The sequence below is a fragment of the Diceros bicornis genome, chromosome 7, assembly GCF_020826845.1.
Source record: "Diceros bicornis minor isolate mBicDic1 chromosome 7, mDicBic1.mat.cur, whole genome shotgun sequence".
Lineage (NCBI taxonomy): Eukaryota > Metazoa > Chordata > Mammalia > Perissodactyla > Rhinocerotidae > Diceros > Diceros bicornis.
Genome location: NC_080746.1, coordinates 65,599,236 through 65,743,414, shown reverse-complemented (window position 1 = coordinate 65,743,414; position 144,179 = coordinate 65,599,236). Strand labels below are relative to the sequence as shown.

At 39.0% G+C, this 144,179-nt stretch overlaps 5 protein-coding genes across 10 annotated transcripts; 1 reads left to right on the top strand and 4 right to left on the bottom strand.

The window, feature by feature from the left end:
• Positions 1-3,016: 3,016 nt before the first annotated feature.
• On the bottom strand, positions 3,017-4,607 carry RBMXL2 (RBMX like 2). The gene has a single exon (XM_058544671.1). The coding sequence runs from the start codon at positions 4,551-4,553 to the stop codon at positions 3,369-3,371; it is 1,185 nt and encodes a 394-aa protein (XP_058400654.1). The 5' UTR covers positions 4,554-4,607; the 3' UTR covers positions 3,017-3,368.
• A 20,926-nt stretch (positions 4,608-25,533) lies between these two features.
• NLRP14 (NLR family pyrin domain containing 14) lies at positions 25,534-56,578 on the bottom strand. 2 transcript variants are annotated; one of them, XM_058545874.1, is made up of 11 exons: positions 56,216-56,578; positions 55,338-55,409; positions 52,026-53,616; positions 48,435-48,605; positions 45,783-45,950; positions 37,953-38,123; positions 37,358-37,528; positions 35,474-35,644; positions 32,984-33,154; positions 27,106-27,276; positions 25,534-26,406 (listed from the first exon to the last, which is right to left on the bottom strand). In XM_058545874.1, exons 1-11 carry the CDS (start codon positions 56,505-56,507, stop codon positions 26,271-26,273), a joined length of 3,285 nt encoding a protein of 1,094 aa, XP_058401857.1. In that variant the 5' UTR covers positions 56,508-56,578; the 3' UTR covers positions 25,534-26,270. The 2 variants fall into 2 exon arrangements, with proteins under 2 accessions (XP_058401857.1, XP_058401858.1); XM_058545875.1 differs by lacking the exon at positions 37,953-38,123.
• Positions 56,579-69,675: 13,097 nt separating this feature from the next.
• Positions 69,676-93,860, top strand: ZNF214 (zinc finger protein 214). 4 transcript variants are annotated; one of them, XM_058545871.1, is made up of 5 exons: positions 69,676-69,907; positions 70,279-70,337; positions 71,023-71,111; positions 86,705-86,866; positions 88,514-93,860. In XM_058545871.1, exons 2-5 carry the CDS (start codon positions 70,321-70,323, stop codon positions 90,205-90,207), a joined length of 1,962 nt encoding a protein of 653 aa, XP_058401854.1. In that variant the 5' UTR covers positions 69,676-69,907; positions 70,279-70,320; the 3' UTR covers positions 90,208-93,860. The 4 variants fall into 4 exon arrangements, with proteins under 4 accessions (XP_058401854.1, XP_058401853.1, XP_058401855.1 ...); XM_058545870.1 differs by having other exon boundaries at positions 69,676-69,935; XM_058545872.1 differs by lacking the exons at positions 69,676-69,907; positions 70,279-70,337 and adding exons at positions 72,113-72,152; positions 73,095-73,132 and having other exon boundaries at positions 71,048-71,111.
• Positions 93,861-109,823: 15,963 nt separating this feature from the next.
• On the bottom strand, positions 109,824-137,086 carry ZNF215 (zinc finger protein 215). Of its 2 annotated transcripts, XM_058545851.1 has the most exons (6): positions 136,889-137,086; positions 129,201-129,785; positions 120,409-120,497; positions 118,619-118,751; positions 118,207-118,302; positions 109,824-111,447 (listed from the first exon to the last, which is right to left on the bottom strand). In XM_058545851.1, the coding sequence occupies exons 2-6, from the start codon at positions 129,598-129,600 to the stop codon at positions 110,579-110,581; spliced, it is 1,587 nt and encodes a 528-aa protein (XP_058401834.1). In that variant the 5' UTR covers positions 129,601-129,785; positions 136,889-137,086; the 3' UTR covers positions 109,824-110,578. The 2 variants fall into 2 exon arrangements, with proteins under 2 accessions (XP_058401834.1, XP_058401835.1); XM_058545852.1 differs by lacking the exons at positions 118,207-118,302; positions 118,619-118,751; positions 129,201-129,785; positions 136,889-137,086 and having other exon boundaries at positions 120,409-120,445.
• Positions 137,087-142,755: 5,669 nt separating this feature from the next.
• Positions 142,756-143,715, bottom strand: LOC131408813 (olfactory receptor 2D3). Its single transcript, XM_058545862.1, has one exon. It carries the CDS (start codon positions 143,698-143,700, stop codon positions 142,756-142,758), a length of 945 nt encoding a protein of 314 aa, XP_058401845.1. The 5' UTR covers positions 143,701-143,715.
• Between the last annotated feature and the right edge of the window lie 464 nt (positions 143,716-144,179).

The window sequence follows — 144,179 nt, the reverse complement described above, 5'->3', positions numbered from 1 at the left end:
TGTACAGACCACAGAAATTTCAGATGGTCCTTTTTGCTTAAAATCCATCTTTTTTTTTTTTTTTGTGAGGAAGGTCAGCCCTGAGCTAACATCCATGCTAATCCTCCTCTTTTTGCTGAGGAAGACCAGCTCTGAGCTAATATCTATTGCCTAATCCTCCTCCTTTTTTTTTTTCCCCTCCAAAGGCCCAGCAGATAGTTGCACATCCTTCTAGTTGCTGTGTGTGGGACTCGACCTCAGCATGGCCAGAGAGGTGGTGCGTCGGTGCGCGTCGGGGATCCGAACCCAGGCCGCCAGTATCGGAGCTTGAGCACTTAACTGCTAAGCCATGGGACCAGCCCCTTAAAATCCATCTTTTACACAAATAAAACATTATCGAGTCAGCTAAAGCCCACTCCTCATCCCATCTTCCTTCTCTCCTCACACTAAATATCCTAACTCTTTGTGTATCACTCCAATCATATTTTTGTTCTTTTTTAATTACACCTATATTTATGCAATTTGCCTTTTTCACCAAACAAATGTTTTGATATTTACCTGTGTTGATACACGTGGATCTGGTTGATTCATATCAGCTTCTACATTGAGCTTCATTATAAGAATAAACCTCAGTTGATCGCTCCAGGTAGGCTGTTTCTCCTTTTTAAACATTCAAAGAGTGCTGTAAGGCCCAATCTTATGCATAGCTGTTTGTGTACATGTACAAGTTTCTCTAGGTCCTCTCCTTGAAGTGGAATTCTGGGTCATAAGGTAAGCACCCTCCAACTTTACTAGGCATTGACAAATTTATTTCCAAAGTGATTATGTCAATTTATACATCTATCACAAAGGTATGAGTTCTTTTGCCCATTTTTTTCTTGTTCTTTCTTTCTTATTGATTTCTAAGCATTCTTTTGGAAGTTATTTCAATGCAAATGAATTCTTCCAATGTATGTTTTGATGTTTCACTTTATCAGTGTCTTTTATCATAAAAAATAATAATGTACAAAATTATATCAACATTTTCCTTCTAGGTTTGTGTTTTTGTGTCTTAAAAAGGAATTCTCTACCCCAGTGTGACACATTTCTTTATTTTCTTCTAAGTGTTTAAAAATTTTTCTCTTCACATTTATGTCTTCAATCTAGAATATATTTTTATGTATGCTGTGAGTTAGGGAATCTCATTTTATCTTTTCGCAGAGACAGCTATTAAAAAAAAAAGTCCATCCTTTCACCAGTAACTTTTAAAGCTATCTCTGTCATATATTCTGTTTTCATATACAAGCGTGCCTGTTTCAAGACTCATTATTTTGTCTGTCTATCCTTGTCTGTTGATAACACACAGCTTAACTTACTAGGACTTTGTAATAAGTCGTGATATCTGGTAAGGTGAGTCCTTTCTAATTATTGCTTTTCAGAATTGCTTTGGCTCTTCTTGCTGTTTATTCCAGCATACAAGATTTTAGGATTAGCTAAATCTCCTCTATTAGTGTCTTTTTTTACCTGTTTCTTAATAATTTGTTGGTAGTCAGGAGAAGCTATTGATGTTTTTTCAGTTTTGTGGTTGGTTCGCCAAATCTTTTATTTAGTATTCCATCGTTGATAAATACAAGTAAACGGTGTTATTGGGAAAGGGGAAGGGAGCTATGTGGGAAAAAAATCATGCTGTAACTTCAATTGAAGTCTTATTGCTTTTCCAAATTAATTTGGTGAGGTTGAGAATGGCTATGACACAAAGTCTTCCTAACCATGACATGCTATGAATCTCCATTTATTCAGTCTTCTTTTATGTCTTTTAATAAAGATTAGCAATTTTTCCATAAAGGTCTTACATATTTTTGCTAGATTAATTCCTGGATCTTTTTTTTTTTTGAGCTATTTCTTGCATTTGTTCTTCTGGGCCACTAATGCAGCCTCTCCTGTAATACACCTACACTATTATTTTGTTGAAAAACCATGTTTTAGAGTTGTGTCTATGAGCACATTACATTCACATCTCTTTAAGCACATTTTTGTTGTTCAGGTATTCATCTGTTTCCTCCAGCAATTATTACACTGAACAGGGGTCCTAACATTCAACCTGATCCTTTTGTTTCTGGTTGCTCGAGTCCCTTGACTGTATAATTACCTTCTCTTAAATAAATAGGGGAATTCCATCAGTGCTGAATGGAAAATGTGTTTCTTGCCCTGAGCTTGGGGTGAAAAGAGGAGACTGTTATATGCCTCCTGAGGCATCCTGGAAGGAGCCTCTCTGATCTTTATCAGCTCAAGAACCTTCTCCCCACCTTAAGAGTATGGAACACTCAACCCATCCCCTTGCCTTTTGTGGACAGGAAGACCCAGATCCCTCATATCAGGTTGAGATCCTCAGATGTTGAAATACCAAGCTCTCTCAGGGACTCTCTGAGCTTCTGAGCTGATGCTGCTCACATTTGATTCTCCACCCCTAGGGGAAGAAGCCCAATTCTCTCCACATGAGCCAGCAGCTGGCTCTAGAGCCAAGGGCAAGTAACCTGGAGTTAGGAATGGAAGCCATTATGATTCCCAAATCCACCATCGGTATATTTTCTACTTGTTTCTTCCTTTTTTTCCTACTTGATTCTTAACAATTTGTTGGTGGTGAAAATAAATGCTATTAATTGATGTTTTTTGTATTTTTTTGCAGCTTTGCGGTTGGCCAAATCTTTAATTTAGTATTCCCATTGTTCAACACATGTGAATGGTATTTTGGGGAGCAAGGGGGCAGGAGATTCTCCAGATGCCCCAAGTAAAAGCAAAAACGCAAAATACGGCCAGCATTATCCATTTGCTGTTTTAGATTTACAAAGTGAATAGAACCTTCTTTACAGAAGCATCTCATCTAAGTGGTTTTTGTTGTTGTTGCTGGTCTTTTGTTTTTTAATACTGGGAACAATGAGAGGGATTCAGTTTGAAAGACCCCCTGAAATGTTGAGAGTAGCATACACCAGTCCCTCCCACTCTCTCCCCAAAAATCTAGTTGGTTTGAATGGACATTTCTCCATTTTAGGTGAGCAGATTATTTGTAAAAGATCTTAGAACTGTTTGCCTCATTTATCAGGAAAATTTAGAAGGGAGGAAGCCTTTAGCAGAATTTCTACTTGGAAATATAAGAAGACTAGTACGCAGAGTCAAGTCATACTTTTAACATGAGCTTGTTGCAAGAAACGTTAACAATTCCAAAACGAAATTAAATGAATTTTAACTTTTTTCCTCCCAAAAGCAGAAAAATTATGGAGAGGAAGTTAACAGGTAATTCTTAAAAGGTAAAAACAACTCTTCCTTGTACCAGTCCTTGGGCAATTTCCACAGAACAGGTTCTTCTTTCCGTTAGTTTCTTTGAAAACGGATTTGGGCCCAAGTCTGTTCCTTTAGTATCTGCTCCGGCCTCCTCCCCTCTCGGAGCGGCTTCCCAGGCGGCCTCCGCCTCGGGGGGCCCTGCGGCCCGACCGGCTGTAAGAATCGCGCGGAGGAGGGCACCCCCTTTCCAGGGACGAGGGCAGCCCGCGATCCTCTCTGCCTACCCGGTCGCGGCCCCGCGAGTAGCGCTCGCTGCGGCCGCCGTAACCGTCGCGGCCGCCGCCGTAGGCGTCGGGCGAGCAGCCCCGGTAGTCGTCGTAGCGGCCTCCCCCTCCGCCGTAGGATGGCGGGGGCCCGCGCGCCGGGCCGGCGCTGCGCAGCTCCCCGTAGCTCTCGAAGGGGTCTCGGTAGGAGCCTCCGCTCGGATGATCCGCGTAGTCGCGGTCGCGACTCCCGTAGCCGTCGCGGTCGCCGTAGCCTCTCGACGGACAGTCGTCCCGGGCCCCGGCGTGGCCGTAGTCGCGGTAGGTGTACTCTCGGGGCGACGGGGCGAAGTCGCGCGGGTCGCGGGCGCTCGGGTAGTCGCGGCTGGAGTAGCCGTCCCTCGGCGAGTAGCCCTCCTCCCGGGGGCCCAGGTAGGGGTCGCGGCGCGGGGGCGGCGGCTCCCGGCGCAGCGGGCCCGCGTAGCCGTCTCGCCCCCGCGCGGCCGGGGCCCGCCCGCGCATCCCACCGGCGCCGCTGCGAGGCGGGCCCGACGGCGCGGCCCTCTTGGGGGGCGGCCCGGCCCTGCGCGGCGGCGGCGGCCCGCGCTTGAGGGGCAGCGGGGCCCTGGAGGGCCGCGGGTCGAAGTCGCCCGCGTAGCCGCCGTCGTCGGCCGGCCCGCCCCGCGACGGGGGTCGCCGCGGGCCGCCGCCGCCCCCGCGGGTCCCGCGCAGGCCCCTCAGGCGCCCGCGGCTGCGGGACGGCGGCGGGCCGCGCCGGCCGCTCTCAAAGGCCGGCTTGGTGGCCTGAGCCACCTTGATGGCCTTACCATCCAGGGACTTGCCGTTCATGTCTCTGGCGGCGGCCTTGGCGTCCGCGGGACTTTCGAAGGTGATGAACGCGAAGCCCCTGGACTTGCTGGTTTCTCGATCTTTCATGAGGAGCACCTCGATGATGCGGCCATACTTGCCAAACTCTGCCTCGAGGGCCTTCTCGTCGGTTTCGAGGTTGAGCCCGCCAATGAAGAGCTTCCCGGGGCGGTCGGCTTCCACCATGTCGGCGCTCGAGTGGTCAGCGGCGGTGAGGGGCGAAGGGGCGGCGTCGGTCGCGGCGTGGGCGCCCGCTCGCCGAGGGCGGCTCCTACCGGTCGGGCGGCGCGTCGTCGCCGAGTGCCCGAACCGCACCCACCGCCCGCGCTGCGCAGGCGGAACGCTGGGCTCTGCGCCCCTGCGGGCTGCTGCCCGCCCCCGGCCGGGCTCTTGCCGGCTGTGATTGGTGGGCTGTCCCGGGAGGGCGTCCCGCCGTCGGGGAGGGTGGGCGGTGTTGGGACTTGCTTTCCAGGCTTTAAACTTCGACTTATCAACCTGCCCCTGGTTTAAGTTCTTTCACTCACTCTGGAAAGCTGTGCTGCAAAATGAAAAGCCGTTAGGTTCAAGAAAAAAAAAAAATTCCCCATTGCTCTTAATGAGAAGGATTGTAATGCATTCCAATCGAAGTTACCCCAACCATTTGCAAACAGGAAAAGTTAATTGAAAAATGAAATAAGTAATAAAAGTTTAAAAATGCAGTTTGTACGGAAAATTTATTAAGCATAAGGTTTTTTTGCATTGCCAAAGGGGAAGAGAACACTTGATAAGTGGAGGTTCGTTGGTAGAACAGGAAGAAGGAGGGAGGCATTATTTGGATGCACCATTTCTCCCTTCTGCACCATTTTCTTCAATTTTTCAACCTTCGAAGGGCTCATTGTTATGTAGTATTGCAACTGCCCTTCAAAACAGAGATATTGCACAGCAAGTCATCTTTAGGACAAAATAAAGGCAAAACGTGAGGGCACCTGGACCCTTGTTAAAGTTGCTCCTGAAAAAGCGTCGCACACAGAAGCCTTCGCCTCTTCCTCTGGAAAGGGGAGGCACACCTCAGAAAAACAAAACATTTTAGGTTCATTCTAACAAACGACACAATTCAGATTTGTTCCTCACAATATTCTCTGAATGGAAATAAGTGTGAAGAGTAAACTGGCGAACGTATCTTTGCTTGAGACTGTCATGTCTAAAACCACTTTCTTTTTTTTTTCTTTTTGCTCTAGTGTGTTTGAGGACTGTTTTTCAAAAAGTTTATAAATTTTTCAAAGGCTGCTATGATGAAAAGTTAACTGAATGGTCATGAGAAGTCTCTATGTGTGTTTGTGCATATATATACACACATATGTGTTACATTGGTTTATTGCAATAGCTATGTAATGTTGAAGGAGGTAGTGAAAGCAGGCGTTTTTATGTTTCTGACTTTAATGGGGGTGCTTTTAAGATTTTTTAGCATGCATGAATGGAAGTTAAAGTTAAATGCATCGTGTCATGAATGGCAGTAACAGATTTTTATTACTAAGTCATTATTATATTTCTAAGGTAAACCTACCTGTTTGGGATGTATTCATTTTTACATATATTGATGACTTTACTTTGCTCATACTTAGAAATTTTACATTTCTGAGCATAAAGGGTATTGGCCTACAATTTTCTTTCCCATACTGAGCAGGGGAGATTTTTGCCTAAATTTCTTTTAGTTTTAAGTCTATTCAGATTTTTTAAAATTTCTTTTTGACTTGGTTTTTGTAAGATATAGTTTTCTAAGCGTTACCCATTTTTGTTTAATTTGAAAATTTGTCCACAGCTGTGTCCTGTTCTGCTTTCTCTCTTGACAGAAGTTTTTTTATCTTTTCAAAGAACTATCGTTTTTCTTTGCTGATCCTCTTTTGATTTTTTTTACTGCTATTGTTTTTCTTTTCTTCTTTCCACATTCTTTGATTTACAGTTTGTATTATTTTTCTTCTAAATTTTTAGTTAAGACACTTAGTCCATTAAGAGTTTTAAAAAATGTTTCTTCTAATTGTTCTATCTTACTCTCTATGTACTAGTTAACAGCATGTCCTGAGCTGTTTCATTGTTGTTCAGTTCCCGTTTTCTCATTTTCATTATTTCTTTCTTGACTCATGAATTATAAAAAAGTATAGAGAAGTATGTTTTAAAATTTTCAAACATATGGATATTTTCCGTTATTTTTAACATGCTCTGTATGATATCCATTCTTTGGTTTTTGTTGAGATTTGCTTTGTGACGTAATGTGTGTGTATGTGTGTCTAATGTTCCATATATGCTTGAGAAGAAAGTGTATTCCCTGAATATTGGGGTAGAATTCTTTCCTTATATTATGATGGTCAAATCTTCCTCATCCTAACTTATTTTTTATTTGATAGAATTGTTAATCACTGAGAACCCTTTTAAAATTTCCCGTAATTGTGGATTTGTCAATTTCTCTTTATTTTTATGTCCATTTTTGCTTCATGTAATTTAAGATTATATTGTTAGATATATAAAAATGGAGAATTATTATGTATTTCTCGTAAATGCTTGTATTATGTAATGATCCTTATTATTCATAATAACATTTTTTACTTAATCTGTTTTGTCTGATGCTTATATAGCTCAATATTTTTCAGGTTTCTTTCTGCCAGCTTATTGTGTGCTGTCTGTTAACCATGACTTTCTTGCCTTTTTTATTTCTATCTTTCTTGCCTTCTCTTGTATCAAACGATTTGTCTTTATTCCTTTCTTTTTCCTCTAAAAATATGGAAGAAGTTATGCCTTCTATTTCTATTCTTTGAATGAATAGAACTATACCACAATTTATTTTTTCCATTTCCCTGTTGATGGACCACACCTGAATGTATGCTGATGCGATGACTCTTAGTGAGGCCCCTAGATAGTTTCAGGATGGGGACTGGTAGCTTGAGGAACCAACCCTGTGATTAAAGGGTTAGAACTTTCAGCTCTCCCACCTATACATGCACGTGCACACACACGTACACACGCACATATACACACACACACACAAACCTCCTAGGATGGAAGAGAAGTTGGAGATTGAGCAATTTCTGGGCTTCTCTTTGGCATATCTGAATTGCCTGCATCACTACTCTTCTGCTTTTGGGCCATTGTTAAGTAAAATAAGGGTAACTTGAACACAAGCACTGCTATACCATGACAGTTGATCTGATAACCGAGACAGCTACTAAGTGACTGAAGGGCAGGTAGTGTATATAGCATGGATATGCTAGACAAAGGGATGACTCACGTCCCAAGCAAGTGGGAGCGGGACGGCATGAGATTTCATCATGCTGTTCAGAAGGACTGCAATTTAAAACTTATGAATTGTTTATTTCTGGAATTTTCCATCTAATATTTTCAAACCACAGATGACAGCAAGTAACTGAAAGTGTGGAAAGTGAAATCGCGGATAATGGGAGACTACTCTATTAGGGCCATAGTTACAAAGCATATAGTCTGCAAGGGTTGAAGAGGGAGGGTGCTCAGTCAGCTGAGAAGCTCCCATATCCTTAACTAATGACACTTTACGACCAAAGAGGCCTGGGAATTTATCCCAACCTCAAGAGTATACTCAGCATCTTAACAATAAAAATTTGCCTTCACCATGCTTCTGGAGCCCTGGATCAGGAGTCAGACTCACCACTGGATACCCAAACAAGCACAGACTGGAGACAAAAGGTCTCGATGCTTGCTGGGTCCAGCTGTCACAGGGTCTGATAGCGGTTCTGATCCAGATCTGAATGAGGGCACCATAGAACTGTCAAGAAGAAACAGCACTGGACATTTGCTAAAGGTGGCAAGACAGACATACGTGTAAACTTATACTGTATAAACTGAGCTCAACTCCAGCTAAGACAAAGGTGACAGATTTTTAAAGGCAGAACAGAGAGGGAACAAAAAGGGGTGGTGGGGAAGTAAAAAAGTGAGAACAAATAAAGGGACCAAGGAGCTATGGGGAAATAGAAAAATTACAGAAGGAGGTTAAGTGGGAAATTACTGAAAATGGTTTGGGAACGTGGGTTGGGACAAAATACATTTTGCAGTGGCAGCATTGTGCTTTCTTGCACAAAAACTCAACACAAGGGCTAGGGTCACCTTTAGGGATACGGCCTAGTGCAGGTGGAAACCAGGTTAAAGTTTGGTCAAGTCTCTTAGCACAGTGTTCAGCAAGTCCCTTGTGCCACGTGGGAGTTCACAGTTCGGAGTGACTAGGCTGGTGTCTTTGGTTTTGAGTGCTGCAGAGTGGAAGCGCATGTTTGGGTTGATACCGGACCCACAGCTCACTACTAAACAATCACAGATGGCTAAACATGATCCAGACACACAGCAGGTTATTCTTGAGGAAACAGCCAGCCTGCTGGACTGGATAACACTGTAAAGTCTGTTTACCCTAAGGGGCACAGTCCAACTCCCCCATAAATGTCAAGCGAAACACCCCACATGAAGCAGCTGATCTGCTTCATATGCAAGCCATGTGGGACTGGCTTTGTGATAATCAAGATATTCACCCACTGAGTATGCCTGTTACCCAAGAGCTCATGATAAATGCTGTGGTTAAGGGGGCCCTTTTGCGTGGGCATCCTGTGCTGCAAAATTGAGCAACAGTCTGAAAACCCTTGTAGAATTTGTTGTCTCAGCTTCCCCTCAGGGGTCTTACAAATGCTACTACAAATATTAAATCAATTAACAATAAAATGAGGAACGGCAGAGGGGAGAGTCAAGGTCTTTGTCCCAGGAGGGTGGAAATCTTTAGATAGTTATTAAGAAATGGGATGAATAACATTGATGGAGTTGTAACAAAGGTCTTAATACAGCACCATCTAAGGTTGGGTGGACCAATGTGACCCCCTGCTAGTCCCTCAATATTAAAGAGCTTCAAACAAGTCTACTCTGTTTACCACAGTTTAGAGAAATTCTAATAGACAGAGATTACAATGAGACACCTGACCTGGAATCCCCTGAGGCAACAGTCAGACAGATTAATTAAGATGAAGATTGAGAAAAGGGCCTTGGTCTCTTGGCTGAACACCAGCTGAGGACACAAGGTTTTATGCACAGGAGTGGGTAAAATGGCCAGGGAGTGGAAAAGAGAAGTTTCTGGGACTCCCTGACAAGGGACCCTCATACACTGTAGTATCAAAACCCATTGGTGAAGCCCTAAAGGCAGTGGCAATTAGACTGAGAGAATGTAGAAATGTAAGGGTTGATGAGGTTTGGATGACAATTGGAATGTTTAAACAGGCTGTATGTGAAATGATTATGTCTCTTTGTCTCTTTTACCTGAATGTATTATGTGGGTGGATAATTGTGTCTGACTGGGAAATGTTTCGGCTACCTAATACAGATCTTCCTCAATTTTCGATGGGGTTATGTCCTGATAAACCCATCGTAAATTGAAAATATCATAAGTCAAAAATGCATTTAATACACCTAACCTACCAAACATCATAGCTTAGCCTAGCCTACTTTAATGGTGCTCAGGACACTTACATTAGCCTACAGTTGGGCAAAATCATCTAACGCAAATCCTATTTTATAATAAAGTGTTGAATATCTCATGTAATTTATTGAACACTGTACTGAAAGTGAAAAACAGAATGTTTGGATGGGTACAAAATGGTTCTAAGTGTATTGACTGTTTACCCTCGTGATCGCATGGCTAATTGGGAGCTGTGCTTGCTGCCACTACCCAGCATCACGAGAGAGGATCAAACCACATATTGCTAGCCTAGGAAAAGATCAAAATTCAAAACTTGAATTACGGTTTCTACTGAATGCATATCGCTTTCACACCATCATAAAGTCAAAAAATTGTAAGTCGAACCATTGTAAGTCAGGGACCTGTATTGTGAAACACAAGTCACGTAAATCCACCCTTCGAACAATATTAATTGTACATGCTAAATGGGAACAAATGAGATTGCCTGAGCCCACAAAGTATAGAATAAAACCTAGAGTGCTGGTATAGGTGAATTCTCTGTACCACAGAGCTAGGTGAAGCATAAACTGGGGCTTATGGAAAAGCCTGTGAACACCCCTCAGTGATAGCTACTAGCACTTTGAACTACAGAATTTCCGTTTGAGGAGCAATTACTGGCTTGCTATTGGATATTAATTGAAACTGCCCGTATGACAGAAGGACATAAAGTAACCTTATCACCTCACACCCATCAGGATGGTTTCTACTAAAAAAAAAAAAAAAACAAAATAGCAAACATTGGCAAGGATGTGGAGAAATTGGAACACTGCACTGTTGGTAGAAATGTAAAATGGTTCAGCCATATGCAAAACAGTACAGCGGTTCTTCAAAAAATTACAAATAGAATTACCATATGATCCATGTTAAATTAATTAGACAAGGAGGCCATTAGGCTGGGGTGGCTCTAATGCCTGGGAGGCCTCTGTAAGCAAACCAAAACCTAAACTTGTAAATGCCTCAAGGTTAAGAAATCAAAACCTAAGGGCAACCTTAGGCAGGCAAAATGGGTGAAGGTGGTCAAAAAGTACAGACTTCCAATTATAAGATAAGTCCTGAGCATCAAATGTACGGTATAGTGACTGTAGTTAACAATACTGTATTATAAATTTGAAAGTTGCTAAGCGAGTAAATCTTAAAAGTTCTCATTGCAAGAAAAAAATTGTTTACGTGGAGGTGATGAATGTTAACTAAACCCATTGCGGTGATCATTTTGCAATTATATACATATATCAAATCATTATGTTGTAAACCTAAAACTAATACAATGTTATATGTCAATTATATCTCAACAAAACTGGGGAGAAAAAACCCAAAAACCTGAGGACAATCACAAGCAGCCAAATAGGCTTTCCCAAATAAGGCAAGTGCTTAAGCCAGTCAAATAATTACCTTGCTTCGCTTCTCTATCTTCTCTGTAAAAGTCTCTCCCCTGCCTCCTGTAGGTGGAGCACTCCTAACCACTTCAGGTTTGGTGCTGCCTGATTTGAATTGATTTTTGCTCTAATAAACTCTTAAAATTTTTAATATGCCTCAGTTCTTCTTTTAACATCCAGCAATCCACTTCTGGGTATATATCCAAAAGAACTGAAAGCAGAGTCTCAGATATTTGTACACCCATGTTCTTAGTAGCATTATTCACAATTGCCAAGGGGTAGAAGCAACTCAAGTGTCCATTGACAGATGAATAGATAAACAAAATGTTGTGTATGTGTCCAATGGAACATTATTCAGCCTTAAGAAGGAAGGAGATCCTGACACATGCTACAACATGGATGAACTTTGAAGACATTATGCTAAGTGAAATAAGCCAGTCACAAAAAAGACAGATACTATATGATGATTCCAGTTATATGAGGTATCTAGAATGGTCAAGTTCATAGAATCAGAAAATAGAGTAGTTATTGCCAGGGGCTAGTGGGGGGGAGAAATGAGGAGCTGTTGTTTAATTGGTATAGTTTCAGTTCTGCAAGATGAAAAAGCTCTGGGGACTGGTTGCACGACAATATAAATATATTTAACACTACTGAACTTTACACTTAAAAATGGCTAAGATGATAAACTTCATGTTATGTGTATTTAACCACAATTAAATTTTTTGTGTGTGAGGAAGATTAGCCCCGAGCTAACATCTGTTGCCAGTCCTCCTCTTTTTGCTGAGGAAGATTGCGCCTGGGCTAACATCCGTGCCCATCTTCCTCTCTTTATATGAGACGCCGCCACAGCCTGGCTTGATAAGCAGTGCATCGGTGCGTGCCCAGGATCCAAACCTGCCAACCCCAGGCTGCCGAAGTGGAGCGTGGGAACTTAACTGCTACACCACTGGGCCAGCCTCCATAATTAAATTTTTAAAAAAATACAAAATAAATAATAATCTTAAAACCTGAAATACCAGTGATGTCTTGGATGAAGTCAAGGAAACGCGCTAATGGGGAGGGCAGTGCCCAGAAGAGTTCCATACTAAAATGGAAATGGGTTGCGTAGGAATACGCTATCAGAGGAATGCAGAGAGTTATTCAGTGGATTCACAAGCAGCCAGACTCTCTTCCCCCAGGACTGACTTTGGAACTGCGTGAGGAGCTGCCAGATTCTATTCTACGGACAGTGCCTTATAAACAGTTTCTCAACTGACTAAGAAAAACTCCTTGGTTTATGAATGGCAGTTCCAAGGTGAATGGACAGCATCCTGTCTGGAAGGCTGCTGCTGTGTTTGAAGAAGGTAAAAACAAATTAGCTTGGGGGGCTGAATTACCTGCTGTTTTCCTAGTAGTGATTGAAGAACTGAACAATGATAAAAGCCCCTATGTTTGAGCTTTTACTGACTCATGGGTGGTGTCATATGGTCAGGCAGAAGGGCAATGGAAAACTGGACTATTAAAGGGATGCCCATATGATGCATGGCCCTATTGAAATCACTATGAGAATTTCAGGGTGCACTACAGTGGGACATGTTGATGTTCATCAGAAGAACCAACTTGCAGGTTCACAGGTGATTGGAACTGACTTGAATAAAATGAGTGTACATTGGAGGACCAGCATCACAGAGACGGACTGAATCTGAGGCACAAAATGCCACTAAGCACTGTTCTGTCTGCCAAGAAGAGACAGAGACTGCAGATGGCTATGTGGCAGATTCCTTGGGGGAGAGACCTTGAACATAGCTGGCAAGTGAGACTGATGCAGATAGCCAATTGGTCTTGATAAGAATAGATATTGATTCTGGAGTAAACTTTGCTTACCTAGTGATAGATACAAATGCTCAGAGTACTATAAAAGAACCATAACAGAAGACATTGCACAAATTTGGATCACCAAGTCACATTTCTTCAGACCAAGGAACATCCTTTATGGCACATAATGTCCAATAATGGCCAGAGAGATATCCTCCTCAGAGTAGTAGTTTGATAGAGAATTGCAATGGGCAGTTAAAACATTGGTTGTTGGGGCCGGCCCAGTGGCATAGTGGTTGAGTTCGTGTGCTCTGCTTCGGTGGCAAGGGGTTCACAGGTTTGGATCCCGGGCTCAGACTTACACGCCACTCATCAAGCCACGCTGTGGCAGCATCCCACATGCAAAATAGAGGAAGATTGGCAACAGATGTTAGCTCAGGGCCAATCTTCCTCACCAAAAACAAAAACAAAAAACCCAAAAAACAAAAACATTGGTTATCTAAAACAAGGGGAGGGCCAGCCCCATGGCTTAGCGGTTAAGTGCGCGCACTCCGCTACTGGCGGCCCGGGTTCAAATCCCGGGCTCGCACTGACTCACCGCTTCTCCGGCCATGCTGACGTCTCATCCCACATACAGCAACTAGAAGGATGTGCAACTATGACATACAACTATTTACTGGGGCTTTGGGGGGAAAAAAAGGAGGAGGATTGGCAATAGATGTTAGCTCAGAGCCAGTCTCCCTCAGCAAAAAAAATAAGAGGATTAGCATGGATGTTAGCTCTGGGCTGATCTTCCTTACCAAAAAATAAATAAATAAATAAATAAATAAAACGAGGAGATATATGAAAGGCTGGTTTACACACCTTCATGAGTGTGTGCTCACACTCAACATGAGAGGGGCTAAAGGCGTGTCCTAACTAAATTTATTTCTGGTGGGTCTGGGGAAGAAGGGGTGGAGGAAGATGCTAGTATGACTATGCAGTTCTTGCCACCGGGAAGATGACTGATGACTATAATTTTTTCTTTCTTTCTCACATCACCTCAGCTTTCTTTTTCTTACCTAATGGTCACAGGACCAGGGCTACAACTACAAGTCCTAGAAGCAGGGATGATTCCTAACCAAGAAACTGTATTTTAAACCTTTATGTCAGGATTTTTAAGGACGTGATGGGGTCGGTTGTGCTTTACCCTATTTGGCAAAACTGAGATTAACGGTGGATGCAGCTCTATTGTCTAATGATAAAAAGAGCCCACTAGCTCTGTATCTATGTAACACTACTCTGAATGAATGGGAGCGGGCTGAGGGGGAGCTACTTGCTAGACTAGTATTGCTGTCTGCACTCTAGACCAGCACAGTGGGTGAACCTTAAGTCCCTTCCAAAAGTGGACAAGTTTGTGTAAAAATGGAGAGAAGGAGAGTGAAGGAATGAATAAATGGGTTATATAATGAGGGAAACCCAAAATTACATTAACACTTCAAAAAAGGCTCAGAGCAAGAGATGATATTGTCTCTCAGCTCGATTATACTAAATGCCTGAAAGAGTGAAGCTACATATTGTTGAGACCACTCCTGCTTTTGGAACTTGACAGGGCCAAATAGAAGTCTGCAAACCTAAGTGGCCTCATCCTGGGAGATATTTTCTTACAATGTGATGATGGACTGGATTGAATGAGACTCTAGTAATGTGCCAGAATTTTTGACTTTTATTTTTCAGGTTACGTCTACCATAATGCAATATGGTCTCACACTTACATTGTTGGTAAAATTATAATACTGATATTGCTAGTCAAATATATTGGGAAATTGAGTTAAAAGCCTTCTATCTCTATCCTACATTGACTCCTCTGAATGTGACTTATATGTTGTGCTCAGACAGGTATGATCTTTTGTTGCTATAAGGGATCCATGGTCAAAGACCAGGGGGTAGCCTATGGTACAATAAAAAACATATATTTGGTCTTTCTCTAAAACCCCTAGAATTTCCTGAGTGATAGGAGTGTCTTTCGTTAGCCATAAAGAGAGCCTTTCAGCCGTACCTGAGTTTATGCTAATGAGGTGACTCCTAGTGGGGCCCCTAAATAGCTTCAGGATGGAGGCTGGTCACCAGAGGAAACAACCATGTAGTTAGAGAGTTAGAACCTGACCTCCGGGAAGGGGAGAGGGGCTGAAGATTGAGTTCAATCACCAATGGCCAATGGTTTAATCAATCAAGCCTATGTAATGAAACCCCATATGCAAACCCTAAACAACAGAGTTCAGGGAAATTCCAGGTTGGTGAACACACAGATGTGCTGGGAATGTCGCATGCCTGGAGGGGACATGGAGGCACTGCACACCCCCTGGAACTTACCCTCTTCATCTGGCTGTTCATTTGTGTCCTTTATAATAAACTGTAATCATAAGTATAGCCCTTTCCTGAGTTCTGTGAGTCTTTCTAGTAAATTATAGAACCTGAGGGGTGTTGTGGGAATTCCCACATTTGTAGTTGGCCAGGAAGCTATTGTGGTGATCAAGGAGAGATGGTATGTCATTTTCCAACATTAGTTCTCAATTCTCTGACACCACCTGAGTGTCCTACAATTCAACTCATTTCGGACACTAAGTATGCAGAGTTAGCTCAGACCCCACAGTTTAAGGGCTCAGTCCCAACAAAACTGCCCTCACTTTAGATGCCAGCTGCAAACGGGGTCCCCAGGCTACCCAAATTTCTGCCCGGCCAACTACAAGGAAGAGGGTCTAACATATATGTCATTGTAAGTTCTAACATTCATGGTCTGGGCCACTCATTTTGAAATATTTTTAGGTAATAATTACCATTATAATACCTGAAATTGCAAAAAGACATTAAATAGATGAGTACTTTATGTACTGTCCCCCATGTGCCCATGAAAAAGAATGATTCATACTACTTTTCACTCCTTTTACAACCACTGGTAGCAAACTGTAGTAGATCTGAATGATTAATGAAGATGTGAATACCAGCGAACAAGGAAGGGTACACCAAAGGAAGAAGAACCAGGCAAAGAGGGGGGCGTTCCCTATGGAGCCTCTCACTGGCTACACTGGCACTAGTATCCTCTAAGAGAGTAACTGGGCCAGGGAACCCTAGATGGGAACTTAGGGGGCAGACAAGCTCCAAGATGAAGAAAAATGAATCTACCATCAGGGAATAGAGATGCGATTTCAAGAAAGATAAAGAAGAATCACCCTCCTCCCGCTAAAAAAAAAAAAAAAAAAAAAATCTCTGCAAAGAGCTATGCCCTGACAAGGAAGAGTTGGAGAACACAAGGAACTGTCTTGAAGGTCCTCCTCATCTCCTCAGGGTAGAAATCCCTAAGGCAATTGAATATAATCCCCATCTTTCCTAATAGGAAGGTCAGGGGAATTTCTCTGGAAGTAGCACCAGTGCCTGTGGCCTGGGACCCTGAATCTGTTCCCAGTATCTTCAAGGATTGAGTTCTGGTCTAACCATCCAGACACATGGAGTGATCTCATGGCTCTATGCTATGCCACAAGCTCCTTGACAGGAGGGAGGAGGGAGCTTCCCAGTCAGTCTGCAGCTTGGCCATCCCCTCCTTTTTAAAAAATTTAATCTTTAAAATTGTAGTAAAATACACTTAACGTAAAATTTACCATTTTAACCATTTTTAGATATACAGTTCAGTAGTTGTGATATATTGATTTATAATAAATATATATTTTGGTCCTAGTCCATGGTTCCTGGCTCACAGCTCCTAAAACCCTTGGAATTTCCTAAGCAATAAGAGCAATCTTTTGTTTGAATATTTGGTTCCTTTGTCATGAGTTTCTGAAATAGCTCCAGAGGCTTAAAGGTGAAATGGGTGTCTTGTTATTTATAACAAGCCCCTTTCAACCACACCTGAGTTTATGTTCATAAGGTGACTTTGGAAAGCACCTAAGGATGGAGGCTGCTTGCCAGGGGAACCAACCATGTGATTAGAGGATTGGAACTTCCAGCCCCACCCAACCCCTCAACCCACCCCCACCCCCAGGGGAGATGAGCTGGAGGTTGATCAGGTTCAATCATTGATGGCCAATGATTTAATCAATCATGCATATGTAATGAAGCCTCTATTAAAACCCAAAAGCACTGGGCTTGGAGACTTTCAGTTGGTGAACACGTGGAGGTGCTGGGAAAGAGATGGGCTTGCTCAGGGAGATCATGGAAGCTCCACGCCCCTTTCCCCATACCTTGGCCTAAGCATGTCTTCCATCTGGCTTTTCCTGAGTTATATCCTTTTATAACAAGCTGGTAATCTTGTAAGTAAAATGATTTTCTCAGTTCTGTGAGCCACTCTAGCAAATTAATCGAACCTGAGGAGGGGGTTGTGGGAACCTCTGATTTACAGCTGGTGAGTCAGAAGCATGGGTAACACCCTGGACTTGTGATTGGTGTCTGAAGGGGCCAGGGGGGCAGTCTTGTAGGACTGAGCTCCTCACCTGTGGGATCTGATGCTATCTCCAGGTAGATAGTGTCAGAATTGAGTTAAATTGTAGGACACCCAGCTGGTGTAGAATTGCTTAATGTGTGGAAAACCATTTACACATTTGGTGACCAGAAGTGTCAGAAGTAGTGTTGTAGTGTTCAGAGAGTATTGTGTGCAACGTCAGTGAAAACATTTACATCTCTACAAGTAGTGTTAAGTACATTCACACTGTTGAGAAACCAATCTCCAGAACTCTTCATCTTGCGAAACTGAAACTATACCCGTTAAACAACTCTACATTCCCTCCAGCCCCTTGCAACCACCATTGTACTTTGTCTCTATGAATCTGATTAAGTATACCCTCTCATTTATTCAAACAATATTATGAACCCAAAGACTTCTTTTTTATCTTTTAATGTTCCCCTTATTTACGCATATTTATATTATTTCAGTGAATTGATATTAATTCAGTGAATTTTAGTGAAGTCTACTTTTGAGGAATCCATTGCTGCCCATCTTTAGGAAAGTGGCCTCACAGCTTGGTACTTTGGCTTTATTATGAATGTGAAATTGCCAAGCGGGCGAAGTTCTGGGGGAATGCAAATAGTCTCTGCCTCTAAGCGCTCTCCTGGGTCCTGCTTTCTCTGGTTATGGAGGCGAGAGTTGGGGCTGCGCCTTTCCAGGCACGTCCGCACCCGGATCAGGCGCCCCATGCCGAGTTCTGAGGGCGCCTGGCTCAGGGACACAGAAGGCCGGCACGCGCTGAGTCACAGGACCGGCGGTCCCCCTCCCCACCAGCCCGCCAGGGCTGCCCGCGCTCCGGCTGCCGAAAGCCGGGCCCGCAAGCGGCGCCGCGCACGCGGCACACCTGCAGAGGCTGCGGAGCTCGTTTTCACCCCGCCTACCGCGCCGGAACCGCGGGCCCCCAAACGACTCTCCCGACACCCGCCTCCCTTCCAGGCTTCGTCCGAGGACCTGAGGGTAAATCCGTCGCACTTAAAGTAATAATTCTCACAAGCCAATTAGAAACGCAGGGCTCCCGCCCCAGGAATAGAATCCAGGGGCTGCGACCCGATGCGGAGCTTGCGATTCCAGAAGCCTCCGGAGAACTGGGCGTTCCGGGGGGAGGGCGTTCTCCAGCTGTGGGAGTCAGCGGGTTTTCCCCTGGTAACAAGATCACGTACTTCACGGAGTTGCTAGGAAGTTGGAAAGTAATATAGATATTCCCAGGAGGAGTAGGCTGTTTTTGCTTTCATTCATTTATTCATGAGCAAGACACTGTGCTGTGAGCTGGAAATATAACAGTGAAGGAAAGAGGGTCCCCGCCCTCATTGAGCTTACACTGTGGTGAGGGAGATAGACAATAAGGAAATCTTTGTGATAGTGGTAGGAAAGAAAAACGATGCTTTGTTAGGAAAACGGGGGAGTGGTACTTAGAGTGCTTAACCTCTGGGAGGAGGTGACATTTAAACTGCAGTCTAAAAGATGGTCCAGAGCCAGCTGTGTGAAGACAGCTAAATGGGCAGAGCAGAGTGGGTAGAGAGGATCACCTACGCAAAGGACCTGTGGCAAAAAACCTGGAGCATTCAAGGAATTGAGAAGAAATCATTGTGTTGCTCAGTGAGAGGGGAGAAGGACACGTTGGATAGCTGAACCAAATTACACAGCCTTTTGAATAAGGAGAATTTGGTCCAGCTCTAACACCATTCACTTATTCTTTCATTCATTCAACAAATATTTATTGAGCATCTGCTGGCAGGCACTGTAGTAGGTGTCAGAGATTCTGAGGTCAAGACAGGAAAAGGGGCTGTTTTATAATTAACTGACAAGAGATTCTCACATATTGAGGTCTAGGGGGTAACTATTCGGGTTCAAAACTAATTCAGCTTGAACTAAAAAGCCTGATTTATGGCCTATCAAACATACATTGTACATCTGCTCAACCATTAAAGAATGCACTCTCTTAAGAATGCATACTTCTCCTCCTACACTTTATTGGTAACGCCCTATCGTTAACGCTCAGATTAGTCCCTTTCCTGACATTACTGTCATGTTGACCTGCTAATTTGCAACTGAATACCTTTTAAAATTTTGATGAAAATGTATCCTGGGTGTGTTTAATGCATGTTCTTTGTTCTAAAAAGATATAAGACTGTATTGAAAACCATGCTTCTCCAGAATGCTTTCTAAGCCTTCCCGGGTTATAATCCTCACTCTGGCTCAAGTAAACTCACCTTATTTCTCTTATCTATAGAATGGTTTTTAGTTATTTTGCGTCAACACAACTAATTACAGAGGAAAGAGACAAAAATACTAACAATATGTGAGCTCACAGTCTTTCTCCTTCCCCCTGTTGCTGTAAAGGAACCTGCTAATTTTCACCCTTTTCTCTGCTCTTAAAGAAGGTTACTTATTTGCTGGGAGAGGATTTATGATGATCTACAAAATAAAGAAATGAAGACTAAAGAAGGAAGAGAAAAATATTAGAGGGAACAATATGTTGAAAGGAAAACAGGGACGAAATGTCAAGCTGAACACAGTTATTCTGTTTGAAAGTAAGGTTAACTGTCAATGGTTTGCATGGTGTTTGGGGGTGAAGATATGAGGCTGAATGTAAGCATTACAGGTGGAAGGAGGGGGAAAAGAGACTTGAATATAGTTTTTTGTTTTGTTTTTAAAGAAAACTACTTTGAAAGTGGTGTGAAAGATAGAGTAGAATGCGACGAGAGAAGCCAGGAGACCAGACAGGAAATGATGACCTAAAATGAGCTATAGTAAAGAGACTAGAAAGAAGAAATCTTTCCAATCTAGTTTTCCCTTATAATTTTCTCTCTCACTCTAAAGAAGTATGTTGATGATAGAAGGGGTTTCCTTTTTTTGTGTTTTTTCCCACAAATATGTTTTTTCCCACACCACCAAACAATTAACTCAAACCTCCTTGGACACTGACTGGGTGTCCCACAAACTTACTCAATTCTGACACTGAAATCTACACCTGGAGATAGCATCAGATCCTACAGGTTAAGAGCTCAGTCCCACAAGACTGCCCCCACGTCAGATGCCAATCATAAGTCCAGGTTGTTAACCTGCACTCTGACCCACTGGCTATATATAAATAGGTTCCCATGACCCTCTCCTCAGGTTTGATTAATATGCTAAAGGGCCTCACAGAACTCAGGGAACCGGTTTACTTACTAGATTACCAGTTTATTAAATGATATTAATGGATCCGAATGAACAGCCAGATGAAGAGATACATAGGGTGAGGTCTGGAAGAACGGGAGCTTCTGTTCTCATGGAGTTTGGAGCCTGGCAGGTGAATGCACTCTAGTTCACCATCCTGGAAGCATTCAGAACCTCCTCCTTTTTCATGGAGGCTCTGTTACATAAGCATGATTGATTAAATCTTTGGCCATTGGTGATGATTGAACCTCCAGCCCCCACCCCCCAGGGGAGTATGACTGAAAGTTCCAACCCTCAAATCAAGGTTGGTTCTGGCATCCAGCCCACCCCCCCACCCCCGCCCCAGTCCTTAAGGGATTTTCAAAGGTCACCTCATTAACATAAACTCAGTTGTGGTTGAAAGGGATTTATTATGAATAACAAGACACCCATTTCACCTTTATGGCTCTGAAGCAATTTCAGGAACTGAGGACAAGGGACTAAATATTTAACAGAAGATGCTCCAGTTGCTCTTATTGCTTAGGAAATTCTAAGGGTTTTAGGAGCTGTGAGCCAGAAATCTTGAACGAAGACCAAAATATATATTTACTACAATCACTATATCACAGTAGGGTATAGATGGTTGTCCTGACTTCTCCTTCCTCTTTCACCTTAAAGTTCATTTTCTCCCAGACTAAGAATCAAAGATATTATTAGTGAGACATAATTTTTCAGTCTCCATTTTATAGATAACTTAATTGAAGTATGAAAATACTAAATATTTGCCAATGTCACAGAGCTTGTAACCTGTAGTAACAGGACTAAATCCCAAATCTTTTGATTCCAGGTTCACTTGATGTGTGGAAAACCACTTGATGTCAGTTGCAATCCTCAGTTGTGACAACCAAAAATGATCCCTTGGCCAAATCACCAACCAGAGTTGAGATCCACCGTTCTAAGAGGTGAGCACTGTTAAGAAAAATTATCCAAAACTTAAAATAGGCAAAAGGGATTAGTGGGTGTCATTTTATTGTAGTGCTAGGCATTGTCCAGCAGGCTGGAGATAATCTGATTGTCTAGGGGTGTGTATCTTTATGTTAAATTAATTAAACAAGGAGACCATTAGACTGAGGTGATTCTAATACCTTAGCAGCCTGTGTAAGCAAACCAAAACGTAAGCCTATAAATGCCTCAAGGTTAAGAAACTGAAACCTAAGGTCAAGCAATCAAAAACAGCCACCTAGGCTTTCCCAAATAAGGCAAATGCTTAAGCTATAGCCAATCAAAAAATTTTCTTGCTTTGTTTCCGCATCTTCACTATAGAAGTCTTTCCCCAGCTCTTGTTGGTGGAGCACTGCTAACCACTTCCCATTTGGTGCTGCACGATTGAGTCAGTTTTTGCTCAAATAAATTCTTAAAATTTTTAATATGCCTCAGTTTATCTTTCAACAGTTCTTTGACTCTCAATTTGCTATTGATCGGGAAATTCACATCTGTCTAAGGGTAGAGATTATCTTGTAGAAAACAGATAGCAGTGAAAATAATTCTTGTCAGCTAGCAGTACAAATTATTTCTGTATGATTGAAAAGATAATCAATCCCAAAAGTTATAATTTATTGCCTTGTAGGACATTAACCAGTTTTGTATTTACCTCAAAATGTTATTCTATTCTTTTTAAATGCCTTTTCTGATGGATATATAAACCCTTGTTCCTCAAATGCTTTTTAAACCAGCATCTCACTGGTTCCCTTACTAGTGGATTGATAATCTTTGACAAGTGTTCATTCTGCATTTGTATAAGAGCTATGATTTAAAATCTTTGAAAATTACATTTTACTATATCATTGGATCCACACTGGGCCAACTAGTCTTTGGAAGACATTTTAAAGCAAAGCAGGGGAATAAAAGACATCTTTTCTCCGTGCTTCCTAAGCTGAAAGCAGGCGAGTTCAGGCTGCCCGGGACCTATTTCTACCACATTTACCCAATATCATAGGTTCAAAATATCTAAAGCAAGAATTTAAAGTACAGGAAAAAATAGTAAATTTCTCCATATTACAAGATTTAAAGAAAATGTTCTAAATAAATGATAGATTAAGCAGCAGAAATTGTTACAAGAAGATTTGAACTCCATAATTAAAAAGCTTGATTTAATAGAGAGAGAGGGATATATGTTAGCACTCAGTAATGGAAAAGTACATATTCTTTTCAAGCACACAGAAAACTGGTTATATACTAGGTCATAAAGTTTATTTTAACTAATTTCAAAAAATATTTCCATACAGAGTACATTATCTAATCATAACTCAATTAGGTTAAAAATCAATAACAAAAAGATAATTTCAAAAAAACCTTAAGTTTGGAGATTTACAAACATACTTCTATGTGACATATGGGTCACAGAAAAAAATATTCCAATGTAAATCAGCAAATATTTGAACATGAATGCTAATGAAAATACTCCCTATTCAAGCATGGGAATTCAGCTAAAATGTAAACAAAGGGAAATTTAAAGCCTTAATGCTTAAAATAAAAGAGAGAGAGGGCTGGAAATCAATAAGGATCTAACTGAATAAGTCAGCATGCCTATGGAACAAATTCGAAGATAATAGATATAAGAATTTACAGAATAAATTTATAAAAATGAAAACAGATAAAATGTAAAGAATCAGCAAAGCTCAAGTTTCTTTTGAGCACCCTATTTGAGTCTGAGTATCCTATTTGACTCCTTAACTACACTATTTGAAATTGCAATGCCTTCCCAACCTAAGGCTGGGTTTAGGATGAGGGGAGTGATTTGCCTGATGCCCAAAATTTAAGGAGATGACTAAAACTTCAGTAGTCAAGATAAATAATATTTTAATGGAATATTTTTAAAAATCAAAATTAATGCAAAAATATCCACGTTAACCAAATACCAAAAATTTACATAGACAGTATCCAACCCTGCACTTGCACAACCCCCGAGAGTAAGTGCCTCACTGGCCACACTCTAATTCTGGCCCATGGATTATTTGATAGCAGTGATACCAGACATGTGTTCAAAATTTAAATGGCAATGCTTCTAGTATAATTTTAGTTTAGGATAAATATTCTTTATCATGTTATGGAAGTACCTCACAAAAAAGACTGAACTTTATTAAATGTCTTTTCAACATATATCAAGGTGATTATTTGCTCTTTCTCCATCAACCAACTGATGTCATAAATTATAACATTCCTTCTAATACTTGTCCTCTCTTGCACTTCAGTTATAAATTATAATAGTAATGGTATATTTTAATTGAACGCTGGAATTAATTTTCAAATATTTATATTTGGTCTTTGCCTATGTATTCATAAGTGACATTCAAATTTCTCTATAGTGCTATCTTTGTGAGGTTCTGTTATCCGAGTTTTTCTAGCTTTATAAATGAAATGGTAAAGTTACCTTCCTCTATAATCCTTGAATGGTTTCAAAAACACCAGAATTCTCTTTGGTCTGCAAGTTTGGTAGAAATCACCTTGATAAGAAGCATCTATCAACTCCTTGGTTGGAGTTTTACTCGGGCAGCTTGGAAACCCTGTTTTGTGTGACGGAAAAGATGCTCACTACAGTCCGAGGCTGCCATGTGCAAGGAATGCCACTTCTCTGCTGCATACTTTCTTTTCCGCTAGCTTTCTCTAGCCAGCATGACTGCCATCCTGGGCATCAACCTCAGTAATGACCCCTCTCGAGGTATCATCTATGTCAAGAGTCAGCCCTTATCATTGTTCTGTGTAGATATCAGCTCCAGTAACATTACCTGTAAATTTTCACATGACTGCCCTCTGCCCCCCTCTGCCCCCTTCTAACCGCCATGGTCCACTTTTTTTTTTTTTTTTTTTTTTTGGTGAGGAAGTTTGACCCTGAGCTAACATCTGTGCCAATCTTCCTCTATTTTGTGTATGGGACGCCACCACAGCATGGCTTGTTGAGCAGTGTACAGGTCCGCACCTGGAATCTGAACCCACAAACCCCAGGCCACTGAAGCAGAGCATGTGAACTGAACCACTACACCACTGGGCCGGCCCCTGCCATGGTCCACTCTTATCTCCAGTCCTGCCACCCTGACTCAGGCCTTATTATACCAGCTAAGAGGTTTTTTTGTGTGTGTGTGTGTGAAGAAGATCAGCCCTGAGCTAACATCCATGCCAATCCTCCTCTTTTTGCTGAGGAAGACTGACTCTGGGCTAACATCCATGCCCATCTTCCTCCACTTTATGTGGGATGCAGCCACAGCATGGCTTGACAAGCAGTGTGCGCCCGGGATCCGAACCCAGGCTGCCAGCAGCGGAGCACACGCATTTAACTGCTACGTCACAGGGGCCGGCCCCGCTAAGAGGCTTTCTTATCACCTATAGACAGGGAGAAAAAATTGAGAGAGTTTGTGGTGGACTACGGAAGGCCACAAAGTCTTTCATACTACTCTCATCAAGAGGTGACTGATGTTGAATCTGGACTGGCCTGGACTGTTTTGACCCATGGAGTATGACAGAAATGATTTTATGCCAGTTCTGGGCCAGCTTTTAAGAGAAATGGCAACTCCCACTTGGCCTCTTCAAGTCCCCCATCAAAGAACTCTACCTTCCCTGCTGGATAGAGCATGTGGAGAGGCCCTAAGACTAGAGGGAGGAGGGGCTCAGTCCAACCCACCCTTCCAGCCATCTTGCCAAGGCACCAGGCATGTGAGTCAAGTCATCCTGGAGCCTCCAGAGCAATGTGGCTGCCAGTTGAATACCATCAAGGGACTCCAAGGATGTCATGTGGAGCATAAGAAACACTTAGCTGAGCCTTTTCTGAATTGTAATCTACCAAGTCATACGATATAACAAAGTGGTTATTGTTTTAAGCCACTAAATTTTGGAATGGTTTGTTACATAGCAATAAATAACTAAAACAGTCTCACAGAAAGTGTTATTGTGTCATGCTTGTGTCAAATGGAGGAACTGTTTTTTTAGCTCTAACCCCGATAATCTTATATCTCCGTATTTTTTCACAATAGGCTATAGAAAATGTTCACTGCAGAAGTGGACTCCCATTTCTGTTGAGACTAGTGATTCTCAAATATTAATGTACCTAAGACTTGCCTGGGAAATTATTAAAAATGCCAGTTCCTAGGACCCTCACCCAGATATTCAAATTCAGTAAGTCTGATACAGGGCTCAGGAATCTTCATTTTAAGAAACACCCAATGGTTTTTACACTAGTGGTCCCAAGGGCATACACAGAGAAGCATTCAATAAAACGTGCCCGAGATGGTGAGGCTGTGAACTAAGCCATGCAGTGGGAATGGCAAGAGAGGAAAACAAGGAGCTTTAACATAATCTTCTCTGGCCCCATCCCCTAGTCTCATTTCTAGGCTTCTCTCATCTGAATTCTTAAGCTCTGCATTCAATTAAAAAACATCATGTATATGTTTTTCATTTTATTTTAGCGTCTCAACTCCCATGTGAAATAGAACAGACATTTTACAGAGAAGTGACTAACCTATATCTAACAGACATCAAATGCAGCAAGTCTGAGCATAGAGTATCTAATGCTAAGAACCCCAGGCCTTGTCGCTCTGAGGTCTTTATTTTACTTTTTAAAAGAATATCAGAGGTTCTTCAAATCAGAAGCACCGCCACCAGGACCCATCTTCTTCATTATGATCATCACAATCATGCTTAATGACTAGGTGTGGATTGCCACCTCCCACAGCTTCCAGCAGCTTCTGGGCTTCCTCATCAAATGCCTCTTTGCACAACCTGAGGAAACAAGGAAACATCTCTGCTTGCACTGTTTTCCCACAGCCCTTTACTTTCTGCAGAGAATTTATCTCAGGGGGAAAAAACTGATAAAGTAGAGAGAGAATGTTATTAACGTGGCCAGGGAGTGGGAAAGGAAACTATGAGGGATACACTGAGGGAGATACAGCAGTTGAAGGAAAATGGAATATAGAAGAGAAAGAGAGAAACATTAAAATTTAAGAAGATCCTCCAAGAGCCTTTTTCTATACAAGCAAAATAGTACTACTAATGATGATGAGGAAAAGAGCTAACACATACATTGTTTATGTGCTAGGCACTGTTCTAAATACTGCCTATACTGAGTCAGGTGATGGATCCTCATGATAACCCTATGGGTAGATATTATCATTTCACCCATTTTACAGCTAAGGAAGCCAAAACACAGAGAGATTGGGGACTAGCACAAGTTCAAATATCTAGTAAGTGGCAGGGCCAGAATTCAAACTCTGGTAGTCTAGCTCTAGAGTTCTCGGCTCTTAACCACCATGCTACGTTATGTCTCTCAAAATTCAGTGTTCCATGGGAGAAAAACAAACAAGGGCCTTGAAAATACCCAAGGATACACAATCAGGTTGATCCTGAGGCCTGCAATAAATGAGTGCTCCCCAAATCCCTCATTACAGGGAACTTTCCCCCCTGAAGCCAATGAAGACTTACCCTAGAACTTGTAGTTTACATTCAGGAGACTTCAAGACTTCACATAACTTCCCAATTCCTTCACACCCTAAGGTATTCTGTGTCAAGTTTATTTTTATCAGTCTTTGGTTGCTGCTAAGCATAGAGGAGAGATCCTGACAACAGAGAGAGGTCAGACCACAGTATTTCAACCTGCAGGGAAGAGAGACTAAAGCTAAAATTAACTTTATGCCATGAGAGAGAGCAAGCACACAAGAGATCTGTGAGTATAACTCCAGAAGCTATTAAAACAAAAAAAAAGAGCACAATTAGGGTAAATTTAAGGAACATAAGTACTTATGATATTACTAGACACTTACAGGCTGAATATATCCCTTCCTATATTATGAATCACAAATTCATAATTATAGTTCAGGGAATAAATAAAATATGGAAGCACACTAAGGAAAGCTATGAAGCAGCTGGATCCTTGAACAGCATTAAAAATATAGCAAGAATAAGTACATTTTAGAAATATGGTATTGAGTATTTAAAAAGCAAGGTATATAATGAGGCTTCTAGCACCACACCACTTAATACAGATAAAAAGGTATACACCAAAAAACATTACATCTTTTACAAGGATGCTCACAATTCTATGGCATATTTCAAACACATTAGGTCATTTGCCTATAAGTGGGAAGGAGAATGGTTAATGGAGATAAATTAACCAACTAACCAATCAACCAACAACAGTCACTCAAGGGCCCTTTCATAGACCAATGATAATATAATATCATGAACTGAGGAAGTATGTTACACTCAACCTTCTACACCAGGTGACCCCTCAAACCAACTAATTTTAATTTAATTTTCACCTTATGTTTACCTAGTCATTCAACAATTGAGTGCCTATACAGGTGCTGAGTATACAAAATTTTTTAAAGTTGCTGCCCACATGGAACTCACATTAATGTGGTGGAGCAATAATCCCACTAATATGACACAAGATAAACAAATATCACACAAAATAAACCTTAGGATAAAAAGCATTATAAGATATAAAAAGTTATTAAGAATTCATCAGGCTACATAATCATTCTAAACTAGTAACAGTCTTAAAATACAGAAAAAAATGAACAGAACTACAAAGTGAAAGACACAAATCATTATCATCTCCAATTAAAATGGAGATCTTAATGTATTTTTCACAATAATTAACTGAATTATCTGGAAAAAATCTCTAAAAATATAGATGATTTGAACAACAGAATTAACAATCTTAACTGATATAAAATGCTACTACCAACAACTCTTCATATTCTTTTCAAGTGCACCATGAAACACATATCAAAAGTGACTGTGCTGGGCTATGAAGCAAAGTCAACAAATTTCAAAGAATTAAAATCCTGCACAGTATGTTCTCAGAACATACTAGAGATTAAATATAAAAAGATAAATTCCTCTTACATTTGAAAATTAAGGCATACACTTTAAAATAACCCATGGATTGAAGAAATAATCATAAGGGAAGTAAAATATTTTAGACTGAAAAATAACAAAAACACTGCGTATAATATCAAAACTTGTAGGATGAAGTTAATGTAGTGATTGAAGGAAAATCATAACCTTAAGTATGTGTTGGAAAAGAAGAAAGGAAATATTTATGAGCTAAGCATCCAACTCAAGAATTTAGAAAAAGATCAGTAAACTCAAGGAAAGTAGAAGAAAAGAAATGATAAAGACAATAATTAAACATCATTAGATCTCTAAATCACTAGAGATGACTTAGAAATTAAGCAGATTTTAAAATCTTAGACACTTGCCAATAATTTTTAAAATTTAGATGAATTGGATAAAATCATAGGAGCAATATTACTTACCAAAAATTATTCAATAAGAGAAAACCTACATAAATTCACAATTATTTTGAAAATTGAATCAGAAGTCAAAAAAACTCCACACAAAGGAAACTCCAGATCCTATAGCTTCACTAGAAATTTCTAAAGTTCAAGGAAGAAATAATTCAAGTCTTACATAATCATATGCCAAAAACACACACCTGATTCGCTAAAATTTAAAAAATTAAGTCTGACAAAATTGGCAAGAACAGAGAACAATAGGAACTATTACACACTAGAATAAATTGGTACAATCCTTTTGACAATATCTGGTAAATTTGAAGACATATTCCCCATGATATAACAATTTCACTCCTAATTATTTACCTTAGATAAATGTATACACATATGCCTCAGATTTCATGTATTAAAATATAGCAGCACTACTCATAAAAGAAAAGAAATGAAAAAACTCAAAAGTCCACCTACAATAGAATGGTTATATAGTTTATGGTATTGTCATTTGTTGAAACTTTTACAGCAATAAAAATGAATTAACTACAGCTACATGAAACAACTGGATGACTCTTACAATTGCCACATTGAGCAAAAATATCATAACAGAATATATCAAGTACGATTCTCTGTATATAAAGTTCAAAATCAGGCAAAATTCAACTATATTGTTTAGGATTACATATACTCATGGTTCACCGTACAGGAAAACAAATAAATGACTGCCATAAACATCAGGATAATGGTTAATTCTTGGGGAGGAGGGAAGAAGTTGTGATTTGGAAGGGATGACTGAAGGGAATTTAGTTTATGGGGAAATTCAATTTCCTGACCAGGGTGTGGTAACACACGTTTGATTTTTAAAATATTATTCACTTTTCTGTATGTATTTTACATATAATAATGAAAATATTTTATTTTTTATAATTTTTATTTTATTTATTTTTCCCCCCCAAAGCCCCAGTAGATAGCTGTATGTCATAGTTGCACATCCTTCTAGTTGCTGTATGTGGGACGCGGCCTCAGTATGGCCGGAGAAGCGGTGCGTCGGTGCGCGCCCAGGATCCGAACCCGGGCCGCCAGCAGCGGAGTGTGCGCACTTAATCGCTAAGCCATGGGGCCGGCCCTGAAAATATTTAAAATATGATTTGGCAGAGCTTAAAAATAACAGAAAATAAAAATAAAAATTATAAAATGAAGGTCACATAAGAAGCAAAAAGGAGATCACAGCGGCTGAAAATACACATAGGAATAGGTAGGATGGGTGAGGAAAAAAAATCAAGCAAAAGAAGAATGAGTTTTAAAAGATTAAAGAAAATTTCAGATAAGACAGACCGACAAAAGAGATCTAATATAAGTATAATTAGTGATTCTGAAAAAACCATTCAACAAATACATAAGCAGACATTAAAGATAGGAAACCCTACCAAAAAAGAGCAAAATTACAGATTAAAATGGCATACCATTTCTCCAGAAAAATAATAATAAAATTCAACAGGACAAATTCTTGCACCTAAGGAGCAACTGTATGAACATCCAGGCCAAAAAAAAACCAGAAAGGTATTTTTAACCAATAAGTACACTGAAGGGGAAGAATCAGCTGATTTCAGACTTTTCTACAACTAGATTCAATGCTAGCGGGCAGTGTACTCTCTGTGAAACTCTCAGAAGGATGACCAAAATATTATGAACACAGCCAACCTATCATTCAAGTTCATAGAAAACTAAGATATTTTCAGATATGCAAAAAATCAAGGAGAAGTATAGTATCCATGTCCCCCATTTTGAAGAAACAATGGGCCAACAGTCAAGGTATTCAATGAACATTCCACGGTCCCTACCATCCACAGGCATCTAGTATTGCCAAGCTCTGGTATGGCCCCTCAAAATTAAATCAAAAAGATTTCTGACTACCTCCCTCACCAGCTCTGGTCAACATAGCTTAGCAGGGGAATTTGGTCACTAAATGTGGCTATCCCTTGAAATGGCTATCCCACATCCTGGGTAATGGCGGTGGAAAGTAGCAACACCAATACCTGGGAAAAGAACATCTTAGAACTGGGGAGGTATAGGGAGTGGGGAAAACAATTAAGACTCTCTTTTTTCCCCTAGAGCCAACACTGCCACCTGGCAAAATAATGACGGGGTCTGCTTGAGCCAAGCAGCAGCTGCAGCTGGCAGTCTGACCCACTGCCCAGTTGTCATGATGTCCACATGCTATGAAAACAGAAAATCTCATGTGGACAGGGCAGGCCTTGAACTATTCTGCTGTGCCTGAGGCCATCAATGGCAGCCCCCAAATGTGGACCCCTCTCACATGTGTACAAACAGAACAAGTGGTACAACCTTGTTTCAGTCTGATACAAATTCATTAAGCTTCTCTTGATGCTGGAACAGCCTTGGGTTATGCCATGTATGGCAAACAAGGCAGCTGTAACTATTCAGTTACACTTCTCACCTGATATAACCAAACCACTGTAATGGTGACCTAAATCAAATATAACAACAAATCCCACACTGGAATGACCTGTGCTCCTCTCGGTTATATGTTTGTATGTGGGCAAGTGTGGACCACTGAATGTCTCTTTATTGGGGATGAGGTTGCTTTAGGCCAATTTTTTTGACCTCTATATTTATTACCAGTGACACCAAGATCAGCAGGTCATTCTAAACTCCCTTTCATGAGTTGTAATGGATAACAAGACCTATTGGTCCCTGGGTCTTGTCTTCAGCCCAGGACGCTGGGGCACAGTTGAAATCAGTATTGCACTTTGACCTCATCCTGTGCTTGGAGTCCTGTTGATAGTGGCCTTAATTAAATGATGTATGAGAAAAATTGAAAAGATTTGGTCCCAACCTCTGCTGATCAGATTGATCAGAGTGGCCAATGGAGTGGCATATCCATGTGAATATTCACCAGAAGCCATGACTGTATTGTGTAGGAAAAAGGAGTGGATATTGTCGGGAGACATCCTTCCATGGGTCTTTTGCTCTCCTACATGTTTTGCTGACAAAAATGCAAGACCCTGACAACTCTTTACCTGGGACATTTCCTAGGGTGTGTATACAATGAGCAACCTTGAGGGATGAAGTAATGTCTCTCTCCAGGGCAAAGAGCAGGCCTGTTTACTGCTTGCTATAAAATGGTGGGTCCCCCAAGCTCAATGTTCCTCTCTTGGGATGCAACCCACTGTATGCACAGACATCCATCTAGGCCTTCCACATTGACCCTTTGGAACTTGGGAGATGAGGGAAATTGACACAAACATGCTAATACTTATGCTGATTTGCTATATGAGTAATAAAGTCCTCTGTCCTGATAGGATTCTGCCAGCATCCATGAAACAATATTAGGCTAACTTATTAGGTTATAAGCAGGATAAAATTAAATTTCAGACCCAACAGTTACAACATCATCATTGTTGTGATAAAGATACATAAACAGTCAATGGAAACACAGGAAAAACAGTACTTTCTTCGAAGAGTCGGGGAGACTGTTAAATTTCTAAAGGATGAGACATATAGTGTCAGGGATTCCCACATATAGAGCAAAATTCTTGACCCAGAGGTCAACAATTCATGCTATAATATCAGTTCAAGATTTAAAAAGAAAATAAAGATCTAAACAATATATTATTGAATATAGAAAGTACTCAGAATATAGGACAAGATTTCATTACATTACAAACTCCTTGAAAGCATAAATAACATTTTTCCAGATATAAGATTGTTATTAAAATATTTTATTTAATAAGAAAAATTAATTCAAGGACAGAGGGAATATCTGAAGGATGACAGAATATGGAAGACCTAAATCAAGTACCATTTACTTAATATATACCCTGTCCAAGGCACTAAGGAGGACTAAAGAAATGTGAAATATGGCTTTTATATTAACAACATGTAATACACTGATCCACATATTTGAGATTCAGATTCTTATTTCTGAGAGTAACTTACCTTCTAGTCCCATTTATTTTTCATCCTCTCTCCATATACTAAATTTCTTCTAGGTATAACAGTCATCAAATGGGTATCATTTTCCTAATAGAAACTGAACTCACCCAAGCCTCTGAATATTACAGTTTGGATGTCTCAAAGCCTCCAACAGGATTTTTACTCCATCATCCTGCAAGTCATTGTTCCCAAGGTCCAGGCTCCGCAGGTTTCGGTTGTTCAAAACAGCAGAAGACAGATCCAGACAACACGCACTAGTGAGAACACAGCCCATCAATCTACAAGAAATACAAAAGGGAAGTGAGGTCTTCAGTTGTGAGGCTTAATTAGGCTTAATTCTTCCTAGGAGAGATGTCCAGGCATTTGACCCTTTTTTCTGGCCCCTCCCTATCTACTATCCAGGACACACATGGGAAGGTCTAACATCACCAGTAGAAACAGATGGGATTTCTTCATGAGCAGAAAAAACCAGCAGGTAAAACTGCTTTTTCCCACAAACAGGTTGTTATCCATCAAGCTTCCCATCAAGGGTATAAACACTTATTTCTACCAATAATTAAAAAAAAAAAAAAGGGCGGGGGGAGTCTAAGTTTTCCCAAGGGACCCACAGATCTCTAAGCTTTCAGTTTCTAATATATTTTTAAAATAAAAATGCTTTCCAGGAATCTATCTCAAAGTGTTATCTCCAAAGAAGAAAGAAGCAAGCTACATAGAAAACAAGATTTTTTTTTTTTTTTTTTTTTTTGCTGAGAAAGAGTTGCCCTGAGCTAACATCTGTTGCCAATCTTCCTTTTTTTTTCTTTCTTTCTTTCTTTTTTGGCATGAGGAAGATTAGCCCTGAGCTAACATCTGTGCCAATCTTCCTCTATTTTGTATGTGGGTCCCTGCCACAGCATAGCTGACGAGTGGTGTAGATCCATGCCCAGGACCCAAACCTGTCCCACCAAAGCAGAGTGTGCCAACCTTAACCACTAGGGCATGGGACAAGTCCCGCAAAAGAGATTTCTTTTAGGTCCTTTGTACAGTGTTCAAGAGCATTCATAATCTCTCTTCAAGCGCTCTCTTTCCATACTCTGTCACCCTATCCTCCAACCACACACATCCATTTTTTACCAAATATACCAGATCAGTCTTCATTCCTCTTCTTTTCTCTCTCCTTTCCTTCTGTCTAGGATATCTGCACATAACAAAATCCTCTTTATCTTTCAAGCCTAAAGTAACTCAGTCTCTTCTGTCCCACTCATTGCTCCCTGGAACTTTTGCCATATCCTTATAACAACATATGGAATATATTATAGCTGGCTTTCTATTTATTTCCCTGTCATCTGCATTTTGTGAATTACCTGAGGACAGGAGCATCGCCTTAGCAATAACCTTTATTGTCTAGTGTCTAGCTCTCAGTGTCTAGCTCATATTTGTTGTAAATACTGGTTGAGAGAACTGGCATGGCCTGCATAGAGGCTATGAAGGTAGCTAAGAAAGCACAAATGTGGCTACATGTTTACAGCAATGCTAAGGAGAGAAAGTGGGCTAAATAAATATCTTGTGTGTATAGGTCACTTACAAATTATATCTCTGTAGCTGAAATGAAGGCATTGGATTTAACGATAATGTTTTCCAATTGAATAATAATCAAGGAAACTTCAGATAATCACATGGTAACCCATATTATATACGTTTCCCTAAAGGAAGTACAGGTGACTATTGGAACCAAGAGTTCAATCACCCTAGTGTTTAATCACTATTAAACTCATTTGGAAATTCCGTTATCATGAGTCAGTCCAGACAAGCCAAATACCTCTGGGTATACTAATGATTTTGAGTTTATAGTTCTAAAAAAAACAATGCTGTGTTAGACCCCTAATGATTCACCCAGGCTACTAGTCCCATGGGAGGCTTAGTGGGAAAAAGAGCTGAGATGCTAAGTGATACCTCTACCTTGCTTCACTCTAGCCGCAATATTTATATAATGAAATATTAAATATCATGTAGCCATTATAATAATCAATAAGATGACTGTATATAAGTATTAAATGTGTTTCTGAAATACTATTACAATGAAAAGGAAACCTCAAAGTCATGTCTATACAGTAATCACAATTACATATCCACGTATCATGCCTGTGTACGTATACCCACCCACACAGAGTAAGAGAGAGCATGACAGGAACACAATCGGTTGCTGTTTAAGAATGACGGGATTGTAGGATGTTTTTAAAAATTCCCTTCTCAGTTTCTATAAAAAATTATAAGCCCGAATTTAAAAAAGAACAACTAGTAGAGCACAATTTCAGCTTCATGAATGTAAGGTGGAGGACACACAGTAGCCTCAGTGGGACAAAACCAAGGAAAAATAAAATGGCTACTGTTCAGCCTGATGTCTCTGGTCCTCCTTCCCTGAGGGAAGTTAACTGTAATAATTGTGTAAGGAAAATCGGATGAACAGACTTCTCCAGCTTGTCTGAGGCAGAATGAGAGAGCGGGAATCAGCTGTATATTTTTTTCTGATAGATACTCATCTCTCAGCCTTTCTTCCCACATCTCCCTGCCCTCAGAGTAGTTAAAGCTACACAAAAGTGAGGTCACAGAAAACCTACTCCAGGTCCTGAAGGTTACACCTTGGATGCCGAAAGACATCACACAGAAGCTTTACTCCGTCGTCTTGTACCCGATTTGACCCCAGATCCAGATGCGTCAGGCTCTTGTTGCACAGGAGAGAAGATGAGAGATGTTCACTGCTAAGTGAAGTGAAATGGCAACGCCTCAGCCTATAGGAAGGACAATGTGAGGAAAGATGGAATCATTACTGACCAGAGATTTACACCTTTTAAAGGTTTCATGGTACGATCACATATCTACTTGTCAACTCTCCATCTTAGGTCAAATACCCTCTTCCCTCATTGCCTTTTTGGCTGTCTCACTTGGGATTCTTAGGTTTGCACCAAATTGGGCTACAAACTAGATACATGTTCTTCAGAATCTTTCTTACTGCAGTCATGCTCTGCATGATGATATTTCAGTCATATGATGGACCGCATATATGACAGTAGTCCCATAAGATGAGTACCATAAAGCCTAGGTGTGTCGTAGGCTATACCACCTAGGTTTGTATAAGTATACTCTATGATGTTCTCACAATGACGAAATCACCTAACGACGCATTTCTTAGAATGTATCCCTGTTGTTAGGTGACACATGACTGTATAAATAAAATGTTAACCTCTTTCCATTGTACACAGATATAGTACCCTACTGCAGAAGCAGCTGCATGGAGCAGAGGAGCAGGCAGATGGAGTAGATAGGGCGTGCTCATAATCCAGTCAGTACTTTTTGTACATAATAAAAGTGGCATTTCTGATCAGTAGGGAAAAGCTATGCCATCAATGATTCTGGGACAACAGACCTCACATATGGGGAAAATAAACTTAAGCCTTATAACAAAGTTAATTTGGAATAATTTAACATTTAAATGTTAAAAATTAAACCATAAAGAGTATGAAAAAGATGACATAAGTGGAGTTTTTTTTAAAAGAAACGTATTTCCAATTAGGACAAAACTTCTTGAAGTCAGGAGGGGGAAGATAATTTGACTTCACAAAAATTTTCAACTTCTATATTCTAAAAATGAGCACAAAGAAAGTTAGAAATACAGCAACATGCTAGGTAAATTATTTATAATAAATTAAAAATAATAGTAATAATGTAGATGTGATATTAATAACCATAATATATAACATATTCAATAGAAAACATCTAGAGGAAAACTTAGCCTATGAAGAGGCAATTCCTGGAATATTAAAGGCCAACAACATTTGAAAAGATGCTCAACATCAAATAATTTTTAAAGTTATTTAACTGTCTAATTAATGTTGATCAAGAAGATTATAGATACTCAGTGAGGGTAGGCTAGACACCCCTGACTGCTGAGGGACTACAATCAATTTGGAGGCAAATCATATCTGACAAAAGGAAAATTTTGGCTCATCAATTCCACATCTAGGAAATCATCTAACAGCAATGAACAGAATAATCACACTGTGATCCAGCCATACCATGGAATGCTATATTTCTGTTGAATGGTATTCATATATATTTACCTGTTCTGAGCTCAGAATATGGAATTAGATAGGTGGACTTTAGTCCTGAATCCATCATTTTCTTGTAAGCATTAAGCAAATTGCATAATCTTTCTAAGCCTCACATTCTTCACCTGTACAATGAGGCACTTAGAACTCAGGTGGCCAATTTGACACCAACAGATACCTTTGTGCAAATTAAACAAATTTAGCACAGGACCCAGCACAGAGTAAGGACACAATAAATGGCAGTTATCAATATCATCATCTTCGTCATCATCATTATCAGTAAGGATAACAGTAGGGAAAAGGCAAGGGACAGAATATGTTCATAATACTTTCCCATTTCAAATATATTTCAAAATGTATATTGTATTGGAAGGTTTAAAACTAGCAGACACTTACACAAGGCTCTGTAAAGTGCACTGTGGATGTTTCAAGGCATCACTCATAAGCTTTACTCCACCATCTCCCAAGATGTTGTCTGCCAAGCACAAATGTGTCAGTCTTTTATTGCTGATGAGGGCCAAAGAAAGATCCTCACAACCAGCTACTGTGAGGCCACAGCTTTCTAAACTGAAGGAGAAACACAGGTAGGAAGGGATCAGCCAACTCCCCAAGTTCATGCTTCTCTTCTCCTTCCCAGGAAAATTAGCTGGTACTTACAACCCCCATACCTCTACCATAGAATCAACCTCAGTAAACCTACTTAAATTATGAATTCCAGTGCAGCTATGTACAGGGTATGATGAAACAAAACATAGGAAGGGAGAGGAGAAGCCCGGAAAAGAATGAAAATAAGAAGTCAACCATAAAGAAAAGAAGTATCTAAAAGTCAAGTAGAAGAGGAAGGGCAGTAGAGGAAGAAAAGGAGAAGCTCACCAGGACTGACAAATGAGCCAATTGGTATCAAGACCCAAGCAGTTTCCCCATTCAGATCATAATTAAGCTACACAAGACTGAACACAAAGACTCTATACGAAACAAAACAAAGACTCACGACAGTCTCTCTAGGTAACACTTTGGATGTCTTAAGGCCTCGCACAACAGCTTCACTCCATCATCCAAAAGACTATTGGTCGACAGATTCAGAAATACCAGGCTCTGGCTTTTTATGAGAGCCTCAGAGATATTTAGACAACAAAGTGTAGTTAGGTCACAGGATTCCAAGCTGGAAAACAATACATAAAAATAGGAATGATCACTCCTCCGAGAAGAATTATAACCACCACTAACACAGCCAGAGGGTGTGGTCTCCCATTCATTGGGACCTGTTCTGAAAATCAGCTTCCCTACACAGAATGATAGTTATTTAACCAAAGCACAAGGCTCGATAGCGAGTTAGGAGGAAAAGCTGGGGAGCTTGTCTCATCGACCCTCACCTCTCCAGTTCCCTATGAAAATATGTATGAAAGCATTCAAAAATATTTTTAAATGATGATCTCTTTTTATTCTGGGAAGAATGTCCTCTAACTACAACATGGAAGAAGGTGGATTGAAGGATGGCTGTATCCTTGCTCTCGCTGACTTCTGAAACAGATGGGCAGGAAGTCAGGAGCAACAGCTGTGATTCCCATAACTGTCTTGCCAAGGGCTCATTTATTCATGGGAGTCAACCCATGTTTTCTGAGGAACCTAGTCCTTAAGAACAAAAGCAAGAAGTAAATCAGAAATAAAATCGTTTCTAAAAATAAGTAAAAGAAGAAGGGAAGAAGAAAAGAAGTGCATGTAGAGTCTATATTTTAGAAACTCATATTTATATGAGGCAGCTTGTGCTTTGGACACGGCTGAGCCTGATACCAGCTGTTTGTAAGAAGAGTCAGGCAGGGGCCGGCCCCATGGCTTAGCGGTTAAGTGCACATGCTCCGCCGCTGGCGGCCCGGGTTCGGATCCCGGGCGCGTACCGACACACCACTTCTCCGGCCATGCTGAGGCCGCGTCCCACATACAACAACTAGAGGGATGTGCAGCTGTGACATACAACTATCTACTGGGGCTTTGGGGGGAAAAAAATAAATAAATAAAATCTTTAAAAAAAAAAAGAGTCAGGCAGCAGCAGCGTTCCTGGAACTTGGAGTTGTTCTAGTCATTCCGTGTAATCAAGAACTTATCAACTCAAGTCCCTCAGGAATTGGTTCTCTTCATCAAAACCAGGGTATATAGAGGTAGGACAGGAGAAGCTCCCTCCTCAGTCCAGAATTAGACCTCAATGGATGGCCTAGAACATGGCCTATGGCTGAAAACCTCAACTTGCCCTGAAAAAGTGTTATGGACTGAATTGTAGTCCCCCAAATTCATATGTTGAAGCCCTAACTCCCAATGTGACTGTATTTGGAGATGGGGCCTTTAAGGAGGTATTAAAATTAAATGAGGTCCTAAAAGTGGACCCCTAATCCAATAGGACTGGTGTCCTTGTAAGCAGAGGAAGAGACACCAAGAGTGCATGCACACATAGAAAAGGCCACATGAGGACAGAGTGAGAAGGCGGCCATCTACAAACCAAGGAGAGAAGCCTCACCAGAAACCAACCCAGCCAGCACCCTGATCTTGACCTTCCAGCCTCCAGAACTGTGAGAAATAAACTTCTGTTGTTTAAGCCACCTAACCAGTGATATTTTGTTACGGCAGCCCAAGTAGACTAATACAAAAGGGTATTGTATCAGCAGCCAAGCAGGCAGATAGGGAAGCAAGGAAAATCTTATACATTGTGTTTGGATAGAGCTCTTTTAGACAAAAAAAGATTCCAATATCATAAGACTTGTGGATAAAATATTCAGGTTTACGAGAAAGAGAACATTACACCAAGGGACAGAAAATAAGCACATATATACAAAACAGAAAACTAGGAAACAGAAGAAGATGTTTAGAAAGGCTTGCTTTACATTTTAAAAGTACATATAGGAAAATGCAGACTACGAAACAAGAACAGCACATCATAAGTGGAGAGCGGACTGAGAAAGAGAGCAGGTTTAAGAAAAAAAAGTGCAACGAAATTAAAAACAGTAGAAAACTGAAATCTGCATTTGAAAAAATAAACAGCAAAACCAATGAGAATAAATTTGAGAAACTCCCCAAGAAAGAAGGGGAAAAAAGATTAAAATGACAAAAGATAAGTAAGATTTATATCAGAAAAGAGCTACAGCCAATGACTAGAGGCTGTTGAAAAACAGAGAGATAGTGAGAGAGAGCAAGCGAGAGCGCAAGCCCTGAAACCATTTTAAAAATCTAATTTAAAGAAATCATTTCTGAGCAGAAAAGAAACAAGGCTGCCAGCAGATCAAAAGTAATAAAATGCAAAAGTAATTAAAAAAAAATATCCTGACAATACTAATGAGAAAAAAGAACCCATATACTGGGAAGGTGAGAGGGAGTTGAGGGGCTGAAGAGTCAGGTTGTCCTCACTTCTCTTCAGAACACTACATGTTAGCAAGTCATAGAGCAAAGTCAAAGTGCTGAGAACAAAGTGGGGACCTAAGACCCAGATAAGTTGTCATTCATCTACGAAGGCAATTGAAGGATATAAAGGAAGTTGTAAAATATATCATTCATATACATTTCATGAAAATGTTAGTTTAAAATTGTACCAGCCAATAACGCAATGAATCCAAATTAAGATTTTGTAAGTGGGAAAGGTGAGTTTAAGAAAACAAAAAACTAGCAGTATACATTGATAAATATTAACTATATACAATTAAGTCTAAATAATTGTTGTATTCCTGTGCCTTGCCATGATAAAAAGTCAGAAAAGTTTTGAAAGCGTTCAAAGTGTAAAATATCTAGTCCCTGTAATCCTAGATTAAACTAACATACTGGAAATTGTATGATAGATGTATACACTAAATGTGTTGCCTCAAAAAAGGGTTTTTTTAAATGTTTTAATCCTTTTGAGTTTGATCAAGCATATATGGGGCAAAAAAAAAAAACCCTGAAGGGTAATAACTAATAGTCACCAATTAAAATAAAAACTGGCACTATAACTTGCAAATTTCTGGACACACATGTACACAGAACAAAAATGAAACAAAATGTAGCTCATTTGTGAAGCAAAAAATAGAAATATTACTGAAAATAAAAAATGTTTTTAACTGGAGATATAAATATTACATGCCCCAAAGTCCTTTTGTTCCTAATCTATTTTGCTCTTATCCTTTCCATATTATAAGTTTGAGTTTCTCAGGCTTTCTTCTTTTTTTCTTAGTGCTAATTAATAGAATTTTAGCTATGGACCTCCTAATTCTTGATGAATGAAATTGCAGCCTCATAAAAAGAAAATGTTTCCTCTTTTCCTTGCAGCTGCAAAGAAAAGTAGATGATATTACAAATCAGAAAATATTTTATATGAATATTTTTGCTTTGTTTTATTTTTGTGTTACCAGAACAAGTGACTCTTACAAGATACCAGGACTTTAGATTATCACTATGTCTTATGAAAACAACCCTTAAGTCTGTACTTTTGATTGACTATCTTATTTAATAATGTGTCACTCTTGTAATATTCAAATTGGTATTTCTAAATTGCTAAATGTCACAAATATTGAAAAGATTTTGTCAAATCCGAATAAGGATCGTTGGCACTCTCCTCTGCTCTCACGTGTGTAAGGTAATAAAAAATACAGCTGTTTCTTGTTTTTCTAGAGTTTGAACGTCTTGTCTCATTTATATTAATATATAACATCAATCACCAGTGATCTATCAAAAGGGAAGCTGAGAGCTGAGGTTTGTGGCTTCAAACTGACCCCTAAATATGAGCCAGAAAATGGAGGAGATACATTAACTTACGTCTGGGTCCTGCTGGGGAACTGGCCCAACTCTCTCTTAATAGTGTCACTAAAATGAGGCCCTTGACTGAAAATTTCCAAAGGCCCTTAAAAGTCAGCACATTATACTTTTGTGGTGGTTGTTCTTTTGATTGCTGTCTGTGGCTCTGACCAGCTGTCCTGGGGTACAGGGCCACAAGGCAGTCCTCACTGCAGCTGACTCAGAGGAGGGAATCCACGTTCCTAGAATAAGCATTTCTTGGGTTGCCAGTTGGTCAGGGAAGAACTTGATCTGACGCAAGATGCCAGAGCTTTCTTTATGAGCTGAGGCCCAGTGGAGTAAGCTCTCCTGTGCTGCTAGCAGATTAGGATCAGAGTCACCTGAGAAAGCTGCCACTCCTCAGTCAGGAGGAACTATCCCCAAGGATGAGCTCTCCAGGGGCTCAGAACAGCTGTGTGAATGAATGTATTTTTCTTTTCTGAAAACGTCTGCTGTATAATTTCCAAGTTGCCCAAGGATTTTGTAATTTTGTTGTTGTTGTTGTTATTTAAGTGTGAGATTGTTTTTCTGATATGAATTACAAATTGAGAGGTGGCAGAAGAGAGTTCTTGCTAGAGCAGTAAGGTTGCAGAAGTTGTCTGTTCCCTGCATAGCCTATGAACGCACCACAGGTGACAGAGAAACGGCACTCACAAGAGAAAGAGCCTTTGGATTAACAGGATAGACTTCATGGGCCTATTATAAATCGAGGTAAATTATCAGATAAATTAATCTGTTTTGCAATTTGAGGCTTAAAAGAGGGCTAGGACATTTCTCCCTGATTTTACTACAGTGAGAAATCAAAATGTAAACACAAGGCTTTGTATTTCTTTAACAACAAGTCTAAATTAAAGAATTTCCTAAATCTCTTACAGTTCCCTTGTAGGTCAAATGATTATTATTTATATTAACATTTAAAAGCATATAATACTGGGCATATAATTGAGTTAAATAAATGATCAACATCCTTATAAACTGGAACCTTGTAAATGGTAGAATCAGACAATATTGCAAATATTATGCCATCTGGGTGAAGTTTTGAGCTGTCTTACTGTTTTACTATCTTCTTAGTTATTAACAGCGGTTATATTATCCTTAATGTTAACTTAAATATAGTTTCCGAACTTATTGATTTTGGAAACTTGGAGTGATATTTTAAAAATTAGTTAGTAATTTGTATTTATCTAAAGATTTCTAAAGAAGTCAAACTTCAAAGAGAAAATAAATTACACTCTTCCCACACAATTTATTACCATTTGTTCTTCATACTATTTAAATTAAGATAGGAAAATCAATGTATTGTCTTATATTTCATATTATTTGTGTTTAAAAAGTTAGAGCATAAACCTTTGTGATATTTCACTTAAACCTTGTTTGGTTTAAATGAACTATGGATAGATACGTATCAGTTTATTAAAGTTAATGAATAAAAGAGACATTTTTGTAATAGAGAACAGAGGACCGGTATTTCCGTTTTAACTCAAGTCTCTGTCTACTGGGTAATCTGTGCAGGAGGCAGAACTTCTGATTTCAAGGTGTGTATCCTCGCTTTTCCAAAGTCCATTCATATTGTGATAACTTATTATGCTTTTGAGCCCTTCATGATTGTAAACAATTGTAATAAACCACAAGGGTTCCTCCCTGCCGGAAGAGCAAAAATTTCTACTGGTCCACATGCTATCTACCTGTTACACACTTTTTTATTTTTGTTAATAATACAGTCAAGGCTGTAGGTATCTGTCGTTCCCAGGCACCTTCCTCTTATCTTTATCAACTCATCAGTTTCTTCTGGCAACTATTTTAGATGCTCCCTTCTTGAATCTTAGTCCTCTAATTCCAAATCTTGGAAGCTGTAGGGAGTGTTGTACATTTATACCATTTTGGCACTCTTCAAGTGGCTGTTTGGTGGAACCAACGATTGTTCTCTCACCTTGCTTGTAACCCCCAATGGCAACAGGCAAACTAAGAGAAGATTCTGGGCACAATGAACCATTACTAGTATGCCCAAGGTTTTTGTTTTTTCCCCCTATTTGCTCAACATATTTTAAGAGCTACCTTATTATCAGGCCCACAATGTGGAAAGAGTTATCAAGACACGGAGAGTAGATCCTTCTCCCCTTCTTGAGGGGAACATTTAGTAAATATTATAGTGAAATACTCACATGAAAATTAGTGATTGTGTGTACCTTTCCAGGATGCTCATGTATAAAGGCTGATAGGAGTCTCTCAGCAATTTAAAGTTTTCTATACAAAATACTGTATTTCTAAATTTGCAAAGTTCCCACATTAATTGGGGATCATATTTTGTGAGGCAGACTGGCAAAAGCCTACTAATTTATCAGCACTTTCACTGCCCACATCATCTAGAATCAGTAGGGAGAGGAAGACATCAAAATGCAATTCTACAGTGTTACGCTCAGCATGATCTATGCACAAACCAGACTGACGTGGCCAGTCAACTGTCCATAGCTCTTATAACATGAAGTCTAAAGCAAACATAAAACTGGAACTTTCCACATGAAAGGTTAATAGGAGGTCTACGAGACTACTGATTACTCCCCAGTGGCTACCCACACTGGAGAACATCCAGTCCTACATAATGTAGTGTTGGATTATTATAAAGCTCTGATGACTTCTGCCACCAAAACATTCTATTCACTGCTGCCAGGAGCCCTACTAGTTGACCCAGAGAGATGGTTTCCTATTTGAAAGCCTAGTAATTTGGGGCTACCTCAAAGTTTATCAGTGGAACACATTGTTCAAACCTCAACTCATGAAAGGGATCTTATCAAGTCTTGCTGGTCTGTCAAGTGCCAAGGCATTTTGTCTTGGATCCATGGCTCCCACTGTAAGCATCTTTCCCTCCATTCAACAGCGTTTTGCTACTAATATGTTTTATTATTAGATAGAGGAACCAACGACCCACTTCTCACCTGGTTTCCAGACCAGAGAGAGGCTCCAGGTTACAGAAAATTTCTCAAAATGTCCTACAACTACTTCATAAGCAGGTAAAACCAATACTCCAAACTGGCCTGCTAATAACTGAACTCAACACATGTTCAAGAATTATCAAACACCTTTCAAGACATACTAAAAGTGAATTTTATTCTGTAAAAACTGGTGAGACCAAAAAAAAAAATTCCCAATGATAACAAAATTCATCTTCCTATTGTCAAAAAGAAGGTCTTGTTTCAGATTTTACTTGTTTTTTCTACACATAGATTATAATTTGTTTCCCACAAATACAGACCTACCTTGACCCTTCATGCATCAAGGTTTAGTCTTGCCCACTCCCACCCCACCGCCAAATGAGTCCAGGGATAACAAAAACTTGTAAGGTACAACTTACTGTAATGATTTTTTGTTTTGCTTTTGTTTTTGTTTTATTTTGTCAGAAACTGAATTAAATACCTTTCATTGGAAAATAAGATCTTTCTTGAAACCTGTCACACAATGTGGAGAACAAGTATGATTGCTGATCCATTCACTTTCACGGAGAAAGAAAATCAGGCCCAGCACTAGGGTCAACAGTGTGTGACAGCGGGCGAGCACCTTGACAATTGACAGCTGCTACACTGTTCCTCCTCAACTTTCTGTACTCATCACTGAGTTGCGATTATAAGCAGAGGGGGATTCACTATCAAAAATTAAGTAAAACTGAGCCTGCCTCAGCACTGCCCCCAGTTACCATTAGTGCATTCTTTTCTGTGTGAGTTCAAAGATATAATGAATATACATATTTCTGCATTTAAATATGAAAATTTTTAAGTGTTTATAAATGTGGGTCTGTTCTCATTTTTTGTTTCAGATTGAGGAGATGGAGACACAGAGAACTTACAACGAGGGGTCTTCAGTCGGGGAATGGGAGGAGTTAGAAGTCCTATCAGGAGGAAATAAGCCTGAATCTCCTGATCCCTGCTACACCATACCATAAAAACAGATTTAAGCTAGCCCTATGAATAACAAGTCCAGGCTGTAAGAGTCTACTTAGGCAGACAAAAGTCTCAATTATAATAAAAATCTCATGATTTACCTCAGATTCTGTAGTTTACACTCTGGGTGTTTCAAGGCTTCACATAATGACTTTACTCCGTTGTCCCCTATATCGCTCCCTTTCAGGTTGAGATGCATCAGATTCCGGTTGTGAGTCAAAGAATCAGAGATATCCTGACAACCATCAGGGAAAGAAATAAACCTCAACCTTTGGAAGAAAAATACACAGGAGAGGTCACAAAATCATCTCTGTCTCTGGTTACAGCATCCCTTTCTTTTCAAACTCAGCTCTTAGATATTATCTAAATAATCCTGCCTCTCTCATCTTACTCTGGGTATCTCATATTCCAGGTCAGGTCATAAATCCAAGTTTCAGGATGTGGCTTAGGAAAATAACTGGGTTACACCTTAGATGCCCGTTATATCCTGATAACTGATACTCTCACCTTTTTTGACCTTGAAGGAAAAGAAGTAATAACATCAGGAAAAGCAGAAGACAAGTTTGTGAACTCTTAATCCCAGGAACGACTACCAAAAATTATTGGGGCTATTCCAATTACTGCAATTATACCATTAATTCACAATATTTAATCCTTTAAATAACCCTAAGGTGAGTTCATAGTTAATATCAACTATTTGATGTGCATCATTAGCAAAACCCATTGTTGCAAAATATGCCCTGTCATCTTGTGGACTTTGTTAGGTGTACAGAGACAGCCCAAAGCAAAACATGAAGTTAAATCTGCCAATTTTTCTTCCTATTTTCCATCTTCTAACTCAGTCACTGTTAGCTATATCTGATTCTTCTGTAGTGCCTCTGCTAGTCCCAATTGCCCTATGTTCACACTGCTCAACAACTGTTCAAAACCTCTCTGTGTAATATCACCTCCCCTCCCTTTTGCCCACCACTCACCCTACATCCTCACCCCCTTCCAGCCAAGCACATTCAAGAAAATTAAGCTTTTACCCATTTTGAACGCTAACTATCATCATCTAGTAAAAGTGTCTAATGCACTCATTAAATATAAATTGAAAGCACAATCTCACTTGTTAGGGAAAAGGGACCTGAGTAAGGCCACATTAAGGTGGGAAAGACCGAGAGCCATCTTCATGGTGTCATCCCCCTCAAGGAACCCTTGCATTCTAAAAGAGGAAGCCATTTAACTCAAAAGAAGATATTAACTATTGTTAGGACTTAGATTGGTGACATGCAGTGAAGGGACAATGTGGGGGAGATGTTTGGGGGTGAGTGAAAAGGACTTCCAGGAACCCCTTAATCATAACATATATGCAATTGCCTACCACATCTATATGCGAAAGCCTATCTAGTTACTTGAAATCTAAAGCCAGATCTCACTAAAAACACTGAGATTCTAAGGGAAATATTTAGAGGAAAGCCTGTTGCCCCCCAAAAAGAAGATTAATCTTCAATGCTAATGCAAACAAGCACTTATCATTGTTCAGTATTCAGTATGTATTACTGAGCACCAATTAGGCCTTGGGCACGTTGATGGGCACTGAATACAGAAGAAAATAGGATCAGTCCCAGCTCTTAGTAGGGCCAAGAGACAAGACGGAGAGAGACATGTAAATAAGCAAAAAAAGTGATAGGGTAACTAGAATCAAATTAAGAACTAATAAAATAAAAAAAGACTGAAATAGCAAATGTTGGCAAGGATGAGGAGCAGCTGGAACTTGCATATATTGCTGGTGGGACTATAAAATGGTACAACCACTCTGAAGAACTGGTTGGCAATTTCTTTAAAAGTTAAACATACATCTATGAACTAGCAATTCCATTCTTATGTATTAGCCCAAGAGAGGAAGACATATGTCACAAAAAAGATTTGTACAAGAATATTCATAGCAGCCTTATTCATAATAGCCTCAACTTGGAACCAACCCAGAGGTCTATTAACAAGAGAATGAATAAACAAATTGTAGGATATCATACAGTGGAATGCTAATCAGCAGTAACAAGAAACAAACTATTGAAACATGTGACATGGATAAATTTTTAAAAACATTTTGTTGAGCAAAAGAAGATGGACACAAAAAATACATACTGTATGAATCAATCTAAATGATTTCCAAGAACAGACAAAGCTAATCTATAGAGAGAGAGGTTAGCAAGTGACTGCCTTGGGATTGGACAGGGTGCGAGGACTGAATAGAAAGGAGCACAAGGAAACTTTCTGAGGTGATGGAGTTATTTTCTGTCTTGTTTTCTATGTCTATGTTTCTGTCTGTGTCTTATTTTCTGACTATTCGCAATAGTCAAAACTCAATGAACTAAACACTTAGTATCTGTGCATTTTATTGAATGTAAATTATTCCTCAATAGAAAAAAAAATTCAAAAGAAAAGATAGTATGTTCCAGAACTTGTCTTTGAAAATGCTTTGCTGACCTGCCTAGAATGCCCTAGCTCTGTGCTCTTCTTCATTCGGAAAATTCCTAATCAAGCCTCAAAAACCCATGTCAACAGCTACTACGCTCTGTGTAATCTTTCCCAGAACAAGTTAGTTATGCTCCCACGTCCCCAGGTTTCCACAGTGCATGTTCTTAAAGTTTTTTACACAGCGGATTTTAAGTATTTGTTTACTATTGGTTCCTTCCAATAAATAGGAGTAGGGGGTGGGATAAAGAAAGAAATTGGAATAACGCCATTAAATTTTCTCATGCCAGACTTACAGTAGTTTTTGTAGTTTACAATTTGGGTGCCTTAGTTCTTGATAAAAAGTCTTCATTGCTAATTTATCAAGGTTGCTATGACACAGGTCCAATTCTCTCAAGTGTTCGTTTGTATGAAGCACAGAACAGAGATCTTGCCAGCAATGAGTAATGCGACCACCATCCCTTTGCCTAAATAATTGGAAAAAGAAAAGATCAATAAATGTATTTGAGCCCAGGCAACTCTCAGAACATGGTACCAGGTGAAAGTAAGTATACTTTGGAAATGGCGAGAGCATCCAGTGCAGCTCTGGCTTGGGCACAATCTACCAGGAGGCCCTCGTCTTGGCACTACAGAGGTTTCATTTGCCCAATATCTCCCCCACCCCACACTCCCTCAATACACACAAAATAAAAACTTCCTTACTTTGGAGGAAGAGACTAAGGAAGGACAAGAGAGAAGTCTTCAAATACCCAAAGATCCAATACCAAGAAGAAAAATGATATATGACCACAAAGAGTAAGATTAGGAATAGTGGGTAGACATTAGGCAACTGTGCTATAGATTAAGAACCACAGACTTTGAGCCCCAGTCACGTCTGTTCCACGCACTCCGAAGTTTTCTTCATCTGCAAAAGGGAAATGCCATCTCCCTTCAGAGGGTTGTGAGGATTTAATAGTCAATTTTGGTGAGTATACAAAAGCACTCTGTAAATTTTAAAATGCTGTATAATTTAATTATTAGGCATATTATCAATGGACTCATTATAAACAAATAAACGGTAATAATGAATGAAACAGAGGATAGCCTAGTGATTATAAGCATAGACTCTAGAATGGAACAGTCCTGAGTCCCAACTCTGCCCTTCACTAAACTGGGTGATTCCGGCACAATTACTAACCTATGTGAGCCTCAGCTTTTTCATCTTAAAAAAATGAAGATACGAGTAACTATTTCTTAGGATTACTGTGAAGATTTGGTAAGACAATCTATAGAAAATGCTTAGCAAATGTTTCACATTGTAAATGCTCCTAGAAATTGATAGCTCCTATTATTTATATTAAAATATATAAAAGTATAGCATGTGGCCTGATACATAATAGCTACTATCGGGGAGGAAAAAAATATCTTTTTCCCTCTGCTCTCCTAGGTTCTCTGGCTGGGGCCCTATAAATTAGACTGAAAAAAGGCAGATTAACAAAGAAAAGCATACACATTTTATTAGCATGTGCATCATGGATACAAATGGGAAGAACTCAGTTATGAGTAACTCAAAGGAGTGGTTAGAATTTGGGGTCTATATACCTAAATTAGTAGGGGAAAGGCAAGAGGAGAAAGGACACTTGGGGAAAAAGAAATGACTTTTTGGAAAGATAAATGGGTCCCTGGGGTGAGGGATGGGAGATATGAGAGTTTGTGACAATGTCTCTCTGGGTGTGGTGCCAACTTCTGTCTCCAAGAAGAGAAGATTAGAGTTGCTCCCAGGGAGGAGTTGAATTCTTTTGGGAAGCTCTACTTTTAGGCAGATAAGGGATTTCAGGAACTCAAATGCCTTCAGCTCAAAGTAATTTTTATATAAAAGCTGCATATTTTTGAGTGGCATATCCTGATCCCCTTCACTACTCAATAAATTTTGGTTCCCCCATACCTTACACTTAAATTGGAATGAATGACATTGCAGAGCAGTGGTCTCTACATCATCTGAGGTCTTAACTTTGAGAAAACTAGGCAATAAATCATTCAAGCATTCAAGTGCTTGCTATATACAAATACTATGGCTAAAATGGTGAACCAGACAGGGGGCATAGTTGTTAAGTTCACATGGTCCATCTTGGTGGCCCGGAGTTCGTGGGTTCAGATCCCAGGCGCGGACCTACACACCGCTCATCAAGCCATGCTGTGGTGGCGTCCCATACACAAAAAGTAGAGGAAGACTGGCACAGATGTTGACTCAGGGACCATCTTCCTCAAGCAAAAAGAGGAAGATTGGCAATGGATGTTAGCTCAAGGTCAATCTTCCTCACCAAAAAAAAAAAAAATGATGAACAAGACAGAGATCCTGCACTTGTGAAGTTTATCACAGCGTTGTAGAAGAGATTAAGGTCACCTATATGTTGTAGAAGAGATTAAGGTCACCTATAATATCCCTTTTAAAACACTGGGTTCTCAGACTCTTTTTTTTTATTTTAGCAACAATGTCAACTCTACCATTAGAAAACACTGCAACATAGGTGAGGAGAAGGTAGCGTGAAGACTAGCAATATAGTGCCTAGAATGCCTTCCTAACATTTATCATTAGGCATAAAATACATTCTAATGGCCTAGGTTCAATCATGTCTTCTATAAATAGAACTATGAAGTCAGAATTAAGAAAACTGACTGAAGATTACTCACAACTCCACAAGGACAATAAAGGTCATAGGACCCAGCCTACAATTCCTACTCCCAGAGTTCAGAGAGAAATGAAGTATATGTTCTTAAGAGGAATGTTTCTACAATTTATGTAATGGCAATGACACAGCCTGGGGAAAGGTGAAAAACCAAGGACTTATCAGATGTGTGACCTCAGTCTAGTTATATACTTCCTTGGTACCTCAGTTTTTTAATAAGTAAAATGGAAATAATAGCATCTACCTAGGATTCTTGGGAGACTAAATGAGTTGGGACTTAGAAGACTGTCAGGTATGTGTCAAGCAAATGTTAGCTATTATCTGATGGGTGTTTGAATCAATAATTGTACACTTATTTTCTAGGTGAACTTCTCTGAATATCATTTTGTTAATCTTAAAAATAAATTGAGATATCATTTTGACCAGCATTAAACTGGATAACGCTAAATATCCTGTGCACGCTATAACTGTATACCACATACTAAGCCCTCAATTTTAGTTAAATCTGGAACTAATTTCGTAGTTCATTTCTTCCCCTAGACTTAGATGGGCAGTCAGAAAAAGCAATTTGAGGAAGGGGAGAGGGTAAAATAATATGCATAAAATGCTGAAGGTCCATTTATTCTTTCAAAACATTCATTCAGCACCTACTATTTCTTACTCACATCTGACTCTCTCCAGTTAGGTGTTAGAGGGCTGAGACCTTTCACACAAAGGCTGAACTGTGTCAAGGTAATGGGCAAGGTGAGCTAGGTCAGCAAAGTACAGTGGAACAGAGTCCAGAGAGATGACCTACATACACTAAGTTCAGCAAGAAATTCCTGCTCCCTAATCTTCTGGAGGCCATTTTAAAAGTTAAATACCTGTACTATAGTGGAGTAAGTTTGCGCTATGCCACATCCCTCCTTGAGGACTGAAGCACTCATTCCCTAGTTGTTGTGAGTGTTGACAGCTGACAGCTTTCAGCCAAGTCCCTCTCTTGGGATTGCCCTCAGGCCAAGAGAGCCAGTTCAGGCAAGTTTTTGCCACTCCTCACCAGTAGCCATGACTGGTCAATAAGATGTTTCAGTGCCTAGCCTTCTTGCCTCAAGGTGGGACAACTCTGAAAAGTTATCCTGGCTCTAGGCCCTCAGCTAAACAACTGCTCCCCTCCCTCTGACAAAATCTACTTCCTTCACTCCCTCACAGGGCACTTCCAGGGAACTGACCTAACACCCTTACCAAGTTTCAGCTGAGGGGCTTGAGTTGAACATCTTCTTCTCATATTCCACCGTCACAGACAGTTTAATGGTCTGTAAACATCGGCAATGCTTGAGGCAGAATGAAGACACGAGCAAATGGACTTTCCCACAAATATTAATGACAACCTTTTGGAAATATCTCATTGCCTGGCTTATAAATGCTTCATCTTGAGTCTCATACAGATAGTGAAACAACTCTAGAAATCCCAGCCGTGATGGAAAATAGTCACTGTTTCCTAATATTTCCATCCACTGAAGTATCTTCTGTTTTATCTCCAGTGACATTTTACAGTTAAAAGTTCCCTCCAGTTGTTTTACTAGACCTTCATTCAAAAGGCCAAACAAAAAGCATTTTATCTGCGTCAAATGGGGGTCTGTATAACTGCTGCTTTCAAGTAACAGCTTCAGGTCTTCAAAAGACTGAAAAAAATGGTTCCCGGTTTCCCCACTGTCTTTCAACATATAGAACATAGCTGCAAAAAACTCCTGAATATGTAAGTGCGTGAACACATAGCAGTTTTCATATTCTGTGTCCTTTTGAAGAATATTCAAGTCCAGGAAAATCGAGACATCAGATTTAGTTAACCCATGCTTTCTAAGATTTTCCCTGTAAAACACATATGTCATAGTCCATACTGCTTTGGCAGCCAAGTGGCACAGGCTCCTCAGTTGGGTTTGATTGGGCAGACTAGGACAGCTTCCATCTACCGGTGTGAACAAGCTAGAGATATAGCAGGTAAACAGAGCCGTGGTGGTTTTGCAAGTCAATGTGACACCCTTCTCCATTTGCTGCTCCAGACCAGTACAAATGACTCGGCACACTAGTGGGACTCTGCACATACTAAAAACCATCTCACTGTTTCTTAGTGAACCGAATGCTTGTAAAGCCCGCTTCTTGTCTTCAAAGCACTGGTAAATATACTCCTCTCTTGCATCCTCAGACATACCTAGTAGCTCTACAGAACGCTGACTCTTCAACAAAGGCTTTAGTTTCTTAGATGCTGTGAGTCTCGTTGTCACCAGTAAGGACGACTCAGGGAGCATCACTTTCCTCAGCAAACTACTCATGAGGAAGGACACTGGGTGCACCTGGGTCCAGTCTTCGCACAGCGCAAACTCAGGTTCCTCAAAAGCAAAGTTCAGTTCATCAAAACTATCAACAATAAAAAGGAGGCTACTGGGCTGGGACATAATCCTTTCAATGGGGCCTTCTGTGCTCGGCCAGTCCTTTGATATCATTTGAACAAAGCTTCTCTCTCTTAACTGGTTAATTTCTCTCGCATTGAGATAAAAAACATAGGTAAATCTCTGCTGATAGAGGTTGCCCTGTGCCCACTCGAACATTGCCTTTCTCACCAAGGTTGTTTTCCCAACCCCAGGAGCCCCCTGAAGCACCACCGTCTGTGGCTGCTCCCCGGTTTTGACATCCACATCAAACAAATGTTCCAACAGTTCTCGACCTTTCTGAGCAATTTCATGACAGAAATCTTGAGGTTCTCCAAGCAAACACTTCTTATCCCACATGATGCAAAATTTTTCCTTTATTCGAATTCTATATTCTGTTCCATCACCTAAGTCAGTTAGAATGGAGCAGGAAAAAAAGAGGCACATGATCAAAACAAATTCTATGATTTCAATGTTAAGAATAGTGGACTTGTAGTTAGGAACAAGAAGTGATATAGGCTGAAATCAAAGTGCAGCTGCCTTAGGTAAGAAAAGAATGTAAATAAAACAAAAATATTCCCGTAAATTTAAAACCTATATTAGAAATTGTGGAAAAACAGAACCGACAATGCAGAAAAATGAATTTATGATGGAAAATAAAAATTTGGTTCGTTCTCAAAATATTTTCTTTGTACATTTCCTCTACAGAGAAAAAAAGATGATGTATGTGATCAACAGTCATCATCTAGATAAGAAAAGAACACAGGTAACAATTAACAATAATAGCCAGAGAAGATCTGAAGGCAGATCTGAATCTACAGATCAAAACAACCCACTTTATACGGGTAAAACAGTAATAGAAATGAACACTGAGGCATAGCCTGAAGACTATTTTAAAGAAAAAAATTCTCAAGTGTCCAAGTAGAATGCAAGTATAGTTTCATCTTTACCTAGTTCAGTCTGATTCCTTCTTATGTCTCAATTTAAATGTCACTATCTCAGAGAAACCTTCTCTGAACCCCAACGCTAGAATAGTTCTCCCTCATATTCTCAAAACACAGTATATTTTTCATTCACATCACATATCCCAAGTTGTAATTACTTTATTTAATTTTTAAAGCAAATAACTGTTTTCTTTGTTCTACTAGGGCATTCTATACAAACATCTAATACAGTTCATATCACACTAAATTATGCTTAGTTCTCCCCCAGGGGAAGGTATGGTATTAAAGGCAGGAACTCTTTCTCTTTATGGTATAATATCTAGTACAGTCCAGCACTTAAAAGAAAATTGAGATTATAAGGATTATTTTTACTTTCTTCATTAAACTTTTGCCTATCTTACAAATTTTCTAACAGTAAATTTCTATGGAGGTGGAATGCTGGTTTCCTAAATTTATGGCCCGTTATACCACAAGAATAAACTTCCTTATATTGAATCAGAAATTAAGGTCAGAGTGGGAAGTTATCTTCAAGATCATTTAATACAATAAGCTAAATTTATTTATTAGTGCCTGGAATGAAGTACATTCTCAATTATTTCGTGAATGAAATAATGTGGCCCATTAGAAAGCAGCATAGTTAAGAATAAGGTTTCTCACCTGGTCTAGTTTTCTTTCTACTGTAATTCCATTTATATAAACTGGAATTCAGCTACATAGAATTTAAAACAAAGTAGGGGAAATAGAAATGGTATTGAATTAAGACTTAAAGCCCTGGTTCTAGAAATTACATTTTATATGGACTAGTTGGTCACCACCCCTGGAACTCAATTACAGCATCATTTCTAAAGGAAGGGAATGGATGCGAGAAACCAAATAGTCCTTGCCAACTCAGGGACTCTTTAGTCCATAAAACACAGACATGAATATACCTTTGTTCATTAGACTGTCAACTTTTGATTGGGCATTTCCAAATACTGCTCTCTCGAGGCGCTGAATTAACATGGCCCTGATCTGACTTTGGCCAGAGAGCCAGTGTTGTTGACTCTTTTTGAATGAAAGATAGAGGACAGGTACGATATTAGAAGTTATGAAGAGCTGAACAAAGGTCCCCAGGGAGATAAAACCCCGTCATGCTTCAAAAGGTCAAACTCTTCCCAAATCTGACAAAAAGCCCATCTACTCACCCAGCACTGCCTCCTGATCACCTTGCGCCTCTCCGGCCCTGGTGGCCTCTGGTCCCATGGTCTGGGTTGTCCCTGCAACGGGTTCCAACAGGATCATGAGATTTACCAAAAACAAGGAGAGCTTTGGTGATGGCCAGAACTCTCCTCAGTGGTCCAATTCTATGACCATCTGGGTTTAATAAAACTAGAGCCAACAGAGGCTCAGACTCCACCAGCTTAGCTGTGGAAGAAGTGATGTGGTATGAACAACACTGAAGTAAGAGACCTCTGGCCATGTGCCCCGCCCTCTAACTCTAGGCAAGTGGTCTAGTCTAAGCCTAAGTTACCTTATCTGTACTGACCCCACAGGGATATGGTGAGGCTGAAAGGAAATAATGGATATACACTTAGTAGCTGTAAAGCCTTGAATATGAGTAAGGAATTTTAGATATCTACAATATTTTACCTGGGAATGACTCAAAATACTGGCTTGGCTTATGTCCTTTAATAATTTTTTGTCCATTCCTCATATTTCAGCAAATATTTTAAATCATATTTGAGAGTACTTTAAATTTAGCCTGACCTATGACTTTGTTGTTTAGGCAAAGGAACACTAGATGGGACAATTCGTATCACTCAATTCTTTTAATTATTCTAATTGGAACAAGATGGATGAATTACCCCCAATTAAGGAGCTAGGCTGAATAAAGTATTCAGAACGCTCCTACCTCTTCACTGTTCCTCAAATGATCCAACAAGCTTCCAATGTACTTGACCACCATGGAGCTTGTGTCCCACAGAATGGTTTAATCCCTAAGTCCCTTTCATAGAATCATTCCAACGGGCTCCAGGAAGCACTTCCTTCTCCCTACCCCAGATACGTCCCTAGCATCACTCACAGTTGATCTCTGCTTTTGCTCTCTCACACAGATCCTTCAGGTTCATCTTGCCAAAGATTTTGAGAGCCACATCCCAGGCCTGCTCTCCTGGATAATATTTGCTCATCAAGTTAGCCAGATCCTCCCGCTTGGCCTTCTTCACTGCAGCCCAGGGTATCTGGCAGTACTCAGGCTCCATGGTCTCATTCCTCAGGAGTAACTTGAATTTATTTAATTCCTCTTTGTTTAGCTCCTCCAAATACAATAGTAGCCCAAAATCAGGAAAGAAGGAAGAAGACAAAGGATCTGTCATCTTGTCCACAGATCAATATACAGGCTTCAGTGAGGAAAAATAATCAAAAGAATGTGGAATAAATGGGACCTATGGAAAAGTAAGATTAGAAAATGAAATACCTTTAAAAAATATAAATTAATTCAACAAACATTGTTGAAGCCCACTGTATTAGGCTCAGTACTGACCTAGTGTCCTCTGTAATACATTTTCTATCATAAAAGCATTCCTCTAATAAAGACCCCTGTATATTTCTTCCACCCTCCCAAGAGTTACTCCCAGTCCCACTACTTATGAGCTGTAAGAAATAAAGAAAGGCAATTCACCTTTGTGAACCTCAGTTTGCTCTTCTGCAAAGTGAGGATATCAGAATCAACCTCAGAGGACTGTGGTAAGGATTGAATGAGGTAGAGTTCATATATCACCTAGCACAGAACAGGCTCCTACTAAACGTTGGCAACTTTCCTCATCCCTTCTCTCCCCCACCGATACCCAACATATATCTCAGCCTGTAAAACATTGTTATTGTACCCTTACCAATAATCATTACTCTTGAAGCACATGCAATTGGAACATGCCTCGATTTACCTCTTCTTGTCATGTCATCTCTGTCACAAATCCATACAGTCACTGAGGGTCTACATTCCTAGCTCACAAGCTCCTTTCACATCCACTCCCTGACACACAATTATTCTGGGTGAGTTCAAAATTAAAGCCCATCCAAAACAGCATCCTCTCACATCCTTGACCTCAACTCCCATGACCTTATTTCACTCTTGCATTTCACTCTGATGCCTTCTGATGCCCTTTATCAGCAACGACCTCTCAAACTCTTAAACTGCAAAGTCCCATAACCCACTCTCTGCTAATACCTTCCAGTTAATTGAGCAGTTTCATGCCCTCAATCCCACTGTGATAGTTCTTCAAACTCTATCAAATCCTAGTCTTTGAGTCCTGTGTTTTCCTCCTATTTATCAGCCATCTTAAGAGCCTTATTCAATTTCTTATTCAACATGGGCACTCCAGTTAATCACTTAAACCATTTCTTCAAGTTCCTCATCTCCTCTTCAGTGATTTGTCTCAAGACAGAGCTAGTAAGTGGTACAGCTGGAACTCGACCTAGATCTTTCTCTAAACCCTCCCCTTTCCAATCTTTCATAATGCCTCCCCCTATTCTTGCCAATGGGATTGGAAAAGATGGATGGGGGAAATACAAATGTACCGAAGGGAGATTTCACTTCTTAAACAGAAAGTGAATTATCTCAAAATTACATAGCAAATCAGGACTTTATCCTACAGTAATTGGTGAGCTATCAGCTATGTTAGGGTTTTTTGTTTTAACTGCACTGCAGAAATATTCTAGATTACAGATTAGGATGTGGCCAAAACAGATTCCATAGTAATTTTTTAAAAAGAAGCGAAAAGGAGTAAATTTGAGGAAACTTAAAAGGAACAGTGAAATTTCTCCAGGACATACAGACTATGGTAGGTGAGGGAAAATGAGGCATAGGACAGAATACCCTCAACTTTCCACCTAGAAATGTATGGATATCACTGCATATGGGCCAATCTTTTTCTTCTTTCCTGTAACAAAGGAAGGGGGCTCTCTCCCTTTTTCTATTGTTCATCCCTCCACCTGTGATCTGAATTTCATGAGCACCCAATTATTAAGGGACTTAATCCATGAGTGATCTCTCTTCTCTATCTTCAACTCCTCCCTGTCCTCTAACTCCTTCTCATTAACACTTAAACACGCCCAAGTCTACTACTGTCTTTTACAAATGTTCCCTTTACTCCACGTCCCCTTCATCTTCACAGTAAAACCTCTTCAGAGTCTTCTCTACTTTACCTATTATATCTCCTCAATCCTCTGCAATCTAACTTTTGCCACCACACTTCTGCTGAGATAACTCATACCAATTACCACCATGTTGCAAAACTCAATAGGTATTTTTGGATTCAATTTTCCTATCAGTAAGCAGGAAAATAACAGTACCTGCCTCCGCAAAGATTAGAAGCTAACGCATGCACCTAACTTACAGAGTGCCATACGTATAATAGTCGTTATTTTAACCATGACTTAATTCTTGATATTCTCTCTCCCCTTTGCTCTCATAATCCTCTACTTTCTCATTTTCCTCTTGCCTTTCTGGGTGCCCCTTTGAGCCAAGATCTATATGGTTCTGAATCCTACTGGGTCTCTACTCAATGATGTCTATAATTCTGATAGAAAGTATAATATACTCTGGTCTCCTTCCTAAAAGTTTTATGCTGTTCTTTGAAGGAATTATTTTTGTTTTGTTTTGTGGTCTTCCTTTGTTCATATTTTTGGGAAGAAAAACACAGATGTTGTCTGCTGTTGCTCCTCTTATGTGAAGGCATTCATCAATTCCAAAACGTTCTGAACTAAAATGGGAACCTGTGGTTGAAGAAGATTTATTTCAATTTGCAAATTTATTGATATGCCACTTATAATAATTAAAGCACATGTGTTTAAAGTAAATTATTCATTCAGCACATATTAATAATGGCCATATTTGTTGAGGATCTACTATGTATAGGTTCTTGATGAAAATTTTCTCTAGTCTTAAAAGTAGTCCTGAAAGTTTAGTCTTATCCACATTTTACAGACACAAGGACTCGGAAATTATGAAACTTGCCCAGGTTACAGAGTTGACAGGTAGCCTATCAGACGACAAAGCTCACTCTCTTCCTACTAGGTACCGCTGCCTTTAAATTTCACTTCATTTTTCAAGGCACTGGGAATTAAAGGTTAAATGAAATCTGTGTGGCCATGTTCTGTGATATCTGACCCCGTGCTGAACACTGGGCTAGGGCAAGAGGAAGCCCTCTAAATATATAATGGCAATCTTCTGAACTATGGTAGTTCTAAGAGAACACAAAGGAAGGAAGGATTCTCTTCTGTAGAGGGTAGAGATGAGAAGGTCTTGGGGAAGTGACATTTTATCTAGGAAATAGGATATTCCCACCCTTTTCATACACTTCTGCCTGATTTCCTTTCTTGGTTGGTCTAATGGAATCTCCTATAGCAGTTTTTTTGCCAGATAATTCTTTATTTGGGGGACACTGTAAGTGCACTGGATGATGTTTAACAGCTTTCCTGGCCTCTACCTACTAGACACCATTAGAACCCTCCCTCTCTCACAGCTGTGACAAACAAAATGTCTTCAGACATTGCCAAATGTCCCCAGAGCAGCAAATTGCCCACAAATGAAACCACTTCCAAAGCCATACCCTCTACCGCTGAGTGTACAACTCATCAATCCTTCTCTATGATACGACCATAATAAACAAATCAAAGAAACAGAGTAGATATCTCAGAGAAAGACATTCCCATGAGATTATAATGTATGATAGAAGAAATACTGTAATTGGGAAGGGAAGCACTCAGTGCAGATTATTAGGACAACTTGTAAACCATTCACACAAAAATTAATTAGTATCCTCACAGAATAAATCTCAGATATAGTAAATCAGTAAACCATTAATACTTCAAACCAGAGGGGAAAAACAGCAGAGAATGTTCATCACACCTTAGGAGAGGAGGGACCTACCAGCTTGGGCACATTAAGGGAAATGACCAAAAATCAGGATGAATATTAGGAGATATCTTGTTAACTATGTTGAAATTAAAACCTCTTGTCCAGCATAATTAAAACACAAAAGGAAACCACAAACAGCAAAAATTTTTATAGGAAATTTGACAAATAAAGAGTTGAAGTATAAATTAGTAAAAACATTTTAGAACTGTTGGCATTAACTACCAAAACCGGAGACAGGCACCCAGACCCAGATTTCATTTCTAATACCATTCTCCAATAAGAGGAGTCAGGGTTCTATGGAGAAATGGATGATTCTAGGACTGGGGCTGGGAATATATAAGATGAGCCTAAGCTTCTTGTAGTGCCAGAAATTAAGGAAAAGAAAAGGATGGAGTATGTCAAAAAGACACAGAAGCCAACCCAAAAGAGCTCCCAATGGCCAAAATGAATAAGGCAGTATTGGATTATAACCCAAAGTATAAAGCAAATATCCATGAGTCCATACTGATATAGATAAATGACTGAATGAATAAATAAATAAGTGGGGAGAAAGAGACAAATGTTTCTTGCAGAATAATTCCAAATACTTTATGTCGATATTCCCTCCTCCGGGAGATGGATCTTAAGCCCAACCTCACGCCCCCCCCATTTGTTAGTGCTTTGTGCTTAGTGACTTGTTAAGTGGAGAAACCTGACAAACCCCACTTTAGCCTGGTGATCAAGGCTAATATCATCAGTCACAAGTCATTGTTGATAGTATGTACCATTGATGTGATGTGATGAGAATGGCATGTCGCGACTGTGATATTTCTCTTCAAAACCCATAATTCCAGTATAACCATGAGGAAAACACTGGACAAACCCAAAATGACAGGCTACAAAATACCTGACCAGTACTTCTCAAAACTGTGGAAGTCATCAAAAACAAAGACAAAGAAACTATCACAGACCAGAGAAGACTAAGGAGACAAGATGACTAAACATAATGATATTCTGGAAAGGATCCAAGAATAGAAAAGAACTAGGAAAAAACTACTGAAATCTGAATTAAGCTTGACTCAATAGTCTTAATTGCTTGCCTTAGTTCTAACAAATATACTATAGTAACTCAAGATGTTAAAAACAGGGAAAACTGGGTGAGGGGTATATGAGGACTCTTTCTGTAAATCTAAAACTATTCTAAAATAAAATGGTTACTTTTTAATTGGAGATATGCATACCCTATGGCCTAACAATTACATTCCTCAGAATAAAACCAACAGAAATGTGTGTGGAGGTATACCAAGAAACATACAAGAATAGCCACAGCAGCATTGTCTGTAATTCCTAAGCACTGGAAAAGATCCAAGAGTCCACCTATAGTAGAACCAATAAATAAACTGTGGTAAATTCATACAATGAAATCCTATGCAGAAACGAGAATACATGATTTGCAACTACATGCTACTAGATGAATCTCACAAACACAATCAGTGAGAGAAGCCAAACCCCAAAAGATTATGTACCATATAATTCCATTCATAAAAAGATCAAAATTAAAAAATAAAAAAATAAACTATATTGTTTATGGATGCATATACAGATTTTATTTTTATTTATTTATTTTTTATTTTTTAATTTTTTGTTTATTGCAGTAACATTGGTTTATAACATTGAAATTTGTACAGGTTTTAAAGCCATATTTTTTAAATGGGCTAGGGGTAAGGAAGTAACTACCATATAAGTCAGTTTAGTGTTACCTCTGCAGGGAGGGAGGCATTTATGATGACGGAGGTGCCCCTGGGGCTCTCCGGCACTGGTTATGTTCTCTTTCTTGACCTGGTGATGGTTTACGTGGATGAGCACTTGGTAATCATTCACTAAGCTGCACATTTATGTTTAATGCACTCTTCTATATGAATTATAGTCACACTGAAATATGGTTTTAAAAAGGTTCATATCACCAGAAAGACATAATACAAATAGACTGAAAAGCACTAAAGGCAAATTATTGCTAATAACCTATCCATAGAGGGAAAAAAAGGTAAACGACTAACAAGTATTTCAGAAAATGTCGAAACTTAGGCAGATAGCGAAACTAATACAAACCAGGTGATATCATTTCACAATTATCAAAATGGCAAAAATAAGCTTTAAAAAACAAGAGAATGGAATGGAGCAGATATTAGGATAAATCTTAATTGCTACACATTGGAAAGCTGCATGTCCACAACTATGAACAACTTGAAAACCATGCATGACTTTTCAATCAGTAACCTCCCTCAGGGAAACTATCCACTGGAAAGAATCCTAAATACAGGAAAGAAAGTTTTGTACATACAGGTGTTTATTTAGGGTAAAAAATAATTGTCGACAAATTAAAATTCAAGTATGACTCATGAAATAAATGCATAAAATAAGGCACACTTGATTTCAGTCATTAAAATGACCTCTTCATGCAGCAATATGCAACACGTGCAGGGTTAAAAGCACATAGTAAGAATGAGGACTACAACTAAGGAATTAAAACAAAATCTCTGCATAAAAAAAAGAAAATATATCAAAATATTAACCATGGTCATGTTTTGGGTTTAGGACAATTTGTGACAACTTGAATCAGAATACATTCCTTAAATAAGTGGAGAAATAAAAAGGTAAAACGAAGGCAATGTCAATTTGTCAAATCCCAGAGAGATAAAGACACGAATGCCTGCCAAGTGTACTTGAATTTGGGGAGTGGGAGCTCATTGGCATCCTCCGTGGAGAAGGCAATTTTAGGTCACTGCTGGGGCAGTGGGCGTGGGAGTTATAAAACCTCACTACTATGAGAGGAGGTGACCGATGCAGGGAGCAAGCATGAGCTATTCTTTCTAGAACTTTGCTAGGAAGAGGAAGAGAGAGAAACTGGTAGCGTGGAGCACAGGGTCTGTAAAGTTTTAGGCTGTTTCGTCTTCAGTCGGAAGACAGGCTTAGAGGAGATACAAAGCGGAGGACGGCGGAGCACAGGGGGAAGGAATATCCTTGGACTGAAGGACGAACACCTGCTCCCGGGCAGGGGGGAGAGAGGCGCGCCCGAACTCATCAGGACTGATGAAAGTGGGGATAATCATACCACTTAACCTCACGAGAGTTAAGAAGCAGGCACCGCACGCGAGCTCACGGCCACATTAGGTTTCCGCCCGAAGTGGACTCCTTACCCACGTGCGCACTCCAGTCCCGGGCTCCCCGCCTCCCCAGCTGACCAGGGACTCGCATGGCGCAAGGGGCCCCTCCCGCCCCTTCTTCGCCCGCGCCCGCTAGCCATTGCGTTCCCCACCCTGGGGGTCCTGGCAGCTCCTCCTCTCGGGCCTCGGCCGGGGGTCCGCATCCTTCCTTGTCTTCCACACAGAATATGGGCGCTGGAAAGACTCTCACGGGATCTAATTTCCTATTTTAGCGCGGGCAAAACACCCCCACAGAAGGGGAGGGTCATTCCATACCTTGGTCACAGTGGCCTCAAGGGGGAAGGTTAAATGCCAGCGCTGAAAGCCAGGAACCAAAGGGAAAGGAAAAGGTAAAAAGAACAGCTCAACAGGTATTGCTGTTTGATGCGAAAAGGGAACTCACCCTTTTTCCTTTTACGCCTCACCTCCCTCCTCTGCTGCGAGCCCAGCAAACGCACGCAGAGCTGCGTGGGCAGCCAGGCGCGGTTAGACCCTCCCGGCCCGGCCGGGAGAGGCTCTCTTCCCATTGGCTGGCAGGACAAGAGGCACTGCTCCCACGCTCGGCCTCGCAGCCTCTGACTCGCACTACCGCGCGCTGCTCCTGGGAGAAGATACTTTGTTTAATATAGGATCCTCTGCGTGCAGCATAGCTGGGCGCACATAGCCTCCTTCCTTTCCTGATCACCAGTAGCGTATGGGGAAGAGGGGGTCTGGGAGTTGGACTCTGGCTTTCGAAGGCATTTCCCAGACTGGCTGACTCCCATTAAGCAGCATCCCTTTAGTCATCCATCCAATAATCCATATAATTATTGAGCATCTGTTTCGTGCCTGGCAGTTTTCTGGGCCCTCTCTAGCAGTCAACAAACATCCAAAGTCTCGCTCCCCTGCCTTCCGTGGAGCTTAACATTCTACTGAAGGAACACAGGTAATGAAGTATAGTGTATCAGATGGTGATCATTGCTGTGGAGAAAACAGTGGGGTAAGAGACCTTGTGCTGGGAGTGGGGGATAGGGGGTGGGTCCTATTTCTCTTTGGGTGGAAAGGGAAGATACTCAGCGAGGTGACATTTGCAGAAAGTGAGGGCGTGAGCCATACAGATATCTGGGAGACGGAGCATTCCAAGAGGAGGAAATAGTAAGTGCAGAGGCCCTCAGACAAGACCCTGCTTGATATATTTGAGGAACATGTGAGTCAAATCAAGCATCAGGGTCACCATGACTTTGTGTTGATATATGGATAGTGCAATTTCATCCAAATCCCACATGACTAGAACTGCTCTTGTGTGGATATATGGCCTTGGCCACTGAAGACAGGGCTCTCAAAGTTGGCTTAGACCATAATAGGTCCAGCAGCTTCAGGAATTAGAATTGTCTAACTTGCAGATGACAGGCCTCTAGATCAAATAGGCAAATGTGTGTCCTGTTAGGATGGCTTCCTTTTTCTCAGAATTACCCATTCTAAAGACCTATTCCTATTGACATAGCAGCAAGATTTGGGAGATTCTAGAGTTGTCCACAACCTTGTTTAAAGTAGCATTTCTCCAGCTGAATCTTCATGGAGAGCTTTAAACCTTATTGACAAAGCAGGAGCCAGTATTCATTGGTATTAAGCAAATTACACTCTAGGCAACTGATACGAAGGGCTCAGGCATGCTAGTTAGCAAGATGGATCCAACAACCTCAATCAGAGAAATCAGAGCCCTAGATTATAAAGATTCATATAAAAACTAACTCAAAAGGATAAGCAACAGAATAGAGGTGAGAGAAAACAAGATAAACTCTCTTGGTTTGGTTCCAGCCTACTATATTAATTGGTTATATGATAGCTATTCAGGTAATGTGCTGAATATTTTATTCACAAGTACATCTTAAGAGAAGCAAAGAATGTTACAGGTTTTAGTTCTAAAACCATTTCTAACATGCTTATAAAACCATGAAATAGAACATATTTATTCCATGAAAAATAAACTGAGGAGATTGTTAAAGTAACAAAGTTTTAGAACCTGAGGGTCCCAAATTGTACCTTAATAAAATAAATTAGACATCTTTTTCATTTTAATTTAATTTACATACACCTGACCATATTTAATTTTACATTTATATCATACATTTTAGTACAGTTTTTTTCTTTTGATTTAGCTCTACTGTGGAAAGCAACCCTTGTGAGGAAGAACATTGCTTGCCCCTTATTGCATTATTATTTTAAAAATTCCATTTTGTCTTTTCTCTGTTACTTTTACTAAAATTTAGTTTTTCAGGCCTTCTTTTTCTTAAAATGCTAAATAATAAAATGGAAAATGCAAGTCTTCTTAATTAACAACTATTAACAAAACGGCATCTCAAAAAAATGTTTAAGATGTCTCTTCACACGCCTGCAGCTGGAAGGAGAGACACCATTCTTCATAAAACTACACTAATAAGGTGTGAAGTTAATAAGGGCAATTAAAAGCACATTCATCAGCTGGGGATGAGGATGGCAAAGCTCATAATTACTTTTTGTTTATTTTCTATGGACATTTTTTATCCATATATAAAGTCTATCTCTTTCTTTGATTCTTAACTTTCAGTTAGTTTTCTGCAATATTGAAATTTCTGTTCTTTTTGTTTGCCTGGTAGCTGTTTCACCAACTGCACAGGTGTTTCTTGTAAACAGCATATGGATGGATTTGGTTGCTTGACCCAGTCTGACAGTCTCTGCCTTTAAATAAGAAAATTCAATCCCTTCACCTTTCGAACATGCAGTGACAATTTATTGCATTGTTTATATGTTACTTTAGGTTTATTATTTATTTTACATCATAGTGTTGCTTCTTTTTCCATAATTTTTCTGAGTTATCTCTGTTTTTTAGTTTATTCGCTATTTGTTTCGAGTCCTTTCTTGATTGTTTCTTTCAGATGGGAAAGACCTGAGTGATACAGACTCTGCATTCTTGCAAATCCTCAAATAGTTATTTCACCAGCACAGGTGACTATATTTTGGCTGATGGATTGCAGCCCCTTTATTTTACCAGTCTATAGCTGCTATCTAACCATTTTCTAGCTTCAAACATTACAAATGATAAGACTAATATCATTTTTCTTTTTAGATAACTTGCCCTTTCTGCCTGAAAGCTTATGAGTTTTCTTTTTATTCTTAGCATGTAGGAATGATATCTGTATATGCCTAGTGTGAGTCTTTACTTATTAATCCAGACTGAAATGTTGTGAGTTCTTTAGGTCTGTTGATTTAGGCCTTTAAAAAATTTTTCAGCCCAGAGAAATTTTCTATGATTTTGTTATTCATTTATTTCTTCACTTCTGTCCACTCGTTTTTCTCCTTCTGGAACTTTTGTGTCTGCATATTAGGTCTCACAGATTTATCCATTAAGCCTATTATCTTTTCTCTTCATGATTTCTATCTCTATCTTTTTTCCTCTGTGCTTTGACATATTTCTTTAAATCCTCTAGGTAACCTCTTGGGTCGCAAAAGTGACCATCTCTAATTTAATTGCTAAATTGCTTGATTAGAAAGAGATAGGGACAGATATAGATATCTTGTCTTAAATTTTAATTTAAATTTTAAAATTATTATACTTTTTTAAATTCCAAAAAGTCCTTATGCTGTACTTGATGCTCTTTTTTGTTATTCGTATTGTCATCTGCTGTTCTAGTAGTTATATTTCCCAAGATGCACATTCTGTTTGTTTGTACCCATCATTCTCTGGCAACTGGATCCCCTTGAGTTTTTGTTTTGGGGATTTTTTCGTTTTTTTTTTTTTTGGTCAGTTCATTGAGGTTCAGATCTGGTTAATGGAGTATTTTAAGTGTTAGCAGTCCCATAGATAGGGAAAGACAAAGAGGCAAGGAGGTCTTTACCGCTGCTGGCTGTTAAATAGAAGCATGAAGCCTGCTGTTTTCCTACTGAGGCACCTGGATAAAACCCTCTTATTCGCTAGTCTCCTTATAATCTCTCAGACTCAGCATAGGGGACAGTCAATCTACATGTTCAGCTTCTTCTTGGCCTCTTGGGAGTCAAAGAACCCTAGTATATTTATACAGGTCTCCTAAGGGGCCCACGGATCTGAGGTCCAGGCTCTTTTCAAGAAACACCATTTTCAAGTGCTCTTACCTAGGCTTTGATGCTGTTCTCCACAATCTTATCCAGCACATTAGCAAGGAGATGGAGAGAGGTCCAACATCAGGTCTCTAAACCACTGCTCTAAGCTCAAGGTTTCTCTCCATAAGCCCCAGTTCTCTGATTTAGGAGAAGCAGACAGCTAGAGCAGGGAATAGAAGAGCTCATTAAGCAGCCGTTTCTCCGAGTCTCCCCCATGATCCACATCTAACTTTAACAGACAGCTACTGCGAATGACCTTATGAAATGGGAGATGTATTCACTTTTTTTTTTTTGTGAGGAAGATCAGCCCTGAGCTAACATCCATGCCAATCCTCCTCTTTTTTTGATGAGGAAGATTGGCCCTGGGTTAACATCTGTGCCGAACTTCCTCCACTTTATATGGGACGGCGCCACAGCATGGCCTGACAAACAGTCTATCTGTGCCCGCCAGGATCCGAACCCTGGCCGCCAGCAGGGGAGCGTGCGCACTTAACCGCTATGCCATGGGCCGCCCCGTACTCAATTTCTTTTATATGAAAAAGACCTGATTTTTCCCAGTATTCTCCAACCTTGACATGGAGAAGTACTGTGTCTGGGGTGAAAGGCCTTAGGGATTAGTGTTCTTAATTAATTAATTCACAAACAATCGGTTGTTTGAAACAAAACCCTGGGTTCCACTTCCCTCTCAAAATTAGTTCAAAAAAGCTCAAAATGCAGGAGACCTAGTTACACCCCTGTTTAACTAACACCATAGTTTAGTCTTAAAGCACTCTTTAAAAATGAGACTATAAGTTAAATAATGACATCAACAGCTAACATTTGATGTTTTTGTGTGCTAGGAATGCTGAAAAGCAAATTACATGGATTATCCCACTTATTCCTTAACAATCAGGACTAATATTCTACTGGTTGGAAGCAGCATGGCAGAGCATCCCACCTCCAGTGCTCCTTCTTACTGGTCAATGTCTGCATTCAGGATTTTGACTATCAACTATAACTATTTAACCATATTAAAATCTTCATCTTACAGATGAGAAAACTGGGGGTGAAAGATTAAATAACTTGCCCAACATCACCTAATGGGTAAAAATACGGGGTTTTAAAGTCAGTTCTGTCAGATAGCAAAGCCCAAGCTCTTAAATGCTATGCCATATTGTCTCTGATGTTTAAGCCAGGGCGGAGGCTACGCACTATGACTTTCAAAATGTAGTCTTGGGAGTTGTAAGAAATTCAGGTGCCCATTTCGTGGTGGGAACCACAGACATAGGCCCTGGACCACTCACCCCTGCTAAACATTGACCTGTAAATGCATAGTTAATATTAATAGAGTACTTCCTATGTGCCAGGGACCGGTTTAAGCATTTTGACTACACTAACTCAGTTAATTCTGACAACGAGCCTGTAAAATAGTTATTATTATGCCTATTTTAAAGGTGGGGAAACGAACACAAAAAGGTTGTCATTCCGCCAAGATCGCATCACCGATAAATGGTATAGTCAGATTAGAATCCAAGGAGTCCCTTGCTTTTCAAGACTACCCTAACAAAGGTTCCTTGCCTAATAAACTGTTGAATACTACTGATCCAGCTCAAGTTTGAGAGAAAGTGCTTAAGGAATTGAAAACATTTTCCTAAGACAACACACTCTACTAGATAATAGGAGCAGGTGCTTGGATCTCTTTCTGCTGTTCCCAGGACACCTAGAAGGGGCAGCTTGCCACGGCTCCACCTCGGTCCCCCCTTGCCTTTCCCGTCTCTGCCTCAGTCTCCAGAGGAGCCCAGGACTGGGCAGGGAGAAGGGAGGGAGGAAAGCCCGAGCGAGCCGATAAGCGCATTGGCAGGAGCGAAGCGGGTCCCCGGCAACCATAAAGCGGAATTTGCAAGGTCCTCTTCGCGGCTGCGTGACTCCAACCTCGAGTTTAGGGACGATGCTAGAGCCAGAGCTAGTGCGGTGCCCATTCCGCCGAGGGCGGGGTACAGCAGCGCAACCACCCAGCGCAAAGGCGACCTGACAGCAAAGGTTTTCCCCAGGTTCCCGCTGAGGGGTTCCGCGCTCGCGGGTTGTGAGGGACCCCAAATTCTCCGATGCCGCCCCCTCATTTCCCTGAACTCCCCCGCCCCGCCCCCTTCCCAGGGGCCCTAAAAACGCCTAGAATACTCCTATTTCCTTAGTCTCGGGGGTGGTTCGGGCCCATCCTCGGTTCAGAGCGCCCGGAATGCTGGTGGCTGAGCGCCGGGCTGCGCCCCCATCTTCCTGGCCAATCAGGAGCCACGTTCTCCGGCGCTCTCCTTTCCCGCCCCGCCTCCCCCGTCTCCATGGAAACACTCCGAGTGTCTACTCCGCGGCCTGGGGCTTCCGTTTCGGTCTAGCTGGGCAGAGGCCATTGTTTGTGTAGACGGAGGGTTTGGGCCGGTGTCCGTCGCGCTTCAGAGGCTCCGTAAGTGCCGCTGACTCTCGGGAGCACCGAGCCCGAAGCGGACAAGGGCGGGGAGAGCTGTGGCTGAAGAAAGGGTGGCAGAAAAGGGAGGGTCAGGGACCGAGAAGCGGCTCCGGCGGCGAAGTCCCGGAGACACCAGTGTAGGTGCGTCCTTCCCAGTCGGCCTCCCCAGGTTAGAACTGAAGAAGGGGAATGAGAGGGCAGGGCGGAGGCAGCTTGGGCCCCGGGGCCCGGGTGCTCGGAGTGGGAGGTGTCGGGGCGGAGCGCGGGTCGGGAGTCTGGACGCGGAACGGAGGAGGCCACGCGCGTCTTGGCTGCAGGAGCCGAGGCCGCGCAGATTGGCCCTGAGAGCTTCAGATCCCGCTCTTCAAGAACTATTTGTGCTTCTGAATTCGGACACTCGGGGAGCCCGTGGCGCGTTGGGGCAGCCCAAACCTGTCCTGCTCTTGGAACACTCATGAATCGTTTTTCTCTCTAGAGAAAGAGGGCTCTTAACTGTTTATCATTTTCCGCAGGGACCTGTGATCTGCAGGGCAGGACCGGGGTGGCAAAGGCTCATGCCCGCATTTTACAGGTGAGGAAAGTGAGGCCCTGGGAGGTCTAGAAGTTTGGTCTTTTTCAAAGTTCTACAAGTGGTTGGTGACAGAGTTGAGACTATGATCAGGTTCTGGGAGCCCTAGATCTGGGATCCTTCTTTAAGACTCTAGGTACCCTGATAATGAATCCAGTATTTCTTTTGTAACAAGTAAAGGAGGGCAATGGAATTATCTTTCTACTTAACTGATGGCACAAAATAAGAAAATACTTTGAGTAGAAAGAACTCCAACTATTTAGAACCCGGCCCGGTGGTGTAGTGGTTAGTTCGCGCGTTCTGCTTAAGTGTCCTGCTATTATATTTATTATTTTTTATTGTTATTGTTAATAATAAACTAGGAAAGCCTTGATGCTCAGAAAGGTTAAATTACATAGAGAACACCTGCATTCCCGGAGGGACTATGTGAGATCAAATGCTGTGTTTTCATGCCCAAACTAGAATTGTACCTTTGAAGTTTCTAGAGAGTCAGAAATAAGGTCCTGGGTGCCAATCCTCATAACTGTCCTATCTAGTCCTTGAAAGGGAACAGAAATGTTCTTGGGTTCTTTCTGACCTCTTTCTAGGAGATTTGGGGGACACACCCAGTTCGTATGTGGAGATTGTAGTGAGTTTGGGAATTTCAGGGCATGCCCAGCCTTTTCATTCCTTCTTTCGTCTTTCTCAGCTCAGCCTCCTCAGCACTCCACCCTTCCCCAAAAGAGGAGCACCAAGGAGGAAGGAATGTTCAGTGTTTTCCTCATAGCCTGATCGCAGGTGAGTAGGATTGTCTTTTCTCATTTATAAATTGCCGGTGATTATAAATTGCCGGTGAATTCTCTGTGGGTAGTGGGAGTTGTGGAAGTGGCAATGGGGATTGATGGACCAGATTGAATAGAAAATGTTCCTCACTTGCCTGAGAAGCTTCTAAGCTTCCTCTGTAGCGTGGCGCTGCCTCCCACCCAGTGTCTTTCCCAACGTTTACTCATTCGTTCAACCAGTCAAGTCTACTATATAATTTGTACTGTTCTTGAAGCTCTGAGATAAATATAAAAATGTCTTTCGTTAACATTGGGGAGATAAACCATATGAGGTTAATAATAATTTCTCAAGGTATCTCATGTTAAACATTGCCAGAATGAGTGGCATTTAAAAGACAGGAACACGAACTCAGATTTGAATAATCATTATGAATAGGAAGATATCATTCCAGACAGGAAGACCGTCATTTAGTCTTAGGCACAATTTGAGGGGACAAATAAGGAAACTGGGCTAGTTGCAGTAGAGCATATACGTATGAATGTATAAGGTGAGGCCACATTGTATAGGGCTATTCGTGTTTAATTGGTTACTTCTTGTGTACCACTCGGTCCCCTGCACATCAACAGAGGCAGCCATTATTCACATTTGGATAGATTTACTTATAGGCTTTTATTTAATACTTCATATACATGCCTACTCACTAATCTGTACAAACACTAATATGTATGCATACATATATGTATGTACAAATGTACACCCACAGGTTTATCTAAGGTACATGTATATAGAGAGATTAGTATATATAGAAAAATTGAATCATGACAAATAGGCTCCATGAGGGCAGGGAGTGTTCCCAGTATATAGACCTGTACCTGGCATGTAATAAGCACTCAATGAATATTTGTTGAATGTATGATGGCTGTTCTATGTATAATTTTTTCATTTAACATACAGTGAACATTTTTCCAGGTTTTTTTGGTAGCATGTTTTAATGACTATATAGTGTTCCATTCTAGGTATATATGCTTTATTCCAGGTGTATATATTCCATTCCAGGTATATATTGCTTTATTTAAATTTTCTTTTATTGGGAAAAACTTAGGTAATTCCCAATATTTTGCTATTATAAACAACTTTTTCTTTTTTTTTGTGAGGAAGATCAGCTCTGAGCTAACATCCATGCTAATCCTCCTCTTTTTGTTGAGGAAGACGGGCTCTGACCTAACATCTATTGCCAATCCTCCTCCTTTTTTTTCCCCAAAGCTCCAGTAGATAGTTGTATGTCAGTTGCACACCCTTCTAGTTGCTGTATGTGGGATGCGGCCTCAGCATGGCCGGAGAAGCGGTGCGTCGGTGCGTGCCAGGAGTGGAGCGCAGGCACTTAACCACTAAGCCACGGGTCGGCCCTAAACAACTTCTAATAAATATTCTTATGTATAATTTGTTAAGTGTATCTCTCTTTATTTCCTCAAGATATACTTTGGGAAATAGGATATAAACAGGTTTTAGGCTTTTGAAAAAGTTTTTTAGAAATATTACATGAACTAACTTCTACAGCCATCTGATGAAAGATCCTATCTTGCTGAACCTTTACCAGCATTGAGTATTATCTTTAAAATTTGGTTTCAAATTGCATCCCTTTAGACCTTAGTAAGATTGGCCATTTTTTACATGTATTTATTGGTCATTTGCATTCCTTCTTTGACATACATAATGTATACCTCTTGACATACGTTATCTTTTTTCCTACTGAATTTTTTCATTTGATAAAAGGTACCCTTGTATGTAAAAGATATAAATCATTTGTTGGATGCTATATTTCTCCTACTTTATCATTTGCCTTTTATTTATAAGGACTTCTTTGTTTATTATATTTTAAATTTGCATAAAGTGAAATCTTATTTCTTCTTATTTATGTAGTTTTATGCTTTGAAAGCTCTTCTTTGTCCCCAAATCTAATACATAATTACTTTCGTTTTCCTCAATTATTTTTTATAGTTTCAAGTATTTAAAAGTTTCACTGTGAAACCAATCAGGTATGTATTTTGGTGCGAGAAATGACAGGAGAACTTAAACATTCTTTTTTCTTCCCACTTAGTTATTTTATTTTTCTAGTAACATTTGCTTTCTCCATTGATTGTATTGCTACCTTTTCATATACCAAATTACAAAATTCTTTACACGCACATACACATACACAAATATACACACATCGATTTTGGGGCTGTCCTGTTTCATGGACCCATTTCTCAATTCTTATAGTGTTATCAAGGTATATTTAATTTCCTTCCTTTACATGTAGGGCATTTAGTGGGCAATGAAGAGGAAGTTCACCTTTCTTTTTCACCAAATGAGGATAAGCAAAAGAAGGAAGATAGTTCATATATTGGGAATATTCCACAGAATGACATTATAATGATTTCCATTTTGGAAAAAAGGGAGTAAAAGTTAATTATAATTTTAGATATTGAATATATTAATCTTTCAGTATGTTTTATTAGTATAGCATATTGGTCAAAAACAGGCTCTGGGTCTACTACCTAAGCTTGTTTTCATGCCTCTACCACTTCTTAGTTATGTGAACTAGATTGAATTATTCAACCAGTTTCTCACCTCTGAAGTGGGGAAGTAGAACTTACTATATAGGGTTGTTAAGAAGGTTAAATAAGATCATACATGTAAAAAACTTAGCACAGTGCTTGACAAATAGAAAGAACTCACTAACAGTTGGTTGCTATGATGTTAGTTATTATTTAAAGTATAATGCATATCTGATATAACTCTTCCTAGTCACTAACACATAAGAATTGAGGCTTAAAATTTTTTTTGCCAAGTGACTAGTCAACTGTCCCAGCATCATTAATTAAATAAACCGACTTTTCCCCACATATTTGATATCACCTTTATCATGTTTAGAATTCACTGCTGTATTTGGGTCCATTTCCGGATTCCTAGTCTTTTCCATTGATTTTCTTCTCTATTCCTGTGTCAACCTCATAGTATTATAATTAGAGAGGCCTTATTAAAGTTTTAATATGCCATTGGGTATTTTCCCCTTATTATTCCTTTTTTCACAAAATCACTTGAAAATCAGTCTGTCAGATCCCCCCCAAACTTGTTAGTATCATTGAAAATATAGATAAGTTTAGTGAGAACAAAATTATATTTATTTCTCCTACCTAAGATTGAGGAATATTTTCTAAATTTTAAAGCTTGCTTTATGTAGGTTCTAAGTATTTTTGTTAAGTTTATTTTTAGGATTTTATACTTTCTAATTGCTATTGTAAATGTCATTTTAAAAATAACTTTTAATGATTATTATTTATATATCTGATCTCCTAAATTATGTAATTGGATTTTATATGTTAATTAATTTGAACTTTCATTGTAATGTATTACATACATACAAAAGAATATATATATATATATTTAATTTTATTTATTTTTTCCCCCAAAGCCCCAGTAGATAGTTTTATGTCATAGCTGCACTTCCTTCTAGTTGCTGTATGTGGGACACGGCCTCAGCATGGCCGGAGAAGCAGTGCGTCGGTATGCGCCCGGGATCCGAACCCGGGCTGCCATCAGTGGAGTGCGTGCACTTAACCGCTAAGCCACGGGGCCGGCCCTACAAAAGAATATATTAAAAGATATCTACTATTTAAAATACAATAATAACATGAACACCCACCATTTAGACCAGCAACACTTTTAAAAGCCCCCTACGACCCCACAATTTCATCCCTCCCTCTCCTAGAGAGGGAACTGCTATCTTAAATGTTGTGTTTATTGTTCTTTAGTTGTTGTTTTTTTTTGTAGTTTTAACTATCTATGTCTGCATGTCTAAACAAAATTGTTTAGTTTTGCCTATTTTTGAACATTATAGAAATGGAATCCTGTATATATTCTTCTATGAGTGGCTTCTTTAGCACGATGTTAGATTTTTACAGTGCATCCATGTTGATTTGTACAGCTTTGGTTCATTTTCACTGCTGTGTACTATTTCACAGTATGAAAAACAAGTTATTTATCCATCCTATTGTTGTTGGGCCTTTTGGAGTGTTTCCAGCTTTTTGCTGTTATAGCCATTGTACTCTAATGTTCTTGTACATATCTTTTGATATATATGTGTAAGTTTCTCTAGGGTAAAAACCTAGTATTGGAATTTCTGGGACATTGAATTCCTTTATAATTGCTAATAATTTTCACTTGATTTTCTTGGATTTCCCAGATATAGTCATACCCTCTACAGATAATTTTGTTTACATGCATTGGCAAGTGCTTTCACATCAGTAGTTTAAATAGAGTGAGTTTGCAGTATTCTGGTTGAGTTTCCAATTTCAATGGGAATGCCTTTAATTAATGCTTTACCTTTGGATTTGAGGTATATTTGTGTCTTTATTTTTGTTTTGCTAACTTGCTTTGTTTGTAGTTTTAAATGAAGGATCCATGTTGAATTTTAAGAAGTACCATTTTGGCATCGATTAAAATATATGGCTTATCTTATTTGACGTTATTATGACAGCTTATAGTTAATAGATTTCCCCATTTGAACCTTCCTTTACCTTTTGGAATAAACCACCACCCTATCATGCTATAATACACTTTGGTATTGTAGCAGATTGCATTTTCCAAAGATGGCCACACCAATAATTTATTCTGTCCTTCATACTTTTCATACAATGTGACTTACACTCCTGCCACCCAAATATGGGATCTGTGTCCCCTCCTCTCAAATCTAGCTGGAGCTTGTGATTGCCTCAACCAATGGAGTATAGCAGAAGTGATGCTATGTGACTTTCAAAACTCTCATAAAAAGGATGCAACTTTGGCTTGCCTCCATGTTTAGAGGTTGCCCAGGCTGCATGACCAACTACACAGAAACTGAGACCTTCCATCAGTAGTTACAACCAACCTGCCAGCCATGTAGTGAGCCACCCTGGAAGTGAATCCTCTAGCCCAGTCAAGCCTTCAGATAACTGCAGCTCTAGCCAACAACTCAGCAGCAATCTCATGAGAGATCCGAGCTAGAACTACCCAGCTAAGCCACTCCTGAATTTCTGACCCAGAGAAACCATGACAGATAATAATTATTGTTGTTTTAAGCCACTAAGTTTTGCAATAACTAGTTCTGTGGCAGTATATTATAAATATAGGTGTTGCTGCGTTTTATTGACTTTATATTTTACTTTATTTCTGAAGTTCATATCAATATTCATTAGTAATGTAGATCTATAGTTTTCTTACTTGTACTGTCTCAGTTTTTTCCTGAATTTCTTAAAATTTTTCATAGTTTTTCTGTATGCCTTGGAGAAATTTAATAACTTCAAATAATCTGTTCTTTGAAAATTCAAAAGAATTCATTTGAGAAAACTTTTGGGTCAGTTGTTTTTGAAGGTCATAGTTCTTTGATAACTTAAGCAATTTCTTTCATACTATCTGATCTTTTAGGTTTTTTCTTTTTTTAGGGCCATACTGAATAGTTTTCTAGGAAAAAATATATTTTCCATTCAGATTTTCAAATTTATTTTTAAAGAGTTGTAGAAAGTGCCCACCTAACATTCAGTTAAATTTTTACCTGTTGCCATATCCCCAATCTCATTTCTAACTTTTTTCTATTTGTATTCACTCCATTTTTTCCGCTTTGGTTAGCTAGCTTGTGATTTATCTATTTTATTGTTAATATTTTTCCTCCAAAGAACTGGCTCTTGGATTCATTTAACAATGGTAAATGTTGTTCAATTCCAGCATTTTCTTTTACTAACTTTATAGTTTTCCCTTTAACATTTAAGTGTTTAACCCATCTAATGTCCCCAATGTATATGATATTAAGTTGGAATCCAGTTTGATTGTTTCTTATATAGTTAATGTTTTCACAACACCATTTAGTCAATAATCTATTCTTTCTTCTTTGATTTTTAATGCTGTCTCTATTGTTAATGTGTTTTCATATATAAACAGGCACATTGGTTAATCTCTGAGTCCTCTATTCTGTTCTACTGGTCTATTTGTTCTAATTTTACTATTGTAGTTTGGTGGTGTGTCAGTATCTGGTAGGGCAAGTCTTTCTGCTTGGTTTACTTAAGTCTTTATAGACTTCTTTTCCTTCCCTGTACATTTTAGGAAAGAAAGTATATTTGTTTCTCAAAAAATCCAGCTGGAAATTTGACTGGAGGTGTATTGAATTTAAGTCATCTCATCCAAGAACATAGAGACATGATTCTCCTTTTATTCCGATAATCTTCTTTCTGTTTTATTGGAATTTGAAAATTGTCTTCAAAGAGTTTTTTATATTCTTGGTTAAGATAGGTTTTTTTTGCTTTTGTGAATGGTATCTTATTTTCTAATAGTTGATTGCTGATACAGTTACACTGTTGCCTTATTGTATCTGGTAATTTTGCTGAGCTCTCTTGCTAGTTTATGGTTTACCTGTATGCTCTTGATTTTTCTAAGTAGATTGCCATAACATATGCAAATAATGACATTTTACATTTTTTATTCTAATTCTTATGCTTCTTATTTCTTTTTCTTCTTTTATAGTATTCATTAGAACATTTACTATTGTGTTGAAAGCACTGGTGATGGTGGTCATTCTTATCTTGTTCCACTGTAAAAGGAATACATATAAAATATGCTTTAAGCATTTTTTTTTAAGCTTTTTTTCCATTAAGCTTAATGTTTGATGTAGGTTCTTAATATATAACCTCTACCAATTTAGGGAATGTCTTTTTATTCCTACTTTGCTAAAAGTTTTTTAAGACCATAGATAGGTGTTGAACATTATGAACTTGATTATGATTTTTCTGCATCAGTTGAGATAATCATGGTTTCTTCTGTAGTCTATTAATATAGTGAATTATGTTGATAGATTTTTTTCATGTTGAACTGTCCTTCATTCCTGTAATAAACCATACTTGATGCATATTTTTAATACCTTACTGAATTCAATTAGCTAATATTTTATTTAGGATTTTTGCTTATTTATAAAATTTACAAATGGGCCTGAAATTTTATTTTTTTGTATTGTCCTTATCTGGTCTTGGAATTAAGATTACACTAGCCACATAATGAGCTAGCAATTTTCACTTTATATTTTCTAAAACAATTTAATTGTAATAGTAATAATTGAATGTTTGGTAGAACTCAACTGTAAAACTCTCTGGGCCTTGGATTTTGGGGGAGGGAGGAAGAACCTTGGCTACCATTTCAGTTTCTTTACTATTTACTGGTTTGTTATTTTATATTACATTTTCATCTGTTTTGGCATTTTGTACTTTGCTAGGAATTTGTTCTTTTATATATATGTTCAAGTGCCTTTGCATATCATTTATAATGCCCTTGTATATATAGTTCATAATACCGTTGTATTATTTTAAAATCTTATGTCTGCAGTTATTTACTCATTTTGCCCTGTATTTTGTTTATAATAATCTTTTTTAAAGAAACAGATTCACAGAGATCTGACTTATTAAATTTTTAAGAGTGTCCTTTGGATTTATGTATTTTCTCAATCATTTATTTGTTTCTTTTAGCTTTGACTTTCAACTTTATCCTTCTTCTTCAAAACTTGCCCTGGTTTTTTGAGGGGGAAGAGAGGGTTTCTCTTTTCTAAGTTCCTGAGTGGAATGCTTAGTTTGTTTATTTCTAGCCATTCTTATTTAAGTACTTTTTTTTTTGGGTCTTGAAAATTTTGATATGTAATTATTATTATTCAATTCAAATTTGTCTTAATTATCATTATATTTTCCTTTTTAATCCAAGGGCTAATAATATGTTACGTGGGTTCCAGAAGTGTGGACTTTTTAAATTCCATTGTTAATAGTTCTAATTTTGTTACATAGTAGTTAGAGAATGTATTCTGTATTATGTTGATCCTTTGGAATTTATTGAAGTTTCTTTAATGGATTAATACGTGGTCTATCTCATAACAGTATTGTGCGTTCATGAAAATAATGTGTTTTTTGTGTTTTGGGCATATAGACTTCAACACAGATAAAAGAACTCAAGCTTATTAATTGTGGTGTTTAGTCTCTGTATTGTTGGGTTTTTCAGTTTGATCTTTCATTTTCTGAGAGTAATATCTATACTTACAGTTGATGGTGTATGTATATTTCTCCTTGCACTTGTGATAGTTGTTACTTGATACATTTTGAAATTTTATTTGTGGGTACGATTTAATTACTTTGGATATATTTTTGTCTTACTATTCATTTACTAATATATAAAAATCATACTTTTTTGTCCCTTATGATTTTTTTGCCATAAATTTTATCTCAGCAAGTTAAGTTTGCTATTACATCTTTCTTTTGGTTCATATTCGTGTGGTATATCTTTTTCTATCCTTTTATTTCTATGTATTTTTCTTTTTAGTGTATCTCTTCTAAACCACATTGAATCTTATTTTTTTAATCTGAGTCTGTCTTTTAATCTGTGAGATTAAGCCATTTACATTTATTATAATTACTGTCATATTATTTTTACTATCTTATTGTTTTTTTTTTTCCACCCTCATTTTCTGTTTTCCTTTGGAGCGGGTTATCTTCTGTTGTTTTTTATAGATTCTATTCTGGTTGTTATGGTGGTTGCCCTTAACTTGAAACTCACGTTGACTTTTATTTATGACTTCCTAAACTTGTTAATATCTAGCTCATTTCTCTAAAAAGACAACTACTTTAGCACACTCTCATGTGCCTTTCCTCAGTCTCCCCCTCATGTTTGTATTGTTAAGAATTATAGTTCAGGATATGTATAGATATCTCTTTTTCCTTTCTTTTTTTCCCTAGGTTTTTGTTTTTGTTTTGTTTTATGAAAACAGTAAACTTTACCAAGGTACTTGATCACCTTTCCTTATCATATCTCATGCAGTCTTTCCTGGATTTGTTTCTCTTCTTAATTGATTTGTTAGAAAAATAGAGAGGTAAGTGTATATGTTTAAAACATGTTTAGGTTAACTATTAGAAGAATAGGAATTATATGTGTGAAATCAAAATCATAGTGGAAAAAGTGGAGACGGGAGGGAATTAAAATATAAAACCGTCAATCTAAAATAAGGAAAGGATGGAAGAAGAATTTAAAAAATAAAAAGTAAGATTTGAGAAATAAGTTCAAATATATCAGTAATCACAATAAATGAACATGAATAACATGGATATCACTTACCTATTAAGAAACTGAGTCAGATTGGATAAAAAACCAAATCTTGCTCTGTGCTGTTTACAAGAGGCCTACCTAATTTATCGCCACAAAAGAGGTTAGATGTATTAATCATGAACTAATATGTAGCTAAGAATGTGTTTCAAATTATATATAGCAAAACCTGACAAAATTATAGGAAGTAATCAAAATTCCAAATACATAGAAAATGATTTTAAGAGACCTTTCTTGAAAAGGACCTTAAAGAAAACTTAATAGTTGGAGAGATAACTGTGTTTATGGATGGGAATACAAAAGGGATATCAAGTTTATATAATATTGTTGGGGGGGTTCATTTATATACAAAAGAAAAAAGAGTGAAAAATTATCAAACTCCTTGGAGAAATGGTGAATCCTGGTCAGTACAGGTAATGTAACAAGAAAGAACCTAGGACATTTGTTGTGCCAGAAAGTAGGATATTCTTAAACACTAAAGAGGGTTGTGTCATAAGAACCTGGAGCCAACCTGAAAGGACTCCCACTAGTCTAAAATAAGGGAGTTTTGAACATCTAAAAGAAAAATGACTGCGATTTGATTGAAAGACATAAAATATGTAAAAATCAATCAGTTCATTGAAAACACCAACGCGTAAAGATACATGCACCCCTGTGTTCATTGCAGCGTTATTCACAATAGCCAAGACTTGGAAGCAACCTAAGTGCCCATCAAGGGACGAATGGATAAAGAAGATGTGGTATATATACACAATGGAATACTACTCAGCCATAGGAAACGATGAAATCCAGGCATTTGTAACAACATGGATGGACATTGAGGGTATTATGCAAAGTGAAATAAGTCAGAGGGAGAAGGTCAAATACTGTATGATTTCCCTCATTAAGTAGTAGATAATAACAACAACAAACAAACACATAGAGACAGAGATTGGATTGGTGGTTCCCTGGCGGGGGGAAGGGAGGAGGGGGGAGGGCGAAGGGGATAGTTCAGCACAGGTGTGTGGTGATGGGTTGTGATTAGAATTTGGGTGGTGAACATGATGTAATCTATGCAGAAATAGAAGTATAATGATGTACAACTGAAATTTATACAATGTTATAAACTAATGTTACTGCAATAAACAAATTAACAATAAAAAATGTTCATAAAAATACTGAAAAGTAAAACAATACAAATCTCACTGCTCGTAGTTGGTGGTTGCTTTGCCTCATGTCATTACTCTGAAAATTGATTTTTAAAAGGGGATGGTTTCAGAGATAATCATTTACCCTGCCTTTTTTGTTTGGACTACATTTCAGGATAACCAGAAAATTTGTGATGGAAAGTTCTTCATTGTAGAAGAATTATATCTTGTATGTGCCCAAGGAATAGTAGAATTAGAAAACCAATTTGTAATGCCTGATGAAATAACAGATCTGAGAAATGATCATCATTTACTGCTAAAACTTTTAGTGAAAGGTTTATGGGAAACATTAGAATGGGAGGACTGGGCTGAGAGCACCTGAACCCACTGCTTAGTTTAGTTGTAACAGGAAGTGTACAGCAGGTATTCTTGTCAGAAAAAATGAATCTTAGTCTTCACTGTCCTCTGGAATAAAAGAACCAAGTAACAAGAAGGGAAAAAAGAACAAGTTAAATACCACAAGGAAACAGTTAGCCAAATCATTGATATGGGATGTTCTGTAAAAGTGCTATTCAAATTGTGGTCCCTGGACCAGCAGCATCAGCATCACATGGGAGCTTATGATAAATGAATCTTGAGTCCTACTGTGGACGTAATGAATCAGAATCTCTGGGGATGGCACCCAGGAAACTGTGTTTTAACAAGTATTCCAGGTGATTTTGGTGCTCACTGAAGTTTAAGAACCAATGTTCTACAGGATAAACGTCTGAGTTTCTTTAACAAATCAATGGCATGATAAAAAAAAAAAAAAAAGATAGGAGGAGACTGTTACAGATCAAGAGAGATTTAAGAAACGTACAGTAACCAAATAAAAGTTATGGACCTTTTTTAGATCCTGATTCAGACAATTCGATTGTAAAAAATATTTTTACAACAATCAGAATTAAATTTGAAGTGCTAGATGATATTAAATAAGTATTATTTTTGTTAGGCAACTAGGTTTTTTTTCAAGTATCAGTTAATGAAAAAAATATATTGAAATATTTCTGAAATAATTATATGTAAAATGACCTTATGCTTGAGATATGCTTTAAAATACTCCAGCCAATAATAATAACAACAATAATAATGGGGGAGGTAGAGGATTGAAACAAGATTGTCAAAATGTTAATAATTATTGAGTGGTTATATGGGACCTCATTATACTGTCCTGTTTACTCTTGTGAATGTTTGAAATTTTCCAAACTCAGTTGTTAATGATACAAAATCTTGAAGCAACTATGAGAAAAGCTTAATCAGTTCTGGTTGGTGGTACACAAGAGGCTGTTATTTCATTTCTCATAAAATTACTGTGCCAGTCTAGTGTAATACTTCTGCCTTTGATTTTACCTTGTCTAATATTATTATCGCAAAATCTATTTTTGTCTACATTTTTCTGTTATTGCTTAGCTTGTCTTTTCATTTTTAATCTTTCAGAATTCAGTAGTTTGGAGTGTGTCTCTTCTGAGCAGTACGCCTCTATATTTTAAAACTGTTTTAGTATCCTTTTCTCTATTAATTGGCTTACTTGTCATCTTAATTTATTCTTTATATAATTCTCTTCTTTTTTTTTCTATAGACTTAATTTTACCTACTACTAATTTTGAATGTAGGTGTCCTGCTTTTAATTTTTGTAGTGGGGGAAAATGTTTGCAACATGTTTTAAAAATATTTTCAAGGGACGTTTTATGGTGTTTTTTAGTAAACTGAAATGCACATGCCTGGCAATTTTACTTCTGGAAATTTATTTTTCTAGAAATATTATTATAAGTGAGTGTTCAATGATATATTTAAGAGAATTGTTTACTGCTCTATTGTGATAGAGCCAGAAAATTGGAAATAGTCTTAAAGTCTATCAGTATGGGACGAGTTAAATCTTGGAGCATCATAAAGTGAAATGCTATGCAACTTTCATAAATAATAGTATATTAGTTACCTATTATTGCATAATAAATTACACTTAGCTTAAAATAACAAACATTTATTATCCCTCTCAGTTTCTAAGGATCAAGAATCTGATGAGCAGCATAGCTGTATGGTTGTGGCTCAGGGTCTCCCATGAGGTTACAGTCAAGCCGTCAGCAGGACTGCAGCCATCAGAAGGCTTCACTGGGGCTGGAGGATCCACTTCTAAGATGGTTCACTCATATGGCTGTTGGCAGGATGCCCCATTTCTCACTGAGCACAGAAGGCCTCAGTGTCTCACCACATGGGCCTCTCCACAGGGCTGCCTCAGTATTCTCACCACATGGCAGGTAGCTTCTCCGAGAGTGATTGATCCAAGAAAAAGAGCAAGGAGGAAGCTGTAGTGCCTTTTATGAGCTAATCTTGAAAGTTGTACACCATTACTTTCCCTTCTGCTTTTTTATCTGTTCAACAGAATTGAGTCCCTAAGTCCAGCCATATTTAAGGAGGTAGGCTCCACCTCTTGAAGAGAAGGGTATCAAATAATTTATGGACATATTTTAAAACCACCACAAATAAGATAGGTCTATATGTACTGAAATCGGAAGATGTATACTATATATTATGTGAGAAAAGCAAACTATAGAATTTCCATGTCATTGTTAAGAAATAACATCAGTGGGGTATGCATGTATGTTTGTGTGTATGCATGAAGAAAGGTCAGAAAGGGCACAGTGAAAACTAGTGGTTTTTTCCTCATGTTATTTGCAGAGGGTAGGCTTTCAATTTTTACTTATTCAGTATTATTTAAAATGTTTATGAACTTATTTTCGGTACAAGAAACTAGAGTCTTAAACTCTAGTGTATTTTTTTTAAAAGAAATTCTTAAATCTTTGTTTAAATAACAACTAAAGCCAATAACAAACTGAGTTTTATTTTTCTGTACTTTTTACAAAATGAGGGACCAGTGAATTCGTTTATTTTCCACACTGACACCAGTTTTCAGTCCTGTAGTCTGGACTTTGAGCATCCCAATTTTCTTATTTTATTTATATATTCATTTGTATGTATTAAACTAGACTTATTCTCTTAAAAATTTTTGACATTTATTTTATAAACATTTAAAAATAAAGAGCACTGAATTTTTTCATTCTTGAATTCTATTTGTGATTGTTTCTTGTTTAGGCATGGATTTTCATGTAGTTTATTTGGAAAACAGTACCTGGGTGGCATATTTTGAATCCTTGAATTTTTCAGTACATCTTCCTTTTGCCCTTCTACATTAACTCAATATGGCTGTATGTGGAAATCTTGATTTACAACCCTTCACCAAGTTGTTTTTAACTTCTTTCACTTTCACTTACTGGTAGGCCTGTGTTTAAAAACCACTACTTTGTGGGACTGGCCCTGTTGCGTAGTGGTTAAGTTTGGCGTGTTCCACTTTGGCAGCCCAGGGTTCACAGGTTCGAATCCTGGTGTGGACCTACACCACTCATCAGCCACGCTGTGATGGCAACCCACATATAAAGTAGAGGAAGACTGGCAGCAGATATTAGCTCAGGGCTAATCTTCTTCATCAAAAAAAAAAAAAAGACCACTGCTTTGTAACCACATGACCTTTTACAAGTTAGTTAATCTTGCTAAATGTTAGTTTCCTCATTCCTTTGGTACTGATACTAATACCTGATAGGATTGTTGTGATAGTAAATGAGATAAAATAACCCTGTCCACATAACTGCTCGATAATATTTAGCTGCTGCTATGATTATAATATGATGATGATAATCTAGTTTCCTTCCATTTTACTATAAACTCCTTAAAAGTATTTATTTCCTTTATTATTAGTATTTACTGAACATTTTTAATTGAACTTTAGAGTTGAAAATGTGTCATCAAAGAAATAAAATGAATTTGTCACATAACCAACTCTGATTTGTTCTTTCCACTAAAAGAAATATTTTTAGGCAGTTGGAATACATGCATTTTTCTCTTTTCCTTTCTAAAACTGCATGATGATAGTAGAAACTAAAAAATTTATGAATTGGCAATGATGAAGTGAAGAGCCATCAGCAAATGAGAAATTTCAACAAAAACTCATAAGGCAACAGAGGAATAGTGGTAAGAGCCACATAGGGCTGAAGACATTACATACTAGAATGCTTGATGGGGATACAGACAAGGAAGGAACTGATGAGCCCTGTGAACTTGAGAGAGGCTGAGGATGCATCCATACCATTTGAGGCAGAGGGCCAGGCGAAAAAGAGAATCCTAAAATATTTCCAGAGAGGAAAGAAAAAGTTGCCTACAAAAGAATTAGAGCTTAAAAACAAATCAGTCTTAGTGGTAACACTGAAGGTTTATAAACAGTGAAGCAATTCTGAGAAAAATTCTTTTCACTCTAGAATTCTATACCCAGCCACTTGTGAGGGATAATAAAGATTTCAGGCACATAGTGATTCAAATGATGCCTGAGAATTCTTCCCAGTAACCATGCTTGGAGATTCTCTTTTAAAACATATGTATGTCTTGAAGAAAACCTTGCCTTTTTCTTACCTTGGCTTTTTCAGTGGAGAAATTAATGGAGAAATCACAAAAGAGGAAGAATCATATGATCTTGAAAATGGAGCACTAAAGAGTAGCCATCCCAGATTGGAGCAGGAAGATGAACATTTCCAAAATAAAAGGGGGACGGGGAGTGAGACACTTGATAAAATAGATTATATAGAGCCTTTCAAAATAATTAAGAATTTGAGGACAGTAAATTAAAAATAAAACAGGTAATCCTCCCAAACTGTATATAATCATAATCAAAATTATATAAGCATTGCTTATTGATTTAATTGAAATAGTGATAATATTCTATGAGAATGATGAGTGGAGGCATAGGGGGGTAGGGTCTAATTCCTCATCTCATAGTAGGAAGTAAATAGATGATGTCTAAAATTAGAATTTTAGAAGCAATAATATAAGCAACATTAAGCAATATTGTTATAGCTGGCAAATGGTTCTGGTTGGAAATATGCAGACCTGGGTCCTAGCTGTGCTACCTTCTAGGTCCATGATCTTGGGAATTTACTTAAACTTTTCCAACCATTGTTTACAAATTTGTAAAATGGGGGTAATAATAGTATCTACAATATAGGATTGCTTTGAGGATTACTTGAAATATACATGAAGAACTTAGCCCAGTAGTTAGCAGACAAATGCTATATAAATGTTTCTTATGGTGATGGGGTTCAATTGGATACATTATTTAGCCATTTGACTACTATTATTATGTCTCATCTTACCTTTCTTGTTTTTCTTCATTATTGAAGTTCTTTCTTTTTCTGTATGGCTTGCCATATATGTTATCTGCTGAATGTCTTTTTCTTTCTCCATCTTCTCACTTAGATTTCTTATTCCTGGAAAGCCTGTTCTCGGACCAGATGGCAGTAACGTTTGAAGATGTGACTGTTATTTTTACTTGGGAGGAGTGGAGATTCCTGGATTCTTCTCAAAAAAAGCTCTACAGAGAGGTCATGTGGGAGAACTACACAAATGTCATGTCAGTAGGTAAAGTTATCCCAGCTCTTAGGGAATAGAGTTAGTTTCTTCTGGAACCAGTTTAGTTGAGTATTTTGGTTCTTTATCTGGGTGTTGTATTGAGGTGGAAGAAATAGTCTCAAAAATGAGTCTTAAATCAGATGACAGAAGATAAAGCGCAAGACATCTTCCAAAGACACCTAGGCTATGTAATTAATAAGTATTTGTGATTATTATTCTTACTTATTTTCTGGATTACACTCAAAGCACAGATCTCCACACATAATCAATTTTGTGTGGTCCTAAATTTGTTCTCTCTTCATACTATTTGTACAAGGTAGCTTTTGCTATATAACAAACTACCCCAAACGTAGTGACATAGAACAATCTTTATTATTTTTCATGATTCTAATTGTTTAGATGGATCTTCTGTCATGGAGTGACTTGGCTGGGGCTCGATGGTCTAAGATGAGGCTGGACAGCCTGACTCACATGTCTGTTGGTTGGTCAGTATCAGTGGAGATAATGGGGATATGCTGAACATATGCCCCTCTTCAAGCATGCTAGCACAAGCTCATTTTACATGGTAGTGGTCACAGGATTTTCAAAACCAGCAAGAGAGAGGGCAAGCCCCAATGCACAAGCACTTTTCAAGTTTCTGCTTGTATCACTTTCTTTTTTTTTTGAGGAAGATTCGCCCTCAGCTAACATCTGTGCCAGTCGTCCTCTATTTTGTATGTGGGTCACCACCGCAGCATGGCTGATGAGTGGTGTAAGTCCCTGCCCAGGATCCAAACGCACGAACCCAGGCCGCCGAAGTGGAGTGTGCCAAACTTAAGCACTACGCCATGGGGCCGGCCCCTGCTTGTATCATTTTTGCTATTGTCTCAGTGACCAAAGCAATTTGTATAGCCAAGCCTAAAGTCATCGTGGAAGGGGAACACCCAAAGATGTAGATAAAGTAGAGAGTTAATGCAGCCATTTTTTCCACACAATCTACCACACTATTCTAGAACAGAAAAATAGAAACAATATTTTATTTCTTATACGAATGCCCCAAAGAGAGTAAGCTAATTAAACCTCAGTCTTTAAGACTATTTCCATGAAGCAGTCAGCCTTACTCTTATTTCTAACAGTACCAGGTAAATAGTAGATGCTCAAGATATGTTTGTGGAATAAATGAATAAGTGAGTGAATGAATAAACAAACAAAGGAATTTCAGATCCAAATATGGAGCAGGCTAAGTCATAACCCTTCTTTCCCACCCACACATATATTCCTATAATTCTGGAGGGCATTGATTGAGATAGTTGGAAATTTTTTTTTTTTTTTGTGAGGAAGATGAGCCCTGAGCTAACATCCGTGCTAATCCTCCTCTTTTGCTGAGCAAGACTGGCTCTGAGCTAACATCTATTGCCAGTCCTCCTCCTTTTTTTCCCCCAAAGCCACAGTAGATAGTTGTATGTCATAGCTGCACATCCTTCTAGTTGCTGTATGTGGGACGCGGCCTCAGCATGGCTAGAGAAGTGGTGTGTCAGTGCGTGCCCGGGATCCGAACCGGGCCACCAGCAGCGGAGCGCGCACACTTAACCACTAAGCCACGGGGCCAGCCTGATACCTGGAAATTTTTAAACACAGCCTACATCTCACCACTGGATTATCTGCTTATTCTTCTAGGAAACTGGAAAGAGAGCTACAAACCCCAAGAAGAAAGATTCAGATATTTAGAACATGAAAATCTTTCCTGCTGGCAAGGCTGGAGAAATGCGAGCACTCAGATATATGAGAATCAAAACTATGTGGAAACCATTCAAAGGATAGATTCTGAACACCTAAAGCAGCAAGACCTTTCCCACTATCAAGCATGGTTAATACTCTCCACACAAGTACCAGGGTATGGGAACTATGAAGTGACTTTTGGAGCTAAAAGTCCCACGAACTTAAAATATACAAAGTTTATACCTTGGCAGTCCTTCAAAACAAAACATACTCAAGACTATAGTGGAGAAATCTATGTGAGTGATTCACATGGTTTTCAAGGAAGCAGATACCATCTTGGCATATCCAGGAAAAATCTCTCCATGGAAAAAGAACAGAAGCTCATAGTTCAGCAGTCTTATGTACCAAATGAGGAAGCCCTTCCAGAGTACATTGGGGAGATGTCCCAAAATGACCTACTGAAAGACTCTATGGAAGAGAAATACTGTGGATGTAATAAATGTAAAGAAATTTATTATTGGAAATCACAATGTGTTCTCCACAAGAGAAATCAACTTGGAAAAAAGTTGTATCAGTGCTCCATTAGCACAGCATGCTTCTCTCAGAGATCAGACCTATACAGACATCCAAGAATCCACATAGGTAAGAAGCTGTATGGATGTGCTGAAGTTGACAGTAACTTTAGTCAGAGCGTAGGTGTTCACTTTTATCACAGAGTCCACACAGGGGAGGTTCCTTATATATGTAATGTGTGTGGTAAGAGCTTCAGTCAGATCTCTAGTCTTCACAATCATCAAAGAGTCCATACAGAAGAGAAACTCTATAAATTTGAGTGCGATAAGGACCTCAGTAGAAATTCATTACTTCACATTCACCAGAGACTTCACATAGGAGAAAAGCCTTTTAAGTGCGATCAGTGCGGTAAGAGTTTTAGTCGGAGTTCAGTACTTCATGTTCATCAGAGAGTCCACACAGGAGAGAAACCATATAAGTGTGATGAGTGTGGTAAAGGCTTCAGTCAGAGCTCAAATCTTAGAATTCATCAGTTAGTCCGCACAGGAGAGAAGTCCTATAAATGTGATGACTGTGGTAAGGGCTTCACCCAGCGCTCAAATCTTCAAATTCATCAGAGAGTGCATACAGGAGAGAAGCCTTATAAATGTGATGACTGTGGGAAGGACTTTAGTCACAGCTCAGATCTTCGCATTCATCAGAGGGTCCACACAGGGGAGAAACCCTATACTTGTCATGAATGTGGGAAGGGCTTCAGCAAGAGTTCAAAGCTTCACACTCATCAACGAGTACACACTGGAGAGAAACCCTATAAATGTGAACAGTGTGGTAAGGGATTCAGTCAGCGTTCACATCTTCTCATTCATCAGAGAGTCCATACAGGAGAAAAACCCTATAAATGTGATGATTGTGGAAAAGGCTTTAGTCACAGCTCTAATCTTCACATTCATCAGAGGGTTCACACAGGGGAGAAGCCTTATCAGTGTGCTAAGTGTGGTAAGGGTTTCAGTCATAGCTCAGCTCTTCGAATTCATCAAAGAGTCCACACAGGAGAGAAGCCTCATAAATGCCATGAGTATTATAAGGGATTTGATCAGAATTCACATATTCACAATAATCACAGAAGAGAAACCTTATAATTCTGTTCATTTAGTTAACAGCTTTAATCAAAGCTTAACCTTAAGCCCAATAAATGCTACTGGGAAGGAAATTGTATAAATAACCAAAGTAATCCCAAGTAACATTTATAGTTTCCCCTAAGTCCCACTAAGAATCATGTGCTTCAAGAGGAGATGCTTAGGAGGATTCTTATATGTTTAAAATTAAAGCGTATTTTCTTTTTCTACTATAAATATTATACATAGTCATTATAAAATATATTTAAAAATTCAAGGAGAAAAAACTTCATCCTGTTTCATCCTAGTCTTTTTTTCTGTGCATTTTCATGTGCATAAACTCGTACTCTATGTTCAAGTTTGTATTTTCACTGACTTCAAAACACTTAGATTTTGGTTTGAATTGAAATTGGCTACCTATCTATGGGACAGCATCTTGACTCACCTGTCAAGTCCCTCGGAAGCTACAGAAAAAAATGAAAACACATGACACTTGAAACTCAAACTGGTAGGTAGCCTATGGCTCAAATGTGGAAGAATTAACTATAGGGCCAGGGGAATTCAATTGCTTATGACAAAAGATAGGAAAATACTGTATGACCCTTTATCTGAGTTAGGACATCTTAGAGATGCTATTTCTGTCAACCAGGAAACTCAGGAACCATTATTTTGTTGCAGGGGTGCTGCTCTCTGAGGTTACCACAGTGCATTCTTAACCCATTTTCATCCTCAGTTTTCCGCATTTATTCATAGGGTCAGACATCAAGTAACAGGAGATACAAGATTTAGTTTCTCCAAGTAAGGTGTCAAGGATGTGGACAAAAGCTGATAGAAGTGAATGCTAAAAACTGGAGATACTCAATCAGTTCAGAATTAGAGATCCAAGCAGTAGAATTTGATTTAATCTCAGCAGAATAGAATGGTAATAGAGAAACATCTGCTAGAAACAGAATTGAACTCAGAGCTCTGTGCAGAAATGAATTCTCAAGCTAATTATGCAAGAAGAGAGAATTTGGTCATTATAAAAATGGAGTAGACTCAATGAGAATACATAAGCCCTAACTATTGATATGTGAACATGTTTAGATATCACTTCCCAAGAGAAAATAAATTAAGTGGAGCTGTTTAGGAAATTAAGAGGGAATTGCAGTACCAAAGAAAGGAATATCATTGTGTAGACTTAGAATCCTGTAGCCTGAAAATTAGCTATTTCGGTGTCCTAAATAAATTTTCAGAAAAACTGGTGTCCTCAGTAGCATAACAGAAAACCTGAAATCAATAAAACTAGAATAGAAATACATAAGTAGAGAAGAGCCTCTAAGATAAAAAGAAAAATAGATATAATGAAAAAGGACTACAGGGAAATTTAAAATGCTGTATCAAAGGAAAAGGCACTAAGAAGCAGAATTGGCACTGTAGAATATCAAATACTGCAATGAATAAACTTGGGATGATGTTAAATGTATAAGAAAAGGATAATGAGATGCGAACAATGAGAGAAAAGACAGATATGAAGTGCAGAGAATGGATAGCCATTGTGAGAACTAAAGGTGTTTCTAAGGAAGATGAACAATTGGAATGGACTCAGTGATCAAAGAAATTAAGAAATTTTTCCTGAGCTAAAAGTATATGCCCACTAGATTTTAGGCAAAACCAGTATAAAAAACCATGCTTAGAAACAGCTTATGAAAAAAAGAACAATTGAAAGTATGCAGAAAGAAAAATTCTGTTCATCTACAAAACCAAAAAGGGAGGATGGATAAAGACCTCAGTAAATGTCAAAAGACAATGGAAAAACACTTAAAGGATTGTGTGAGGTTAAAAAATCTGTTAACCACCTACAGTTTTTTTTTATCAACTAAATTGTCTTTTATATGTGTAGGTAACAGATAAGCAAGAAAACAGAAAACTTATCATACACGTGCCTTTCTTAAAGAGAGCTCAAGAATGTGGAAGTCAGTATAAAAGGACTGGTGATGAATACTAAAATCAGTTAAACTTGCGGTTAAGTCTGGATAATTGTTAATTTGCTTACCAAACTTCAAAAATTTTAAATAGTTGTGCAAGAAAATATTTCATATACAAATGCTGAATATAAAAGCAGATTATATATAAAAGTCTGGGTGGGAGAGTAGGGTTGTCATAAAATGCAGGACACCCAGTTAAGTTTCAATTTGAGATACACAATAATTTTTTAGTATAAGTGTGGCCTAAATATTACAGGGGACTTATACTAAGAAATTATTTATTTATATGAAATTCAAATTTAACTAGGCATCCTGTGTTTTTATTTGCTAAATCTGGCAACCCTGTGGGGGAAGGACAGCAAAGGAAACTGTGCTACATTTCTGATCTTAAATAGCAGGGACTTATTACATTTTCTTCTTGACTTTAACAATTCAAGAAATAAAGGTTTTAAGATTTTTTTTTTCAAAGTTAGAAATTGCAACTAATAAAACTAAAAAAAGCACATATACCTTTCAAGACGGAGTAAGATAAAAGCAAAGAATATTCAGTCCCTGTTGCAAAAGACAGAAACAAAACAAAACAAAATGACCTAAAAAATTAGAGAACATGGATCAAGATGAGAGAAAACCAAATTTATCAAAATAGGTTAACTCTCCCATTAAAAAGTTTTGAAAAGCCTTGATGGGGTTAAAATTTTACTTACATGCTATTCAAATGAAAAGATTAAAGCAAAATGATATTGATCAATAATGATTTATTGACATAAAGAATAGGTGAAGGTTTATTAGTGCCTACAATATGTTTTTAAAACTTAATTAAAAAATGAACTAGTTAAACCCATTAAGGTGAGTAAAAATACAAAAACCAATAGTTTCCTAAACTCTTATAATAACTAGAAAATATAATGGGAAGAAAAAATATAGTTTGCAATAACACTAAAATTTCTTAAAAAGGAACAAAACTGTAGAATGAAAATTATGAAAAACAAAACATTTAATTGAGGAAAATAAAAAAGCACTTGAATAGAGAAGTCAACTTTTTTAGAGGGATGTTCCTAAGTTAATTTATAGATTCAGTAGTTCAAATCTTATCAAAATCCCAATGAGATTTGAAATGAAAAAGATTCTCAAGTCTCTTAAGAAAAGTAGACATTGGAGAAGAGGAAAGATAATTACACGAAAGATTAATGAGATTGCCTTAACATATAATTAATGATATATTGAAGTTAAAATAATGGAGAACTTGATTGTACATTTGAAAAAATGTTGAGAATGCTGTCGCTGAATGGCTTAGAAATAGACCAGTGTATGGATCACATGTATTATAACATAGTACATATGCTTATATACTTTACATATGATAAAGGGCTATGAATAGGAGAAGATTATTCAGTAAATGGTGCTGAGAAAATTATTTAACTTTGGTGAAAAATAAAATTAGACTTTCGTCCCATGACCTACATCATACATATACTGATTAAAGCACAAGTTTTCAAGCTGTGTTCCATGAACCTCCATATGGTTTCATGAAGAACCACAAATTTAACCCCATTTTTATCTGATTCATATTCAAAATTAGCACAAGATTTCCTTTTTTTTAAAAAGGAGGTCCTACTACTTTAAACATAAAATGTTTAAAATTTACCCAAGTGGGTTGTTGTATGGTTGAAAACACACATACACACATGCATTTTTTGAGAGTTAGATGAAAGAGAAGAACTCAAAACCTAGGAATTTGACCACAGAAATTTTTTTAAACTGTAGGTTAAGAACATTTGGAAGTCAGACAGGAAAAATATTTGCCATGATTATGACAGTTATGAACTTTTATAAATTAATAGATGGACACCTAGTAAAAAAATTGGCAAAGGACATCAACAGATTAAAGCAATGAAATACCACTTTTATTAACAATTATAATAGCTATTTTCATTGAGAGTACAGAGTGATGGATACTTATATACTACTTACATTGAGGGTAAATTGATAGACTTTTTGGAGAAGCTATTTGGCCAATCATAAGCCTTAAAATTGTTGATACTCTTTACTACAGTGATTTCATATCTAGGTATATATCCTATGGAAATAGAGTTACACACTATTAGGAAACTTCTATTTGCAAAGAAGAGAGATCTGTTTAAGTTATTTCATATTTCATGTAAAAAATAGAGTTATGTAACATTATGTTTTAAAATCTCACAAAAATCCAAGGATAGAAGCTTCAATATGGAAATTTGCTCTAGAAAGCCATCAGACAATGAGGCTACTCTTTTCAAGAATTGATTTCTGTTTCTCTTTGGGTATCCTCTCTTCTGTCTACAGAGTGACCTGTTGACTCACTCGATGCATGGTTGTAATTGCCACCACATCCCTGAATATATGTTTTTTCAATTCCATTGCCCACCACTAACTTGTAATTTCCTTCTGGGTCTTTGTTCAGATTTCTGAGTGGGGGAAGATGATTGGCTCAACTTAGAATTACTACCTCTGGCCAGGCCAGGCTAAACCATAGGCTACTGGTAAGCCTTTGGATTGGCTAGCTTTGTGTCAGATGTTCACTCTGGTCCCTTCAGACATGCCCCGGGATGGGGTGGTAAGGCATATAACATGATTATTAAAGGCTAATGTTCAAATAGGTTTCCCCAGAAAGTGGTGGGTTTGGGCCAAGCATTCTGAACTACATTAGAAACATCCAAAGATAAATGTTCAAGATGTTTATTACAGTATTTTTTGTGCTGCCCTCCCCCAAAATAGGGGAAAAGTCAAATAAATTATGATGCATCTATGTGATGTAATGTATGCAGTCATTAAAACTTATATTTTCCAAGAGTGTTGTAATAATAAGAATATACTTATGGTGTTAAGTGAAAAGTACAAGATGTAGACTGTATATGAGGTAAGATTCTATTTATATATTTATACGGATACTTCCATGGGGAAAATATTGGATATATACAAAAATGTTATTAGTGGGTCTCTTTGATAGGATGGATTGTGGTTATCTTTATGTTCTTCATACTTTTCCATATTTTTTATATTTTTATTGGTGTCTTATTTTCATAAAAAATAAAAATCACTTCTTTACATACAATTTATTTAAAATGTTAATGGTTACATTATATTCCATTGAGTACTATAATACATAATTATCTCTATTGTCAGGAATTTAGACTTTTCATTTTTATATCATGAATTGAGCTGCCATAAATGCCATTATATATGAAGTTTTCTCTTAGGTAATTTTTATAATTTCTATATTCAATTGTTGGGTTAAAAGATAGGCAGAAAATATAACTTGTGCAAAGCAATGGAATGATGAAATTACATGATGTATACAGCCAGCTACAAGTAGCTTGATATTGTTGGAATATAAAGTATAAAAGTGAAAGGAGCGGTTAGAGGATGGCAGATCATGAAGGACTACCTGTGCCAAGCTACAAAATTTCTGTTGGTCATGGAGAAATATTAAAGAATCTTAAATGAAAGAGCAACACTATCATTTTGAAAAGATGACTTTAACAACAGTATGGAGATTGGATATCTTGTAGAATGATGGGAAGAGAATGAGCAAGAATGGAGGTCACAAGGCCATTTAGTAGACAAGACAACTAGGTGGTGTCAATGAGTTTTGATAGTAGGAGGCAGTTTCCCTTTTTAACTGTTGGTTTTATTTTTCCCTTTGTTAGTGTGCTCACCAGAGTAAATTTCGAAAACATATTTACTAAAAAAATGAGGTTAAAAGTAGTATGAAAAGACACTGGAGGGTTTTAAGTGACATGATCTAACTTTCAGTTTTAACAGGGTCACTCTGAATGCTGTGTTAAGAATTGACTTGAAGGTAGGGGCTAGAGCCAAAGCAGGGATTCCAATTAGGAGGCATTGCTGTAATGCCCAAGAAAGAGAAGGTGCTAACAACATAGAGTTAACAGTGGAGGTGAGAGAAATAGTCAAAATTTTGGATATATTTTGAGTATGATGAATGTATCAGAAGGTAGTTTTAAAATTAGACTTTACATAGTATTTTAATAGGTTAAAAGGAGGCCAAAATAGTTTAGACAGGAGGAATTGCCTGTAAAAACTTGTAGTTAAGCACATAGCGTTTTAGGGACATTCGTGAAATCAGTCTGTCTTGATTAGTGATTTCATGTTGGGGTTCTAGCTACTCCTAAAGATCTAGGGTTTTTTCCTCTGGATAATATAAAGTTCAAATTGTGCCATGGGAATAGTCAAGCCCAAACTTGGGGAAGAATCAGAGGAGGCTTTCCAGAGAGAGGGGTTCTAATCTTAGTCCAGAATAAATTGAAATCACCTGGGGGTGGGGTGCAGGGAGGGGGGTAAAAGAATTGCAAGCAGAATGAGCAGAATATTCAATGTCTTAGGAGTAAGTATAGTTTAGTGGTTAAAAGCTAGGCTGCCTGAGCTCAGATTAGTTTTTATGAAAACTGGGTATTTTTCTACCTAATGTCAACAAACCGTTATAATCATTGGGTCAGTGTGAACTGGGAGTAATGCAGACTGTCATCAGCAGTCCTGGTAGAACAAATATCAGAGTCAGGCAGATCCTGTCAGAAATGCCTACCAAATTAATTAAATCCTAATATCTGTTGAATATTGTACTAGGCTATGCAGAAGCTGAAAAACTGATCTAGTCCAAGAAGTAATACTAGGGTGTGTTTTTGTTCAACGTCTTAGGTTCTAGAACTTAGAATACAGATCACCATGAGTCATGTGTACAGGTGTCTTTCACGAAACATTAAAATTAATTGGCAAATGAATTAGAACTTCAACATTCTTTGAACAAGTTTCCTGGTGAACAGTGAAAAGCACAATGGCTGAAAGAACTCAAACACTCGCTGGCGTTTGATCGATGATCTGTCTTTTACTGATGGTATGGGAATGGGATAATCATTTGACCTCTCTGAGCTTAAGTATCCTTAGCTGTAAATTAATGGGGTTGAGATAATAGGAGTCCTAAGGTCCCCTAGATGAACTTATCTTTTATCTCTAGAATAGCGCATGCCACATAACAAAGTATTTTCACAGCACACGGATTCTGGGAAGTCTTCTTAAAAGTTAATGTCATTTAAATTTCACAATCACTTTACTAAAGATCCTACTGAGTGCACTCTATAGTCAAGAGGAATCGTGGCTCGGAAACGGTCACCATTAGCCGGAAGACACCAAGTGGAGAGGCCCAGCTGGAAATTTCATTGTCTTCAGGCATCAAACGGCAAGCGTTTTTCGTGGTATTGGGGACTATGGGAACTAGAGGTAATCGTACACTTTCAATAGCAATTGAAGGGAAACCCAAAAGACAAGGATTACCCGATTTTCCTGGGAAAGCTCGTGTATTCCGGGATCTGCAGAGCCCACCCCGACCACGAAGCCCCCAGCGCTAGCTCAGGAGGACACACGCAGCCGCAGACGGCCCCGCGGGCTCCGCGCGGCCCGCTTCTGGTCTCCGCCCCGCCCTGGCCTCGGGGGCAGGTGCCTTCCGGCCGGGACGAGCCGCTGAGAGCGCAGTGGAGTGGGAGTTCTTTACCGGTGGGCTCGGATGTCGTTCCTGCGGTGGCAGGCAGTTCGGCCCTTCCAGCCTGCCCTCCCCTCGCAGACTGAAGGGGCTCCCGAGGGCGAGCAGAGGCTTAGGCGTGATTTCTTGTGTTTGTGGATAGGCTGAAGCTCCGAATTGTAGGCACACGTACTGAAGCTCTCACAGGGCTCAGACGGAGCTGCTACCGCTCGCGCGGCTGCCGTGAGCGCAGACCACTCCGGCCTGAGCCGGCCGATTTTATTCCGGGATCTGGTGGGAGTGATTTGGAATCCATCTAATCTCTCGAGGGGCTGGGGGTTTCGACTGGTTTATAACGCTCTATCCCACAGAAGCTGATCACTTCAGACTACAAAAGGACTGTCCCTACGCTCCTTTCTCCTCCCGCCGCTCCGCCTTGTCACCATCCCGCCCTTCCGTGAAAGAGGAGCACGGAAGAGGAGGGCTGGACTGGGAGCCCTTCACAGCCAGGGCTCAGGTCAGGAGGCGCTGCTTCTCCACCCTGAAATGCGGTTTTGTTACCGCCCAACGTGGGCCTTCTGCTCGCAGCAAGACATGCCAATAGTCAAGAGGCAAAGTGGCAGGAAAAAACCGACTGTATTATTACAGCTTGCTAGCAAGAGGGAAGATGGCTGACTAATGTCTAAAAAAACCATGGTAAGGGAGCACAAATCTTACAGCGGTTATATAGGCCGGTGGGCTACAGGGAAGGAGGCTGGGAATGCTGACCCCCCTGTCCCAGAGACTGGGAGTTGCCACACCAGATCATCCAGTCCTCATTGAGGATGGCTATCAGCACAGACTCTCTACCTGGGGGTGATCACACTCCCAAGGAACCCAAAAGAACAAAGCCATCATCTCATCGCAGCTGGGAGGCACACGCACAGGCAGGGGCCGCAAAATCAACATAGCAGCTAGATCTCCTGGAGGGTGCATATCCAGCCATGCTAGTTTGTTAGAGGCCATTCAAAGTCACAACAGGGTTTCCTTTCTATAACATGGCTTCCCCCACACCAACCTTGTCTTGAGCAGGTGTCAGTTTCAGAGTCATGTCCAAGATCTTGCCCCTCGCTGCAGGCTTCAACTTTGCCAAATCTGGTCTCTGGAATCCTGTGCTTCCACATCATTTGTGTAGTAGCTGCCACCTTGTATGATGTTTAGGTATTAGGAGTTCCTGGAGTGTCTCCAGCTTGTAGCACAGTGTTCACATACTGTAAATGTTTAAGGGAGGGAGGTTGTTGAGGAGACAACATCCCCATAACTTCACAAGATTTCAAATGATTTCAAATACATCGAGAGAAAATATTTTAGAATTTTGGGGTTTAGGAGCAAAGAAGCCATTAAAATTTTTGCAGGTGCTCCATACATAAATAATATTTCTAGTTGCTTTTATATGAAAACTGATTCACAGGAAGAGAAACCTGACTGGAAAATTCCCTTCCAGGGGCCGCCCTGTGGCTTAGTGGTTAAGTGCACGCGCGCTCCCCTACTGGTGGCCCGGGTTTGCATCCAGGGCGCCCACCAACGCACCGCTTGTCAGGCCATGCTGAGGCGGCATCCCACATACAGCAACTAGCAGGATGTGAAACTACAACCTACAACTATCTACTGGGGCTTTGGGAAAAAAAGGAGGAGGATTGGCAATAGATGTTAGCTCAGAGCCGGTCTTCCTCAGCAAAAAGAGGAGAATTAGCGTGGATGTTAGCTCAGGGCTGATCTTCCTCACAAAAAAAAAAAAGAAAAAAAGTTCCCTTCCTCTTTAAACTATAGCACTCTATTTTAATAATTACTACGTTCATAATGAAATTGACAAGAAATAAAACTTTATAACAGCATCAAGTCACATACATTCTGCAGGTAGTCCTCATGTCAGCTTTCTCTCTTCAGTTTTGTATTATCCACTAAATGGTGAACATGAAGGAATTATTTTAGAATGAAAGAGCCAAATAAATAGTAGCTGATGCAGAATATTGAATTAGATTTTTATTGATTTCAAAAAGTTACACATTTTTTTTTTTTTTGTGAGGAAGATCAGCCCTGAGCTAACATCCACGCTAATCCTCTTTTTGCTGAGGAAGACCGGCTCTGAGCTAACATCTATTGCCAATCTTCCTCCTTTTTTTTTTCCCCCAAACCCCCAGTAGATAGTTGTATGTCATAGCTGCACATCCTTCTAGTTGCTGTATGTGGGACGTGGCCTCAGCATGGCCGGAGAAGCGGTGCATTGGTGTGCGCCCGGGATCCGAACCCAGGCCGCCAGCAGCGGAGCGCGCGCACTTAACCGCTAAGCCACGGGGCCGGCCCCAAAAGTTACACCTTTTCATTCAGAAGTCAAACCCACTGAGATGTTACCATTTTGCATCCATGAAGATGTAAAGGAAAATCCTATTATTCTTAGAAGCTTGATCTTCTAACAGCCTTTTCCCTTTCTTCCCTCAGCCACTTTATCTCCTGTCCATTTTTAATTACTTGGTTTCCTCTCTGATGTGCATATTTCTGTATTAGACCAGTTATCTTTGGTTTTATCTTCCAGTGGGCAAAAGGCCCCCTTTGCTCTTCTGATGTCTCCCAGTAGGGCAGTTGCCCATCGGTACTCACATTAGATTGTCAGACAACTGGTGAATATGCCCCCAAGTGTTAGTTTTTGCTGAGTTTTGTTTTTGAAATAATTGCTTTGGTCTGGTCAGTATCTGCTATGCTTGGTAAGACTGCATTCACATGCATAAATACGCACACTCACACTTGTCCAGATTTTTGAGAGTATTTACTGCCACAGGATTTTTCCATAGTTTATATTTACCTTTGAGTAGGTCTCCAAGAGTTGTTACCTTCTTTTTCTAATTTAACGATAGATGGAAAAAGCAAAAGCAAGCCTCTCTCCTTTTGAAAAAAATTTTATAACCATTTCACAATAGAAACTATATTAATGTAAATGGTGGGGGCAGGGTGGGATCTATCTCTGTTTAAAAGTGAATCGCTGTATCTATGATAGATTCTAGTGCTGAAATTTCTTCCACAGAATTGTAAATTTGACTCTGAGAAAGCTTTCTGAACACATATAGTTGGGGAATCTTTCATCCCTAGAACTAGATTTTATTGCATATGATGTTTTGGAGCGTTGATTGTTAGTTGCTGAGCCAGGCTACTGCTTCTTTGGTAGATTATAATAATGATAATTGTTATGATTTTTGAGCACTTACTATGAGCGAAACACTGTGCTAAATCCTTGGACTTTAATAATAGTATCAAAATCACACATTTGCATTTTATTTGCAATTCTTGTACTTAAGTAATAAGTAATATATTATCTCATTTGAGATGTATAATAATCAAAACGTGGGCCAGGTATCCCCATTCTTAGGTGAGAAATTAGAGTCCCAAGTTAAATAACTGGTTATAGGTCAAATTATTGGCAAATCCAAGATTAAAACCTAGAAGTTTAGGGCCGGCCCCGTGGCTTAGCGGTTAAGTGCGTGCGCTCCGCTACTGGCAGCCCGGGTTCGGATCCCGGGCGCGCACCGACGCACCGCTTCTCCCGCCATGCTGAGGCCACATCCCACATACAGCAACTAGAAGGATGTGCAACTATGACATACAACTATCTACTGGGGCTTTGGGGGAAAAAAAAAAAGGAGGAGAATTGGCAATAGACGTTAGCTCAGAGCCGGTCTTCCTCAGCAAAAAGAGAAGGATTAGCATGGATGTTAGCTCAGGGCTGATCTTCCTCACAAAATAAATAAATAAATAAATAAAAACCTAGAAGTTTCATTTTCCATATATCTTAAGACTGTATTAGTAGATGTAGATGTTTCATAAGAAGCATGTTCATCAAAAAAAGAGAATCAAAATACTAATTTTACATATTTTTCTTTCTCAGAAGCTTTGCTTTTTTAGCCGCCAAACTCATTGTCATATATATTTAGTTAGTGATATCTCTTAGGATTTTCCTCACTTGCCAGAGTGGTACCTAGTTAATGTCTCTGACAAACAATAGTAGATTTTTCTTTTAAAAAATAACCTATTTCAGCCCTTGAAAGTGAAGTAATGAGAGCAAGAGAAAACAAGTTGGATGCCAAAGAGTACTTGGAGAAAGTTGGTGGAGCAGAACTAGTATTGGTACATTACTAAGTTCAGAGATCACACCTATGAAGATAATAACAAACAGATCCCAGTCAGGACCACTTATCATAATTCAGTCATAAGTCACTGTGAACAACAGAGAGAAATAGATTTTTATCCAAAGAAATCACAGACTTAAAGAGAATACTGGTGTTACGGTAATGGGATTATCAGTTCTTATTTATTATTCATTTAAAAATGTGCTTGGTCACATTGTTTTATAATGAGAGAAGTAAAAAAGAAATAGTCAAGTCTATTTGCTGCTCACTTATTCAATACCATTTATTGTCTGCCAATTTGTACTTCATATACTTTCCAGGAATTACAGGTATGACAGTAAACAATACAGAATACTTGTCCTCAAAAACTATACTAAATAATGAAGGGATATAGTCAATTAAATAGATAATTGTAGTAGAATTCTTATAAGTGAGTAGTATAAAAGGTATAAGTATGTTGAACTTAGCACATAGAAGGATTTTCTAACTCAGTCTTAGGTTACCAGAGAAGGCTTCCTAGAGGAAGAAACATCTTCAGTTGAATTTGAAGAAGTGAAAGTTAGCTGGATGAAGAGAAGAAGAATGTCTCATGAACAGGGAACAGCACGTGGAAAACCCTATAGCTAAAGCCTATGGAGCGGTTGGGGAGCTGGAAGTTGTTGCATGGCTGGTACATGGGGGACAAGGAGGGCAGTGCAAGAGAACATTTAGCACGGGTTAGAACTTGAACGGCAACGTAAGTCATGTGTCAGAGTTTAGAGTTTATCTAGAAGTCCATGAGGAGTCTTTGAAAGGTTTAAGCAATTATGTACAATAATCAAAATTTGTATTTCAGGAAGATCCTCTGGCTGCATTTTACAAAATTTCAAGGCAGAAACACTAGTTGAAGGAATGTAGGAGAGATGTTAGTAACCAGAAATATAATAGTATCCATAGGAGTATATGCAGATAGAGAGGAGGAAGAGGCTAAAGGATTTGGTGAGTGTATCAAGATAAAGGACAACCTGTGGTACCAAAGAAATTTTTTAAAAAATACAGTAGCTTATATATGATGGAAGTTTACTTCTCTCTCATAAATAGTCCAGAGGTGGTCCAGGATTCCATTCTAAATACTTGCTTCCACTTGTAGTCTAGAGCAGTCACTACAGTTTTCATTGTTTCTCAGCCAGCAGGGAGAGGGAAAGGGTTCAGGAGAAAAGAATGATGCCTACCTACTTGGATGGCAAGACCTGGAGGTGACATACATCACTTCTGCTCACATCCCATTAGCCAGTAGTTATTAATAGAGAAAAATATAATCTAAAGTTAGGTGGCTATGTGCCCTGCTAAGATTCTGTAACAGTGGAAATGGGATGAATGAATATTGGATAGCAACTAGCAGAATGCCTTAGGAACTGATGGGATATGGAGGATGGGAGGAGAGAGAAGGCAGGTTTTCTAGTTTGGATAACTGGGTAGACTGTAGTGCCATTTTCTGCACTGAAGCTGAAAAGCCCGTGAGCCATCCAAATGGAATGGAGGTCCAAAACCTTGGGAGCTTCCCTGGGGAAAATCTGAAACTGGCCTCCATACACAGAGGGCAAGGAGAGACCAAAGAAAGAGGCAGACTACTCCAGATTGGTAGGTAGCAGGTTTAATAAGCAAGGGAACTTACATAGGAGGCTTGTCTTGGTCAGCTGCAAGATGAATAGATCTCTGCACCCACCTACCAGAATCTTAAAAGTTTGTATAGAGCCTTAACTGGGTTCAGTCACATACACCATCCAGATGGTCTCGACAACACATTGCTCTCTCAAGACTATGTCCTTGAAACAGCTCCTAGCATGGGAATAGTGGATGGGACGTAGATTCCAAGGACAAGGGTGGGGATGAGGAGCCTCTGATTGCCTAGATCTAGCTTGGAGGTCAGTTGGCAGTCACATCAATGACCTCCTCCAACATGGAGATATCTTGCAGGTCTGGAACTTAGGAAAGATACCTGGGCTTGAGATCATCAGTGAAGACAAGGAGGAGTAACATCATGTGGCCAGATGGTCAGATACTAAGAAGGAGTTGCCAAAGATGTGAGAGGAAAATCAGGATACTGTTGTGTCATGTAAGCCAAGGGAAGAAAGTACCTCCAGAAAAAGGGAGCAGTTAATAACATCAAACACCACAGCGAGATGAAGGTGAAGGAAGAAAAAGGCTGAAAAGTATCAGCTAGGTTCACCAACAAAGAAGCAGTTGGTGGCCTTGTCTAGAATTCCTTCTTTAGAGTGATGCGGACTATGACCAGATTGCAGGTGGTTGAAGAGTGAGTGGGCAGTGAACTGGTATGGACAATACCTTCAAGAAGTCTGGCTGGCATGGAGATGATGTGTTAATTAACTAGATGGGGGGAATCATTTCATGACATATATGTATCAAATGACCAGGATGTACACTCTAAATATCTTACAGTTTTTTTTGTCATTGGTCTTAGAAATGATTTTTTGGATTTGACACCAAAACCAAAGGCAACAAAAGCAAAAATAAACAAGTAAGACTACATCAAACTAAAAACTTCTGCACAGCAAAGGAAACCATCAACAAAATGAAAAGGCAACTTACCAAATGGGAGAAAATATTTGCATAACTGGTAAGGAGTTAATATTGTATAACTTATAAGGAGTTAATATCCAAAATATATAAAGAACTCATAAAACTCAATAGTGAAAAAGCAAGCAGTCTGATTTAAAAATGGGCAGAGGATCGGAATAGATGTTTTTCCAAAGAAGACATACAGATGGCCAAAAGGTACATGAAAAGGTGCTCAACATCATTAATCATCAAGGAGGTGCAAATCGAAACCACAGGAGATATCACCTCACACCTGTTAGAATGACTATCAAAAAGACAAGAAATAACGAGTCTTGGTGAGAATGTGGAGAAAAGGGAACACTTGTGCACTGTTGGTGAGAATGTAAATTGGTGCAGCCAATATGGAAAACAGTATGGAAGTTCCCCAAAAAATTAAAAATAGAACTACTGTATGATCCAGCAATTCCATTTCTGGGTATTTATCTGAAGGGAAACAAAAGCACTAAATTGAAATGCTATCTGCACTCCCATGTTCATTTCAGCATTATTTACAATAGCCAAGACATGGAAGCAACCTAAGTGTCCATCAGTGGGTGAATGGATAAAGAAGATGTGGTATAAATACACACACACTACACACAGGAATATTATTCACCCATAAAAAAGAAGGAAATCCTGCCATTTGTGACAACATGGATGAACCTGGAGGGCATTATGCTAAGTGAACTAAGTCAGGCAGAAAAAGACGAATACTATATGATTTCACTCATTGTGGACTCTAATTGCCCCCCCCCCCAAATTCATAGATACAGAGAACAGATTGGCGGTTGCCAGAGGTGAGGGGTGTGGGTGGGTGAAATGGGTGTATGTGGTCAAAAGGTACAAACTTACAGTTATAAAATAAATAAATCCTGGGGATGTAATGTACAGCATGGTGACTATAGTCGATAATACTGCATTGTATATTTGAAAGTTGCTGAAAGTAAATCTTAGGGTTCTCATCACAAGAAAAAAAATATGTGATGTTGTGTGGTGATGAATGTTAACTAGATTTATTGTGGTGATCATTTCACAATATATACAAATATTGAATCATTATATTGTACACTTAAAACTAATATGTCGATTATATCTCAATTAAAAAAATCACTTCTACTTATGCTATAGATGATCTAATTGTGTACAGAAACCAGTCTAAGGAGATTTGCACTTCCAAGGATGTGAATCATAGATATATCCAGGAGGATTGAGGTTCATTAAAAGTCCGTCTTCAGATTATATTGGATCTTGTACCAGATATCTCCTATTTGCCTTTCTAGATCCACTCCCTACCCTTCTCCACCACTGGGAGGCTGACCTGAATGGACTATATCAATAGGCGCCCTAGCCCTCTGGCTTTGACCAGGTCTGGCCAATGGGGAGCCCTGACAGGACTGGAAGGTTGATTTTGACTGCCTGTTTTTCTAGATCTGAAGTCACAGCTCTTACCAAAGTGCCTTCTTTACGTGGCTCTTTCTTTCTAGTTTCTGGTGATGGCTCCTTCCTCTTGCCTCTTCAGGCCTAGGGATAAAACATCCCCTTGCTACTATCTCTGCAGTGCTTCCATATTTCTTGTAGTTTCCCTAAACTCTGCCCACACTGCTTTAAATAGTCCATAATTATTAAATCATTATCCAACTGTTCTAAAATTAGGTACAACATCTGTATCCTGTTGGGACCCAGACTAAAATAATTATTGAGGCCAAAGTGGTCCTAGAAAATAGACCCTCTAAATGGGATTCAGGATTGGGTTGCTGGGAGGAGCCCAGGGATAACCTTGCTGGGAGGAAAATAGAATTTTAGGGCATCAAATTTTTCAAATTGTCACTGGTGGTAGAATTGAATAAAAGTGCAGGCAGAGGGCAAGGTGTTGAGAGATCAAGTGGCTATAGCATCCAGTTGCTATGGTGAAAATAATGATTTTAAAGATTTGAAGCCATCTGGATTCTCCTGTCACCTTAGAGAATGAACATAGGGAACAAGAGCAACCAAGATCTGTGAGCATACAATTAAGAACTAGAAGAGAATAACCTGAAGGCTCTTATGGCGGTTTTGAAATAGTTCCTCATTTTCAGTGGCTGCAAGGCAAATGTGGCTGAGGACCAAACCCCACTCTGATGGAAACAGTTGCAGAATTGCAGCACCAATTAAATTCACAACCCGGTCAGAGATATGGTAAGAGAATTTGTGAAGAACATTGAATAAGGCACTTGTGTAGACATCAGTAAGGCTAAGGACATGCCCACCCCATTCCTCTGGACCTCTCTTGTCAATGAAAACGGTAGGTATCCCTTATCCGCCTGTTTGAGGGTGTCAGACCTCCTCTCCATTAAAGCTTATTCTTCACTACACCTGGGTCATTTACCTCACAAGCTGATACCAAATCTCTTCAATGCCCATGACCACCATTGTCATTGGCTTCAGGCCCATAATGAGACTTAGATCCCAACATAAGCCTGACAGACAAAATGCAAGCATCCTTGCTCTTAGTGGAGATATCTATTACTGTAAGAATTACAACACCTCAGTAATTGTATTAGCAAGAGGCTGGAGAGCAAGTGTGGGAGTAGATTTTAAGATGGAGCAAATACAAGTTACACTTGAGTTGAATTCATTGTCATGGGTGCAAACATCTGGGACCTGGGATATAGTGTGTTGCGTTTAACACCAGAAAGAACAACCTATTAAGTTGGCTAATTAAAGCCTGGAATCAAACTTGACTTGCGTCTAACAACATCATTTCTCACATACCATAGAGAAAGGTATTCAGAGATGCAGGGTGATGGACTATTGGAATGGAAATATTATTACTCTCTTCAGCGTTAAGAGATGTTTTGAAAGAGAGGCAAAGGCATTCTTGAAGCGCTTTGTAGTGTTTGTTTTATGTAGGCTGAAGATGACAGTGAAAATGGCCACAACTGAAATGGGTTTCTTGATCTTAATGGTACTCATATATTTCCAGAGTGGCAGAGGCCAGAGGGGCTTGTGTCAGAGACAAAGTGTCATAATTACCACATTATGGAGGAGTGGAGGAGTAATCATAGTGGTTTGTTCCAGAGTAATCTGTGCCAATGACAACTTGATCACAGCTCACTACATATGAAATAGATGGACAGCCGATTAAAGTGCTTACTGATATCTTTAAGCAGAGGTAAGAGAGCGTGGGTGATGTGTTTGCCTTACCCCTAGCTCATCTCTGACCTAGTTTCTCAATGATTGTTTTTGCTGCTGAGGGTCTGATGGTTCTTGAACCCTAACTGTTCCTTTTTGCTGTCTCAGGTTGAGCCCTGCAGTTACTTCCTCTCTCTTTGTAGGCTGGATGCCTGGTCCTTTCTGCAACTCTCCTTGCTGTTTCCTTTTGTAGCCTGTGCATTCTGTGCTGCCCTTTGGGAATGATCACACAGTCTTCAGGTTTTTGAATGCTTAACTCCTGCTCTGTTCCCTTTTGTGTATTGACTTTTTAAAGGCTCTCGATACATGTTGTCAAACTGGCTCTCCAGAAAGGTAGTAATTATTTACATTCCCATTAGTGGTTATGAGTTACCATTTCTTGACAGTCCAGCTAAAATTGAGTGTTATTATTCCTTTTATATGTTGTCTATCAGCCCCAAATATTACCTTTTATGTTTTTATTAGTGAAAATAGTACTTTCTCTTATTTATTGGTTATCTTTTTTCATGAATTTTTTTGACCATTTTCCACAGATGTTCAACTTTTTGTTTTTGCTTTTAATAGATTAATATCAACCTATATTACATATTCATATATTTAATGCATCTGCAATGATATATATGTAAAATTAAGTCTTTTTCTCACAGCAATTTGAAGTGACAATTAATGATATGCTAAATTCTTATAAACATCTAGGTTTAGTTACAACCAGTTCTGTCCCAGAGATGTCAATTCCTAGGTTAGGATCAAAATATGTTACTAGCATAGTAGTAACATTCCCATTATTATCCTCTTTTCAAAAAAAATGTTCATACCTATTTTGTTTCTTCTACAAAATAACCTTTATATTCATTTTGTGAAATAATGTTCCCAATGACATATTTGAATTCTTTTTATAGTTTAATATGGAGAGATTCAACATCTCTAGAATAGTTATCTCATCCAGAAATCTCTTTCCATTTATTCAAGGTATTTTTTGAGGGAAGTGGAGTATATGTAGTATACCTGAATTCAATTATTAAATCTAAGTTCTTCAACTGATTTTTTTAGGTTGTCCTGATGGCCTACCATATCAGCAAATGATTTTCTCCAATTTCCATTTATTTTCCTTCTCTCATTATTTCAATTAGCACTTTCAGAGACCCAAATAATTGTGGAGATAAGAATTGTATTTTTTGCCACCCTTTTAGGATAAAGTCTACATTTTGAAGGTGGCTTACAAGGCCTTTCATGATCTGGCCTTTGAGTCTCTCCCCTAGTCTCTCTCCTCTCTGTATTCCTGCTCCCTTCTATTCCAGTGCCATAGTCCAGTCAGAGGACGTCTGTTTCCTGATGTCATGCCCTCATTCCCCTGTAGCTTTGTACTCGTTTTTCCTTTATCATCTCTCCTAACATTCTCACCCTCCACCACACACAATCTAATTTCCATTCTTTCTTCATTTTTCAGCTTAGATATCTACCCTTGAATGCACACAGTAAAATTCAAATATTTATTAAAGAAATAGGTTTATGGAAAAAGGCTCAGGAAAAATGTTAATGGACTGTAAATACTTTGCAAAAATTAAATTTTAAACGCATTCTAAAGAAGTATTCTTTGAAGCTATGTATGTTTAATTTAGTAAATAATAAACACCTTTTATTTTTTAGAAAGCTTAGAGATTTAGGAGAAAAACATAACCATTTTACCCAGACCCAAATAGGTAGCTGTTGAGAGAAGACAAAAAATGAAAATAGTACTTTTATCTTTACCCACCCAAAAGAAAATCATAGCTTATAAAATAAAGCAAACTATTAGATTCAGAACACCCAAAATAAGAAAGTCAGAGTCCATTGTATTAAACATGTAATTGCTTTGATGAATGACTCAACTATATACCTCAAGAATTTCTTACATTCATAGTGTTTTCCCCATTAGGATCCTCCACATTTCCTTATGTTTATATGAATTTTCATAATTATTTGTGTAGGGTTTTGTATTAAAGAATACAACTTGTGATGTAAAGGATGAACAAATGAACGGAGAATAATCTCCCACATTTATTAACTCATCATAGGGGTTCACTCCAGTATACCTTTTCTGCTTTTGAATAAGGTATGAACTCTGACAAAGAGCCACCGTCATCATTCATTGGGAATGTCTCCAGTATGAATTTTTGGGGCAGATTATGATAAGCTTCTTTGCTCAAGATCCCTTGGGGATCCTGAAGTAGCTTACAGAACAAAGAGGCAGTTCTGGTGCACAGAGCATTAGGCAACTTTATTAACCTTTTAATGTTTGGAATAAATGACAAACCTAGGGCTATGGATGTCTCTCCAGCCTAGATCCCAAAGAGTACTTTAAAAAATGCAGATACTGAAGAATACATGTAGATTAACAACACATCCACCTCCCACTGCAGTTGATAACCCTCTTACAATTCTAGTCCCCACTCAGCACCAGGACAGCCAAGGGTGGAGTACTGGGCTGTCACTGTGGTCTTTGCCATTAATTCAGAGAATTCAGTCCACAGAAGTGTCCTCCTACATTCTTGTGAGCTCCTGCTTCCTTGTGAACTTATAAGGACTGAAAGTTTGAGTTTTATTAAATATCAACTCCAAGGGTATTGCTTGGCTCCTCCTTAATATCTACTTCATCAATAGATCAGGTGAATATAAATGCCACAGGTCCCATTTATGAAGTAGGGAGAGATCATGGTAATGGGTATCAGAATGATAGACAAACACTCATTTGCTGATACGTTTAACTCCAAACCGTTGTGGTTTCATTTGGGAGCCTGGAAAAACTCCCTTAGATTTCTATCTACTAACAGATTTCTCTCCAATATTAATTGTCATATCAATTAAAGAATAATCTCTGTCAAATATTTTCTTCCATTTACTATATTCATAGGATTCCTTCCAGCATAAAGTCACAGATGTTGAATGAGTTCTGCACTCTGAATGAAGGCAATCCCGAATTTCTGCCTGTTATAGGACTTCTCTTGAGTTGTCCTCTAACTATGAAGTTTCTGGTGTTTTTTAAGGTTTGAACTCCTATTGAAGGTTTTCTCACATTCCTTACATTTGAATGGTTTCTCTCCTGTATGAATCATTTGATGTCGAATAAGTGAGGAGCTCCGGCTGAAGGATTTTCCACAGTTACACTCATAGGGATTATTTCCAGAATGGAGTCCTGGATTTATATTACTGTCTTCACCCTTAGTGAAGGCTTTGCCACACTGATTGCCTTTGTAGGCCTTTGCTTCAGCATGAATTTTTTGATGCTTAGTAAGGTTTGTACGTCGGTTGAAGCATCTCCCACATTCACTGCATTTGTAGGGTTTCTCTCCTGTATGAATGATTTGATGTCTAACAAGGGATGAACTCCGGCTGAAGGCTCTCCCACATTGATAACATTCATAGGAATTCATTGTGGTGTGACTTTCTGGGTGTTGAATATCTGGACTCAGGTTCAAGGCATTGTCACATTCATTATGTTCTGAATGTTGCTTACCTACTGAGTCTAAATTAAATGTGAAGTTAGTTTTAAACTTATCACACTTTAGGGGCCCCTTTCTTATAGGAATTCCTTGTTGTGTATCAAAAGTTGAGTCAACTGAGTTAACATGAGAGCTTTTCTTATTTTCACTAGATTCAAAGTCACCTTCCTCAGTGTAGATTGTCTTATGAATGAAAGCTTCTTGTGGCAAATTTATGTCCCAGTGTTCCTGGTTGCTATGTAACCAATCATCACTTTTCCAGCCATCTAAAGAAGGGTGTCTACTCTTGGTCAGTCTTGTCATAATCACTCCATGGGATGCTTCTTCTCCAGAAATTCTCTGCTTTGGAACTGAATCTTGGTTTTCTGAAACTGTCTCTCTGCCTAAAAAGAAATAAAAAATTCCATGAACTAGAAGAAGGGAAATTGTTTAATTAGGAAAGAGAGGCTAAACCATATCAGGGTAAATGCATATTTTATGGATCTTAAATACAGAATGGAAATGTGAGGTGAGGTTAGAAAAGGACAATTACAGAAGAAATAAACTGGATAAAAATATTAAAAAGGGGGTCAGGAGATCATAAAATGTGAGGAGAGCTATTCAGGAATACTAAGGAGAATATGTAGGGCTTGGGTAACACATCAGCATATCAACTGGGATGAGTGGCATATCACAGTTCAAATTACCACTGGTGCATAACTAGTCTGTGAAGGTTATGCCTGATCTTCTTTTCCCTAGCGTCTTGTCTCTTTTAACCTAAGCTGTTCACCAATAATAAATAAGCTCTTAAAATACCAGCTTAATCACATCTTTAGGAACATGTCTACAATTACAGGCACCATACCTTAACCAGCTAAAGCAGACTTGCAATTTTAGTGCCTCTATTCTCTAGACAACTGCAATTATTCCCTGTATTGAACAGAGGCAGAAAAAACTGTAATCTAAGGTAGCAGGGAAATCATCCTTTTTCTGGGCTCAAAACCACTCCTGATTCCAACAGTGCTATGATATTTTTCTCTGTATTTCCTAGAACTCAAAACTTCACCTGTTCTGAGTAACGTTAGATTCTTTTCACCTGTCTTCAGTTTCTTTCATTTAATAATGTTCTGCTTCTCAAAATTCCTTTCTCACTTAAGCTTCTGTACAAATATGCCCAGTATGCTATATATTTTAGCAATTAAAATTAAATTTCACTGACTGCCCTTTATCCTTTTCCACATAACTTCAGGTACATCTAACAATTTTTTTTTTTTTTTTTTTTTTTGTGAGGAGATCAGCCCTGAGCTAACATCCGCCAATCCTCCTCCTTTTTTGCTGAGGAAGACGGCCCTGGGCTAACATCGGTGCCCATCTTCCTCCACTTTATATGGGACGCCGCCACAGCATGGCTTACCAAGCAGTACTTCGGTGCGCGCCCGGGATCCGAACCAGCGAACCCCGGGCCGCCGCAGCGGAGCGCGCGCACCCAACCGCTTGCGCCACCGGGCCGGCCCCGCGGTACATCTAACAATTTTATCTTCAACATTTTATTGGTAGCCAAATCACATCTTCATATATTATCGACCCTTCTTTTTACCAGTCTCCAGGACATCTCCACTTCACTATCCTACTTCTCTCTTCCAATTCAACAAAGAGCCTGAGAATATCATCCTCCACGTGGAAAGAACTTCCCTCAATGTCCTCATTTTTGTTCAGTGAGTCACTGTTCTTGTCCTATTTACACTAGAGTCCATGAAGAGATGCTGAATAACCATTGCTCTTTCTCCCTCATATCTAATCTCTCCTTAGGTACTATTATTTTATGAAATGATTTTACCTCAAAGCAGCCCCACTGATACATCCAACTTTGTCAAGTACCTAGCAATTCAGCCTAGTTTACTCTAATTTCTAGCAGAAATTATCATTTGTCTGTACAATACCCAAGCTGGGAGCTAGACTGTTAAATCAGAATCTCCTGGGGTGGAGCCTAGGAATATAATGGGAGTGTTGATTGTGGTTTTCCTGCCTCTGCCTCACCAGTGTACACTGGGTAGGTGGTGCAGATGACTTGTCCCTTTGTTCATAGGCCTTCAGAGAGAGAGGAACCTCTTCCAAACCTGAACCTAATTTAGATGATGAGATCCTGGACTTCGAGCTTGATGCCATAATGAGATGAGGTCTTAGGAGAGAGGAAATGTATCTAACAAGGGGGAAAATAAAGATAATTTGTGGCCAGCATACAGACCATAGTAGATCAAAAAGGCTGCACATTTTCTGACACTCTCCCCATAGAAAGGGGAGTTTATCTTTGTTCCCCTTGAATCTGGGCTGATTCTGTGACTACTTAGCCAACAGAATGTGGCAGAAGTGATACTATGCTACTTCTGGGCCTAGCCTTTAGGAGACTGAGGAGACAAGGAAAGGCCAGGTGTAGGTGCTCTGGTTCACAGGCCCAGTTCAGTTCCCAGTGACAGCCAGCATCCACTTCCAGCCCTGTGATGAGCCATCTTGACCATTCCATGTCAGTCAAACACTGCATCCTTAGCCAACACCATATGGAGAGTAAGAATTCCTAAGTCAACTCACAAGATTGTGAGAATTAATAAAATGATTGCTGTTTTCCATCACTAACCTTTGGAGTAATTTGTTAGAAGCAATAGATAACCGAAATAGTAACTGTTCCAGCAGCATTTATTGAATTGCAAAATTCCTAATTGTATTTCCCTAAATAAATCTTTGTTGTTCTTCTCATATTTGTACAATTCATTTTTCATGTAACTTCCTTACTCCTATTTTTAAAATCACTTTCACATATTTTGTTATTTTTAAGTCACTTAGTTCTAATATGTAAGAAAGCTACTAATATTTTTATTTTATATCTGGCTATCTAACAAAACTCTTAGATATAATAATTTTGAAAATGAGTCTTTTGGATTTTCTAAGTAGAAAGTTATTTGCAAAGAATTTTTTTTTTCTCCTCTTTTCTATTAATTAAATTTTTCATTTGTTTCATTTATTTTTCTTTCATTAGTTAAGTCTTTTAGGTCAATATTAAATAATTATGGTACTAGGCATTATCTGTTAATTTTAGTGGTAACAACATTGTTTATCTTCACAGATGATACCAACTCATGATTTGTTCTCCTTTTGCTCTGCCTAAATAGGTTTCCAATCACTGGCTTATTCCTGACCACTGAATCCAAACTCACAAACTGTGCTTCATCTACAAGGCTTTGCTTCTGTCTCTAACCTAAAACAAAAACGAACACTTTAAACTTTGGCCTACAATCCCACTCCTGGGTCTCTGCCTACATCTCTCCTGGAGACTAGCCCATGCCAACCCACCTCTGCTTTTCTTTGGCCTATCTGACAATTTCCCCCAACTTCTCAAATCACTCCAGTGGCTTATCTGTGCTTATAGATTAAAATCCATAGGTCTCAACTACCTAATTAAGCTGTCAAAAATTTGGTTTTATACTGTCTATCCAAATACCTTATACTGTCTCATAAACTTGGATCACTGGCTCTTAAACCTAAATGTGCATCTGAATCATTTGGTGAGCCTTTAAATTACATATGTGTGTGTGTATGTATACATATTCCCTGTGGCTAGGCTGGGCTTCTCATGAACATAGCGACATCAGGGTAGTTGAACTAACGGCTGCTGACTTCCAAGAGAAAGAAGTGGAAGCTGCAAGTCCTAATACACGCTAGACCTGGAAATGGCACAGTGTTACTTCCGCTGCATTTACTGGTTAAACAGTCTAGTGCCAGCTCAGATTCAAGAGGAGGGGAAACAAAGCCCACTTCTTGATGGAGACAGTGACAAAGATTTTGTGGCCATCTTTAATCCACCACAATCCAATAACTGTTTGGGAAAATAAATTACATTTACTGAAGTAAATTCCAGATTGATTAAAGTATTTTATTTAAATGATGAAATTAGAATAAAATCAGGAAGTATGTATCTTAGTTTTGGGATCGAAAAATTCTTATGTATAAAATTAACAGATATAAAACAATAGGGGAAGATATCTGATAAATTTTAAAAATATATATGGCAGACACCAAAAATAAAATTAAAAAACCTCAGAGATCTCATTTGCCACAACTGAGGTCAATGGTGAGAATTTACATAAGATCTTAATATATTCCTTAAAAACCTCTAAAGTTTTAATAGATAAAGGACATAAAACAACCATTTACTGAATCACAAGTGGCCAAAACAGATGAATTAATTTTTACCTTTCTCATAATCAAATACCTATCCATTTTTTTCTTTGGTTTCTTTATACGTGTAAAGGGCTGGAGATATAAAGATAGGGCAAAAGAGACATGGCCCCTACCCTCCGGGAACATAAAGCCTAGTGTGGAGACAAAGACGCACATAGATACATGCGAAATACAACTGTGTTAAATGCTAAAAGGAGAAAGATATGGGGCTACGGGAATATATAACAGAAAAAACTAATCTGGTCAAGAAAGTCTTCCCTGAGGAAATCTGGACCTCTTGAGATCTGAAGGAAGACGAGAAGTCAACTAGGAAAGAATAGGAGAAAGAGCATGTTACGTAAAGAAACAGCACGTAGAGAGGTCCTGTGATGGGAGAGGGCAAGCCACACTCAAGGGACAACTGGAATGTGTTTCCTATGGAACTGTCTTCGCTCTGCATTACCCCAGCACCTACCAGAGTGCTTGGGACACAGTAGATGCTAATACATATTCGATGTTGACTGACTGAAAGATCAGTGTGGTTCAAGTGCAAAGAGTAAGGGGAGGATGTAGTGTGAGAAGAGGCTGGAGAAGTGTGTTGTGAAGTAAGTGTGTTGAGTAGTGTGCTGTGTGTTGTGAAGAAGGGAAAACTGAAATCAGTATAGTGACTAAGCAAGTATCTGACAAAATCTGACCTCTTTGATTGCAGTGTGGCTCAAACACTGGAATTGGGGAAAAAACAGAGAGCTCAGAGGCATACCGAGATCTTTTATTAAGACAATTAAGAGACTATGGCAACAGTTCAGTTGAGAGATGACGGCGACACATGGACGAGGGCACTGGTACTGCAGAGGGAGAGAAATGGAGACATTCAAGAGGTATTTAGGAAGTTAAAATAAAAACAAATAAGAGATAGGTGAAGGAGAAGGTCTGTCAAGGATAAATCTTAAACTACACTTGTATACCTGGGTGGATGGCAGTTCACTCTGCTAGGCAACAACGAAAGAAGATGGGAAAGGAAAAGATTATGACTTTGGTTTTACAAATTTAAGGCATCTTTAAGACATCCAAGAGAAATGTCACGTGCATATAAATTTTTAGTTCAGAAAAGAAGCCTGAGCTGGGATGTAAATTTGTAAGTCACCTGTCTACGCGTGGCAACTGAAGTTGTAGCTGTGGATGTGACAACCCAGGGAAGAAAATATAGACTTAGAGGAGAAGAGAAAATGAGATCAAATGCTGAGAAACTTGGAAGTTTCTGAAATTTGGATAGCTAGGGAAAGATAAGCCTACAATAGACAGAGATAGAATAGCCAGAAAGAAGAGGAAAATCAGAAGTATTACAAGAACCTACGAGCGTTTTAAGAATGAGGAACAGGTAACAGTGCTGCTTTCTGCTGAGAAGTGAGACAAGGAATGAAAATGCGTCCACCGGAGTTTGCTACGATCAAGTTACTGATGACCTCAGCAAGGGTGGTTTCAGACGAATATCTGGGGTAAGAGCTACACCAGAATGGGGTGAGGAATAACACGTGAGGAAACGAGAAAAGCAGGTATAAAGCATCTTGAGAAGTTTGGCTATAAAGAAGAGGTAAGAAAGACAGTAATAAAAGAGAATGTGAGGTTGATAGAAAAATTTTAAAAATCAGTAATGATCTGAAAATGCTAAAAAGCTAACAGGAGGATGAGGCAGAAATGGTGAAAATACAAGTGAAAGAAGGCAGGGAAAAATAGGATCCACAGGATAATTGAGGGGGAGGATTCACCTCAGAAAGGAAGAAATAGAGTAATCTGCCTATCAAATTAAAAAAGATTTCAGGTAAACAATACCCAGTGTTTGCTAGGGTGACAACAATGAATAGAGATATAATAATACTCTCATTACCAGTGAGAGTATCAATTGCTGCAGACAATGTAGCATAATGTAACTAGACCGTTAAATATATTTATACCCTTTAATGCTGAAATTCTTCTCCTAATAAGGTATCCTGTGGAAGTCATCAGACATGCCTGAAAAATTGGCCACAACCCAAATGTCCAACAGTTGGTGGTGGGAGGATGGTTAAATATATTGATACATGTATGTGATGGAATGTTATATGTGAATTAGAAACCACATTTTCATGGACTATTTAGTAAAATAGGTAAATACTCACGATATCGTATTAGGTGAGAAGAGCAGAATATATAATAACATAATCCTGATGACCCCAATTTTGGAAATAGAGAAATCTTCAAGACACATCATCACAAACAAAGAATACAGCTAAGAAAACGAACCACATGTAAATACTGCATAACTCTGGGTAGTGAGGTAATGGGGGGAGTTATATTCCTCTCCATACTTTTCTACACGTTCTAACATTTATACTAAGCACATCGTAATTTATAATCTCTCACAAACAAGATGTTAATAAGAACGAAGAGATTATGGCGAGGGTAGGGCGTTGAAGCACGAGTGAAGGAGATCTATAGTAAGAGAAGGAAAAATGGAGAATTACTGAAGCCACTCCAGAATAAAGCAGTTTTTTTATTTTCTTTAAAAGAAAGAATATCATTTAACGTTATGTTGGCTAATGTTTGTATATACAGCACTTATTGCACGCCAGGCACTGTTCTAAGTGTGTTACACACACCAACTCACTCAACCCCCACAGTAACGTGGAGGGAGACACTATTATTAACTCTGTTATAGACGAGGAAACTGGCAGGTGGGCTACACAGCTCTAAGTGTCTGTATTCCTACCCACAGCACTATTTTGCCCGTCCACAGAAGAGAAACAACCTGTGAAGGAAAAGCAATGATGACTTTTGATGCCTTTTTTTCCTTCAAAGTTTAGGTGGTTTTGTTGTCATTTCCCCAATTATCAACTGTAAGTCTGGGTTGTACATTGTCAGTGTGTTTACATAGAAACTTCTTAACAAATGCCTCATATCTGCCTGGTTCTTACCAAAAACGGTTGTTCTTGGGATTTCTCTCTCCATTATCCATCTTTTTTTCTTACTCTCCAACTTGGAGATCTCAACTTGTTTGGAAAGTAGATGCTCTGTTCAGGGGGAAATGAAAACAACAAACATGACACTTTAGACATTTTCATAGGGAAGAGAATTCCACCCAACGTAGTAGTCTAAAGAGCTGCTGAAAGATAAAGCTAGAGATCACCATGGACCCGCGTGTTTCTAACTCTGCATCAGAAAAGACTTTCAACCAGACACAGCAGAAAAATCTGCTATTGTGCCCAAAGGATATTAGGAAATCTGAACCCAAACCCAAGTGCCCTTAACCACTTCAGCAGTCCTACAGTTTTTAACAGGAGATGGAGAAACTACTAATGGTCAGATAGGTAAATACGTAGAAGCCACCTTTATGCAGTGAATTCAGGTTCCTATAGTTCTCCAGCATCACATCCCTGTACAGGTTCTTTACAGCATGGTCCAGTTGCCCCCACTCTTCCTGGCTGAATTCCACAACCACATCTTTGAATGTCACTGGTTCCTAAAACATGAAGTTTCTAATTGAAAGTCACTCCCAAAAATATGACAAGAGGAGAAATGAATTTGGAAGGAATAGGGTAGGTGGCCAGAATCTTTCTATACAAGAAATTGACAGGACAATATATGGGGATCTAAGCGATGAAAATCAAGTTGTATTAGGGGCCTATCAACTTGGTACTCTGTGAGGGCTGCAAAAAGAAAAGAAAGTGCAGTCCGAACTCTACAGTAAGTTACATTTTGGTTGAGAAAAAGACAGTTGGAATAACTGTGGAACAAAAAATTACTATAGAGTAGCAGGAATAATTTATATAAAAGGAGTTCAGAACAGGAAGAGTTTAAGGTAGATTTGAGGGAAATCTGTCAAGAAGATTTAGGCTCTGCTAGTAGACGAGGTAGGGCATTTTCTGCAATTGAGAGACGCGGCCTGCTCACTCCTTATCTCACAGCCCAATGTCACCCTGTCAGACAGGCCTTTCCTGATTACCCAAAGTAGCCAGCCTCCCGATCAGTCTCTACTGTACTGTTTCTTTCGTTTCTTTGTTATAATTATTATCTGCAATGATTTCACTTGCTTGTGTTTGCCAGTCTACCTCCACTAGGATGTAATCTCCACAACGGCAGGGATTTTGCTGTTTACCATCACATTCCCAGCCCTGAGAAAGGTGTCTGGCATATTAGGCTCTGCATAAATATTTGTTATACAGGCCCTCAAACCATCAGTGGTTGCACTTCTCTCTCCAGCTTTCTCAACCTTGTCATTATTGGCACCTTCAGTCACACTGAAATATACGTGTCTCTTCCTCTCCTTCAGAGCCAGTCTTTGAGAATAAGTCGTCTACATTCGTTCTGCCTACTTCCTCACCTTCTTCTCTTTCCTCAACCCTCTGCACCTGGCTTCTATTCCCATGCATGTTATTATCTCCACAAATCAGTGAATAGATGCCATGCAGGCTGAATTTTCCTGAACTTCTGAAGGATTTGTCCTTGAAATATCCTCATCCTTTGCTTTCAGTGACAGCATATTTTCCTGGTTTTCCTCTTCCACTTTGGTCCTTTCATTTCAGCATCCTTCGAAGGTTTCTTCTGCTCCTGCCTATTAAAGGACACTCCTTAGGATTCCGCCCTCGGCTCCTTTCACTTTTTTTTTTTTTTTGGAGGAAGACTGGCCTTGCGCTAACATCTGTTGCCAATCTTCCTTTTTTCTTTTTTCTCCCCAAAGCCCAGTACATAGTTGTGTACCATGGTTGCAGAGTTGTAGCTCTTACATATGGGACACTGCCTCAGCGTGGCTTGATGAGCAGTGAGTAGATCCCACGCCCACGATCCGAACCGGCAAACCCCGAGCCACCAAAGCGAATGTAGGAACTTAACGGCTACGCCAACGGGCCGGTCCCTCCCTTCACTTTTAATTCTAAGCATTCTCTGGGTAGGCTCTATTTCAATAGCTTCAATTATCGTCTACAATCTTGAGGGAATAGATGCTCAGAGAATAGACAAAGATTAAATATTTCCCAAGAGTGTATCACCAACTAGAATAGGTCCAATGTCCTGTGGGAGAATAAGTCTCATATCTTTAGATGGAACTATGTTTGGCAAAAGTTCCAAGACCAAAAAGGAAAAAGCAGGTCATTTCAGTAAAGAGTGGAATCCTAATTCACCTGGGATTTGCCTGTTAGTGAGTCAGCTTCCATTTTCTCCTTCTTGATGCTCCCCTTCTGGAACAGGACAGAATCCTTGAAAGGCATATCTGAGAAAGATGAAGGAAAACATTAGTGAGACAATTTTTGGCCCTGGAGAAACTTTCAATGATTATATAGTAGTTTTAACGTGATTTAGAATCATCATTAGAACTTAGAAAAAATAATGGTATCAGGCTCTACTAGTAATCAGAATTTCCAAGCGTGGGGCCCAGATCTTACATTTTTAAAAAGCTCTAACAGTGATTTGATATCCTACCAGGGGTTGAGATCTACTGGATCACAGAGAAGAGGGCCAAAATAATATTTTGAGGCCTCATTTGTGGTTATAGCAGTTTCCAAAAAACAATTTTAATCCTGTCAAAACTAAACCCTAACTAGGGCTTGGCCACCACAGGCTATAATTCTACTGGGAGCTAAGAATATTTTATCCAACCCATCCCTCCTCCAACACACTGGGGAGAATTCTACTCAAGGTTCTTCTCCTCTCAGTTGCTCTGTGTACACTATACACTGACTGAGGCAGTCCAGTCATCTTGAACTACTGACTCTTTCAGGACATAAAAATCTCAGTGGCAACCAATTCTCTTCTTTAGCTCTTTGGTGAGAAGTATACCCAAGGGCCATTTTCCTAAAGTTTCTCCAAATTCATGAATTACACCAGTGATCCTTAAATGCCAGGCTATGGACCAATACTGGTCTATGAAGAAGTGTTCATTGATTCAGGGTGAAATAAGAAAAAAGAGAAACAATGTAGGGGATATTTTATAAGACCATTTTGTAACTAAAGGCAAAGTGAAAAAAAAATCCAAATTTCTCAGCAACATACCATTTGGATGCTGCCAAAAGATTACTTTATTCAGGGTTATAACACTTTGTGAGGCCTCAGTCTGCTCAGGCCCATAATTCCTAGGACAGTCAATACAACATTGTTTCTTATTCTTGTCCTTCTTGGAAATATGCGCGATATCTTGAAAAGGCGCAACAACATCCAATCACCTATCCTCTTATTTATTGCTCTCACTGAATACTGTTTCCTTCCCTTAATCCGTCTTCCCTGCTGACCTCCTTCTTGAATCTTTACAGTTATGTTCTCTAAAACTCTCATTCCTTTCAAAGAAAAAATCACATACATTCTCAAGCTCTTCATAGAACATTCCTTCTCCCTTCTAATCTAAAATGGATCTTGACCATCATCAAGGCCACCTCTTTTCATCCTCCGCTACCAGGGTCTTGGAAGTTGTTTTGATATACACATACCTCTCCACTCCCACTTCCTCCTAAAGATTTTTCTATTCTCATACAAAATACTCTTCTCAGAGGTTCATGCCCTTCAGCTATGGCCTTCTTGATGTTGTGATATACTAAACTATCACTCATTCATTTACTCAACATGTATTTACTGAGTATCTCCTATGTGGGAGGCACACAAATGCCTGCCCTCAGAGAGCCTATAGTCTATTGTGAACAACAGATATTAAATAAGTAATTGTATTAGGTCAATAACATTTTGGTTACTTGGTTCACATCGTTGTTTTCCACCCCAAATCCTGCCAATATTACAATAAGTTACTTCAAAACTGGCACAGACAACCTTTCCAACAACACAGCCTGAAGACCCTTGACATCCTTATTTTTAATAACCATCAGCTATCAAGCTACTTCCTTTTTCATACTTGGGTCCTTATTACTTAGAATTGTTCTACTATGATAAGTTGAATAAATCAATCCCTAACTACATTTTCCTGTCCTTTCCATTTTCACTTTCTTACTCTTAGTATACTCTCCAACTTTCATCAAGGTCCCACCATAGTACATAGCACATAGTAATTTTCTCCCAGTCTATCACCCCTCTTGTGAGTCACTTTCTTCTCTCTGCAGCTTAGATTTCATGGTAAATCACTTTCAACACTCTTTTCTGAGTCTTCGAATTCCTTGAACACTTGTCCTTTGCCTCTAACACTTAGTTTGATCCAATAATCTCTCTCATCAACCCTTTGTAAAAATTGAGGTAAAATTTACATAACATAAAATTCACCATATTAACCATTTCAAAGTATACAATTCAGTAGTTTTTAGTCTGTTATGCAACCATCACCACTACCTAATTCCAGAACATTTTCATAGCCCAAAAAGTAACTCATACCCTTTAAGGAGTCACTCTCCATTCTCCCTCCCTCCCATACTGTCTTTATGGATTTGCATATTCTGGGAATTCCATATAAATTCAGTCATATGGTATGTGACCTTTTGTGTCTGACTTCTTTAAATTAGCATGTTTTGGAGGTTGATCCATGTTGTTGCAAGTATCAGTATTTCATTTCTTTTAATGGCTGAATAATAATCCATTGTAGGAATATACTATAATTTGTTTATCCATTCATCAATTGATGAACATTTGGATGGTTTCCACGTTTTGGCTATTATGAATAATGCTGCTATGAACATTCATGTACAAGTTTTTGTGTAAACATATGTTTTAAATTCTTTTAGGTATATGGTAATTCCATGTTTAACTTTCTGAGAAACTACCAAACTGTTTTTCCACAGTGGCTGCACCATTTTACATTCCCAAAAGCATCATACAGGGGTTCCAACTTCTCCACGTCCTCGCCAACACTTTTTCTTTTTATTTTATTAGTATAGCCATCCTAGTGGATGTCAAGTGTTATCTCATTGTTGGTTTGATATTCAATTCCCTAATGACTAATGATGCTGAACAATTATTCCTATGCTTATTGGCCATTTGTATATTTTCTTTGAAAAAAAATTTGTTCATTTACCCATTTTAAAAATTGTGATGTCTTTTTGTTGTTGAGTTGTAAGAGTTCTTTATATTTTCTCAATACTAAGCCTTTATCACATGTGATTTTCAAATATTTTCTCTCACTCTGCAGGTGAGAGTCCTTTTCACTTTCTTGATAGTATCCTTTGATGCACAAAAGTTTTTAATTTTGATGTTTAATTTTTCTTTTGTTGCTTGTATTTTTGGTGGTATATCTAAGCATGAATTACCAAATTTAAAGTGATGAAGAGTTACTCTTCTATGTCTTCTTCTACGAATTTTACAGTTTTAATTCTTATATTTGCTAATCCATTTTGAGTTAATTTTTGTATACAGTATAAAGTCCTACTTCAATGTTTTGCCTGTGGATATCAAGGGGTTCAAGCACCATTTACTGACAAATTATTTTCCCCTTTAATGGCCTTAGCACCCCGTTGAAAATCAACTGACCACTGATCTATGAGTTTATTTCTGAACTCTCAGTTCTACTCCACTGATCTATATGTCTGTTCTATTCCGGTACCACATGGCTTTGATTATTGTAGTTTTGTAGTAAGTTCTGAAATTGGGAAGTGTGCATCTTTAAACTTTGTTCTTCCTCAACGCTGTTTTGGCTATTTGGGGTCCTCTGTAATTCCATAGGAATTTTAGGATCAGCTCGTCCATTTATGCAAAAAAAAAGTAGCTGGAATTTTTATTTGAATTCCATTTGAATCTGTAGATTGCTTTGGGGAGTATTATCATCCTAAAATTATTAAGTCTTCCAATCCATGAACATGAGATATATTTCCATTTATTTAGGTCTCCTTTAATTTCTTTCAACAATGTTTTGTAGTTTTCAGTGGTCAAGTCTTATACCTCCTTAAATTTATAGTGAATTATTTCATTCTTTTTGATGCTATTATAAATGAAATTGTTTTAATTTCATTTTAGGATTGATCATTGCTAGTACATAGAAATACAACTGATTTTTGTATGTTGATCTCACACCTTGAAATTTTGTTAAATTTGTTGATTAGGTCTAATAGCTTTTTCTACTGGATTCTTTAGGAATTTTCTCTATATAATAGGTCATCTGCCAGTAGGGATAGTTCTACTTCTTCCTTTCCAATTAGGATGGCTTTTTTTATTTTTTGAGGAAGATTGGCCCTGAGCTAACATCTGTTGCCAATCTTCCTCGTTTCATTTTTTTCTCCCCAAGCCCGAGTAGATAGTTGTATGTCATAGTTGTACATCCTTTAGTTGCTCTATGTGGGACACTGCCTCAGCATGGCTTGATGAGCCATGTGGAGGTCCGTGCCTAGGATCTGAACCAGCAAACCCTGGGCCACTGAAGCCAAACACGCAAACCTAACTGCTACGGGCCAGCCCCAGGATGCCTTCATTTCTTTTTTTTGTCTAGTTTCACTGGCTAGAACCTCCAATACGATGTTGAAAAGAAGTAGAGAGAGTGGGTATCCTTGTTTTGTTCCTGATCCTAAGGGCAAAGCTTTCAGTCTTTCACCATTAAGTATGATGTTTGCTGGAGGTGCTTCATTGATGCCCTCTCGAGGTTGAGAAAATTCTCTTTTATTCCTAGTGTGAGTGTTTTTATCATGAAAGGGCATTGGATTCTGTCAAATGCTTTTTCTGCATCAATTGAGATGGTCATGTGATTTTTCCCTTTACTCTATTAGTATGGTGTATAACATTGATTTTCATATGTTGAATGATCCTGGTATTCCGGGGATAAATCCCACATGGTCACGGAATATAATCCTCTTAACATGCTGCTAGATTTGGTTTGTTGTTTTCTTTTCTTGTGATGTCTCTGTCTGGCTTTGGCATCAGGTTAAAACCCACATCACTGAGTAAGTTAAAAAGTGTTGCCTCCTTTATTTTTTTGGAAGAGTTTGAGAAAGATTGGTGTTAATTCTTCTTTAAGTATTTGGGAGAATTCACCAGTGAAGCCATCTTGTCCTTGGGTTTTCTCTGTTGAAATTTTTTAAGTTACTTATTCATTCTCTTTAGTTGTTATAGATGAGTTCAGATTTTCTATCTCTCCTTGAGTCAGTTTTGGTAGTTTGTCTTTTCAGAATTTTTCTATTTCATCTATGTTATCTAATTTGTTGGCATATAATTGTTCACAGTATTCTTATAATCCTTTTCATTTCTGCAAGGTAAGTAGTAACGTCCCTACTTTTATTCCTGATTTGAGTAATTTGAGTCTTCTTTTTTTTCTTGTAGCTAAACTTTTATCAATTTTGTTAACTCTTCAAATGACCCACTTCTGGTTTCATGAGTTTTCTCTGTTTTCTATTTCATTTATCTCTGTCTGTTCTTTATTATGTTCTTCCTTTTGCTTGCTTTGTGTTTAGTTTGCTGTTCTTCTAGTTCCTTAAGGTGGATGGTTAAGTTATTTCAGATTTCTCTTTTTTAATGTAGGCATTTAGAACTACCAATTTCTGAGCACTGCTTTCACTGCATCTCATAAGTTTTGGTAAGCTGTGTTTTTGTTTTCTTTCCTCTCAAAGCATTTTCTAATTTCCCTTGTTATTTCTTCTTTGACTCACTGGTTGTTGGAAGAGTTGTTTAATTTCTAAGTATTCGTGAATTTTCCAGATTTCCTTCTGTTACTGACTTCTAATTTCATTGTGTTGTGGTTAGAAAGATACTTTGTATGATTTAAATGTTTAAATTTATTGTGACTTGTTTTTGGCATAATGTTTGGTTTATCTTGGAGGCTATTCCATGTGCACTTGAGAAGAATGAATATTCTGTTGTCGCATGGAATACTTTATATATTTGTTAGGTCTAGTTAGAGTGTTGTTCAAGTCTTCTATTTCTTTTTTTAATCTTTTATCTAATTGTTCTATCCATTAATGAAAGAGGGATGCTGAAGTCTCCAACTATTATTCTTGATCTATTTCTCCCTTCATTTCTGTCAGTTTTTGCTTCATATATTTTGGGGCCTGACTGTTGTAGTTCTTGCTCACTTAGTGATTTTTTTGAACGAATTTATAAAGTCTATATTCTTTGTTGTGTGTGCCCACTTAAGTCTGTTCCCTTATTTTAGTGGTCGGCTAGTGATTCCACAGAGATTTCCTTAAATGCCTGGAACCAGAAAAACAATAACAAAAAACATTTCCTAGTCTTTGAAAATGCGCTGCGTGTGTCAGGGCATGCCTTCAACACTCAGCCTAACAGTTTTCAACTCTACCTTAGTCTTCGCTTCCTGTTTGTGCAGAGCCTGAAGGTCAGTCAGAGGTAAGAGTCAAGGAATTCTCAGGTCTTTCTGAACATGTGCCCAGCCATCTAGATCTCTAGGAATAGACAGGAGCTTTCCAAATCCCTATTCTCCAAAGGATCTCACAGCCCAGCCTTTCCTCCCAATCCTTTTGATTTGTCTATGTTTGCCCCAACTATTTATTCACTGTCCCAGATGGCAGCAGCTAAAACATTTTCCATTAAATATTTTTGACAAACTCTCCCCCAGGTAGCGACCTCAGCCCTGGGAGAGTTCTGAGTTAGGTAAAATAAGGCAAACCCTTTGAGTGGGTTCTCCATGGAGCCACGACAGGTTACAAGAAACTAAAAGTCTTTCTCAGTCTTGTATTATCCAGCAACCCTTCATTTTCTTCCCAACTAAACTTCTCAAGAATAGTCTATAATCATTATCACATTCCCTCTTCATACTTGATATTTTTTTGACCCATGTCATAGCCAGAATAATAGCACCCAGAGATGTCCATGCCGTAATCCTCAGATACATGGCAAAAAGGACTCAGCAACATTAAAGTTAAAGAATCTTGAGATGAAGAAATCATCCTGGATTATCTGGGTGGTCCCAACCTAATCACATGAACCCTGAAATCCAGAGAAGCTTTCCCAGCTGTGGCCAGTGAGAGAGAGCGCGAATGAGTGCAAGCACTGTACCAATAGAGTGGAAGGTCAGAGATGACCATGTGAACAGGACTTGGCTCACCATTGCCAGCTTTGAAGATGGGAGAAGGGAATCATGAGGCCCAGAAAGGAATGCAGTCCTACTGATGCCTTGATCTTAGCCTAGGGAGACCCATGTTGGACCACTGATCTACAGACCTGTAGGATAATACATTCATATTGTTTTCAGCCACCAAGTTTATGGTATTTGTAGGGCAGTAATAGCAAACTAATACTCACTATGAATAAGCACACTCTCAACTTCTCTGAAATTGCTCTAAAACTTAATTACTTTATAATCAACAATTTCAATAAATTATTTTCAATACTCATAATAATAGGACCTTTTTGTTATACCATGTTTGGACACTCCCTTCTTGAAGATTTCTTCTTTCTGAGCTCAAGACATCAGTCTTTCCTGGTTCTCTGACTTTCTGGATTACTCCTTTCTAGCCTGTCTACCTGAGTTTTCTTCTTTTGCTCAGTCCTTCGTTTTATTTTTTTTTAGAAAAGGACTAAATATAACCACAATACCAATATCGTCACTTTCCCCAATCAATAATGCCTAGTCAAATATCCAGTCAATTGCCTCAGGTCTTATTTGGTCCACACAGTCACATGATTGGTTATACATCTTCTATTTTTTTTTTAATCTCTAAGTCTCTCTTCCATACCCCCCTCCCTGCTCCCTTAGAATTATTTTGTTTTAAAACTGGATTGCCTTGTGGTTCAGATTTTACTAATGGCATTCCCATGGTATAATATAACATGTTTCTCAATCCTCTGTCTTTTCTGTAATTGGTAGTTAGATCTATACCAGCTCTTAAATATCGATGCTCCCTAAGGATTTGTATTTCTCCTACTTCTGTTCACACCTTAAGTTTTCAAATCTTCTCTTTCTATTTTATTTTATAATTTTATTATTTATTTTTTCCCCCAAAGCCCCAGTAGATAGTTGTACATCCTTCTAGCTGCTGCATGCGGGACGCGGCCTCAGCATGGCCGGAGAAGCAGTGCGTCGGTGCATGCCCGGGATCCAAACCTGGGCCGCCAGCAGCGGAGCACACGCACTTAACCGCCAAGCCATGGCGCCGGCCCTCTCTTTCTTGATTTTAGCCCAGGGAGACCCACAATGGACCAGTGATCTACAGACTTGTAGAATAACTTTGGATTTTTAAGCCACCAAGTTTATGGTAATCTCTTGTAGCAGTAATAGACACTGCTATACTTCTAAACACTAAAGCCATATTGTTAACTATAGTTTATTCCTTGTGGGTGACCCAGAGTCCTCAAATTCAACATGCCACATAATTAATACATTAATCCACCCTCCAACAAAATATGCTACTTATGCTCCTTTCATGCAAGCCAGAGCATGGGAGTTTACATCAAATTTTAGCCCATTCACACCTAATACGTAGTCAATAACTCCTTTAGGTTCAAACTCCTCTGTTTTCCCAATGCCCCCTCATTCTCTAACACCTGATCTATTACAACAGTCTCCTAAACTGGTTTTCCTATTTACAGAGCCCTCAGGTCCATCCTTTACATAAGAAGTTGATAAACTTTTTCTGCAAAGATCCAGATGTAAATATATTGATTATTTTATATAAATATTACATATTTATATAGTATATATAAATATAGTAAATATTTTAGGCTTTGCAGGCAATACATTCTCTGTTAGAACTAATCAACTCTGATCATAGCATGAAAGCAACTGCAGACAAAATGTAAATGAATGGGGTGGCTCTGTTTCAATAAAACTTTATTTTCAAAAATATCTGTGGGTCATAGTTTGCTGACCCCTGCTCTACACTGATACCAACATGATATTTTTAAAAGGCAAATCAAATTGTTTTACTCTCCTCCTCAGTCTGTGAGATCTCATATTCATTTCTATTGTGTATAGAATCGAGTCTGCGCTTCCTAATATAGCAATGTCCTTCCTGATCTGGCCCTTGACACCATCTAACTTCAGAAAAACATAACTTCTCTTCATACGGGAAGGGTCAACTATTCTACCTCCAATTTTCTATAGTCTCACCTTCGTCTTTAAGCATTTCAACTACATCCTCTATAAGGGTCACCACTTCTTTGCTGTTCTTTGGATGTTGTAAATTCACCCAAGTCCTGACCTCTTCAGGAAGAATTGTCAGGAACTGTTCCAGCACCAGTAGCTCTAAGATCTGCTTCTTTGTATGAATCTCTGGTCTGAGCCACTGAAGACATAGCTCCCAGAGCTGGCTCAGGGCTTCATGAGGCCCAGACACTTCCAAATACTGGAAATGCCGGAACTTTTGACGAGAGGCTTCAGAGTCATATGTCTCCATGACTGGGGTGGTTTCCTGCTGCCAAGACACATCTGCTCTCAGGACCTCACTTTGTTCATGAGAAGCCAGGTTTTGAGGTTTTGAGATAGCCATCAACTTGTCCAGAGGCTGCATCTTCCTAGATGGAACTCCCGCTGTTGTCTGAATTTGTCTTACCAAAGGATTCCAATAATTATCAGGCTTGGGCTAAGCACTTGTGTACTATATACATGCAGTGTGATTTGAGCCAAGTTATATCTCAGTAAGAGAAAAGTTCCAGGAGCTTCAGACACAAGGCCAGTATTCAGGTACCTGAGAGACTGAAAAAAGACACAAAAATGACCTACAGATAATGAACATGTATTAGCATGGTGTTGATAAAATAGTACAAACAATATTCTTAAAATTACTGAAGAAAAATAAATATGAGTTCTCCTTCCATTCTTGTTTTCCTTCTGTAGAACAGGAAAATATGCTGTCTCTATCTTCCAACCACTTCTCAAACAGACAGACAAACAAACACCGAGAGATATCTCAAAAAAGTGATAAATGAAATAGTCTTTTGATTAAAACAAACCTCACAATTTAATTGCAATTAGATTACTCTTATATCATGTAACAACTCATTTTTGCTTTAAAACTAAGATATTAAGGATTCAATCTAGACATGCCTAAAAAACCTCTTCCCAAGTTCTCATTAAAATACCAATAAAGTTGGGACTGGCCTGGTGGCGCAAGCAGTTAAGTTCGTGCGCTCTGCTGCGGCGGCCTGGGGTTCGCCGGTTCGGATCCCAGGCACGCACCAACGCACCGCTTGTCAAGCCATGCTGTGGCGGCATCCCATATAAAGTAGAGGAAGATGGGCATGGATGTTAGCCCAGGGCCAGTCTTCCTCAGCAAAAAACAAAACAAACAAACAAAAAAGAGGAGGATTGGTAGATGTTAGCTCAGGGCCGATCTTTCTCACACACACAAAAAAATACCAATAAAGTTATATAAAATGAGTAAAACTGGCAATTGTACTGGAAATTAAGGTAAGAGAGAATTGTTTAAAAAGTATGAGAATAAATATCTACAGGTCATTCCGTTGTTAGGGGTAAGTCAAAAAATACCTTCCAAGACTATAATAATTAAGAGTTTTCTTTTGTTAGGACCCACTATGGGCTAGTCTGCAATGCCCACCAGGGATGCCTTAGGCTCAACTAACATTTAGATTCATAAGACAACCATAGCTCATATTTGGTGCCAGCTTATTCTGAGGGCTATTGGACAGAAAACACAGCTTGCTAGCAGGGGAGTGAGTAACTGGCATTTTTCTTCAGTAGAATCCTCACAGAGTAGAGCACAAGTGCAAGGAGATGAGACCCACATGGGTTGAGCAGAAAGCATCTTGACTGAAAAGCATTCCCACAGGAGCCAATGTCTAACAACTCTACGAGATCAGCTCTCAGGGTTCCCACAGAGCTTGCTCAATTATGAGTCGTTACATTCAGGGAAGTTCAGATACAGCTTTCTAACCCATTTACAGTTCTCCCAGTCCAGACGCAAGTTACCATTCAAGGGTATTTTTTATTATAAACTCTAGGCCAGTGGTTCTCAGGGGCAATTGTGCCACCAGGGGAAATCTGGCAATGCCTGGAGACAGTTTCGGTGGTCCCAAGTGGGAGTTGTTACTGGCATCTAGTGGGAGGAGGCCAGTGACGCTGCTCAACATCCTACAATGCACGGGACAGCCCCTCAAAACAAAGAATTATTCAGCCCCAAATGTCAATAATTCCAAGGTTAAGAAGACCTGCTATAGGCAATATATAGTGGCTAAGAGTACATACTTTGGAGTCAAACTGACATGAGGTTAAATCCCAGCTGTACCAATTACTACATGTATCGAATTGAGCAAATTATTTAACCAAAGCTTGAGTTTTCTCAACTGTAAAATGGACATAGCAATATCTATCTGATTGAATTATAGCGATTAAAAGAACACTCATCTCACTTCTTGGCAAATTATCATATACACACATAAATGTCTGCTTGTTAGCAGATCTTACAGACAGGCTAAAAGTCTGTGCACAAAAGTATTTCCTGACCTCATCTATTGGCCATGTCCACTTGAACAGATTTTTCAACATTCAAGTAAGGATTACTAAACAGAGTAGGGGAAGGATATATGGAGGCCTATGAAAAGACAGTGTAGCAGAAGGAAAATGCACAATGCTCAAAAGAGTTAGGCAAGAGAACATTTTAGAATACAACTTTCTGTAAAATAAAAAAAAAAAAGAAGTTTGGGAATGAGCAACACCTGTAAGACTAAAGGCAAAAGAAAATGTACTCTAGTTGATCAAGTTATTTTCCACGGAGGTATAGATTGACGATTCTGATACTGCTATAATGTATGCTGAAATTGAATAATAAATAAATGGATTACGGGTAGTGAGAGCCTGGTTTCTCAATATTTGAGCACGAGTTTGCGGATAACGAAGAAAAGGAAGCTAGAACGATCCGTGTAATACTGAATTAGAGTTGGAGATAGTATGAACCTGTGTTTAGCTTAATATAGGTAAGATGGTTACACATAGAAATATTTATAGACATGTGTATATATAGAGGTTAGTATACACAAATATATTTCCTTGTTGACAGCTGAGTGGGCCTAGAAGCAAGGACACCCCAGCACCAACCAGAACACCTAGCTCCCAGATCTTGGCTTCTAAAACCATTCTTCAATAAAAGGAACAAGGGCTTCATGGAGAAATGGCTGATTCTAGAACCGGAGCCGGATATAGATGAGCCCAGAGCATCCTGAAGTGCCATAAAATAAAGAAGTGCTCAAAAACACATTTCCTGGGGTATGTCAAATGTACACAGGAGCCAAGTGAAAGAGCTCTCAATGGCTAAGGCTGGAACAATACGAGCAACAGAATAAAGTAACACAGGCATACCTCGGAGATACTGTGGGTTCAGGTCAAGACCACGGCAATAAAGCAAACATCAAATAAAGCAAGTCACATGAGTTGTTTGGTTTCCCAGTGCATATAAAAGTTATGTTTACACTATACTGTAGTCTGCTAAATATCCAATAGTATTATGTCTAAAAAGAAATGTACATATCTTAATTTAAAAATACTTTATTGCTAAAAAGTGCTAACCATCATCTGAGCCTTCAGTGAGTAGTCATCTTTTTGCTGGTAGAGGGTCTTGTAAAAAACGTGGTATCTGTGAAGTGCAATAAAATAAGGTATGCCTGTACTAGATTATAACCCAAACTATAAAATAAATACCCATAAGCCATACTGATATACATGATTGAATCAATCAATAAATAAATGGGGGAGAATGGAGAAATTTCCAATGCAGAAGAATTCCAAATAATTTATGTGGATACTAACCCCTCAGGAGGTGCAGCATAACTCTCTACCTCCTGAGTGTGGGCTCTGCATAGTGATTTCCTTCCAAAGAGTACAGTACGGGAAGGGGGAAAAACAGTCAACTTACAGTGGAGAAATCTGACAAACACTGCCTCAGCCAGGTGATCAAGGTTACCATCAACAGTGATAAGTCATGTTGATAGTACGTACCCTCGAGAAGATGTGGTGGAAACAGCACTTTATCTCTGTGATCTTCGTCCCCTGAACCCATAACCCCTGTCTAAATCATGAGAAAACCATGAGACAAATTCTAATAAATGAGCTTCCTATAAATACCTGAGCAGTACTCCCTAAAACCATAAGGTCACTAAAAACAAGCCTGAGAAACTGTCACAGCCGTGAGGAGCCTAAGGATATAAGACAACTAAATGTAACATGGCATTCATTTTTCTGTAAATCTAAAATTGTTCTCAAACAAAAATGTTATTAAAAAAAATTAGAAGACACTTGCCTGACGTCTGCAGATTCAGAAGGATGCATGGTAACGTTACAAAACAGACTTAGGGAGTCATTTGGTAAAACAGGATGAGATGAAGGTAAATACCAAATAGATTACCCGACTTACAATCTTGATTGGAAGCAGTAAAGAGCAGAAGGGACACTTCATTGAACCAGTGATATGACAGACAAACCTAAAAGACTCTTCCAAAATGTGGAGGTAAAGGGAGAACAAACTTTTATGATGAAAAATTAAATTCATGGAAAGTTTTTATCAAATCAAAGTGATCCATGCACATGGCAAAAGGAAAAACAATCAGATAGTATGAGAACTTTTATGATGAAAATCAAGTCTTCCACCCTACTCTCTCTTCTATACCCAGACTGACTCCACAGAGGTGATTTTTTGAAAACTGTTAAAATTTTTTTGAAATTTTTTTTGAGTCATGGGAGATTTTCTTCACTCGACCTTGTAGATTTTCTTTTGATTAAAAACAAAACAAAACATTTCTACCAGTCATATTTTAAATTTAAAAGCTCCTCCATGTTCACTGATGGTTGTTTTTCCATAGCATTGTGCTTGTTTGGTTGTAGCAATATCATTTCAGATTTCTCTGATGATGCTGAGTTTTCTGTTTCCTAAATTTCCTTTTACTCTGTGGTCAGGGCTTGTATTTATCTTGGTTTTCAGACATCTGGTGTCCCTTAGTTTTCTGCTCATATTTAAGAACCGAGTGTTAGGGTGACTATTCCAGACAGTCATATGAGTTTCTGGTTCTGCTGTATCAGTAGATTGGTTTCCTAATGGGTGTCTACCCTGCATGGGAGATCTCACCAGGAGACCAGTGTATGTGTGAGACACACAGATTGGCAGGCTTTGATTTAGGTGAGTGGGGGCTCTGTCAGGCTGGGGATCCCCCACACAACAAAGTAAAAAGGTTTTACTTTGAAATGTCAACACCCACACTAAAAGCCTTAGTTCTCCTCAGATGGTTTATTCCATTTATTTAGGGCAGAACTTTTTGTGGGAGGAAGGAACTGGAGCTAAACTGCTTCCCGACATAGGTGGGAAGGGGGATGGGAGGTTGGAGAGATGACTGGAATAGATGTTTCATATGTAATCCTTCACCTGATTTCTATGTTCTATTTGATTCTCACTTCCACACACTGTTGGAACACCTTAAGATTCATGTGGGCAGATGGGTTTCCACCTCCACTGTGATCACCTCCTAGCATATTCTAAGTGTGGCTTTTTCTACACTGTTCCTTCAAAACAATATTTCTCTCACCTTTCCATCTTGTAGAAACATACTGACACCATTTATATGCTCAGTAGTACCCCTATTACATGTCTGCCAGACACAGGGCAAAGTGAACCAACTGAGAGAAGAGTTTGAGATCCACAAACCTTCTCCAAAACTTAAGGAAAGTACAGGTTCATTTCAACAACAACAACAAAAAAGGTTTCAAAGTGCTGAAGAGTTATCACTGAGTCTCAAAAATTAATATAAAAGGGGAGAGAAGAAAAAAAAAAAGCTCACAGGCCCTATGTTAAAAACAAAACAAAACACAAGGAAGTATAAAAATTAAAAAAGAAAAACGATAGAAATAATAACAAGGATATCCATTGTAACAATAAATGTACTGAGTAAAAATTTAAACTCGACTATATAAAAACTCAAGAGACATCCAAAAAAAGAACTCCAGAATTGAAGGTAAAGGGATGATTAAAAAAAATAACCAGCAAATATAAACAACAGTAAAATATGCAGGGATAAATTGAATTAAAATTTATATTGAATTAAAAGCACAAATGCATTAACTCAGACAAAGAGGAAACTTTAAATGATTGAAGGTACAACTCATAAGGAAATATGACTGTTATTAAACGCACCAAATAACATAATTGAAATATATTTATAGCAAAACCCTCCGAAAACAAGATATGAAATTAACAATGATATAACAGAAATGAGAGACTAAGGCAACTTTCTCAGTCCTTAAATGAAAAAGTAAACTAAAATTAAGTAATACTACAGTGGATATGAATAATATACTTAATCTGCCAGATAAATCCAGATGGAATGTAGTTTCCATTCAAGCACTTAGGAGAATGCTTACAAAAGCTACTTACCAGGCTACCAAAAAACTCATTAATAAATAAAAAGTAAATATGGTGGTAGAGACCACATTTATAACCAGAATGAAAACCAGAAATGAACACCAAATACAGAAAAAAGTGTCAACCACTCTGAAATTTAAAATTTTGCTTCTACAAAACGCAGATAAAAAAGATAAAAGTACAATTGTAAAATATCTAAGAATCAAAAACAATAAAAACATTGCACATCAAAATCTACAAAGCACAGCTCAAGCTCTACCGGGAGACAATGGCAAGGCTTTACATATATAATTAAACAAGATTAATATGGACTAAACACTCAACAAAGAAAGTGAGAAAAAAAGCAACAAAGTATACTAGGGATTTATAGTTTAAAACGTTAAGTTAATAAATTACTCAGTACAAATAATCATAGCTAGGATGACAGGTAGAGATGTTCAGGATGATACACTTGCATTTAAGATTTGAGAGGAGAAACAGTCTGGATGATAGAAAGTGCGGGAGGTATGGCCGTGATGCGAGTAGCTTAAGTGGTCTGTAAGAGATGAATACTGGAATAAACAAAGTCAAGAACTCTAAGATACTGAATACACGCCTTTGAGGATGATGGTGGGACTCACGATGAAGAATTAAGATGGTGAGCCAGTGCCATTGGAAGGGAGGCATTAGGAACATGCAGGTTACAAGAATCTGGAGAGTCAGATTAATGAGGTGACACAAATTCGAAGGATTTTACAGCTTCAAGGAACTTGAACAGCTGCTAATTATGCGGAAAGGGTAGTAACTGTCTGCGAATACGGTTGCGTTTAATCTAATAGGTCATAGGTCCGGCAGTAGCTTGAGGTAAGAAGAGCCTTTCCAGATCAGCTCAGATAAAGAGGAGCAGAAAGCAGTTTGCAAATGAGTATCTGAAATAAGAAAGACGCCTGGAGGTTTTAACGTTTGGGGGAGTGGCCAGGAATGACTGGGAAAGCAAGGCAAGTTGGAATTAACTTTTCTCGGTTGTCTTTTCCAGTTGATCGATCCAGTCACACCTGGTACTTGCATGAGCAATCAATACCAGTCATTCCAAAACCAGCTGATCATGATATATTTACCAGGTTAAGCGCCTGGAGATCGCCCCCATGACAGAAAGAAGGGACACCAGCGAAGTTCAGTTCCTGGATTGGCAGAACTGGACCCAGACCCCAGCGGTCCTGGACCCCACCCTCACCCCCTTGATCTCTGCTCTCTGACGCTCCAGCTTCCCGCCGCCGCCCTCGCCTCCACCCGTCAGCGCGCGCCCTCCCCCAGCTTCTCCCGCAGACAGCGGAGCGCGGCGCTGGGGTCCGCGTCACTGCGAACAGGCCGAGGACAAGCGCGCGTTCCTGGACGCCCTCGAGCGGGATTCCCAATGCCACGCGCCCGCGTCCTCACCGCCCGCTGCCCCGGGTGATACCTGTGAGCACGGCTCCCACCCAGGGCTCCGTTCAGTCACGCCCAGGCGCCAGTGCCGCGACGAGGCGTGGAAGTCGCCGTCCTGGCCGGTGAAGGGAGCTGACGCCGCTAACCACTCCACACCTAAGAAACCGTGCCCCCACCCGGGCCTGGAACGTCGCTGTGGGCTCTGTGCCTTAAGAAAGCCAAGGCACGCTCCGGCGCACTCCCGCGCAGGCGCGCCAGCCGTGGAAGGAGCCCCCAGAAGCCCCCGCGGCCGGAGTCTGTAAAGCAGACGGGGTGGGGGTGGGGGTGGGGAGTGGGGGGGGGGTCTTTCCCAGTCCCGCCCCTTTCCCCAGGCCCCTCCCACTCCATAGACTAGCATCTGACCCTAGCGCCAAGGATGGATGCATACCGGCCATACTTGGTGCATGAGAGGAAGGGCGCTTCAAACTTGGTCGCTTCCCGCATCCCATTGGGTAAAACTGGCCAAAACCTTTCTTACCTTCTTCTCGTCCCCCACCTCCACCTCCTCCCCACCCCCCCCCCGCCATTTGTTTGGAACCAAAAAACAGTCACATAATTTCGACAAGATACCATCTTGTGTGTCACATGTTTTAACATGTTTTTCACTCAGTGACTCACTGATTCAGTTTTGCATCGAGGTAAAGATCTTGCGAAAGATCATGAGTTCAGTTTTCGCTTGTTGAGTATGAGATACTTGGTGACATCCAGGAAGCTTTGTCAAATAGTTAGATACAGGCATCTGGAGCTTAGAGGTGTCTGGGGCTAGACGGGTAATGTGTGTCAGTTCTGCTTGGATGGTAATTGATGTTATGAGTGGAGAGGAGATTGCAGAGAGAGAGAGAGAGAGACAGAGAAGAGTCGAAGGAGAGGGTCTAGGATTGAGTCCCAGAGGAAGAACCTAAACCGGTAGGGAGCTTCACATCTAGGCCATGAGTTGATCAGGTAAAACAAGGATGATTTTTTTACCTGGGAACTAGGATTTTTTTGCTAACTTCCTCTGTACTCAGTACTATCATCAGCAAATTATAAATATCATCTCACTTAATCATCACCACAACACTATAAAGTAGAGATTTTCATCCCCAAATTTACTGAAACTAAAGGATGGCAAAGGTAAACTTCAAGCTCAGATCATTTGATACTTGTCCCACTGCTTCTCACTCAATGCTTCAAGATTTAAAGAACCGTTAATAAGATAGAATTGTGGAATGGTATTTTTCAACATTGGGAGTATGGTGTGTGCTGTGAACTGTTTGTGATGGGGTTGACCTGTATAAAAGTCATATTTAACTAGCTAGGCAAAAATAAAAATTTAACTTGAAAATATTGTCAATAAACAGGCTCAAACATGATCTACAGCCAAATAAGAGTGCAGGGAAATGGAGAAGGCACAGAATAGGAGGGAGAATGACCAGCCTTCCTCTCATACCTCTCATAGGTGTGAAGCTTCTGACCATGTGTCTTCAAGGGTCCACTGAAGCCTGGACATTGCTGTCTAATTAAACAAGGGTGATTTTCAGGTTGCAGTCATCTCACTGAAGGTCCAGCTATTCTTATGGCACAACTTCACAAGTTTCTTTCAGTATATGACTTTCAGTGTAAAGTAAAGGACTCTGAAGCCATCTGGGACTAGATCCTTAAGATGCATAGAATTGTTTGCTACAAACTCCATTCCCTTCTATCATCATGAAATCCAGCTCTTCTGAATTAGAGCCTGTCTGTATTTATTTAAGAAAAAATGCAGAGAAAACTCGACCTGACTTAGGCCAACACTTTTCCTGGATCACTTATATATTCATTCATCAAATTTTTATTGAGAATCTAATATGTGCCAGATACTGTACTAGGCATTGGGAATATATTAGTAAACACAATCAGACGAGGACTGTCTTAACACCCGACAGAAGCATTCCCTATGCTAAGCTAGTGTATCTCTTTACTCAACCTTCTGTGTTCTATACATTATCAGAATACTGTGTCGTGTAGACTGTGAGTTGCACTGGTCAGTCTGGAACTGGTAAGTAATCAGCACATTAGTGTGTGATTTGGTTTCATGGGCCATGTGTAATGAACATTTGTCAAATTTTGGCTTCTGATCATCTGAGTACCCTTTCCATCTTCATAGTCCTCTGTGAATCTTGGGGGAAGTTCGAGTCTATCTCCCTCCGTGGAAGCTAAATACACTGGAAATTCACTTTCTTTGTCTCCATTGCAGCTAGGGCACAGCATGTAACTTGGACTCAGTCAATTAGATACAATCAGTCTAGGCTTTGAATTAAGAGCTGGTGATATAAAAAAGCAAAGATAGCCAACAGTTTCTTTTCTTTTCCTTTAAAAATATAGACTTTTTAAAAGCAACTTTAGATTTACTGAAAAACTGAGAAGATAGGACAGCAAGTTCCCATATAGCCACACACAGTTTTCCCTTTTATTGACATCGTCCGTTATTATGGCACATTTGTTACAACTAAGAAAATATCATTGATACCTTATTATTAACTAAAGTCCATACTTATTCAGATTTCCTAGTTTTTTTGTTTTTTACCTTCTGTCCTTTTTCTGATCCAGGATCCCATCCAGGATAGCATATTACATTTAGTTGTCATGTCTCCATCGGCTCTCTTCGCTATGACACTTTCTTAGACTTTCCTTGTTTTTTGACCTTGACAGTTTTAAGGAGTACTAGTCAAGTATTTTGTGGGATGCCTGTTTATTGGAATTTGACATTTTTCTCATGATTAGACTGGGATCCTAGGTGTCGGGGAGGAAGTTCACAGAGATAGAGTGCCATTTTCCTCACATCATGTCAAAGGTACATACTATCAACATGACTTGTCACTGGTGATGTTAACCTTGATCATCTGACTGAGGTGGTGTTTGCAGACAATTTCTTTTTCTCTTTTTCTGTCAGTAGCAGAGGAAGCAGCAACATCCCAATTTCCAGACTCAGCAGCTCCAGCAGCAGGGCCAGTGCTGATGGTGAGGGCAGTGTGAATTGCACCATCTAGTGCTGAATGGCAGTGATGTCCTCATCACACTGCTATGATTGTGGCCTGTGATTCTGGCTGCAGGACCAGAATTACCATTATTTCTGTCTTTTCCCTTTTAACTTATATCATACGTACTCAGTTTCTATTACTTGAGCTTAGGAACCCTGGTCAATACATCATCTTTATGATTTTTGGGTGTGTGTACTAAATATTTTTTCTTTAGAAGCTTTGTGGCCCTTTATTTCCCCTCTCCCTCCATAGCATGAGAGGTAATAGTTTCAAGCAGGCAGCTTTTTACTGGTAATGTGAAAAAGCCCTGCTGGCATCTATTTTGATGGAGCGAATGGTTGCATGGTTCTCGCAGGGGTTCAGTTATCCATTACTGTATAACAAAATGTCTCAAAACCTGGTGTCTTAAAACAGCAACCATTTGATTTTGCTCTGGATTCTGTGGTTCAGAATTTGGACAGTGGGGATGCCATTACCTGTAATGGCAATATTTAAGATATTACCACGGGAGTGAATGGCAGAGATCATTGGAGGAATGAGGAGGAAGAAAGTGTGAGAATGTAGAATATTTGAATATTTCATTCTATATGAAAATTAAAATAACCAAAATCTATAACAGGAGCAGTGTGTTGAGGAGAGTGGCAGGGAGCCAGGGATTAAAGTCTTTAAGGAAAAGGGGAGAGTAGTGACCTAGAAATCTAAAATAAAATAAAAATATAAAAAGCTCACAATCCCACTTTCCCAGCCACACCTTATTTCTTCCTTATTCCTCGTGGTGAAACTTCTCCAAATCAGTGCCTACACTTTCTGTCTCCATTCTCTTATTTTTACACCCTTTACTGAAAGAGTTCTTGTGCTGATCATCACTGTCAGCCAGGTCACCAACTTCAACTATTAATTTTCTGTCCTTGTCTATATCAGCACAACTAGCACATGTTGTTTGAATGACGGTTTTTCTCTGATCCTCACACCCCAGATTAGAGTTTGTCTATTGTAATGCAGCTCCAGTAATTTTAAATGGATAATGACAAGTGGAAAAATGTGTATTAAACACATTATGCGTCAGTCATTGCTCTGGGTGTATTGGTTACACCTAGAGTTGGATAAGATAAAATGAAATAGGAGTTCAGTAAGTTGTTTTAAAATGAACACATGGATGCATGGATGAAAGAAATAAGAAATGTAGCTAGTAGACATCTCTTCACTGGGGATGTCTTCTACTGCAGAGTCAATCTGAGGTGTGTTCTTCCTGGACCCACGTTCATGGTAACTGTAGAATGGTTACCATGGAATCCCCTTTAAACATGTGATTAATTGAAAGTTTGGGTAAAAGAAGGAAATCGCTGTCAGCCAGTTTATTTGGACTAAGGATTTATGAGAACCTGAAGTAGACTCTGGCATCGACTGTTCTAGAGAAGTTGAATTGCAGTGAGGTGTGGCTTACAGGCACCTAAGCCCATGGAGGGGTCAGCCTTGGATTGGTAAACTCCAGTTTCTAAAATTCTAATTTCTCTTTTGCTTTCTGAAGAGAGATTCATTGGGTAAATCATGTTCATTCAAAGGAGGATGACCAGGATGAATACAGGGTACCAAAGCATGTTAGATAAAGGAATTTTAAGGGAACAAGTGGGTAGTTCACTGTGAGAATTGTATTTGGGCAAATATAGAAACTGACTTCAGTGAGTTATGGCATAGAAAGATAATGAAAACTGTTCTAGGAGTAAAACTAGGGAAAGTGGCTTCAAGATACAGAAAAATTGATTTTGACTTACTCTGAGGAACATTTTTCTAACAGTAAAACCTATCTACGTATGAAAGAGAACAGTACCAGAGAGTAGGAAGCTATTTCATTCTTGTTTAGGCAAATGCTGGACAATTACTCAATAGAAATATTATGGGATGGTTTAAGCCTCAGACACGTGGTTGGATTAGATGATTGTTGAATTCCTTTTTTACTCTGATAGTCTATGCTTATATGAAATCTGGAGTGATGATATAAGAAACTTTTTCTGGAGCTTTCAGGAGAGAATATAATGAACTAGGAAGTATTATTGCCTCTGGTACCTTTTTACAAGCTGAAACGCTCTGGGCCACAAATGATCCCAGTATTAAATACTCTTCCAGATATGTTGATTGTTTTAATCAGAACGTATTCCTAGGTTTGTATGACTGGGACATCCAAACTTGAAATATCTTTGATGTTAGAATCATGCATGCAGCTCATAGTAGACTTTATTTCAGGACAATCCAGTTCAAACCTCCTAGATGTAATTGTGATCATACTTAAAACATGTCCAGGGCCGGGCCCGTGGCTTAGCGGTTAAGCGCGCACGCTCTGCTACTGGCTGCCCGGCTTCGGATCCCAGGTATGCACCGATGCACCACTTCTCTGGCCATGCTGAGGCCGCGTCCCACATACAGCAACTAGAAGGATGTGCAACTACGACATAACAACTATCTACTTGGGCTTTGGGGACAAAACAAAAGGAGGAGGATTGGCAATAGATGTTAGCTCAGAGCCAGTTTTCCTCAGGAAAAAGAGGAAGATTAGCACGATGTTAGCTCAGGGCTGATCTTCCTCACACACACAAAACAATAAATAAATAAAACATGTCCATGTTACCTAATTTAACCTCAACCTTCTTCAAAATAGCACTTGACACTTTTCATAATCAGGATATAACCTAACTTTTCATCTTTTTATTTCTTCTCTATGTTATAGATTAGAGTGGAATATTCAGTTTCTAGAACATATCTTTAACTTTCCTATTTCTTCCTGAAATGACCTAATTCATAACTGCCTACTGAAATTCTGCTCCTCTTTTAAGAATGTTACTATAGCTCTAAAATTCAGACCCAGAGATCACTGTCTGTGAGAAAAGGGCTTTCTTCCAGCTAGTTTCCTAAGAGCTCCTTTGACATCCTTGTTTCTCAGGCTATAAATTATGGGATTCAACATTGGAGTCACCACCGTATAGAACACAGATATCATCTTATCCCTCTCTTTTGTAGTCTTGGAGTTTGGCCGCATGTAAGTGAATATTCCTGATCCGTAGAAGAGGACAACAACAATGAGATGGGAGCCACAGGTGGAGAAAGCCTTAAGCTTCCCCTCCCCAGACTGCATCTGGGTCACAGTGGAGATGATATTCCAGTAGGAGACAAGGATCAGGGAGACAGGAGCTAAGAGGATGACCACACCCATTGCAAAGATGGCCATTTCTGTGCTGTAGGTGTCTGCAGAAGCCAGCTTCAGGAGGGCAGGAGGTTCACAAAAGAAGTGATTGATAATGTTCTGTTCTCGATAGGGAAGTTGGAAAGTAAAGGTGGTATCCACCAGAGACGCTAATGCCCCAGTGACCCAGGATCCTATGGCCAACTGGAGACACACCTGTTGGGTCATGATGGTGGAGTAGTGCAGGGGCTTGCAGACAGCCACATACCGGTCATAGGACATCACTGCCAGCAGTGCACATTCTGTGCTCCCAACCAGAAGGAAGACAATAATCTGTGTCATACACCCAAAAAAGGAAATAGTTTTCCTCTTTGCCAGGAAGTGGACCAACAGTTGAGGGACAATGGTAGTAGAGAAACAGAGATCTGTGAAAGAGAGGTTTATAAGGAAAAAGTACATGGGCGTGTGAAGTCGAGAATCCAGGAAGATGAGAATGATGATGAGCAAGTTTCCAAGCACAGTCAAGAGATAAATGACGAGGAAAAGCACAAATAGCAGGATCTGGGTCTGCAAGTCCTGGAAAAGGCCAAGGAAGATAAACTCAGCCACAGAGGTTTGGTTTCCTTCTCCCATTGAGATTTACGTCTGTTTACCTGTTTGGCACAGACAAAAAGAGCAAACTTTGGGTTTATGATGTTAGTTCCTGTAGAAGAGGCTCATTTACAACTGACACCTAATTGGCTATTTCTAGTTTTGGCTACACAGCTTGTTCTTATTGATACTAAGTAGAATATTTTTATTTTTATTATTTGGTTGTAATTTAAATCCACTTCATTTTTTTCCAAATACCCTCTCCCGAGGGCTACTTTTTTTATATAGAGTGTGACACCATTAAAGCCTTCTTGACTAGTTCTGATGTAAGGATATTAGAGTTCATGTGGATTTTGCTAAATGGCTATACACATACTGTTAAAATAAAACTACGTATTTCATTACAACATATCTTTGAAAACTGTAAAATAGTTTTCAGGCATCAAACTTAATTTGACCTCTTAAAAAACAGCAGAGTTTACTTCAGTTTAAAAGTAAAGCCTTAACGTTTCTTACACTAA

Coding starts and splice junctions, on each gene's coding strand:
- RBMXL2 (XM_058544671.1), bottom strand. CDS start 4,553: ATGGTGGAAGCCGACCGCCCCGGGAAGCTCTTCATTGGCGGGCTCAAC.
- LOC131408813 (XM_058545862.1), bottom strand. CDS start 143,700: ATGGGAGAAGGAAACCAAACCTCTGTGGCTGAGTTTATCTTCCTTGGC.
- NLRP14 (XM_058545874.1), bottom strand. CDS start 56,507: ATGACAGATCCTTTGTCTTCTTCCTTCTTTCCTGATTTTGGGCTACTA. Junction 45,951..48,434: donor TGTAAACTACAAAAACTACT/GTAAGTCTGGCA, acceptor TTTCTTCCAAAG/GTTGAGGTTTATTTCTTTCC. Junction 35,645..37,357: donor TGCACTTTACAGAGCCTTGT/GTAAGTGTCTGC, acceptor TCCTTCCTATAG/GCTGAGGCGTTGCCATTTCA.
- ZNF214 (XM_058545871.1), top strand. Junction 71,112..86,704: donor TCCTCATAGCCTGATCGCAG/GTGAGTAGGATT, acceptor CTTCTCACTTAG/ATTTCTTATTCCTGGAAAGC. Junction 86,867..88,513: donor CACAAATGTCATGTCAGTAG/GTAAAGTTATCC, acceptor TTATTCTTCTAG/GAAACTGGAAAGAGAGCTAC.
- ZNF215 (XM_058545851.1), bottom strand. CDS start 129,600: ATGCAGCCTCTGGACAAGTTGATGGCTATCTCAAAACCTCAAAACCTG. Junction 120,498..129,200: donor TGAAATGCTTAAAGACGAAG/GTGAGACTATAG, acceptor CATCTTTCTCAG/ATATGCCTTTCAAGGATTCT. Junction 118,752..120,408: donor CACTAACAGGCAAATCCCAG/GTGAATTAGGAT, acceptor TTCATGTTTTAG/GAACCAGTGACATTCAAAGA.